General features: G+C 53.5%; 2 protein-coding genes across 4 annotated transcripts in view; one reads left to right on the top strand and one right to left on the bottom strand.

The window, feature by feature from the left end:
* Positions 1 to 14,180, top strand: part of WDR4 (WD repeat domain 4) — a 17,039-nt gene extending 2,859 nt beyond the window's left edge. For both annotated transcript variants that reach the window (XM_054576293.1, XM_054576285.1), the window contains exons 3-11: positions 1 to 80; positions 4,027 to 4,183; positions 4,828 to 4,940; positions 7,153 to 7,213; positions 7,912 to 8,010; positions 9,560 to 9,624; positions 10,356 to 10,539; positions 11,397 to 11,466; positions 13,082 to 14,180. The exon at positions 1 to 80 is cut by the window's left edge and continues 64 nt beyond it. In XM_054576293.1, the coding sequence (XP_054432268.1) occupies positions 1 to 80; positions 4,027 to 4,183; positions 4,828 to 4,940; positions 7,153 to 7,213; positions 7,912 to 8,010; positions 9,560 to 9,624; positions 10,356 to 10,539; positions 11,397 to 11,466; positions 13,082 to 13,278 (1,026 nt within the window). In that variant the 3' untranslated portion in view covers positions 13,279 to 14,180. The remainder of the gene's footprint in view (positions 81 to 4,026; positions 4,184 to 4,827; positions 4,941 to 7,152; positions 7,214 to 7,911; positions 8,011 to 9,559; positions 9,625 to 10,355; positions 10,540 to 11,396; positions 11,467 to 13,081) is intronic.
* A 27,904-nt stretch (positions 14,181 to 42,084) lies between these two features.
* PDE9A (phosphodiesterase 9A) lies at positions 42,085 to 122,804 on the bottom strand. Of its 2 annotated transcripts, XM_054576272.1 has the most exons (20): positions 122,710 to 122,804; positions 102,859 to 102,903; positions 100,762 to 100,832; positions 99,409 to 99,486; positions 96,748 to 96,791; positions 74,218 to 74,272; positions 73,275 to 73,345; positions 66,636 to 66,720; positions 60,171 to 60,252; positions 58,833 to 58,907; positions 55,427 to 55,513; positions 54,442 to 54,546; positions 54,073 to 54,155; positions 52,834 to 52,990; positions 48,710 to 48,823; positions 46,364 to 46,468; positions 45,480 to 45,608; positions 44,569 to 44,664; positions 43,081 to 43,153; positions 42,085 to 42,220 (listed from the first exon to the last, which is right to left on the bottom strand). In XM_054576272.1, exons 1-20 carry the CDS (start codon positions 122,776 to 122,778, stop codon positions 42,210 to 42,212), a joined length of 1,635 nt encoding a protein of 544 aa, XP_054432247.1. In that variant the 5' UTR covers positions 122,779 to 122,804; the 3' UTR covers positions 42,085 to 42,209. The 2 variants fall into 2 exon arrangements, with proteins under 2 accessions (XP_054432247.1, XP_054432241.1); XM_054576266.1 differs by lacking the exons at positions 42,085 to 42,220; positions 102,859 to 102,903 and having other exon boundaries at positions 42,948 to 43,153.
* Positions 122,805 to 140,642: the final 17,838 nt, after the last annotated feature.

Raw genomic sequence — 140,642 nt, 5'->3', positions numbered from 1 at the left:
GGAAGCTATTTTGCGTTAACTGATGACAGTAAGCGTCTGATTCTTTTCCGTACAAAACCATGGCAATGTCTGAGTGTCAGGTATGAAATGCTAACATTGAATAATTACGATGTTGAACGCATAACTTACACTTGCATGCCGATAACAGTAGTGACAGTAACAATTATAACATGCAGCTAACACATAGCGCCGGTGGTTTGCCCAGGGCCTCTGACGGGTGGGGGCATTGTCTTTCCCCTCATCTGCTGGCAGGGAGTCTGGAAGCTGATCCCAGTCAGATTGGAAGGGCACAGCCAGGTCCTGAACCTGGTCACTTTGGCTTCAGAGTCGGCCTAGTCAATGTGCCGTCTTGCTTTCCAAACTGTGTAGTGACAGGAATAAAAGTCAGCACGCGCCCAGAGAGAGCCAGTCAGAGTTTTGTGTAAGCTCAGGTACCTGCGCTTTAACTCGGCTGGTGTTTGGGGTTAGAGAGCTTATTTCTAAGTATTGGGGAACAGATGGGAGCTCAGTGCTGATGCGGGAGGATGGCAGGAGCCCAGCTGGAGCGTAGGTGTCCCGGGGCCGAGGCAGCTGCTCTTACCCACAGGGCCTTTAAGTGTTCCTCGGCCTTGCTTGTTCCTCTTCCGGATCTCCCGCCACCCCTGGCAGGGAGGCAGTGCTGCAGCCCAAGGAAGCCTTGCTCCCCGGGAGCCTCTTTGTCCCCTCACTGCCACGTCCTGGGAAAGGAGGTAGGCGGCCCTGACACATGGCACCGGGCAGGTGTCAGCGGCTGTGGACTCCAGCAGTCGCCTGTGAGCAGTCTCTCTGTTGCTTTAAGATGACGAAGGCTGGAATCTTTCTGATGGTGCTGCAACGCCAATGGAACTGTCCACACGGGGCCGAGTCAGTCCCCTCCTTCTCTCCCTGGGAGGCGGCATGGTGTCACTGTCCCTTGGTAATGAAAGGTCCAGAGAACATGTGCAGGTGATAATGTTTGAGCTATTAAATGACCAGGGTTAAGGAATTTTCCTTTGTGCTGGGGACAGCTATGCCATTTAGATCCTTACTTTATTTGCTACGAGAAGAATAAAAAGCTAAATTCCAGGTGTCATCACAAGCAAAGAATGCCTGTTCTGCCCTGTATTCCATTCAGGTTAGAGGTCAAGTTTGGCAACATCACTTCCTTTTTATCTTACTTATGTTTTTACATGTTCCGCAACAGACGCCCCTGATTTAAAACCTTTAATAGACACGTGAAACAGAAGGACGTCCAGGGAAGTGTAGACCTCCCTCCAGCTCCGCTCTCCACCTCTCTCCCCACAGGCAGTTGAGAGTTTCCCAGTAGAAGAATCACTTAAAAATGTGTTGCCTTGTGTGCGGGTTGTAACTGATAACGGAATTGCTTTTTTTAGCTGACTGCTCTGAATTCACATCATCCTTAACTTGAATGGCCCATTGTGCAGCATTTTCCTGCCAAAATAGCCTGAACAGTCGCTAACATTTAGAATGTGGAAGATGTTAAGTGTTTTCAGGATTTGGGGTAAATACTGCAAGGGGCCTTGTGGGTTGTGATGCAGAGCTTCTCCCACAGGGATGTTTGCACTTGGCCTTGGTTTCGAGTTGCTTCTACAACCCTGAGCGGGGAGCGGGCGGCGGCGGAGGGAGGGATGTGAATACAGGAAGCAAGCCAGTGAGAAGCACACGAGTGACAGCGATGACAGAAGACGGTAGCTGTCTTAGTCAGCGTGGGTCTCTGACCAACACCACAGCATGAAAAAACATACCTCCTTCACACCGTTCCGGGGTTGGGATTCCCAGACTTGTCGGCAGGGCTGGCTTGCCCGCGGGCCTTTCTCCTTGGCTGGTTGGCTGGTTGGCTGTTGGCTGGTAGATTGCTGTCTCCTTGCCTTTTCACATGGTTGTCTCTCTGTACCTGTGTCTCTGGTGTCTCTTTGTGTTCTTAAACATAATAAATCTCATTTTCCTGTAGGAGAGGTTCCAAAAATGAGTTGCCAGGTCAAAACATAGGTGCATCTGTAATGTAGGTAGAGAATCCCAGGTTCCTTGGCACACACTCTGCCTCCTGGTGGGTACGGTGCCTCTTTCCTGCCCTGCCAGCACAGGGTGATACCAAGCCTGATGACTTCAGACAGCCTGACAGAAGGAAGCTGGTGTCCTGTATACCTAGTTATGAGCAAGGAAGAGCATATTTTATCCTTAAGAACTAGTGTCTGCACTGGCTTCTTAGGTGAACTTTGCTCTCCCGCTGGGCTGTTTCCAGTCTCATTCAGTTGTGTATTAGGGAGGCTGTGTTGTAGAGGAGCCCATCTATGCCAGGTTCTTGCCCGTGGCCTTGGCCTTGGCCTTTTGTAACACAGCACATGGACCGAGAGCTGCTCAGGGCCGTGGAGGCTGGGCCAGCCTCTTCCTGGGCACCCGCCTTGCGGCAAACTTTGCAAAGGCCCAGAGTCCGGGACGACTGCCGGTCTGTGCTCTCTGGGCCGACTGACGGGAGGGCCCTCGGCAGGACTGGCCTGGTGCCATGGCTGCGGGGGGGTGGCCGGGATCGGGGAGCCGAGGACAGGTCCTCGGGGTTGCTGTGCCCTATTGTGGGAATCTGCAGCTCACCAGCAGGTACTTGGTTACTGCGGCTGCTTTAAGACCTCACCTTGGAGGGTTTTGAGGAGAAGCTGAGGAGGAAGTTGTTAGCAGCAGCGATTCTTTTCAGGGTAAAAGAGTGACTGAGGGCAGAGAACTTGTGGAGCAGCAGGTCAGTGAGACCCCAGGCCCAGAACTGGGGCCAGAAAACCAAGGATTTTTGAATCAAAAATGAGGACGACACCAGGGTGAAATACTTTCTGTTTTGATGTGTGCTTTTATTAATAAGAAATCTTACACACAAAATCATACTGTCTTATACAAAATGCCTGTATTAAAATAATAAAAGCCTGTGGAGAGAAGGCAGAGTCACTGGAAGTCAGGCCTGGGTTTGTCCTACCCTCAGGGATCTAGGGACAGGGAGTCTGGCGGCTGGGACGTGCGGTGCTGGGAAGCTCAGTGTCCTCAAGGCCGGCAGGCCTGGCGGGCTGCGAGGCCTCTCCTGGTCACCCTTGTTGAACAAGGGTGGCTCCCTGGAGGTGGGCTTGGGGGCGGCTCGGGGCCTGGCTCCACAGGCATGTCCCACTCACCCACAGGAGGGAGGCTGGTGGGGAGAGGGGCAGGTCGGCCCTGGGGCCTGAGGATGTGCGGGGCTGGGAACTCAGGCGCTCCGTGAAGGGAGGGAAGTGCTGAGGCCCTGCATAGGCTGGAGGTAGCTGTGACCCCTACCTCCCCCTGGGGCCACCAGCTGTCCTGTCCTATCCTGTGACCTGCCCTTCCCCTCCCTCCTGCTGCCTGACTCCCCCAGACCCAAACCCCTAAACCCACTCCGTGGAGCTGGGCCGTGTCTGGAATCACTGCCAGGCCTTCTAGCGTGAGCAGCTGAGAGCCCCCATCTGGCGCAAGACAAAGGGACAAGATGTGGAGCTGAGTGGGCGTCGGGTGCTGTGTGTGTCAGGGGTTGCAGTGAAGGGGGATTGTCCTGCTGCTGGGAATCCAGGCCCCGGCGTTCCTGGAGGACTGTCCTAGCTGCGGCTCCAGAGAGTGGTGGCCAGGCTGTCACAGCGGCTTGATTGGCCCACTAGAATGAGCACAGGCCGCTGTTGGAATCTGAGAACTGGGGGAAGTTGAAGACTCGTGCCCCCAGCCTGATTGCTTCTCTTTTGTCGTTTTATTCACCGTATTTGTGTATTGTCTCTGTCTGTGATCCTCCGGCCTTTTCTGTCCCTTTGTCCCTCTGCTCCTGAGAAGCTCAGGGTCCTGTTTGGATGCTGTGTTGGGGAATAATTTCTTTAGGCCTCAGTTACCATTTCAAGCCAACACTGGAGCTCAACGTGCCCAGAGCTGGCGCAGCCGCCAGAGCGTGCGCTGGCAGGGCTGTTGTGGGCGCTTGCGTCGACCTGTGTCCGCCGGTGTGAGCCAACCGTGGGCGTCTCTCTGGCCTCCTAGGACCGTGGTGAGGAGGTGCACGGCCCTCACATTCACAGCCTCTGAGGAGAAGGTTTTGGTGGCAGACAAGTCTGGGGACGTTTACTCCTTTTCAGTGCTGGAGCCACACGAATGCGGCAAACTTGAACTTGGGCACCTATCGATGCTGCTGGATGTGGTATGTGGGTGAAGGGCTTATTAACTCGGCTGTGGTCAGACTCGGGTGGGGCGTGGGTGGGAGTGGGCTCTCGTGTAGCGGGGGCGCCCTCTGCAGATCTGTGAGCAGGAGGAACAGAACCCAGGAAAACGAAGCTGAGAGCCGGCGAGTGAGGAGGGGCGGTGGTTCCGGATGTGAGGGTAGGCACAGGTCAGGATGACGAGGTGGAGGGGCGTGAGAAGAGAAGGCACAGGCAGCGGGTCAGGGTTTGCCCTTCGTGCCTCACGGGCATCACCTTGGTGTCCTCTCAACCCCTGAGCCAGGAGCTGTGGCCCCGGAGGCACCTAGAGGCCCAGGGAGGGCTGGGCTGCAGCCCTGGGTGGTGGAGCGGGGGTGAGTTCCCACCGGGACATGCAAAGCATAATGTGGGGCGGACAGTAGTCGGGACTTGTTGACTGGCTGGACGTGGGGACGTGTGACATAGGAAGGAGAGGAAGGTGACTTGGTGCCGGAGACAGGAAGGCGTAGGTGGCAGTAATGATGAATTGTGGTGAGAGGGTTTCTGCATGAGAGGCTGGAGGCAAGGGGGCCCGAGGGATAGGAGCAGCGGAGCGCTGCTGGCTGTCCCACGAGTGGATCTGTCCTTCCTCACCCCTTGCACGCAGGCCGTGAGTCCTGACGACCGCTACGTCCTCACCGCCGACCGGGATGAGAAGATCCGGGTGAGCTGGGCTGTGGCCCCGCACAACATTGAGGCCTTCTGCCTGGGACACACCGAGTGAGTCTCCCCCCCGCCCTCCGGCCTCCCGGGGATGGAGCTCAGGTTTGACGCACAGAGTGGGTCCTTCGTTTGGGGAGCTGGTGGCCAGGTGGCAGCTGGCGTGAGCTTGTAAACCTTTGGGGAGGAGGAGAGCATCCCATGGGTGGCTTCCGGGCGAGGCGCGTGCTCGCAGGTGGTCAGGGCCTATGGCACCGTGACCTGCAGGATCTCCTGCCTTCACGTGTGTCAGGGAGAGTTTTCTCGTTGGCTGTCTGCCGGCAGGGCCTGTGTGTGTGCAGCTGAGAGGCCCCCCTCAGAGCCGTTGCTTCTAGTCTGTTACCCATGACCTGCCGTGGCAGGGGGCTTGTTCTAGAACACCCCGCTTTCTCAGTGTAGACCATGGCTGTGGTCAGCAGTCACTAGGTGGGTGTGTTGGGGACAAAAAACATATTTTTCTACTTTTACCCATCCAGGAATTAAAAAGCCTCTGAACCCAGACAGTTGTTGCTCTGTGATCTCTGACTTGTGCCCGCGAGCTCTTTCTGCAGTTGAATTATAAGGGAGGCACTTCTGATCGGTACTTTCTTCTCAGGCAGAAGGCTAATTTTAATGCACACAGAGGAAAAGGAAAAACAGTTTGCTTGGCTGAAATGTGTCAAATATGTTGTATGAGGCGGTGGGAGACATTGGAGCGGTGCCGTTCAATTCTAAGCTTGCTCCTGCTTCCTTGATGTTGAAATTTAACGTACAAATTGACCCTCAGAGAGGTCGATGGACACTTAGTGTGCGCATCATGACGGCTTCTTTTGGCTTCTGCTCCGTCCCCTGGTCATTCAGCACCTGGAGCCCTTGGCGCCCTCCGGCCTTTGCCTGCTGCTGTGCGTCGCCGGGGTCCTTGCCAACCCGCACACCCCTGTCCTACGCCTTTGACCGCGCTGTTTACACAGGCAGGCACACTCGTCCTCACAGCTGTGCCCCTGGTGCTCCCCCCGCAGCTTCGGCCGCCGCCCCAGCCCCGCAGAGGAACCCCCAGCCGTGTGCCTCGCCCGTGCCATCCAGGTCAGGGGCTGCGGCTGGTCACTCTGAAGCGAGGCATTCCCTTTGTGCCGAGCAGTGGTTTCAGAGACTTAGCGTGAAAAATGGGGTAAAAATGGCTCGTTATTCACGTGTCGCACTGATTGCAGATGGAAGTGATGATGCTTTGGATGTACTGAGTGAAGTGAGAGCACAACGTGAAGGTTAACGTCACCCGTGTCTGTTTGGTTTGTGGACACGGTCGCCATCAGCAACTTGAAGGGACCCCGGCTCTGCGTTTCTGCTGGCACACCCGCTCTCTGGCCTGTCCCTCTCCGGTCCACTCTGGGGCTGCTGTCGCTCTTGCCTGTTGCTCTCTGTGGCCCCCAGCACAGTGCCTGGCAAGTAGCAGGCGCTCAGTAGGTGCTTCAGTGAGGCAGTAACGACTCATTGATGATATTTAAGAATCTTCTTTAAAACGCGTGGAAGCTGGTCCCCGCCTCTCTCCTGGGGAGTCTGCGGTGACTCAGGCCCTGCCCATCGTGGTGGGCCCAGGCTGCGTTGATCCCACAACCTGTGCCTTCCCTTTTTCAGTTGGGCTCCTGATGGGGCGGCTGCAGCCAAGACCGGGCCCCGGAGGCGCGGGAGCACACGGCCCCTTCCCAGGCGGCCCCGGGGCCCGTACGTTAGTCATCCGGTTGCGTCCCCCTCACAGCGACCAGAGGCCGGTTTCCGACTCCCTGACCTGAGCTGGTTTCTGGGAGGAAGTGGTTCCTTGGGCCGGGGGACAGCTGGTCTGATTCTGGCCTCTGGACAGTGTTGCTGCTCCTCTGTCCCCCACTGTCCCCCACGTCTCAGCCCGGGGACCCGATGGCAGGGTCCTTCAGTGAGAGTCCCTGGAGCTGAAGTGCTGTGCGCCGGGCAGCAGGGAGCAGCACACGCTGTGGGTCTCCCGCAGGCGTGGCCGGGCACCGTACCTGGGCCGGGGGGCTGTCCTTCGTGGGGGCCCCGAGAATGCCACGGCCAGCGCGCTCCCCTGGCTCCCTCACCGCCATCTGCGTGGCCACTCCAGTCACACGTGTTCTCATCTCAGTTTCTGTTGGAGTCGGGGGGCTGGGGAGGACGGGGGCGGAAGGCTCCTCAGCGAGGTGACAGGCGTGCGGGCGTCGCGGCAGCACTGGAACCCCAGCTCACTCTGTTTCTCCTCGCGCCGCAGGTTCGTGAGCCGCATCTTTGTGGTGCCTGACCACCCCGAGCTGCTTGTGTCCTCCTCCGGGGTGAGTGTGCCCCTCCGGGTTCCCCTCAGTGGGGACCCAGCTGGAGCCATGCTTGGGGCCAGAGCTTACCTTTTGTTCCCAGTCGTAGCTCGGAAGTCAGGGTGTCCCGTTTTCACCGGTGGCCGTCCACTAGGGGGAGCTTGTTTTCTGGGTTTTGGAGCTGGCCGGGCCTGCTCCTTGCCTGTGACTGTGCTCCCGTCGTGTGCTTGTGGGTACATGTCTGCGTGTGTGGAGAGCTAGAGTGGGTGAGCAGGGAGTCCGGTTTGAGGGGCTGTTGTTGCACCTGTAATAACATCATGGTCTCAGTTCAGGTAGTTGATAGAGGGTCCCTTTTCTGAGTCTTAGAGGGACCTGGGTTCCATCACCGGTGCTGCTGACACACGCTCAGTAGCCCCACGTGTATCTTCTTGTGCCAGTGCCTGGTCATCGATGTGCCTGTGTGTGTGCATGTGTGCATACCTGGCCCGAGTACAGCCTGGCACGTGATATCAGGTGGTCGTGTGCCATTTGCCCATTTTGTTGTGTGGGGCCACCGGTTTTTCGTAATGACTTGCACGAGCTTTCTAGAGGAAAGAGCTGCCGGTTGGGAAGGGCGCCCTGGTTGTCCCAGAGTTACCTTCCCCGGGGCCTGGTGGAAGTCTGTGTGCTTGCGGGCAGGGCCGCGCCCCTGAGAGGGCGCTGACCATCGCTGTGTGCAGGACTGCACCCTGAGGCTCTGGGAGTACAGGCGTGGGCGCGAGCTGCACTGCTGTCACCTGACGCGCCTGCAGGAGCCAGCGGGCCCGTGGAGCGACCAGGTAACGGAGTTTGTCTCTGGTTTGTGGGGGCTGGCAGGGTGCCTCTCCCGTCACTCAGATCCTCCAAAAAAAAACGTTTTACATTGGAAACATTTCTTTGCTGTTAGCGCAGCTGGAATGCTTCCAGCTGGGGAGAAATCATGTATTTCAAAGTTTGAAGGCAGCTAGTCAATAAGTGGGAAATAATTTATAGCTTACCATGCTTGCATTCGAACAGCTGATATATAGAAAGGCCTCTAATCCCCTTAGAAATGGAAAATATAGTGGAGCTGGAGCAGAGAGCTTGGCTGTGGGTTTATCAGCCAGGCAGCAGGCTGAGTGCCCACTCAGCACTCTGTAATCTGTCACGGGCTAACCTCACGGCCCCCCAGATCAGGCTACCAGGCCCTTCGGTTGCCAAGGAGATCTGCAGGGGGCAAGGTATGGGCTGCCTTTCAAGGTCCCCAGGATTCTGTGCTCATGGGCACCCAGCTCTGATGCTCCTGGGCTAGTTCTATGCAGCCAGGGTCTGGGCTGGCTACACGTGGACAGCTTGCCAGCTTCCCAGCGGCCCCTCTGGGCCTGGTGGGGAGGGAGGGTGGGGCTTGCAATCATGTCTCTTCAGACCTGCAGAGCTGGGTGCCCTCTGCCTGTCCCCGGGGACACCGTGCACTTTCCCTTGCAGTCCCTACGTGGCACCCTGCCAGCCCTCGGGCACTCGGCCCTCCCTGTGTCTGATGAAGCCTGGTGTGAAGTGAGGGGCTTGCCTGCCTGGTCCTCGGCGTGGCTGCTCGTTTCCACCGTCTGTTCTGAAACTGGTCTCCGGCCTCCGTTGTCATAGGGCCTCAAAGCCGGCAGGCCGGGCCTGGCTTGGGCCAGGGCCCGGGGACCCCAGCCGAGGGCCTGCAGGGGCTGCCTGCCAGTGGCTCCAGCTGCTCCGGTTGTCCCGTGGGCGCCTCCCACTTGGGCTTCTGCAGTTATGGGAGATGTAGCAAACAGAGACCTGATTTGTCCTGGTAACTTTGCGTTTTTGAGCCCTCACGTAACCGAATGTTCTGACAGTGAGGTTGATGCGAGTTCTTTCTGAGAGTGGGGAGAGCAGGTGGTGGAGAGGGGGCTGGGGACGAGCAGGTCTCTGACCCATGTGGTGCACCTGGCGCCGCCTCTCGGGGCGCCTGCCTGCTCGGGCCGGGTGAGTGCCAGGCCCTTTCTTCTCCCCCTGTCGACGCACACTCAGTGGCTCTCCCCTGCTGTGCCTGCACCGAGCAGCCCCTCCTCCCCTGGTGTTCTCTGTTCCCTCCTGTCCTTGCTTTTTGACCAGTTCTGCTGGCTTTAGAGACACCCGCAGGCCAGAGCAAGCCACGGAGGGGCTTCCGCTTGTGCCCCAGCAGTTGGAGCCACTGGGACACCGGCAGGCAGTGGTTTGCAGAAAGTCCCAGCTCTGGCTTTGCTCTTCTTCCTGGACTGCGGGTGGGCGCTGTCGGTCTTACCGCAGCGTGTGCTCCCGGTGGGCACAGAACAGGTGGCGTTGGGTCCCCAACACGCAGTTAAGCTGCTGCTTTCCTTTCAGAGGTTTGCCGCGTCCAGGATCACTTACTGGAGCCGGGACAGCTGCGTGGCGCTGCTGTGTGACTGGTAAGCTCATTGCTCCCGGCCCCCGGCCGGTAAGGGGGATACACGATTGCTCTCCTGCCTCGGGAAGTTGAGACACTGTAGCGGTACTGCAGCTCCCTGCAGGGCCCCCTTCCTCAGGTGGTTGCGGTGTGGGCGCAGCCTCCTTTATGCAGGCGTTCTCTTACATGCTCTGTAAATCCTCTGGTTGAACGGACCGCGAGGCAGCGGCTGGTCCTTTGTGTGTGATCGAGTCCCACCTGAGGGCCTGTGGTCGATGAGATGGACGTAGGTAGCACGTGCCACTCAGCTGCTTCCTGCTGAGTGTCTTCTCTGTGCTGACTCCTCGCCAGCCCTCATAACAGGTCTCGGGAGGGTGTCTTGGCTTGTCTTAGAAATAAGGATGCAGGGTTGGAGTGGGGGAAGTGCTGGCCGGGCAGTGCTGGCCCGGAAGTGTGCTGTCTGCTGCCCCGCGGGCAGAACGGGTCTTCTCCACACTGTCCCTTTTGTCCTGTGTTGCCTGCCCTTGCTGCCTAACACGTTGTCCCAGGACTTAATGAGGCGGACGTTTCCTGCCTTCCAGCCTGTGGCTCAGGGCTCTGGGCGCGCCCAGCAGGTGCTTCTAGCGCAGGGAGGCCGAGACGTAGGCGAGGGCCGCGTCCTCTGCACTAGAAGGCGGGCCGGGGTTGGGAGCCGTGCTGCCGTCGGAGTCGGGCTGTGGGAGTTGTAACGCCCATTCTCGTTCTTGTGGGAAGCGTTCCTGTGGTCTACATTTTCCAGCTGGACGCCCCCGGACGGCAGCTGGTTCACAAACAGCAGCTGTCTTTCCAGCACCGAGTGTGGGACGTCGCCTTCGAGGAGAGCCGGGGGCTGTGGGTGCTGCAGGACTGCCGGGAAGCCCCGCTCCTGCTCTACGTGCCCGAGGATGGCCGGTGGCAGGTGAGTCGTGCTGGGTCCCTGCGGCCCCCGAGCCTGGGGCGGGGGCGGGGGGGCCGCAGCTGTCGCACCTTTCAGCTTGCTCACACCCTGGTGCCGGAGGGTGTGCCCTGGGATGGGGGGCCATCAGGCTTGTGGCCAGAGAGAAGGGAGCTGAGCTGGGATACCTGGCCAGCTTGCCCAGTGCTGTGAAGCCTACAGCGGACTTGGAGGATCCCTGTCTGGTGTATCTTCCCCATGCCTGTCCTGGTCACACTGGTCCTTTTAGCAGAAAAGCCGATGCTTGGTGTGCATCCTTAATGTTTGCCACGTAGCGAGGCCTTGTGCCGGGGCGCCGGTCCTGCTGGTTAGAGCAGCCCCCGGGTGTGGAGGAAGGTGTGTGGGCTAAGCAAACCCAGACCTTCTCTGAGCTGGCTCCCCCACCCACAAAGCGGGGTCGCGCTCGCCTTTCTGTCCCGTGTCTCGTGGGCCTGCCGTGGCCATAGATCTTTGCAAACTTTTGTGTCCTTTGTGGACGCTCACTTGGCCGAGTGCTCTGGGGAAACCCCTGAACCTGTCAGGTAGTTTTCTCTGAAAAGTGGCAACGAACAGATGCCACCAGCTGGTACCTGTCAGGTTGCCAGGCTTTGTCGATAAAGTCACATGTGACAAACCAGTACATGAAATGCCAGCGGCCCTCATGTCATGGGTCTTTGTACCGAGGAGAAGGGGTGGCTGCTGGGTTTGGTTAGCTGGCTTGGCCTGGTCTTCATGGAGGGGGCACGGCGTCTCTTCCCGGGCCTGCGGCAGAGACCCCCGCGGCTCTGCCTGTTCCCGTGCCAGCGGCACCTTCTGATACAGGGGTTCCCTTTGCCTCCCAGGCTGCTCCTGAGAATGCGGCAGTGAAGAAGGTCAGTGCTCACCTTCACAGGAACTGGGCCATGCTGGAAGGTGAGGGCGCGGCTGGTGTTGCAGGGACATGGCCACGGACAGAAGCAGATGACAGGACACGGGGCGCAGTAGGGAGCTGTGAGAATACGGGGTGTACGGGTAGTGCACGTGTCCCTGTTAGGGGCACCGAAGAGGCAGCCCACACCCAGGCAGGAATGCCAGGCGGGCCTCGGGGGGACTCTGCGTCAGGACAGTTGAGCTGCATGTGGTCAGTCGGAGCAGCATTCTGCCTTGTAGCCTTCGGGGCTGGGTGTTCGAAGTCCCCAAGGCAGGGCCAGTACCTGGTGTGGCACCCAGGTTGGGTGGGAGCCATTCGAAGCCCCCTGCAGGTGGCATTGAGTGACAGCTTCCCTGCTGGGAGGTGAGGCAGGAGGGTAACCTGTGGGGTTGCTGAGGGTCCTCAGCCCAGGGCAGGTCCTAAATAGGACGCCAGGCCACGAGAAGAGGGCGAGCCGGGGAGAAGGCAGGTCACTCCCACAAGCCGCTTTCTGGCGTGGGAAGAGGGCGGCGAGGCTGCCGGTTCCTCGGGCCCCAGGCGGGCAGGGAGCCCATGGCGAGCGCGGAGCTCTGCCACCTGGCAGCCTGTTGGAGTGCGTTGAAACGGTGAGACCCCCTCGGTGCGCACTGGTAGGAGGCGACCCCGGTCCCGCAGCCCTCGGCTGTTTGCCTCACGCTTCTCTTGGGCAGAGACTTTAATAAAGCAACAGCGTCTATTAAAGGGAATTGGCAACCCAGCACCGGACTTCAGGTGCCTCCCTTCCAGTAACAAAGCTGATGCCCAGAAGACACCTTGTGAAGCCAACCGAGGTTCCTGGGAGCCCTGGAGAGAGCCTCGTGCCAACTCGGGGTTTGTGGGAGCCGAGATGCGAAGGCCATGCGGGGCGGCCCCCAGGCCAGGCGTCCCCGTGCAGACCTGCTGGCCCTGTGCCTCGGGTTAAGTCCCGTCCGCCCCTCCCCTCAGGGCTGAAGGGCCGGGGCCGTGACAGCGCTGCGTCCCCTCTAGTGCGGTGTGGGTTTGCTTGGGCCACACCGGCCAAGCGGGTCTGCAGTGGGACCGTCAGGGACCCGCGGTGGGAGCGTTGTCCACAGGCCCCTCCTCACTCCTCTGGCACAGCTGTCCCTGCTGCCAGGGCCGGGGACCTGTGTCTTCTGCCCAAATGGCCCGCTCAGGGCCGGGCCGAGCGGTGCTTAGTGTCCCTCAGAGGCTTGGTGGAGAAAACCCTCCTGTTTTCAGAGGGGAGGCAAGTTGACCTTGAAAATCACAGAAGGGCGAGAGAGCCTAGGGGACTGGGGGGGCCACTCGCACAGGGCAGATGTTGGTCACATGTGGGACACAGGCCTGTGCGTCACTGATGGCCCCATGGAGTTTCCCACCGGGTGAGGTGGTCTCAGGAGTAGCCAGCTTTTGTGTTCTGTTAGAAGCGAGTCTGGGGTCCAGCGGAGGCGAATCCTGCGGGGGCCACCTTGGAGAAGGTGCCAGAAGCCCACAGAGAACTCCAGGTGGACACTGGGTTCATTCTCTGCTGCAGGAGGGCCTCGCGGGCCCTCCTGCTACTACAGGTGGCGTCCTGAGTCACCGTCCCACCTGGTGTCTGTTCTTGTCCCTCCTGCCCAGGCTCTGCTGGTGTGAACGACGGCTTCAGCAGTCTGTACAAGGCCACCTTTGACAACATGGCCACTTACCTGAAGAAGAAAGAGGAGAGGCTGCAGCAGCAGCTGCAGAAGAAGCGACATAAGAGCCCACCCCCGGGGCCCAACGGGCAGGCCAAGAAGGTGAAGTCCGGGGAGGGGTCCCAGAGCGGCTCGTCTTAGCCATGGCGCGGCTCTCCCAGCCCCGAGAAGCGGAGGGGTTTCACTCGTCCCCCCCTTGCCTGTCGCTCCTCTGAAGGAAAACAGGGACGTCACTGCCCACTTAGGCTTGGTGGCAGTCGGGTCCATCCAGCTTCCCAGAGACGGGGGCTGTCCCAATAACTAGATGGTATCCCAAGCTCCAGAACAGTCTGTCACTGAGCAGAGGCTCCGTGGAGGGTGTTCTGCACACCCTGCTGGTGACCGGGAAGCCGAATGGTGTGTCGACGTTAACTGGAGACACCGCAGGCGAGCAGCTCCGAGCCTGCAAGCGCCCCGCCTTCCTGTTGGAGGGTACAGGAGCCTGTGTTCGTGGCACTTGCTGGTTCTGCTCTTTCCATAATGCCACCCACGCCTGGCACAGCTTTCACCAGGGGACTCCATAAGCAAACAGTTTTACTCCGGCCTGATGGGTGTTTTCCTTTTGTTCCTGTCGGTGGGTCCGTCTGGGCGGCGTACTGCACTGTCCACCCCCGCGGCCACTCGCCATGTGGGGCCATCACAGCCCAAGGAGAGTGAAGTGCTCAGCTCCCCCCTCGGCCCTGGCCACGCGCTCCACCCTCACGTGTGCCCCGTCCCCACGCAGTGAAGGCTTCCGCTCAGCTGCGGACGTGAGGGCCTGGCAGCCATGCTGGCGGGGAAGTGGACTCGCTTCAGGATGTGAGAACGGAGGAGCCAGGCCGGAAACGTGGCTCCGCAGGGAAACGGTCGATGACATGTGTATTTATTATTTTGATTTGAACCTGGTGCACATGTCACGGAAAGCGGGGGTGTCAGCTGGATCTAATCACCAATCAATAAAGATGAGAGCCTTCTGCAGCTTCTGGAAGTGTTTAGCGGCGACGTGTGGAACTAATTTGAAAATATATTGAGCAAAACTGTTTTTGATGAGTGGGCTGTTTGTAATTGAACAGTTCACTTTTTGATTTGAAGCAAAAAGTTGGTGTGCTTCACAGGGTACTTGGAAACACATCATCCTGTGTATCAAAGGCTGGAATGCTTCACATTTTCCTTAAGTGCCTTTTAAGTAGTCAGAATTTACTTTGAACATAGATCTGAAAACTGCTGTTTATGACGTGCTCAGGATCGCCTCCCACTGGACAGCCCCAGGCCAGGGGTTAGGGTGGGGGTGCTTAGACAGAGAGGGTGCCCAGGGTGGCCTTCCTGGGGGAGGGGCCTGCCTCGGCTCTGCGCTGGGCCCAGCAAGTGTTCTCGTCAACCATCTGCTTCCAAATTCTTGGTTCTAAGGGAAATTTAGGTTTGGTCTTGGTGATGCTGTGTCTTAAGACTTGTCACCAAATCCTGTCTGCTGCCTGGTTTTGTACAGCCTGTGAGCTAAGAATGGTTTTCACAGTTTTAAATGGTTGTAAAACAATGAAAAGAAAGATAATACTTCATGATATGTGAAAATCATGCAATTCAAACTGCTGCGTCTATAAATAAAACGTGACGGGGCGCAGCCATGCCTGTTCGCTCAGGTACGCGGCCGTGGCTGCTCTGCGCTGCAGCAGCGGAGTGGGGAGCCGGCGGGAGGCCGCATGCCTGCAGGGCCCACGCTGTGTGTTGCCCAGCCCGGGAGCCCCCTCCCCTGGGCAGCGGGCCGGGCCACGCCACAGGAGGCGAGCTTGACTGATGCGCTTGAGTCATCCCGAAACCGTCCCCGGCTCTGCGGTCCGTGGAAATGTCTTCTACGAAACTGGTCCCTGGTGCCAAAAAAGTTGGGGACCACTGTCTAGCTCTTTACAAAAAAGTTTATTATTTGTGTGGTTTCTAAAACGAACTGGTTCACTTACTTGAAAAAAACCCAACCCTATTCTTCCTGTGTTCACATGAGCTTTCTCACCAGACCTCCTCGGTGCTCCCTGCGGGCGGGCAGAGCACGTGTCTGAAACACGGGCCTCAGTCCCCGGCACCCGGGTGCGGGCACAGGTTGGGAGGGAGCCCTGGTCTGGGGTGCGGAGCAGGGGATCGGGTGTCTAAGGCGGGTCGCCTTGTGCACACGTACCTGACAGTACGAGTGGTGCCCAGGGCAAGGGTTAGGGGATCGAGCAGAGTGGAGTTGGGAGCAACCACGGTCACCTGACTTTCTAGTGGTTGCTTTTACGTTACATTCTTGACATTCTTACCAAGGTCATACGTGATTTGACAGAGACCAAGCTGTGCTGACCGCTTGACCGTGACAACGATCCATCGCACCTTTTCCTCCCATGTCCCCCATTCCTCCTCCGCAGTGTGCGAGTGGCTCTCCCTTCACCCACACGTGTTCCCCTGCCGTCCCAGGACCGAGGACTGCAGGCTCCCGGCGGCTGTGGCCAGAGGAAGCCGGGCCGCTGCCGTGGGGCAGGGGGAAGGGGCGCAGCGCCCTCCTCTGCTGCAGTGTCCTGTCACGACAGCAGCCTTTTGGGGCTCTAGCTCCCCGGCCCCAGGGGTGGGGACTGCTTCTTTCTCTGTTCCGACATCTGCCCGTGTGCCCCTGGGATTAGCCCTTCCTGACGGGCCCTGACAAACCTCAGGTGACGTGAGCTGTGTTCTTGGGTTGACCCTCCCTGATGGGTCAACAGCCCTTCCTTATGTGTCCCCAGTCGTCCCAGACATCTGTTTGCTGGTTGGTAAACCCAGGCTCATGACAACCACATGTTGTATTTAAGTTAAAGTTCTTAGCCCTCCATCTGCAACAACAGTGCCCCCTTCCTTCTGTGACTGTGGCTTTTTGAGAAGACCAACTGCTGTCTCCCAACCTGCAAAACAGTTTCTTGATTCATCATTTTTGCCTGGAGCCCTACTGTGGGAGCTGAGGGCTTGGTTTCCTTACATGTCCCTAATTGCATTTTTCTCCTTTTGTTTTTTGTTTGTTTGTTTGTTTCTGTATGGAAGGATTTCTGGGGCTTTGTTCCAACTCACTCACTGATTTTTAAAAATTTGCCTATTAATCCTAAAGGTTCTAGTTCTTTTTTCATGTCAAGTGCAGTATAACACCTGAGAAGTGCACTTGGAATGTGCAAACTGAAATTTCACCAACTGGACACCCGTGTGGCAGTCCTCACCAGAAACGGCATTTACTAGCAGCTGAGAGGTCCCCCAAGTTCCGTCCAGGTTTTTACACTCTCTTTTCTCTTCCCCAGTGAAGGCCAGGCTCAGTTAAGGCATTAGTTTGCTTTGGCTCCACTTTTTGGATGAGATTCATCTATGTTGTTGCACTGGTTGTAAATTGTTCGTTCTCATTGCTACATAGTATTCCCATATGTGGAAATACTACAATGTATCCATTCTGTCCAGAGTATTCGAATAGTTTCCAAAGGGCCTGCAATGAACATTCTGGTCCTTGTCTTCTGGAACATATGTAAACATTTCTGTCCGGTGTATATTTAGCAGTGGAATTGCTGGCTTGTAGTTCTGTTTAGCTTGGACGATCCTGCCTGTCCTTGTTAATTCTAACCCCATCGCAGAACGTAAAACTTGGTGCATTCTCATGCTTGGCATTTGAGGGGATAATGTTGAATTTTGCAAAGGCACAGACTTGGGAGCGTGGGCCGGTAATGTGGGAATCAGTGAAGCTGTCCACTGTCACCCAGACTTAAAACTTGACCTTGTTCTTGGCAAGGTCACCTTCAAAACAGTGTGGACGACCCACTTTGGGGGATGCCAGCCATAGGGTCACGAGGACACTCGAGCAGCCTGTGAAGAGAGGTCAGTGGGCAAGGAGCCGAGGTCTCCCAGCAGCCAGTGACTGACTGCCTGACCTGAGCCATCTCAGAAGAGCTTCTTTCTAATATAAACGTAGGACACTGTAGATCCTTCCCTGCAGCAGCATTTACTTGAACGCTGTGTGTTGACGTGTACTTTTGTTTCTAATTTCCCTTGTGATTTCTTTGATCTCTGGGTTATTTGGATATGTGGTTTAATTTTCAGACATTTGATGTGTTTCTTCAGATTTCTTCTGTTATTGGTTGTTTTTTTTTATCCTCACCCAAGGATATGCTTATTGATTTTTAGGGGGGGCGGGGAGGAGAAAGACAAGCATTGATGTGACAGAGAGTCAGCAATTGGCCGCCTCGCACAGGCACTGACCAGGAATCGAACCTGCAACCTTTTGGCACACGGGTTGATGCGCCAACTAATGGAGCCACCCGGCCAGGGCGGTTTCTGGTTTTAATTCCATTGTGGTTGCAGGATGTACGTTGATCTTACTCCTGTGAAATGTAGTACGCTTTGTTTCATGCTTCACAAAATGCTGGCTACTTCACGTGCCTTGAACAGGATGTGCTCCGAGCTGTCAGCAGGCGGAGCACTCAGGACATGTGGATCAGCCTGTCAGCCCGTGCCCGCCTGAGCCCTCCCATCTGCCTAATCTTTGTGCACATCTGTTAATTACTGAAATCAGCACTTACATGTCTAACTAGAATTGTGGTTTTGTCTAATTATCCATTGTCCTGGTTTTGCTTCATAGATTTAAATCCTCTGATATTAGACATGCACACACTTGGGATTTGTAGTACCTGGGGGGGTGGCCCCCTCAGTGTCAGGAGACGTCCCCTCTTCACCCCCAGTTCTGTTGATGTAGCCACTCCAACTTTCTTTTGATGAGTGTTAGCATGAAATTTTTTTTTTCATCCTTTTCAAACATATGTATGTAAAGTGGGCTATTTGTAGGCAATGTACCTTTTAAAAAACCCCCAAATCTCATGGACACAGACAATAGTGGGGGGATGGCCTGAGGGAAGGGGGCAAAGCGAGAGGGAATGGGGACATGTGTGGGAGTGTAAACGATAAAAACAAAGTTTGAAAAATCCCCAAATCATTGGGTGTCAATGGAAATACAACCTGAGCCACATGTGTAGTTGGAAGGGTTCCAGTAGTCACTTTGAAAAGATTTTTAAAAGCAGGTGAAATAAATTTGAAAACAGTTCATTGAACCCAATGCAGCAAAAACAGCGTTCAACACAGGATCTGCGCAGCGATTCAGGAGCGCTCTCGTGTTCTACACTTCACCCTCATTGTCTGCAGGTTTGTCCTACCTGTGCCGCTCCCCGCCTCGGGTGCTCTGCCCCAGGTTCGCGCTGCCGCGGCCTCGGAATTCCAGCGTCTGCGTCCCGTGGGTGTCAGGCCCCGTTTGGGCTTGTCCTCCCTGGGCTGCAGCCAGGCACTTCCACGCCCAGGTCCCCGAGGGTGCGCCCGCCTTTCTTAGGGCAGGAGGGCGCTTCTGGACCTCGCCTGCCCCGGTCTGACGCGGAAGGCCTGGTTGCAGTTTGCATTTACGTTTGTCTCGTGATAAATGAGTGAGGGCGTCTGTTCTCTGAACTGACTAGTCTCCTTTGCCTGCTTGTTTCTCTGGGTTTTTTTGGGGGGGAGAGGGTGGGAAGAGGCACCTGATTTGAAGGTGACCTTTCTAGCTCTTCATTGATACATTAATCGCAAAAATTTTCCAGTCTGACTTGGCTTTTTTAAATGCTTTTTAATTCAGACTTTTTCATAGTCAGACTTGTCCATCTTTTTGTTTGTGGTCAGAAAGGTTTCTTTCTACACCCTCCCCACCTTTGAAATGGCCTCTTTGAGAAGCGGAGACCCAAGTGTGGGGCTGAGGACAGAAGTGGGCACACCTGGCACGGCGTGCGGACCAGAGGCTGGTGGGAAACCGGTGTCTGGGAAGACTGCGGTTTCCACGCCAAAAGCAGGTTCATTTTTTATATCCCCCAAGCCTGGCTTTCTACGTGTGAAATGGAAGCAAAGGGCGCTGTGGGGTTCACCGTGGGATTGGCCTGCTTTGAAGCAGAAAATTACAAGCCCTACACTGGGTACTATGTTTTGCTGCTTCCAATCTCATGACAAAGAAATGAAAGAACCAGAATAATAAAACTGCTTTCTCATGGCTCCTTCGGGCTGTTTTTTGCCGGCTCGATGGGAGAGGGATGTCTGGAGAGAGAAGAGCCTGCAGGGGACCCGGTGGCCTAGGACGGGCAGGAATGAGGACAAAGAAGATAAAAGGTTCCTGTGCACATGCGGCTCAGGGCCCAAACCTCTCTGAGGACAGTGTCCTTGAAGGTGACTGGCTCCTGTGACCAGAGAAATCAAAGGGCTGTGGGACATGCATCTTAAATCACCCGGCTGGGGACATCTGCCCTTTTTACGAAATATTCTGATGGAAGACAGTGGCGTGGCTTGGAGGATGTCGCAAATGTGCCGCTTCAGACTTGGCCCACATGGCTTGTTCCGCAGAGCACATGTGGCAGGCAGCGCCCTCAACTTGAGGCCGTGTGCTTATTTGCGCCATTTCTCTAGCTCTCTTACTAGGACTCCGGGAGCAGAGGCGGCGGGTCTCCTGCAGGTGCTGGAGCCGCGTTACACTGACCAGGCCCAGCCTGGCTTTACAGCCCTGTGTGGCCGAGGCCCCTCTGCAGCTGGTCCGTGGTGTGGAACCTGCTTTGAACTTGAACAAAGTTAAATATATTCAAAAGGTCCCAAAAGCCGCTACCACAGATGGAAGGAAGCGAGAGGCTGTTCTCTGTCAGGCGCTTGCTGGAAAGCCGCTCACTGCACGTGATTAAAGGGGGACAACAATACGTTAAAGATCAGGACACACTGACAGAAAAGGTCATGGAGGGACAACCCCAGAAGCCCAGGGCCACGTGTTCATGGGGAAGTCCGCCCAACTTCAAAGAGCAGATGGTCCCAACGCTGTAAAGTGTTCCAGGTGCTGGAAAGCATACATTAGCACGTCTAAGGAAGAAATTTGTAGAGTTATCTCAGGATACCAGTCTTTTATAAAATCCAATATCCATGATAAAAATACCCAGGAAAATGGGAAACGAGGGTTACTTTAAAAAAGTGATAAAATATACATCACATAAAATTCACCATTTTAACCATTTTAAGTATACACTTCAGTGGCATTTAAGTACATTCACATTGATTGCAACCCCCTGAGGGATATGCTCTTGACCTGATGAAATCTATTGGGTTGACCGAGAAGTCCATTTAGTTTTTTTCCATAAAATATAAGATGTTTTTCACTTTCACCGATAACTTCATTGATTTGGATATTTGGAGTGTGTCGGCTGTCTCCTGCTATTGGCTTCTAGAGGGTAGAGAAGCCAGGGGCGCTGCTGAACATCTTCCAATGCATGAGACGGCCCCACAGCGAAGAATTATTTGGCGAAAGTCTCAATAGTACCAAGAAACTTCACAAACCACTTTTGACACATTCGATCAGTCACAGCACCTTCTCCATATACTGTGCAGGTGGTATTTTGTGTATGTATGTGTGTGTCTTTTTTTGCGTTTCAGTTCTGTTTTTACCATTCTTGGAACAGTAAAGGATAATGCACCAAAAATGCTGTGTATCTTCTTCCATCTTCAATATTAAAATGGCTGCACAAAAATTCATCAATTTTGATGTTTTTTAAAAGTGCACGCTGATATGACAGCTGTCACAATATAATCTAACCAAATTGTTTCAGATGAAGTTAAAGGCACCTAAGCGCTTACTAGAGCCATCGTACAGAAAAAAACTAAGCGAAAGTTTTGGCCAACCCAGTATTTATTGTGGTGCCAAAGCCTGTGCCTCGCTTGATGAAGAGACTGAGGCACTGCCCCCAAGATCGGGAACGAGGCGCAAATGCCCCTGCCCTGCGGCCCCCCACGGCCACCGGACACATGAGCCAGTGTGGCCACAAGAGGAGCTCACCGGAGCATGAACGGCCATGGAGGAAACTGTCCCTCGGCAGGCGTACCTCGTTTTATCTCACAGATGTGTTTAAAATTAATTTTTTTTTTCAATTGCCATTGGCCATATACTGTGTTTTTTACAAATGGAAGGCAAGAGCCTCCAGCACCACAAAGTTTACAACTCCCTTTACTGCTTTACTGACTTTACTGCGGTGTCTGGACCTGAGCCCACAACGTCTCCGAGGTCCGCCTGCAAAGGAAACCAGGGATCCTCGGAGAGGCGGTTGATGCCAGGCCCGGGGCAGGAAAAGTGCAAGCTGAGCCTGGAACACTCTGTGGAACTAGAAAATAAGGACGGGCTTAAAACACATGGGGTGCTTCTTGAAAGAACGCAGGAGCCAACCTGAAGGAGCCCCCGTGCCAAAGCTGGAACAATTTGATCAAGAAAATAACAGGACAGAATTGGATGATGACCCACAACATAACATAAATACCCATGAATCCATCCTGATACATCGTTGAATGAGTAGATAAAGAACTGGAGAAGGGATGGCTCTTCCTCACAGAAGCTTCAATCCGATTAATAAATGTGAAAAGGATCATTGAAACACAAAGTCTACCCGAGGCAAATGCCACGGTAACAATTGTCGGCAAAACTCTGGGGAGCAGCAACATGATATCTGCAGTTTCAAAGCACCTCCTCCTATATATTTATTAATTATAATACAGACAAAGACAAAAGGGAAACTATGTCTTTATAAGGGAAAAACCTGGCCGATACCACCCGGGGCCTAGTGATCAATGTCCCCACTGATCCAGCATGCGGACACCACGCATCCCATGTGATGCAGCGAGGACTCTACGTCACCACTGCAGAGCTGCCAACCGCGGAGCCCTCATAGAGGGGCCGTCTGGGGTCCTCACTCGGACCTCACTCAAAGGCGTCATGGCCACTCGGAAAGGACAGACCAAGGGACAGCCCGGGGGCCCAGCAGCGCAGTGCGGTGAGGGAGCAGGGGGAGGATCCGGGAGCAGGAGGAGTATGTCGGCGGGGACGCAGTCTAACACATGGGCGCCACCTGGGCTGTTTGTGTGCTTGTGGGGATGAGCTGGCAGAGTGGGCGCTATGGGTAAGTTAGGAGGCGAGCATCGTATACCAGCATTCTAACAAGGTGCAGGGTCCCCGGGGACGTTCCTTGGGCTCCCAACCATCAGTGCTTCCCCAGTGCCACGCTTGGATCAGGGCAAGTGGGACCCCACGCACGCCTTGGGTAGGTCGACAGGTTTGGCAAATAAGAAGGCTTTGGCAACCCTCCTCAGAGCCCCACACTTTGAAATGCCTTCCTTGGAGTTTCCTGATCCCTCCTGGAGCCTGGCAACAGCTGACCCCATCGTTCCCTTTTGGGACACTCTCTGATCCTCCGTGCCCCCGCTTTCCGGGATCGGCCATCCCATCCCTCACTCATGGACTTCAGCCATGTGCGCGTGCACACACGTGTGTCTAGCTTCTGCTCGCCCTTCTGTATTCTAACGGCTGCGCCAGGGTGGGGGCAGGAGGGTAACCTGAAGAGGGATGGGGAGGGGGTGGTTCAGAGCTCCGAGGGATGTTCTGTTGATCTAGACTATGCGGCAGCCTGAGGAGGGGGAGAGCGCCCCCTGCAGGACTGGTGGTCTGCTCTGCATCTGTTTTAAAGCTTATTGTGCCCCTATGGTTTGTGTCCAGATCTATGCCTCAGCCCGTGGTGCTTCCCGCCTCCGCGTGCGCCCTCTGCCGGTCCTCCTCCCAGGGCCGAGCCAGCCGGCACCCCTCCGGGACGCCCGGTATTGTGGGCAGCAGGTTCGTCCTTTCCACCTCAGTAGGCGCTGGTCAGGAAGCCTGTGCTAGGACTCAGCCCGCTCGCCGACTCTTTGCGTTTCTATTTGTTCACCTGTAGCATAACTTCATCAGCCTGCTGGGGAGGCTGTCAGCCAGCGCGCATACGTCACAAAGGTACAGCGCAGGCCTTTGTGAGCAGACATCTCGACCTGATTTCTCATTGTCCTGACCGCTGTGTTGCTGCCTCCAAATCCGGGTCAGCAGCACTAGGAAGCCCCCTTCCCTCCAGTCGCCTGCGCCCACCCCCGTGGCTCCCTGGTGACCACTGCCCTGATCTCCAACACCGTGCAGTGGTTTTCCTGTTTTTAAACTTGATGTGCGTGGAATCAGCATGCCCTCTTTGTGCCTGGCTCTTCCGTTTAGCCTCACGGTGTGGAGAGCCACCCATGATATTGTGCTGTTTCCAGCTTTGGGCCACTGCATCTGCGCTGTTGTGGCCATTTCTGCGTGTGTCATGCTTGATGAATGCCTATGTGTGTCTTTACGAGTGTGAGAGTTCAGTCACAGCGTGAATGAATGAGTGAATGAATGATCTGGGATTAGACTCTCAAGTAACATGTTTTTGGAACTCCAGTTCACAAGTTTCACCTCATGCTGGGCCGATTTGGCTTGTCCCTCTGACCGGCACGGGGCACACCTATTCGTGGGCTCTGGGGTCCTCGCCAGGGGACCGCAGCGGGCCCGAGTAATCAGCTGTGAGAGCTGACTCTTGATTCTGAAAACAGTTTTCTCGCTGAGATCAGATTTTGGGGAGCGTGATCTTGAGGACTGTGAGGGCCGTTTCCATGGAGACAGGAAGGGAAGTAATATTTCCTGAGTACTGGAGGTGTTTTCACGGTCCATTTTGCCGAATTTTCCCAGCAGTTGCCGTTACACCGCTTTGCGAACTAGGAGCCCGAGGCTCCGGGACAGGCTGAGCTGGTTTGTCTGCCTCCCAAGTCCAGTCCATTCCTGTGGCTGGATTGGTGTCTCCCTGAGACAAGGCACCGTTTTCTTTATGTCCCTGAGCCCCTTGGTTCCCCCCACATAACAGGCACTCTGAGTTCCATGAGAGGCTCCTGGGAGGACCTGCAGCCCCCGACACACGAGCTGCACCGCAGCCTTGCCCAGCTGATGGCTTTCAGACCGAATGAGTAACAGGTGAGGGGAGGGGAAGAAGCCGGGGATTTATTCATTTCCTCCTGTTTCCTGGGTTTACATATTTTGAAAACATTTACTTGGTGGCTCATCGTTTCAAGGTTTTCTAAAAGAAAGTGTTCCTTTACTACTAACCAAGGACATGCATTGTCCCTGAGGCTCTTTGCCTCAAATGCTCTTTTATTTGATACTAAAATTGCAACACCAGCTTTCTTTTCGTTAACACTTTTTGGTATAATTTCTCCAACCCTTTCCTTAACCTTTCCTTCCTTATATTTAGATGCGTCTCTTGTACACAATAGATGGCTGGTTTCTTTCCTTCTACTCTGAGAAATAATTGAGAAGCCTATTCTATTTATGTGAAATGCAGTCACTGGTACCTTTGCACGAGCTGTGCCCGCCTTGCTTGGTGCTCTCTCCTTACTGCATCCTTTTTTCTGGTGCCCCCTCTCACCCGCTTTCCTTGGAGTCAGTTGAGTTTCTTACCCACCCCCCTCTCCGCTTCCCCCCACTCCACTGTTTTGCAACCTGTGTGCTCTACGTCTCCTTTCTCAGTGCCACGGCCTGATTAAACTGACGACGCCTGTTATCGAAGGAGACCATGGGGGTTTCTCTGCTGAGGCACGATCGCTCCATCACGCCGAGCCTGGGGGTGCACTTCAGCGCCGAGGGAGAACAGCCCCTGGAAGGGCTGTGATGAGAGATGACCAGTGTGGCCAGGCTCAGCAGAGGGCCTGTCCCGCCAGCTGTGCCTTGCGCCACCCGGCTGGACTCTGGAAGGGTTCTCCTGCCTCCGCTGCAGTCAGCCCTGATCTCCGGGCGGAGGCAGGCGGCGCGGGCCAGTGTGCGGAGCCGGTGGCAGTGTACAGATGTGGCCGAACACACTTGGTGGTTGTTTCTCTGGCATGACCTCCCTCAGGGAGAGGACCAAGGGCTCAGGTGGCAAGACCCTGATAGAAGGAAGACGGGGATTGACTGTTAAAGAAAAGTGACATTATTTAGTGAGATGCATGCACAGCAGCATGTAGTACAATGAGTGTTTCTTCTCGGTAATGAAATCCTGATGTTAGCTGGGCACGTCGCTGCTGAGCCAGAGGATGGGGTTTTCCAAATGGCAGAGGGAGCGTTGTGTCCTGTGCTCCTTCCTGGAACGCAGCCATGATGGCTGGCACTCCACCTGTCATTCTGGCCCATGAGGCTCTGCCTCGAGGGTGGCGGAGCAGGAAGTTGCTTGGTTAACAAACACACGTACAACTCGTTATGCGTCAGGTCTCGCTCTAAATATTTTACAAATGTCAACTCATGTCATCCTCAGAGCCTCCTCTGCTCTGCCGTTCTCAGGTTCACTTCCCCTCGGTCCCGAGGCCGTTCACCAAGCCGCAGGTAAGAGGAACATGGCAGGTCGAAGCAGTGGGCGGTTTCCCCCGTACCAGCCCTCCCTGCACCGCCTGTCCCACCATCACCTTCTGTCTTCGTCTTCTCTGCTCCTGCCCATCTTTCGACGTGAAGTTTAAGTTCATTTTGTATGTAGTTCAACCTGAATTTTTTCTCTTGTTGATTTCTGCTGTATTCCCCTTTTGTGGCTTTCCCATTTTAACCATTTATGTTTGGAAGACAAAAATAAAATCGTAAAGGCAAGCAGAGAGAACTGCTGGATGACTTACGTGGCAACTGTGGGCTGCCAGTGGGCATGTCGTAACGATGAAGGCGGCTGGAAGGCAGGAGAAAGACCAAAGCGCTGAGAAAAGGAACAGCTGCCAACCAGCATCAGTCAACCGTAGCTGAGTAAGCTTTCCTAAACTAGGATGAAGCAAAGCCATTTTCAAACAAGCAAAGACAGAGAGAGCGCGCCACGAAAGGAACCTTACAGGCGGCAGAGGAAAGCTGTGATGCCAAGGGAGCGGGCAGAGGAACTCGAAAGTGTGGGTGAACATAAACAAGTATTGACTGTGAAATGATAACAACAGTGAAAGAGTTTTACTTGGGTCATTAAAAAACCATGGTTGCCCTGGCTGGTGCGGCTCAGTGGGTTGCAAACGGAAAGGTCGCTGGTTGGATTCCCAGTCAGGGCACATGCCTGGGTTGCAGGCCAGGTCCCCAGCTGGGGGTGTGCGAGAGGCAACCCATCAATGTATCTCTCGCACATGGATGTTTCTCTCCCTCTCTTTCTCCCCCCACCCACCAAAAGTACATAAGTAAAATCTTTAAAAAAAAGTTTAAAACATTGTGGTAGACCCCAAAACACTGGGCAAGAATAACGCACAAGCAGAAGTTAAGCATCCAAAGATATTTGCATTTTGCAAGCAGGCAGGGCTAGTAATTTTACTTTGTTAATCTAAGTAGACAGTTGAGAACATAAAATCCACCAGTAAGAAGGCTAGACATAGTAGAGAGAAAAAGTGAAATAGAAAATTTTAATGGAACAGAGAATAAGAAGCATAAATAGTAGGTACAAAATAGGGGGAGGTTGAAATAGTATAGGAAATGGAGAAGCCAAAGAACTTATATGTACGATCCATGGACATGAACAAAAGCGGGGGGGGATGCTGGTGGGAGGGGGGTGCAGGGAAGAAAGGGGAGAAAAAATGGGACACCTGTAATAGCATAACCAATAAAATATATAAATTGAGAAAAAAACTTAATCCAGAAAATGGGGAAAAACACCCAAAGGGGCCTCGGAAAAGCCTGTGGCTGGTGCCGTGGGAGCCATTGTCCCCACCTCCCTGCCAAGCCACCTCCTGGGTCCCCTCCCCACTTGAGTCAGCAGTTTCCTGATGAAGCCACCTGAAGGGCCGTGAAGAAATGCAGCTGCGGTCCTCTGGGCTGGCTCGGTGCTTGGATCGCTGCCTCCGCGATTAAAGTCTTTCCTGTCAACTGGCAGTGAGAGCCATCAGAGGCCTAATTGCCATTAGGTTGTCACTAATGTGTTAACTCATCAACTTTTTTTTTTTTTCCTTTTACAATTAGAAAGCTTCCAAGTCGATAATTTCCTATTCTTTTCTGAACTATCCTTGCTTCTGGCTATGCAGTCGGGGAGGAGGACCAGGCAAGCTTTCCTTCCTCACGGGGGCTGCCCATTTCCCTCTCCCAGAAGGATCTGGAGGCGTTTTCAGTTTCTCCTTTGCATCACTGCTGGCAGAGCCTGCCTTCCTCCCGTTTTGCATTTTAATGAGACGCTTCGTTCACGGGCAGAGATGGAGCCCTGACGGAGGAATTTTCCGTGGGACACTTGGTGGCAGGAGGACGCTGCTGGTGTTCGATGTTCGGTGTTCACAGGCTCAGCCGGGGAGCGGCACCAGGATGGGGGGCGGGCTGCGCAGGTGGGGCTGCAGGGCACGGACTGTGCAGCGCGAGACGCGAAGCACCTCCCAACCCCCTCCCAGCTGTCGAGAAAACCGAAAATCGCTGGGAAGGAGGGGCGAGGGGAGCGTGTGCGTGCACGTGCGATGTGTGTATGTGTGCGTGTGTGTGCACAAGCGTGTGCTTATTTGGACCCTTTGTCGGGAAACGCACTTAATAGTCGTTCCTGTTTCCTAAACCCTTTGGATGCCTTGGGTGGAGCCGCCTGCCCCAGGGAGCTGCTGGGAGGACTCAGAAGCCCTGTTCTTGCCCCCGCCCCCTCAGTACGCTTTCCCCAGCAAGGCCCCTCCTCCATAGGCTGCCCAGGGCCCTGTCTTGAAAGCAGCTGGGTCTCAAGCGTTCAAAGCACCCACTTTCATGCATTTCTTCAGAACCGAGTCTCTCCCGAACTCTGCTTCAGCTTGGCTCATTTCCTCGTTTCCAGGGGACATAACCTGTCCACTTCGGAGGGAGCGACACGGTGCACAGAAGTCAATGTGCCAGCCCAGAGGACCTCCCTGAGCTTGGAGAGGGCCCACCAATCCTGCAGGGGAGTCCCTGCCCACCCGGTGGGCTTTTGCTTGAACCTACTCCTTGACCTCTGGCAGTCACTAAAAGCCAGTTTTCCCAAGAGCTGACTGACCAAGTGACCAATTCCCTGGATTGATTGTTTCTTTGCACTAATTCATTTTAGCTGAATAGTTTTCAATTTGTATTCCTATCAGTGTATTCAGGCTGCTCGTTTGTCTCTACCTCAGTGCCCTGCAAGTAGAGGGACATGGTAGGGTGGGGGCTGGGAAGGTCCTGGAGAGGACAGTTTACGCACATGACCTTGACTGTGAAGAGTTCCGATCAACCAGTTCTCATTGAAGTAATTGTCATAAAGCCAATATTTCATATTGAAGAATATATTCAAGATGTAGTGATATATTTTCCATAAATGTGGGTTTTTTTCTTGTAGATTTATTCCTCTGCTCTTTCAACCTGAAGGTGTGAAAGACGTTGCCAGTTGCCTGTCCAGTATCCATTCTCCCTTTTGGGGAGGACATCATTGTACCCAGTAAAAATGACATTTCTCAGCCTTTGTGAAAATAGGGACAGCTGGAAAGATGTAAACAAATGTATCTGGGTGGAGCCTCATGAAAAGAGTCCTGTAAAGGGACTCACGTGGGAGGCATGCTCTTTGCCCTCCTGCGTACCTTCTTCTTTCTGCCTGGAATGTGGTCACAATGGCTGGATCAGCAGTGGCCATATTGGGACCATGAGGTGACCTTGATGGTGAATGCTGAGAGACAGAATATACAAGTGGACAATGGCCAAATTATATATAGAAATAAGACTCTGACCCACAGCCTGCAGCAACCTGACCAGGAAACCAACCCATTACCTGCAGCACCCAGCCAAGGGAGCCAGCTGCTGTAAGTCAGGCATGTAGGAAGTCAGGCTGCTACCCCTAATGACCATGTCAGGAAGCCAAATGTTGGCCCCTGTTGCCAGGGATCAAGAGGGACACTCATAAAGATGAAGAGGTCAAGTCATGAAGAAGACATCACAGTCCTAAAAGTGTACGTCCTAACAACAGAGCTTCAGAATACATGAAGGAAAACCTGAAAGAACTGAATGTTGAAATAAACAAACCACAACGACAGCCGGAGATGTCCACTGGAGATGTTGCTGTTTGTCAGTAACCAATGGGATACATAGGTAGAACGTGCAGACAGAGGCACAGCAACTGGTGCCTCTAGCCTCCTGCTAGCCTGGCACGGGGGCTGGACCATCTGGCCAGGCGCTGGCTGGTTTGGGTTTGTTGTTGCCATGGTTATCTTAGTGCCACGGACTTCAAACCCCTCCAGGTGTGGGCTGCGGCAGCCTCATGGTGGGAGTGGGGGCCGGCAGGCTGGAGGGGCCTTCTCAGGGGTCCCGTGCCCCCCTCAGCTTTCTGCTGTCCCTGCTTGTCTGTCCCACCGAGGGGGACCCTCGCCAGTCTCTCACCCTGCCCTGAGAACCTCTGGATCTTTGCTTCTGCTCCTTCCTCAGCAGCTTCAGTCTTTTGCTTGTAAGAGTCCAGGAAGCACGTGGGGCTCGTTCCCGCACCAGGAGCTGCTGAGCCCTTCACGCCCACCTGTGTCACCTGAGGGCTCTCAGGCCTCCCGTCCTGTTCCCCGTCTTTCTTGGAAGCAGCCGGTGGGGGCCCATGGCAGGGAGCTTGCAAGATGTGCAAAACTCCCCTTATTTATGGGATGCCAGCTTTCCCAATTGTCATTCCTCCTAGTAGTTAAGAATTTCTTAAAATGTAGCTGAGTCTTTCTTGTCCATCTGTATGGTGGCCACCTCTTCATTTGTGCTCTGTTGGAGATAAAACAATTCTCTCTCTCTCTCTCTTTCTCCCCCTCCCCCCCTTAAAGGGACTTGTTTCTTTCTGGAATTTAGTTCACTGTGTTCCTTCATGACTCATCTGTCTGATGGCTTTGAGGATTATCTGACTTGCCGTCATTAGTGTGGGAGCGATGCTCTTTGCAGCTTTCTGCATTCTGAGTGGAAATGGAAGCCTCTGTTATGCATGTTTTTTTGCAGCCCAGACCTAACTCAATCATGCTGTGAGGTCATTTTCTGTGAAAATTTCTACAGCAGGCGTCATGGGTAATGGCAGTAGTCCTCTGAGCTATCTATGATATGATGAAGCCACGGCAGGAAACAGATGGCACAGAAAACTGGGTCACCGAAGGAAGTTACGATGCTGGGAGCAGGGTTAGAGAACCCAGCATGTTAGCGCCGGCACGAACGGGCGGCTCTGGCGCCCTGAGGTGCGCGAGGGTAAGGGGGAAGCTGTTTCTGGGGTCCAGAGAGGGCGGCTGCATGGAGGGGACTGGCAGGGGCTGCGGCCCCCAGTGAACGGTCTCGGCTAATTTGTGGCTGCACGTAACACAAGCAAGGATGCCGAAGAACTCATCACCGTCGCCAACGGACAGGATCTAATCAGCATTCACAGCACACCTGCCCAACCCCAGCACAGCACGCGTGCTTTTCAAATGTCCACGGAACACATACCAAGAAAGACGGCATCGCGAACCACATGAAACAGAAGTGAGATCATGCCAGGTGTGTTTCTTGACCACAGTGGACTCTAACTGGATACGAATAACAGAAAGCTAACAGGAAAATCTCCCAACAGTTAGAGCGAAACAACACACTTCCAAATAATCTGTGGTTCAAAGAGGAAGTCTTAAGGGAAATTAAAAAAATATGTTGGACTGAATAAAAATGAAAGTATAATGTATTAAATTTAACTGTGCAGGACCGAGAAGGAAATTTATAGCAATCAATGCTTACATTAGAGAAGAGAAACAATCTCAAATCAATGACCTGGGCCCTGGTCTCAAAAAAAAAAAAAAAAGTAAAATTAGCCCAAAACAAACAGAAGGAAGGAAATTATAAAGGGAAGAAAATGAAATTAAAAACAGAAAAATAATAGAGAAGGTCAATGAAACAAAAAGTTGGTTCTTTGAAAAAAAAAATCAATAAACTTTTAGCAAGACTGATAAAGATGTAAAGAGAGATACAAATTGCCAAAATCATGGATGAAAGAAGGAGTATCACTACAGACAGATCCTGCAGACATCAAAAGGAGAATAAGGAAATGCTTCAGAGAACTCCTTGTACATAAATTTTACAACGTAGGTAAAATGGACCTATTCTTTGGAAAGCACAAACTAGCAATCTTACCTATTATGAAATAGATAATTTGAACAGCTCTAGAACTATTAGGGAAATGGAATCGGTCATTTAAATACTCGCCCAAAAGAAATTCCTAGAGCCAGGCGTTTTCACCAGAGAATTCTTTCAAGTTTAAAAAAAAAATTACCAATTCCACACAGCCTCTTGCAGAAAGTAGAAGAGAAGGGAACACTTCCAAATTCATTCAACAAAGATAGTGTCACCTTGATACCAAAACCAGGCAATGACAGGACAAAACAGGAAAATTAAGACCAATGTCCTTTATGAATATAGATGCAAAATCTTTGAAAAATGTTAGCAAATAGAATTCAACCACCTATAAAAAGAATTAATCACTATGACCAAGTGGAGTTTATTTCAGGGATACAAGGTTGGCTCAATGTGCAAAAACTAATCAGTGTAATCCACCACTTTAATAGGATAAGGAAAGAAAAAACCACGTGACCATATCAATCAATGTAGAAAAAGAATTTGACAAAATATAATACCCATTCAATGCAAACTCTTTCAGAAAGACAGGAACAGATGGGAACTTCCTCCCGTTGATAAAGAACATCTACAAAAATTACACTTAATGGTGGAAGACTGAATGATTTCTCTCTAAGATCAAGAACAAGGCAGGGTGTCTTCTCTCATTGCTCTTATTCAATGTGGTGCTAGACATTCTAGCCAGTGCGATAAGAAAAGGAAATAGAAGGCCTACAGGTCAGGAGGAAGAAATAAAACTGTCCTTGTTTGCCACTAACCTGATTGCCTGCATGAAAAATCCCAAGGAATCTACCAAGAAAGCTCCTAGAACTAGTAAGTGAGTTAATCAAGGTCACAGGATACAGGATCAATATACAAAAGTCAATTGTATTTCTATAGACTAGCAATGAATGCATGGACACTAAAATTAGCAATATAATACAATTTATATTCACTAAAACAAAAAAGAAGTACTTAGGTGTAAATATAACAAGGTAGGACTTGTATGTTGGAAACTACAAAATACTGATGAAAGAACTAAATGTTCATGGATTAGAAGACTCAACAGAGTTAAATGTCACTTCTCCCCAAATTGAAATACAGGTTTAATGCAATTCCTATCAAAACCCCAGGAAGAGTTTATAGATACAGAAAAGATTATTCTAAAATGAATATGGAGACATAAAGAAACTAGAATAGCTAAATATTTTTCAAAAAGAAGATGAGAGGAATGAATCTATTGATTTTAAGGCCTATTATACAGGGGTGGGCAAAAGTAGGTTTACAGTTATAATACAAATCAAACAATAAATAATAGTCCAAGAATAATCTCTGTGTTTTGCATGCTCACAACTGTAAAAGCTACTTTTGCTCACCCCTGTATAGCTACAATAATCAAGATTTTGTGATATTAGGCAAGATACTGCGGGATAGACACAGAGATCAATGGGACATAATGGAGAAACTCGAATCATGCCCACACAAATACGCATGACTGATTTTTTTAAATCTTCACCCACAGATTTCAGAGAGAGAGGAAGGGGGAACAGAAGGAGAAAGAGAGAGAGAAACATTGATGTGAGAGGGAAACATTGATTGGTTGCCTCCCGTATGTACCCCAAACAGGGATCAATCCCATAGTCTAGGTATGTACCCTGCCCGGGGATTGAACCTGTAAACTTTTGGTGTATGGGACGATGTTCCAACCAACTGAGCCAGCTGGCCAGGGCCACAGTTGATTGTTGACGGCGGTGCAAAAGCAATTCAGGCAGGAAAGAGTCCTTTCAACAAATGGAGCTGACGCAATTGAATACTCACAGGTGAAAAAATGAACCTCCACCTAGACCTCACACTTTGTATAAAAGGTAACTCAAAATGGACCATCGATTAAAATGTAAAATCATAAGACTTTTGGAAAAAAACATGGAAGAAAATCTTGAGGATCTAGGGTTAGGCAGAGAGTTCTTAGGCCTGACACTAAAAGTAAAATTAGTAAAAGGAAAAGTTGATAAATTGGACTTTATCAAAATTAAGAATGCTTGCTCAGTGAGTGATGTTATTAAGAGAAAGAAAAGACAAGACAGAGACTGGGAGAAAATATTTGCAAACCTTACCTCTGACAGAGCACTGGTATCTACAGTATACAAAAAACTGCCAAAAACTCAGCAGTAAAAAAAAAAAAAAAAAAAAAAAAAGGAAAATAAAAAAAGGAACAGTACCGCCCTTACCCCAGACCCAAATAAGACATGAACGCTCATTTTGCCACTGAGGATACAGATAGTCCCTCCTTTCAGATGTTCGACACCTTAGGCATTGTGGACATGCGCATTAAGGCCACATGGGCCTATCAGAATGGCTACCGTAAAATCATGAAAATACAAAAAACTAATGGAAGTCTAGAGAAACTGTATCGCCAGTATATGGCTGATGGGAAAGGAAAATGGCATAACCATTCTGGAACAACAGTTTCTTACAAAAGTAAATAAACAATGACCATATTACCCAGTGATTACACCCCTTGGCCTTCATCCCAGGGAGAGGAAAGGTCGTATTCAAACAAAACCTCTTAGTCAACGTTTATAGCGGCATTATTGGGATGAGCAAAAAACTGAAAGCAGCCCGCCTGTCGTTCACTTGGTCAATGGTTAAACCGACTGGTTCACTCGCATCAGGGAACACTGCTCAGCAATAAAAAGGAACAGGTTCCCGATCCGCACAACAACCGGGTGAATTTCCAGGAAATGATGGCGAGTAGAAAAAGCCAACCCCAAAGGGTTACACAGAGTGTGTGACTCCATTTATATAATATTCTTGAAATGACAAAATTACAGAATGGAGAAAAGAGTGGCGGCCGCTAGAGGCTGAGGCTGGGGCGGGGTGGGAGGACAGAGGGTGTGGCTGTCAGAGGGATCCTTGCAGGGATGGAATGTTCTGTATCTGGGCCGTATCAATGTCCCCATCCTGAACTGGATAGAGTCCTGGGTGCCACCGCCTCTGGGGGAATCCGGGCGAAGGTCTATGGGCGCTCTCTGTGTTTTTTCTTACAATGGCATGGAACTCTACAATTATTCCAAATAAAAAGCTTAATTTTTAAAAATGATCATTTTCTTGGTTATGGAACCCATCAAAGAGGTGCATTTCTTAGCCTTGCCCACGCTGCCTGAGCACCCCCTGTGCCGTGAGAGCGCTTGCTGTGCAAACAGCTTCTGAGCCCCCGTGCCTTCGGGGCTCCTGCGGATCTGGTCCGACGCTGGGCGCCTCAGGGACCAGGCGCGGGCATGGAAATGAGAGTCTGACAAGCGTCACCCAGAGAAAACCATCTGCTTGCTGCCTCTGAACGGTGCTTCCCACCTGTGGGCTGGGAGGGTGTCCTGCAGTGTGGGACACAGCCTATGGACTGGCGGGCCACTGGGCCCCCAGCCTTGATAACGAGGGTCTCCTGCACCAGAGCCAGCATCGGCCCTCCTTGTTGAGAACTTGAAAGAACCACACAGTTCCTGCTGAGGGGCGGTGGAGGTCCCGAGAGGCTGTGGTGCTGCGCCCAGAGACAGAGCTCTCTCTAGCTCACGAAGACGCCGTGCTTGGCCCTGGCTGATGTGGCTCAGTTGGCTGGGCATCGTCTTGTGAAGCAAAAGGTAGTTGGTTCGATTCCCCGTCATGGCACGTGCCTCGGTTGCGGGTCTGGTCCCTACGAGAGGCAGCTGATGGGTGTTTCTCTCTTATTGATGTTTCCCTTCTTTTCCCCCTCCCTTTCCCTCTCAGAATAAATAAAATCTTTAAAAAAAAAAAAATAAAGGAGCAGTGCTTGTTGGAAGTGATCAACTGCACTGGAAGCAAAGAGTCTTTCCTCATCTTCCTCGTGGGCACAGAGGAGACAAATGGCGAATCACCGACTGAGCTGCGGTGGTGAGGATGCATGGCTGATAAATGGAGTTGTGTGGGTCTTGTGGGTTTGCATTGCCGCCCACCTCACCCCAGAGGCCGCTTGACCTCACCACCTCCTCATTCCTCAGCGGTGACTGCTGACAATTGTGTGGGTGTGGTGGCCTGTGCGGAGGCAGGAGGACTTGAGTGGCTGGGACCCAGGAGAGTCAGGTTTGCCTCGGTGAGCCCCCGCCCCGGTTTCACCCTGTGGTGCCCGCTCGCCCCACCCCCACCGACTGGCCTCCCCATTTGTGGTGGAACTAACTACCTTTAGCAGCAAAGAGCTGCTTTTGCCCCTGAAAGGCCCCTTATGGCCAGGAGAAAAGAGCACCCCTTTCCCTTTCTGCAATAATGCTAATATCCTCCCCCCATTTCCCACTTACATCCTTTCTGAACAAAAGCAGATGCATTTTTCCTAAAGACAAATATATTGGGAATCTGTGTAGCTGACGTGGTGGACAGTGGCTCGCCGCAGCGGAGCATAGACACGCCACATGCCTTTCCCCTGGCGCTGTGTGGAATCCCACCCGAAGCGTGTGGTCCAAGGTGGGGGGAGGGCACAGCATGCATTTTACCTTCTGTTTTCTTTTCCAGGCTTCAAAACAATTTTAGTGCAAAGCTAGTAACTCTCCCAGCTGAAAACATGAGCAATAAACCCAATAACCTTACCAGGTTAGCTGTGCAGATGACAGACTCAGTGCCTGCCATTTAATTGTTGGTGCGTTCATTCATGCATTCATGCATTCGTGTGTCCATTCGTGTGCTCATCAAGCGCCCTCGGGCACCTCTTGCCCACACCAGGCTGGGCACCAACAAGAAGGCAGAGAATTGATCTCCCTCGAGTGCTCTGGTGCCCACCCCTACCCATCCTCATCGACCCCAGTTCGCTCTGGTCTCTTCTTGAGATGCTGATGGAGGCAGCTCCCCTGCCATGCGTTAGTTGTTTAAGAGGACAAGATTTCTTTTTAAGCTTCCTAAGCCTTACTGATGTTTTTGCAGTTTGCAACTCAGGCGACCCTGGTGGAACATCTGGTCTGACACCTTTGCTCGTATCAAGTGGGTGTGGGGGAGGCTCCCAAGTTCATGGGCAAGGTTAGATTCTGAAGGCGCCCAACAGAATGAAAAGACCAGGCTGTATTTAATAAACAAATTGCAACCACCACGGTTATCCCACGGAGTCCACACTTACCTCATTCAGTTCAAGTGGCATCGTGGATTCTGGGTAATTAAACACCTAATTATGACCATGAATTGCCGATCTCATTAAGCCCCAAACAGTGGCCCCATAATCATGGTCTCATTCAGGGGAGCTCTGAGAGAGCTTGGGTGTCTGCAAGGGGGCATTAGGACCACAGGGCGCCCTGGGGTCTCCAGGTGGGGCTGGGCAGAGCCTCCCTGGCTGGGGGTGCAGGGTCTCCCAAAGTGTGGCTGCTTTTCCTTTATGGGGTGGGGATTCTCTGATCATGAATATAAAGAAAATGAATACTGCCTGTGTGTAGCTTAGAAGTGTGTCTCACGTGTTCCACATGCACAATCTCTCACCTAAGACCTGGTCTGACTTCTGAACCTCCGGCCATTGGTGCTGCTTGGTGGCCAGGCTGCCGTGTTGTTCATGGCTACCTTCTGATTAAAACGTGGTAACGTTTTCATCGTGGGAGATGTGGAAAGTATGCAGAAAAAAAATCACCTGGAATTTCACCCAGAAATAACCTACTATGAAGTACCTGCTGTTAATATTTTTTCCCAAGAAAATTAGGATCAGACTGTAAAAACCATTTTGTGTCCGCTTTGCCCAATCTAACATTATTTGATGAGCATTTTAAAATAAAACATAATGCCCTGGAAAAACACGGATTTTGCTTTAGCCGCGGCCTGTCACAGCCTATGGATGGGCCCCGGTTTATTCAGTTTCTCCCGCGTGTAAGACGCTGTTGTCCACCTTGCTTAGAGTTGCCTGAGAACTCCACATCTCCTTTGAACTTCTCGGAAAGTGGGGTGACCCTGCTCTGTCACCATTTTTAAAAAGATTTTACTTATTTGTTTTTAGAGAGGGGGAAGGGAGGGAGAGAAACATCAGTCTGTTGCCTCACCCATGCCCCGACCTGGGGACCTGGTCCACAACCCAGGCCTGTGCGCTGATCAGGAATAGAACTGCTGACCCTACCATTCGCAGGCTGGCGCTCAGTCCACTGAGCCACACCAGCCAGGGGCTGGCCTACTATTTTAAACAGTAAATAAAACATTTTCCTTGCATACATAGGGGCTCAAGAGTCCAACCTTGCACTCATTAAAGAAAAAAAATCTCTTAATAATGTGCTTTTCTGCAAAGTTATTGTATAAGCATCTTTTACATTTTTGTTAGGTTCCTCTGATGGGTTGGTACAGTAACGATGCATAAAATCTGGTGACAGAAAGCCAGACCAGCGGTAAGACCGTCCCCTTTTGCCTGCTCACAGGCTCGGCAGGTGGACTGCCATGCTCCCCGGATTCCCCTCGTCGGACCAGAGACCCCATCAGCGCCGGCGGACGGGCAGCCCATGACGGGCGGCGGCGGGCCCGGGGCGGTCCCTCCGTGGAGCCTACACAAGCTTTATTAGCCGAGCTCCTTCCATGGGCGTTCGAGGATGTCAGCATGTCAAGACAAGGTTTCGGCTGCTCTCCATCGGGTCGGCAGCGTGCCTCCACACCTGACATCGGGTAACTCTTGGAAGGCTCAGGAAAAAGGGGGAGGGCGTCTTGGTGGCAAAGGAGGTTAAAACAGGACTCTAGAGAGGACCGAAGGATGGCTCCACAGTCTGGTTTGAAACCACAGTCTTTCTCACTCTGGCAGAGGGCAAAATATGGCCATGAATCCTATCCAGCCCCTTCTATCAAAACCTGGGCTTGGCCCAGTGCCCTGCTGTGGCCGACAGCATAAGGAATGTGTACTGGGAGACTCCAGGGCTTATGCCCTCTTGTTGCCGGGACTGCTTTGCCACCATGTGAATGAACCGTGTTCCCCAGCCACATGACAGACGCAGGCTGAGATGCCAGCGGACATCAGGCAGCTGCCGGCCACGTGGGTGCAGCCATTTCCAGCGAGCAGCTCCAGCAGCACGGGGCCAGGCCAACCCCCTGCCCAGTCAACCCACGGACAGGGAGAAAGGATCGACACTTTCCAAGTCACTGAGTTTTAGGGTGGCTTGTTACCCAGCAAGGGCTAGATGATATACCCTCCGTGTCATGCCCAGATGGTTGAAGACTACACTTCAGGTTTGAGTCTGACCAAACCCACGGTCAAAGTTTGTCTTCCTGGCTTCTCAGCTTTCTACCAACCTGTTCCTTCTGACCCATGCCCGTCAGCTCTTCCCTTTGAGTCACCCTGCACCCCGTGTCTGGGTCCTCTCAGAGAGACCCCCCCAGCCCTTCTCCGCACCTGCCTCGTACCCTGGGTCTGCCGGTCCCCTTTCCCGCAGGCGCCTGCCTTTGGCCTTCCTCGGGTCCTGGCTCGTTTGTGGAAGCCTGACTGAGAGGAGACAGCCCCCGATAACATCCGCAATGCTGCCCTGGCGGGGGCTTCACGTCGGTGATGGCGCCGCCCTAGGCCCCGGAGAGGCAGAGGCAGGCTCCGGAGGGGTGCCTGGTGTGGATGGAGAGCTGAGTGCGGCACATTATGCCCGACGCTCGGCGCGTTATTTTATTTAATCCCTGCCACAACCCAGAGAGGCAGGAATTGCCAGGTTGGGAAGCTAATACTACGAGGGTGCAGGGGTTTGAACTGTGGCTTTCCACCCCCAATAACGTAACCCCTGGCCCCATGAGTGTGACCTTATTTGGAAATGGGTTCTTTGTAGAGATAATCTATTTAGGATGTCTTATGGATTAGGCTGGGCCCTCATTCAGAGACTGGGGTCCTTATAAGGACATTTGGATAGAGACGCCCGGAGGAGGAGGCCATGTGACCGTGGAGGTAGAGACTGGGGTGAGGCTGCCACAAGCCAAGGGACTGCAGGTGCCGGCAGCCACCAGAACTGGGCTTCTCCTCCAGAGTCCACGGGCCCCGCTGACACATTGATTTTGGGCGTCTGGCTCCCAGAACTGAGAGAGAATAAAATCCTAGTGTTTGAAGCTCCCACGCTTGTGGTGTTTTGTCATGGCAGCCACAGGACACAAACGCAGGAGCCGTGTAGTCCGCACAGTTGGGGAGCAGGGAAGTTCAGAAGGGTTCAAACGCTATCCTGACGGGCTCTTTCCAGAACAGGCGGCCTCTGGGCGGCCCTCCATCCTGCAGGCGGGAGCCGGACAGCCCAGGAGGGAAGGAGTGGCCTTGCCTGGAGGCCTGCGGAGGGGGCGCTGCCGGAGGAGGCTGGCTGGCAGCTCTGGACGCCGCCACGGGCTCCCAGTCAGGGTGGACGGGCCTGTCCGGGGCGAGCAGGCCACGTAGAGACAGGAGCACGTTTCTGTGCGGCTCCTTCCCCACTAGTCCGCTGTGGGCCACGCAGCGCACGCATCAGGCTGGCAGGCAGCCCGGGCCCACGGAGCCCGCGGAAGTGTCTGCGGTGCTGGGTGCTGGGTGCCACGCTGCCAGCCTCTTCCTCTGGCTCTGCTGGTGCCCAAGGGACACAGATCAGCTGTTCACCGGGCATCTCTGGGCACCTACCAGCAGTGGTGAGAACAGGCAGGTCGGTCAGCCAGCTACCCTCTGTCCCTTCCCAACTGGCATGCCCAATGCACTCTAAGTTTTTGTAAAATTATTTTTAAGGAAAAAAGAAATTTCTCCAGAGCTTTCCCTGCCATGAGTAGTCACCAGACACTGAGGAGGCTTGGCTTCCACCTCTCGCTGCTCCACGAGGGAACTGCTGCCGGCCTCCACTGCCTCTCGCGCACCTGTCCCTTTGTTCCTCAGTGAGGTCCAAATGTTCCCTGTTTTTACCCCTTTTGCTGCCTGGTCTGACAAACCGTGCCAAGGGCAGATGCCAGCCATCTTGGTATCATTGCGACTTCCCTTCTCTCGGTGGGGGGTGGGGGGAAGCCTCGGTGTGTAACAGGTGCAGGTGTGTGCATGAATGTGCACGCACACACTCTCACAGACATACATGAGTGCCACCGTCCCCCGCCCCTGCCACACACATGCATTCTGCAGGATAACTGTTTTTTTAAGTGATTCTTTGGGGTGGTGACCACAGATTCAAATTCTTGTATTCATTTGGCAAATGGCTGAGCTCCTGATACGTACCAGTCACCAGGGCTGGTCGTGAGATGCGCGGGAACCTGGGAAATCATTTTTTGCAGGGAGCCCATCTACAGAACAATGTGAGTCACCCCAAGTCGGCTCTGGGCTGTGGGGCTTCAGTGGGAGCGGCGGGGCCGTGGGGCAGGTCTGGTTGCTGGGTTCCTGATGTGGGTGTCAGCGTTGGGGAGGGCGCGGGGCACTGAAGGGCCTGGTCAGCCTGCACGTCCCCTCAGAGGTAGCTGCAGGTGGATGTCTCCCCCTCGTTGTCACAGCTGACGGCCAAGGCCAGTCCTCAGAGCCCACTGCCACCTCTGCCTGACAAGGGTGGACGTGTCCCTCCCTGGCCTCCAGTCTCCAGTGTGACTGAGCCCCACTGCTCTGCACAGACACCCCAGGGCACCTGCAGCCCCGTCTGGCCCCTGCCTCACCCCCGCACCTGGCAGCCCTCTCCCTGCACTCCGGGCGCAGGGTCTCTGTCACGCTGTCCGCTGGTGTGGATGCTGCCTTGCTGGACCTCCACCCAGCTCACTGCATTACCTTCCAACAGGACCCAGGGCCGGCTCCTCCAGAAAGCGGGCCTGTGCACAGGGGTTGTGGTCCCAGCCCCCTGGAGGGCCCTCCCTCCTTCTTCTCCTCCTCCTGATGCCCACCGGTCTCTCAAAGGTGACTCTGGAGCTGCCCAGAGGCTCTCGCTGCAGGTTCCCAGCTGTCCTGGGTGACCGCAAGCAAGGCAGGAGCACAGAGCTTCATAACAATCCTTTATTCGCTGGTTTTCCTGCCGGCCTGGCCCTGAGCTTTGAGGGTGCGGCCCGCAAGGCGCCTGCCCCAGAGGGGCCACCAAGCACATTTAAGGACCAGGGGGAGGAGGGAAGGGCGGGAGGGCAAGGGGCCAGGCATGTTATCATTTAGCGTGAGCCGGAGGACTCCATGTGTTTTTTTTTTTTTTTAAAAAGCAGGCGCACGACCTGGGAGAGGGTTTTCTCCTACTTATGGGTGTGAAGGTTTGGGTAATGCAGCTCTTAGAAGAGATGGAAAATCTCTCAGCTCAAAAATGAATTCTGCAAAGAAGGGGAGCAATATTCTGGAATTCACCAAGAGGGCGTGAATGCTCCGAGAAAACGGAACCAACTGGATCATGCGTGCAGATGGCCTTTAAAGGCCAGTTCTTAGAGTGGAGGGTCTTTGGCAGGTTATTCTGTCCCTGGAGGGGGCTACAGGTGGAACCCACAACCCTGGGAGACACTGAGGTGTCTAAACGCAGGCAGGGGATGAGGGGGCTCTGAGTAAGGGGCTCAGAAGGTGCGTGTGGCCAGACAAGCCGGGGTTGGGCCTCCCTTTGTGGACTCAGTGCCAGCCAGAAAGCCCCTGATGCCTGTCCCCAAAACAAAGGCAGGAAGAAAAGGATAGCTTCCCCCTTGCAAAAGACACCCTCAAATGTGCTGAGTCAATGGAGCTCCTTTTCTTACCTGTGTGTGAAACATTCAATTCCCACCTCTCGGGAAATGGGTGTGGTATGTTTGTGTCCTGCGTGGTCTTTGTTTTGCCTACAGTGTGACCAGCTGCCTCCGGTCTCCACCTCCCCGCACAGCGCCCCCTCGCAGCTCACAAACACAGGACACACACGCGCCTTGAGCTCCGGGCAGCGGTCTGACGTTTAATGCGGAATTTACACGGAGGTACGCATCACATCATACGGGGCACGTGGTCTGGCTACATGTGTGAAAAAGCACAGCATCCTTGTCTCCACGCAAGAGCGAGAGAGGGTTTCCATGGTTTATCGGACACGCTACTCCACCAAAGAAAAAGTACAGTACCCGTTTCTGTATAAGAATATATTATTTAAAAGGCAGTTTAAAAATAAAAATTCTGTACAGCATCATGAATTCCTTTTTTTTTTTTTTTTTTTTTTGGTATCAGTGAACAAAGTGGTTCTTAGAAAACGTGGTCGTGCGGTGTCAGGTGGCGAGGATCCGCTCTTCCCGGGGCGACAGACTCTCGGTCGGGCGGCCGGGCCCCGAACACCCGCGGGCGCTCCTGCTTCCGTCAGGCACGGTCTGCTCGGGAGGGGAAGCGGCTACGGGTTTGTTTTTGTTGGGACTAAAATGTGCAGGTGATGATGCACATGGCATAGGATTAGACACAGACTACGTTTGAGAAATGAGGCCACCGGACATATTGCTGAACATGTTTAGGCAAAATAAAACAATACTGATCCCTTTTCCGAGCCATTCAAAACTAGGAACTGACTTCAAAACTGGAAGCCAGCATTCACTGTGTGCTTCTTAGGCCCCAGCGCTCTGCTCGGTGAGTTGCTGACTCAACAGCAGTGAGGGGGTGATTACCTTTATCTGAGACTCGGGTTCTGAGGCTCAGAGAGTTTGAGGGGCCTGTGCACGTCACTTAGCTTGTAATTAGCAAAGCCTGGCCCCACAGCCTGGTTTGTCAGCTACTGGGGCCTCCGCTCCCCTTACAAAACCAGACCCAGGCTCTCACGCCCGGCACCCTGAATGCTTTATAAAGTGAGAGTCTCTCAAATGGCCCCTTAGACACACATGTGGTGTAACCTTATTCTTCGGCAGAATGGGCAGGTGTGCCTTCCGCATGGGCTGAGCTGAACGGCAAATGACAAGTGCACGGGGTCACGACCGCAGCATGCTGGCTAACGCTTTCTTCGTGAAAAGCTCTAAGGAAGTGTTTTCCTTTAGAAGTGGTACACATGCTAATCGTTAACCTTTCTCTATTAACTAAAGCATGCCCCTTCCTTCAGAGCCTGATTCTAATTATTATAAACAAGGAAAAAAGTGTCACTTATTTAAAAATATTTGGTATTCAGAGTTCCTCCCTCCCCTCCGTGTTCCAACCCCGCCTCCGTGTTCGTGGGAACTACTGAGCAACCCGCGCGGAAGGGCATCACCTTCACTTTTTTTCACATTTCCGCTTTTCTCCCTCGACGTGTCAGGGCCCCCACCTGTCAGGCTCTCGGTCTTCTGTAACCAGGACAGAGCACAAAGAAGGCAAAAGTCAGGCTCCGGGACCCTGAGTGACTGTCGTCTGCTCACGAGCTCCCTGTTGGCTGAAGGGGCTAAAACGTGAAACTGAGACCAACGTCTACAACCTCGTTGTGCCAGAGCACACGTGGGAGCTGCTCAGGTGCCGCTCTGCACACCAGCCGCCTTCCCTGCAGTGGGAGGTCTCACCCAGCGCGGTCCCTGCCGGCGCCTGGATGAGGGGCTCACAGCATACACAGCCCCGGGGACAGGCGGAGTCCACGGCCCTCCTACCTCCGTTTTGGGCCTGTCCCTTCTGGGCCCAAAAGGTGCCTGGGAGGGCCCCACGGGCTCCCTCTGGGTGGCCGGGACTGGGACTTGGAGACGCGAGGCCTCTTCCAGACAGCTCGGGGACAGCCCAGGAGAGTCGGGGCCCCATAGCTCCCCTGCAGGGGGCCCGGGCTGGGGGACGCCTCTCCTTGCGCCTGTTGCCTGTATCGTTTGCTCTTAAGGTTTTAGCATTTCAGGTCCTGTCTGCGACCTTCTGCTAGAATCTAACTAGAGGGGTCGAAGTGGCTGGTCTGATGGCCAGTGGGCTCCTAAGTGTTTACTGAGCACCTTCAGTATGTCCAGCATTGCACCAAGTGGGTTGAGAGAGATGAGAGCAACACCGGACAGGCCTCAGCGGAGTGGCAATGGCAGCTGGGGACACCGTAACGGGGGAGCCCTGGTTGGAGTGAGCAAGTGAAGAAGAGATGGTGCAGGCGGGGGCCGCTGCTGGCGTGGGGTGGGGTGAGGCCAGCCAAGGCCAGACGGGGCCAAAGCATGAGGCACAAGAGGGTTTCAGGCTGCACCAGGGCCCCTGGAAAGGGGAGGCCATACCTGGGGAGCTAGAGGTCAGACAGGGAGGTCCTTGGCGGGTCCCAAGAGGCAGGGGGCCCTGGCGCAGAGATCTGCACAGACCAGCTCGCAGGCTTTGTGGAAAGCCTCTGCGCCCGCTCTGAGCCCACGAACCATACCAATCGCCAGGGGGCTGTAGGGGTGACCCTCCAGCCGCGCCTGGTCTGTCTCCCTGAGCCCCGGGAAGGGTCGCGCTGCGCGTGTGAGTCCATGGCCTGGGCTGGGACACGGGTGGCGGCTCTTCCCTCGCCAGGGGGGCTGGGCGTCTCTTTCCACCGCCCTCTCACTGACCGAGGTCAGCCCCGGGGCAGGAGAACGCGGGGCTGGGTGCTGCCCTGGGGGGATGGAGGTGCTGCGGACGCTGACACTCGGTCGCGAGCCGGGCGGGCAGCCCTGCTCCCTGACTGGACTGCTGTGGCTTTCCCTCGGGTGGGAATGAACGCCGCCCAAGGGGCTGCCGCAGTGGCGCCAGCGGTGTGGGCAGAGCCCTGAGGCCTGAGGAGGGCCGTGCTCACCTCTGTCCCGGCGTCGTCCATCTGCTTCAGCTCCTCGTATCGGTCTCTGGATTCCCACAGGGGCTGCAGCATGCTTTCCTCAACTGCTGGGAAGAGCTGGAGGGGGACACAGGCTCGGTCAACCGCCCACCATTGCAGCGAAAGGAAACGTTTGGGGAAAAACAGGTGGCAGGTCCTGTATCTCAACGGATTGAAAAGGAAATTGGCCTCCAGCCAAGGGGTGCCGCCCGCTATGGAAACCAAGGTGACCAAGGAGGTCCTGATGCCATTCGCTCAACGGCTCCTGGAGCCCCTCGCGCCTGCCACCTGCCTACCTATCTCCAGGGTCCCCGCTGTCTCCTGCTGGTCATGGGGACCCGGCAGAAGCCAGTCCTTTCCCTCTGCCTCCCATGTCCCCCCACCCCGACTGTCCACGCTGCGGTGGCCACAGCGCACTCCCCCACCCTACAAGCGCCAACCTCACCCACGAGGCCCCTCAGAGCCCCAGAGCCCAGAGCGGACTTGGCTCTGCCTGCCCTCCAGCTGGACAGAGGGGCTCTGACCTCCCGTCTGTCCTCCTGCTAGCCGGTCCGTAGTCTCCGAGGCTCAGCTCAGGAGGGCCCCTCCCCACTTGGAGCCCGCCCAGCCCTGCAGCCCGGGGCGCACAGCTCTCTGCCTGGAACACTTCACGTGCTTCTGCAGCCGTACCTCTGCCCCCGCTGCAGGGGAGGGCAGGGCCCGCTGGCGCATCGGGGCAGCAGGCACTAGCGCCGCTGGCCGGCTGTGGCCCACAGCATGTGTGTGCAAGACTGTGCACAGCATGTGTATATCTTGTGCACAGTGTGTTTGTGGGTGTGTACAGTGTGTGCGTGGCTGTGCATTAGTGTGATTTTCACTGTCACGTCATCCAGCATGTGGTGATGGTCACTCACCTTGGCCACTGTCTCAAACATTGGGATCAAGACAAACTTGATGAACCCTATTTGGGCTGTGGCTTTGGTCACTTTGTCCCGGTCCATGAAAGGGGCCACGGGAAGGCCTTCTGACTTCTCGCGGTCGCTCTGGGGAGGGCAGCAGACAGAAACATTAAATAAAGAAACATCTATGGAGGCCGGGGTACTTTGAGGGGCACTGTTGTTCGGGGAAGAGAAAAATGGGCTACTATAGCCCAGAACCAAGCCACTCTGTGTAACTTGGCAATAACAATGACCAATCATTAGAACAAACGGTAACATTCTGAGTGCTAATAAGGTGTTCGCTAGGTATGCAGGGCCATGCATCGTGGGAAGGGGACAGGCAGAGGCTAATCAAGTGGTCACAAGGACGCCCAGTGGCAGACACAGCTTGCAGACCCCCCCGTTCTGTGTCCCCTTGGGATTCCTCAAGCTGTTGTAGTCACAGCTTATTATCCTTTCTGGCATTTTCCGGGTTGGGCCGGCCTGGCCTTCTGTGCCAGCGCTTCCCCCGACGCCCGTGGGGACCCCCCTGCCTCTGCAGTTCTCCTTGACCTTCGGGCTGCTAGTCTGACGCATCCACCTCTAAGAGCAGCTTGGTTAGTGGTAAGAGGTGGTGGTTTTACAACTTTGGCTTTTCCAGGTTTCTGCTGTCTTTCACGTCTCAAATTACAACCTCTTTCATTTTGGGCGTGCGCCTGCTGTGAAGGCTTTCTGGAGGCTGGAGGAATCTCCGCCACTCCATCTGTGAGTCCACTGGGGCATGTCTGTCATGTTCACACATGGACCTTGGCTAAGGGGCTAACAAGAGTGACAGGAGGCTTGACTGCTGTACATAAAACGTTCACGTAAAATACTCTCACCTGCATAAAATACTCTTCTAATAAGCAGTCCACCCAAGGCTCTGCAACTTCCATCGGCCGCACCTCGTTAGAGATATCACAGCATTTTATCAAAATCATCTTCAGCTGGAAGAAGAGATGTGGCATCAGGCGATGGTGCACGGACCAGGGCCCATCGCTGCTCGGGCGGGACTGGCCGCCTGGGAGAGGAGGGGCGGTGGGCGGTGCTGGCCACGGGGGCTGAGCTTTGCTGCCGCCTCCCAGGCTTGGCCAGGTCACCTGTGGTGGGTGCCCTGGAGGTCTGCCTCTAGACCTTCAGCCCAACGGGGGTGAATGGGGGTCACTGCACCTCCAAAGGCTCAGAATGTTTTCCTGGAGGGCTCTTGAGGGAGAAAACATCGCATTTAATCCAAGGACGTTCTGTCCCATGAATGTGCATTGTAAAGTTCAACAGCGTCTTCTTGATTATTGAAAATACACAAAGAGTGTAGAGAGGCATTGTTCGTGATGAATAACGCAGCCACTGCCGTCAAGCTGCTATATTACTATGATCACGTTGCCTATGGCGTGAGCAGATGATTCCATGCTTTTTTCTAACCAGCTTGGGAACTCACACCTGAACGCCCCAGTCCTGTGTCAATGCCTGGACATACGTCTCACCTCCAGGTAGCCCTCTGATTACCTCTGAAGGACCAAGGAAAGAATGTTCACGTATCCAGACCACTGGTCGTGACCAGACCTCCTCGCGTCTGACTGACAACCATGCTGGACCAATCCTAGGGCGAAGGATGCAGAACTGATCTTTGCAAGAATGTACTTTTTGCCTTAAGAACTCTTAGCTTTTCCTTCTCCTTCAGGGTGCTTGTGGGTTTCTGCCCAGCTGTGTTTCTGGGTTGCGAGCCCTAGGACCTTTGAATAAATCTTGATTATTTATTTCTAGCCAAAGCTTCCAGATTCTGAGTTCGTTTGACATAAGGAAGCAGAGGTTAAAAGGGTAATAAAAGATAGCGTTGGGCCCCCGGATGACAAAGTGGCACATTAGAAACATAGGCTGAAGGGGACCCTCATGTAAAAACAGGGAGGGCATGGCCTCGGCACCCCAATCCCCCCGACACGAGTGACAACTGCAGCACTGCCTGCGGACCCCACACCCGGGGGGACTCGATTCCTCCTGCCCCCTCCAGCCCCGAGTTGGAAAAATCGCTCACAAGTCAGCGGTGGCCCTAGCGTCTGCCCTCTGCTCCCAAGCCTGGCGTCTTCCCTGTGCTGGCTGGGCCTCTCGGCCCGTGGATCCTGGCCCAAGCCGCCACCCTGCCGAAGCCCCCTCTTCCCCACTGCGCCCTCCCAGGCTGCTCTGGCCCCTCTCCAGTCTCCCCGGGCAACCCAGCCCCCAGGGGTGCCCCCGCAGCACAGCCCCGTGCCCAGCCACATCCCGTCTGTGTGCTTCCCCTGCTGGGCGCATTTCTGGTCCTCCAAGCCTGGCGAGGTTTGGGCGGGCAGCGGGTCCTTCAGATGGAGGCTTGTCAGGCCAAAGGATTCAGCCAGAGCGTTCACACCTGTACGAGCCTGGTGAGTGCCCGTGGGACTGGCTGTGGCCCAAATGACTGGTTCTAGGCCCAAGTGACCGTCACCTGGAATTGCCAGTGTCTGAGGCACAAGTGTTGGCTGCCACTCAGGGTCTGAGGCTGACTTGGTATGAAGGACCACGCGGGTTGTGCGCCTCAAGTCTGTCTGGGCTGGCCTTCTAGGGTGGGGGCCTGGGGAACGTGACTTGGCCAAGGACGGCTGCATTCAGCTCACCGTCTGGCACAACGTCAGCTGAACCTCGAGGTGGGCACTGCCTTCCAGGCCTTCCCTCATCACCCTGACCTGTCGCTTCCCGGGAGCCGAGCCAGACTCTTCTTGTCTCCTGTGTGAGTGGTCAGGCTGCAGCTCAGGGGACACGGCCCTCGACGCCAGGCTTGGGGGCCAGGCCATGCCGGAGGGGGCAGAAACAAGGCCTCAGGCCTGGGCCACTGGGTCCCCAAGTTGCCCTCCAAGGGGCTGGTATCCAGCGTGTTTTTTGGGGCTGTGCCTCTGTGGGAGAGCCAACTTTATCCTCAGGAAACCAAAGCCAGATGGATTGCCTTCACCTGCTCATTATCTTCAAATCAGACCGAGATGGGGGATGAGACACCGCTGCCGTTAGCCACGAAGGACAGGAGAGGGGCCCGGCCAGGCGGCTTTCCCTGGCTGGAGGGCGGACTCTACTGACACCTCACTCAGAGACAGGGTCAAGAATTTTGGTTTCTTGGTTTCCAGTCTGAGCTGGAGGGCAGGACTCGTGCACCGGCGCCCCTCCCCCAAGAGTAAAACAAGCCTACTTACAAGGGTCATGTGCTCCTCGTTGCTGTAGTCAAAATTCTCCATTTTTTCTTTGAAGGAATCCATGATCTCTGCGTGCCGTGCCATGTCAGTGGCGAGGATTAATGTGATCATCCCCTGAGCAGTGAGAGAGCAAAGCATGAACTCTGGGCGCCATCCCAACGATTTCCCGGTGAGCGCCGGCTGGCACGAGCCCTCTGCACACGCCATGTCGTCCGGTGCTCATGCCAACTCCATGTGTGTGTCTGAGAATCACTGCCCTCGTTTTTAGATACAGAAACGGAGACTTGAGGCGGCCGAGGGAGCTGCCCAGCCCACAGCGGGAGAGGAGAGGGCTGGATCCAAACTCAGGTGGGAGGCTGACGCTTGCCAGGCTGTGCCCATGAAGGAACCGCAGCTGCACTCCAGCCTCCCGGGGGGATTTACTTGTGGATGGCCGGCTGAGCCAAGGACAGATGCTTCCCCTCGCTTTAGTAACCTGGACATATGGTGTGTCCCTTTCAGGTCTTGGGGAAGGCCAATGACCGATTTTCCAACAGTATTTTTTTCCTATTACCTGGTCTGTGTGTGATTATATGGGCATCTGTTGCTTGGGGATGACGGCATTCTTCTATTTATAAATTTGTATATGAAGAATGCGATGAGTTTTAAATGTAAAAATTTCATTACTTTGTTAATCAAATATTGGTTTAAAAGTGACATAACTCAAAACCATGACCGTCTGACCATCCATCCGTCCAGTCCACTCATCCACCCATCCATTTATCCATCTAATTTGTCCGTCTGTTGGTCTCTCTATCCACCCACCCGCCCACCCACTTATCCCGCAAACATTTACAAACACACCTCTGTCCTGAGTATGGTGTGCTGCTTTTTCGAGCAAATAAAGCCACAAGCATCAAATACAGAACTCAAATCAGCTAATACAGGTCACCCCCAGCGTATTTTGGGGTAGGGGGTCATCACGGGCATTTTGAATGGTGCAACTGTGTAAAAGTGAAGGATCTCTGCCCATGAGGAATTAGCCCTCAAAATATTCCATGACAAAATATTGTTAAAAATTGGGACGCTTGAAGTTGTTGCAGAGGCTGCTTATACGAGCCTTGTTTTTTGGGATTCTTTTTTCTTCTTGTTCTGAGTGCTTCCTTATGTGCCAAATCATTGATTTGATTCTTGGCTTCTTCCACTTTACTGTTGATTCCCTGTACATTGTTCTTTATTTCAATTAGTGAATCCTTCATTTCTGACTGGACCTTTTTTATGCTGCTGAGGTTCTTATTAAGTTCCTTGAGCATCCTTTTAGCCAGTGTTTTGAACTTTGCATCTGATAGATTGCTTATTTCCATTTTGTTCAGTTCTTTTTCTGGAGTTTTGATCTGTTCTTTAATTTGGGCCATGTTTGTCTCCTCATTTTGGCAGCCTCCCTGTGTTTCTTCCTATGTATTAAATAGAGCTGCTATGACTCCTTGTCTTGGTAGCATGGTCCAACATTAGCATCATAGGGGCGCCAGAAGGAGAAGAAAAAGTGCAAGAAATTGGAAATCTATTTGAAAAAATAATGAAAGAAAACTTCCCTTACTTGGTGAAGGAAATAGACATGCAAGTCCAGGAAGTACACAGAGTCCCAAACAAGGTGCATGTAAAGAGGCCTATGTCAAGACACATAATCATTAAAATGCCAAAGGTTAAAGATAAAGAGAGAATCTTAAAAGCAGCAAGAGAAAAGCAGTTAGCTAGCTACAGGGGAATTCCCATAAAACGGTCAGCTGATTTCTCAAGACACTTTGCAGGCTAGAAGGGATTGGCAAGAAGTATTTGAAGTCATGAAAAGTGGGGACCTACAGCCAAGATTACTCTACCCAGCAAAGCTATCATTTAGAATTGAAGGGCAGATAAAGAGCTTTCCAGACAAGAAAAAAACTAAAGGAGTTCATTGTCATCAAACCATTATATGAACTGTTAAAGGGACTTATTTAAGAAGCTCAAAACTGTGAACAATAAAATGGCAATAAATACATCTCTCTCAACAATTGAATCTAAAAAACAAACTAAGTAAACGAGAACAGAGACAGAATCATGGATACAGAGAGCATTTTGATGGTTGCTAGATGGAACGGGGGTGTGGGGGAACTGGTGAATAAGTGAAGGGATTAAGAAATACAAATTGGTAGTCACAGAATAGCCATGCGGATGTCAAGCACAGTACAGGAAATGGAGTAGCCAAAGAACTTACACGTGTGACTCATCAACGTGAATGAGGTGTGGGGGTTGCCTGAGGGAGTGGGGGGTGCAGGGTGGAGGGGGGCAAAGGGGGAAAGATGGGAATAACTGTGATAGCATAATCAATAAAATATAATTTAAAAAATTGGGACAACTGATTTTACTCTCGGAAAAAGTCTCGTGTGAACATCAGTAAAGTGTTTTGAGGCAGGACAACCCTGTGTCCCCACGGGGGAAAGCCGGGGGAAGATCCCGGCTGCGGGGTAACGAGCTGCTCCTCCAGTCAGGCACCTCCTTCCCGGGTGTGGGGGGTGCCGATGCTGAGTCTCAGGGGCTTTGCTTCTCCAGGTTGTTTGTATTCCAGGTCTCTGGGTGGCCTTCAGGGGCAGCAGCCAAGGCAACGTGGTCTTTAGGATTTGTCCGTTTCCCCAGGGCTTATCAGAACACCCTAGGGCGTGTTGGGTGGCTCCGTAAACACAGGAGAGAGGCCAGAACGTCTGGAGATAAGGAGAGAATTGCACCAGGAACCAGTGATTCAATGACAACAGTGATTAAGCACTGTATTTAGTTCTGAAGTTCCTGGAAGAGGGGACAAGTGGAGAACAATGGTTTACAAAGCTGTTTTCTGATAGAGTGAAGCTTTATCAACTCTCCAGAAGGGAGGTGTTTTCCCAGCACTGGATTCTAGACTGTTTGTCAGGTGCCTTTTCAAGCAAGGCCATGGTGACATCAGATGGGTGAGGTTTTCGTCCACGGAAGGTTGGAGCGCAGCTCCTGCCCACACTGGCGATGGCTCCTGTATGAGTGTCCTGAGACTGCCATGCACACAGCCTGGTGACTTAGAAGAACAGAAAAGTGCTCTCTCAGGGTTGTGGGAGCCGGAAGTCTGCAATTAAGGCGTCAGCCTGGCCCTACTCCTTCTGAGAGTTCAAGGGGGGGGCCCTTCCCGCTTCCAGCTCTGCTGCCTCCAGCATTCCTTGGCTTGTGGCCACAGCACCAGTGCCTTTGTCATCTCATGGCCTTGTTGTCCATGCCTGTCTCTTCCTCTTCTGTCTCTTCTAGAGACACTTATCATTGAATTTGGGGCCCAATGAGATAGTCCAAGCTAGTTTTATCTAGAGATTCTAACTTAATTACAACTGTGAAGACGCTTTTTCCAAATAAGGTTCCATTCACAAGGTTGGAGGGTCAGAAGGTAGACACACTGTTTTTTTTTTTTTGGCAGGGGATTGTCTACCATTCAACCCACTATATTCCTCCAAGAGATCACCCTGCTGTCTTCCTTCTCCTGCAAATGCCAGAGGGCAGAGTGCAGAGTTGGGTTCTGTGGGATCTTCTGTGTGAAGGTGGTGCTATTTGCGGTGAGCTGGCAGTGTCTGCCTCAGGTCAGATGGCGCTCTTACCTTCCTCCCAAAGTGCCCTGAGAAATGGTTAAGGTCTCTCATGTGGTGAGGGCAGCAGGGCTGACGGGGTCACGGGGTGGCCAGGGAGAGCAGTCAGGAGCTAGGGGACAGTGGTCAGGGCTCTGACAGTTTGGATGCGGCGGGCGTGTCTGTCTAGGGCCTGCCATGTACTCATTGTGCTCCCTGGGCAAGTTACCCAAGGTCTGCAAGCGTCGCTTCCCCGGCTATGATGATGGAAGGGCTGATCTCAAAGGGTGAGTTCAAGAGTGGCTGTGACGTGCTGTTGGTGGAATCCCATGTGCACGTGCCTGGGCCGTGCACCTCTTGCTGGGGTGCTGCGTGGCCTTGGAGGCAGTGGGAAGGAGGGCTGGTTCCCCAGGATCCCTGGTGGGCACAGCTGTGACCGGGAGCCTTGGCCACTGGAGAGGGCATTCTCCTGTGGCCACGTTTGCTGTTTCCCCCCAGGTCCCCCTTTATCTGCAGTTGAGTGCTCTCCCCACGCACCTGTCTGATCTGCTTGAACCCGTCTGGCTGCACGTTGGAGAAGATGTTGCATTCGGGCTGAGCGAGGATCTGGAAGGCCACGGCGCAGTGGTGGTTCTCCAGGGGCGAGATGTCATTGTAGCGGACGGCCAGCTCCGTGCGGGCATTGATCTGGTACCTGGAGTGGGGGTTGGGAGGGAGGGGCCTCAGGAGCCGGCACTCGCAGGCACCTGTGAGTTGGGGCCACACGCTGACGTGTCTGAGTGGTGCCCGTAGGGCTGGAAGGCAGCTGCACTCTGCCCGTGCCAGGACCCCACTTCTCCTGGCTCCCCTGGCTCCCTGCTGTCCCTTTAACGAGACAATCGCAAGGTTTTAGGGTCCCACCAGGTGGACAACCCCCAGAAATCTCCATTTCTCCCTGCTGCGGTGCCCTGAAGGTGACCAGGTCTTTTATCACTGCACCTTGAAAAACATTTCAGTATGTGCAAAGACGTTTGGGAGACCAAGAAGATGCTGGGGTGCAGGCCCTGTGCTGGCCCATCACCGAGAATGGGCAGCGGGGGAGTGGAGGCCCACAGGCTTCCGCACCTTGGAGTCCACTCTGGTCCTGACAGATAGTGGCAAGGTTCTTGGGCATATTTGGGGTCATCGTGCACACAATAAACTCGATACCCAAATGCACACATTTGATAGAAATAAGCAATGTGTCCTGTGAATGCAAACCAACGCCATGCACTCTGTGTTTCAGCAGTCAGGTAGCGGAAGCTCTGTGCCTTCGCCTGCCCCGCCCCCTGCCCCCCAGGTGGGAATGGATCAATGTTTCAGCAAAGCTCCCGCTGCCCGCCTACTCATCTGAACTCCACCCGCCCAGTCCTAGTCCTCGGCCTCGTCCCTCCTGGAAACACGCTGCGGAGGCTGCTGTGTGGGAGTGAGATCCAGACAATGAGGAATGGTGGGCTGCTCGCCTTCTGGTCCACACGGGGGCGTGAGGCCCGCCTCCAGGGGGAGGGAGCTTCCAGTATTGGGAGGGCTCTAGGCTTGTGTGGAGGCACAGTCTGGAGCCAGGACCGCACATGGGTGTGGCATCCTCTTAGGGTTCTGTAACCTTGAAGGGTCCTGCCCCATGGTGGCCCAAGGCCATGGGCACAATCCCACAATGGGGAGCTATGTCCTATGGGGACCCCCACTGACAGCTCTGACATGGGACTGGTCTGAGTATCACACTGAACCAAGTACCCTCAAAAGTCATTGTGCACGTACGTGTTGTTGTATCCCGGATGGTCCAAATCGTGGCAGATGGCTGCGGTCATTAGGATCAAGATATCCATCTGGGAAAACTTCTCCTGGGTTAGAGAGGCGGCATGGGGTGAGGTGGCGGTGGAATGGGGCGGGAAATGAGTGAAATGGGCAGGATGAAGCCCCCTCCAGCCCCTGGCCTGGTGGGAGAGGACCCGCCCACTTTCTGGGGTGGGGGGAGGAGGGTCCACTTGCTCACTGTATCAGAGGAGCCTCGCCTAGGAGGCGCTGACATGGACGGGCTGGGGGGTTTCCCTGGGAGGGTGGGGGGCCGTCTCCCTGAGCGGAGTGCTGCTGCCCCCTGGAAGTTCTGGGGCTCCCCTTGAGACCCACCTGGAGCCCGCAGAGCCAGATCATGCTGTACATCATCTGGGCCACGCAGAAGCAGTGCCGGAAGTTGTGGAAAGGGTTGTTCCTGTAGTTGTCGTGCACGTAGAGCTGGGAGACGAGAGGGTGCTGACCACCCTGCGGCTGCCGCCCATCCTCCTCTCCAAGGCCCCGCGCCTGCTGTTTTGGACGCTCCCTGCCCACCCCGTGCCTGCCCCTGAGGCCAGCAGTGCTCCTGCGCTTACTGAGGGCAGGGACGGGGCGGCCGCAGAGGCGGGGACGGGCGCGGGCCTCTCCAGGCTTTCACCCGGGGCCCGTGGCCTCCAGCGTTTCGGAGGGTATCCGAGGAGCCGCACTGGGACAGGAGGCTGAGGGCTGAGCTGGAGGGGTCACACGAGGGCCTTGGATCCCCAGTCACCATGAGACCTTTAACAGGTCTTTAATATTCGGTTCTCAGTAATATTTTATTTTCAAAAAGGTCTGCTGCTAAACACAGGCTCATACATGCACACACTCACACATTCATATGTGTACACATGCACATTCACACACACACACACACATGCACATACTCATAAACGTACACCTTTCCACAGGCTTGTGCTCACACATGCACACACACACACACACTCATGTTCTCACATACTCATAGGTATGAGTACCTACAGGTACTCATAACACGCTCACACATACTGATGCACATGCTCACACGTGCACTTTCCCCACAAACACACATACACATTTGCATACGCTTATGCATGTCCTGCTTTAGCACACGCTGCTGCACTTTTCTGCTCTGGGTCCTCACCGTTTTCTCGCTCACGGGAGCGGGGGCTCAGGGGTAGAGTGTGCCGTGGGACATACAGACTGGCCAAATGTCCTGGCAGAACTCTCAAGGACGCCCGGTGCCATCAGGAAGGTGCCCAATGGTAACTCCCGTGTAACTCGATGAAACTACGTTCAAGAGGAACTGGAAGGGGCTGCCACTTACCAGCCACCTCTTGAGTGTGATGGGGTTGATGCTGAAGTCCCTGACCAGGCTGAGGTCGTGGTACATGTGTTCCAAGCAGCTCAGCATCTGTGGGCACCGGGTTGGAGGGCGGCAAAAAGGCGGTCAAAAGCACGTGGGCCACCGGCCCCCACTATCCTGGGAGAGGCCCACAGGGCGAGCTGGGCAGCTTCTCCAGGCCCATCCCCGGGGTGAGCCCTCCCAGCCCCCAGTCTCCTGAGAGTGAAGCCTGCTGACTGAGGGGGGCTCAGGATCCCCCAGAAAGATGGGAAGTTTGAAAGAGCAGTTGGCGTTCAGAAGTCAACGGAATGGTATGCAAGTAGGAACAACGGCAAGCGACTGGGTGAGACGGAGCAGCGACGCCAGCAGGCCCGCACCAGAAATGATTCTACTTCTTTCCACCCCGGAGACACAGTCTCGGTGGGTCAGCATCACAGTTTGAGGGTCTGGGACCTGCTCCATCGACCACAGACCTGAGGGCGAGGCCTCACCCAAGGAAAGGCCCTTCCCTTGCCTGAGGTAGGGGAGAAAGAGCTGCCACGACCTACCGCCCAGATGCGCTCCACTGTGCCCCCTGGGGGCCCGCTGGGGCCCATGTCACTATTTAATGTGTTAAAGGCAGAGTCTGGGAGGTGAACCCCTCCTGGGTAGACCTCCTCCCAAACCTTACTTCCCTGGCTGTCTTCTAAATGAGTCCCTGCTCAAGTGGAAATAGGTTTTGTTTTCTGTCACAAAGGGGATTTATTGTCACTGTCATAATCTATTTAAATACCACTCAGAGCTTTGGAGCTAATTAAATGAAGGAAAAAAAGTTATTTTAAGACTAAGTTATTTTAAATAAATGAAAGTTCGACAAAGTGAGCTTTGCTTTCTGGGATAGCAGGTCTTGGATGGAGAGCCCAGGGAGACAGAGATCTGCGAAGCAGGGACAATTAAGATGTCACCTGGGGGGCAGCGCATGACACCAGCGAGCACTCCTCTGCCCAGGGCTGCCACCTGTGCCCTGCCTCTGTCTCACCCGCCAGCTGCCCCGAGCCTGCACAGCTGCGCAGGCCCTCAGGACCGAGGGCTGCGGCCGCCACCCCTCGCCCCGCCCCACCAGCCCAGGCGCTGCTCCAGCCGCGCTGTGAAATTGAGCCGAACGAAATGTCTGTTGCAAAATCAGAGTCCAGAGTTGGAGATGATCAGCAGACGAAACCACCTGGTGCCACTTCTGCGGCGGGTCTGGAGCAGGAGTGACGTGGTCGTGCATCTGTCCCCAGGCCGGCAGCTGGGACACGTGGCGCGTCCCAGTGGGACGGCTGGATGATGGAGAGCGTGGAGGACTCAGAAGCTGACCAGGGCCCAGCCTCGGAGCCCAGTGCTCGGCAGAGGCGGGCACGCTGCTCTTCCCAGCAGCTTGCCAGGGACAGCAGTCACATGAAGTCGTGGACCTCTGGTCCATGAAGGGGGAGTGCAGGGCTGGACCCGGGCGAGGCTGGGCAGGGTGCTGGTCCTGCTTGAAGGGAGAGAGGTGAACCGTTGCCACGGGGGCTCTACCTTCTCGGGGTGCCAGCTGCTCTGTGGGTGGCCAGGTGCTGGTTAGGGGGCCAAGTGAGGTGTTTTCAGGTGTGACCCTCTTGGTTGCTCATCTTTGCTGCCTATTGTCCAAAATCCATTGTGCCCCCAGGTTTGCAGAGGTCCAGGGTCCTGTTTTTGAGCATCTCTGGTTTGTCACCGCAGGCAGCCGGGTCCTCTCTGGAAGCACCAGAACCCTCACCAGTCTCTCAGTGCCGTTGAGATGTGCAGGTGGGAGCCCAGGTTGGCAGGTGGCCACGCAGAGGCCGGCCACCTGCAGGGAGCTGCCTGGTGCCCCCACCCCCTGCCCTCAGGGCTGCTGTCCATGCGGCCGGTGTGTACATCCACCCCGCGTGTTGGAGGGCAGGGATGCGGCCCTGCCATCACAGACGTGTGAATCTGTCACCCTCTCGAGGTGAGGGCGTGTCCCCTCTCTGGTCATGTAGGCCTGAGCTCGGACACGGAAATGGCAGCGAGTGCCCGCACAGGTGCTGTGCCCTCGGCGGCCGAGGCTTTGCTCTTGCTCCTGGTGGGCTGAAGTCAGAACGACGTCAGGGGCTGTGATTTTTCTAGACAGTCCTAGTAGTGGGGTTTGCCCACCTGCTGGGAGCAGGGGTCTGCACGTTCTAGGCTGTTGTGTCCACTTGCCCAGGGACAGGCCATCCTGGGCCGCCTGCTCAGTGGGAGCCACTGAGACCAGAGGTCCTCACACCGTTTTCGTTTCTCTAGGCCGCGCGGCCTCTCACAGCTGGTCCCTTCGTGACGGGGCACTGATCCGGCACTTAAAATGCCTCCTGCTCCCTAAGAGCCATGCTCCCACCCTGCGCGCCACTTGGTGGCTGGGTGTTTTGGAGCACGCGTGCCATCTGGGTGGATGTTTCCTATGGGGCAGTCCCTTGGACACAGGCCGGGCCTCTCAGCGCAGCCGGGGGTGGGTGCAGATGGCATCTGTGGGTTTTGGGTCGGCACTGCCGAGGTGTCATTTGCTGGGTGTGAGTGCAGTTCCCTCAGGAGGGTCTTAGCGCCCTGGGCAGCGGGCTGGTGCTGGCGAACACCCCAGTGCAAAGCCCCTCTGCCTGCGGCCTGCAGGGGTGTCATCGCTGCCCCTCTTGTCCCTGTGGGCAGTCGGCTGGGGGCAGCTTTTCTGCGATTCTCTGTTATTGGTCACCTGGAAGGAGACTGCAGAGTTTGGTGGCCTGATGTCTGTGACGAGGGACTTTTTATGTTCTTGAGGTTCGGAAAGAGAGGGGTATGACTGATCTAGTAGGTAACTAGACCAAGCCAAGGAAATCTCTATTTTTGTGCTTTCCCAGCAAAGGGAAATTTTCAAGAAACATCTCACGGCCAGAGATGCCTCACCGTCCCAGATCCTGTACATGCGCGTGTCCAGGGCCGCAGCCGCCTGTGCAGACACTTTTTCCCAGTACGACTCTCCTGTAGAAGCCCGTTCTTGAAGAGCTACTTCTCCACAGCGCGGGGTGTCTGTGGGCAGCAGCTGGCCAGCTGCGAGGGTGTTTGTGGGGACCCCAGACAGCCCACCGGGGACGCATGACGATGCCGCAAAGATGCTCCCTGGCGGGTAGCACCTGTGGCCAGGACCCCAGGGTTTGAGGCCCCTGCACTTGACCACCTGCCCCTCTGTCTGACACCCTCTTCCTGAGTTCTGTCTCCAGGGTCTCCCTGAGTTTACCAACAGTGAGTTTAACTAAAACCTGGAGAATCAAGCTGAAAAAACAGAAAAGAGCAGAGAAGAGAAAAGCGATGGGGGAAGCGTACCAGGGAGGCCCCCTCAAGTCCTGGGGATGCTGGTCCCACGAGGCCCTTTGCTCACCTCATTGGGCTCCCAAAGCCAGACGTCGAAGGTCGGCTTGCGCAGCGCCTCTACGGTCTCCGGGGAGAGCAGGTACTAGGAAGGACAGGAGGCGGCATTAGCCTCAGTGCTGGGGCAAAGCCCGTTACCTCTGGTGGACGGAGAATGTCTTTTCCTGTCCCCCGCCAGGGGCACCTGCATACAGACTTGAAGGCTATATTCTGTGAGAATTGTGGACGGGGCAAACTCTAGGGACAGGAGTCCCATCGGTGGCTGCCCGAGGCACGAGCACTGGGCATGGGGGGCGCATTCTGGGGAGGTGGAAACGCTCCACCTCTTGATTGTGGTGGACGTTATGTGACTACACGAGTTTGTCAAAATTCACAGTACTCTGCACCTACAGAAGACGAACTCGCTGCACGTAAGTTACGTCTCAATAAACTTGACTTGAAAACAATACAGTAAAGTGAAGTCAAGGGAAAACATTTACTTGGTATAAACTCAAATAATGGCTCAGAAGCTGCTTTGCGTTTCCTTTTTGGAGGGAAGCCCGTCCCTGGTTGAGCTGTGAGCCAAGGTGGGTTCTATGGGCCACCAGAGCTGGGGTTCAATCGTCATAGGAAGCAGAAACTGCAAGTTTAGACATAAAACTGTCATGGTATTCTCCTAGGTTTTGATTTTTAAAAATTTTTTTTGAGAAACTGCAGCAAAACACTGAAACCCTTTAGTTTTGACCTAGGCTGGGCCTTGTGACCCTCTGGGACTGAACTTGAGATTTGGGTCCAGTGTTCACAGAGGAAATACGCTCGGGTCTCTGCAGAGCTCGTATGACCTGCAGGATCCCAGCTCTGCGAGCCCAAGCCCGAGTATTAGCTCTAGTGGGTGTGGAAAATCAGCCTGGCCGGCCATTCCCTCATCAGCTGGAGGAACTGTCCCTGGGGCGGGGGGCCGCCACTGTGAGACCCTTCTTTTGTACTTGTTCGAAGATGCCCCTCCCCAGTTCCCAGGGCGCTGCTGCTTTCCGAGGACCCAGGGTCTCTCGTAGCTGTGAAAGCTTCTGTGACAGGAAAGCAAAACCTCTCATTACAATGTTTGGTTCAGGGACAGGACATCCAATAAAGCAGATGTTTAAAAATTTACTTAAAAACTTAGTTCTTACCTCCTGCTCTGGGACCGCTTTGGCTACACAAATGTCAAAGAGAAAAACATTCTGCCAATGAATAACAGGTGTGTTCAGTTCCGCAGCCTGGGGCCAGGGCGGGGGACAAATACGCAGAACTTGAGGACCTGGGCCTGTGCCCTGTGCCCTGGGGCTGTGGACGCAGATGTGGCTCCTTCGGAGGCAGAACTGCGCCTTACCTTGGGGTAAGGGGGGACATCTCGGCGAGGTGTCAACTTCCTGTTGTTATCCAGAAAACTATACTTGCAGGGACAGCTGGTCCTAAGGGGGGAAAGCAAAGGTCAGTCTGACACTGTCGCTTTGGTCCTGGCGTTCACATGGGCGGCGGACAGTGGGGACCTCCTCAGAGCAAAACCAAACAAACAGCCCAAACCAAACCACAGGCAGAGCCCACAAGCCCTTTCTGCCTCATCTGCTGTGGGAGGACAGCCATAAAGCCAGTGCTGTGTCATTGCCGCCCCCAGGGACCCCCCAGGGACCTCCGTGGATGACGCTGGGGGCTGGGAAGCATGCCGCCTTTGTCACAGACAAGCTTCTGAAAACCTGGCAAAACCCTTCGTTCTAAAAAATTCACACACGAAAGGAGGGAAAGTAAAATTTAAAAGCATCTAAGTCCCTACTTCACCCACTTCTTTCCTCTTACATCTCACACCCTGGCAGTACCTCCTGCTGTTTGGGGTGTCCTCCCGGATTGTCCTAGGCATGGGCATGCCTGGACAGCCCTCGTGGTTTTAAACAAAGATGGAATTGTACAAGTGTACTCTTTGGCAAGTAATATTTTAAATTTAATTTAATTTTTAAAAAGTTATAAAAAGAGTGGGGGGGGAAGGGAAGGATGGAGGGAGAGAGAGGGAGAGAGAAGAGAAAGAGAAACATCAATTGGTTGCCTCCAGCACATGCCCTAACCAGGGACTGAACCTGCAACCTAGGCATGTGCCCTGACCAGGAGTTGAACCTGCAACCTTTTGGTGCACGGGACATCACTCCAACCAACTAAGCTACGCCGGCCGGGCTGGCAATTGGTTTTATTCACTTAACACATCACAAACTCATTGAGTTTGTTTCACAGAGACCACCTTCGTTAAAACCAAGTCCTTCTCTGGCACCGCAGAATGTGGCCAAACTATGTGTCATCAGTCCAGCCCTGAGATAGACCTCTGGGGAGCGTCCAGTTTTTCCCGTGACATACTGTGGACAGATGGATCTGCCCTTGGGCTCTGTGTTCTCCATTATGCAATGTCCAGGCACACCAAATAAGAACAGGACAAAAGGGGCCACGTGTGTTCTGGGTGGAAAGTCACCCCTGATATCGGGGACAGGGTGCCGGCCTGTGGGGCCGTACGCAGGGGCTGGACGTGGAGGGCCGCCCCAGGAGATCTGGCCACCCCGTGGCCCCTGCCCCGCCTGGGGACCTTAACTTTCTTGGGTATGAAAATGCTCTTCATCCTCCTGCTGACGGGGAGCACGAGGGGGCGGGGGGAGTGTCCGCACACTCTCGTTTGAGATTCCCAGGCTGGTAGGCAGGGGGCCAGCACGCCAACGTGCCACAGCGGTGGCTCGTGCAGTTTGTAAATAAAGTTCCACCTTCTGGGAGAGCCATTTAATACTGTATAATAAGAACGATGAAGAAACCCGTATCCTTTAAGCCTGTATATCTACTCTGGGGAATTTATCTTAAGAGAGGAATTAGACACAAGCAAACAGCTCTGTGCACAAAGGTATTCCTTGCTGCAGTTATCTGTTGTAGCAAAAACACTGAAGCAAACGAGAAGCTACCTAAATGGGCCCATGTGGGAACTAATTGAAACCAGTGCATCAGCAAGATGGATTGTCATGTGATCTTTGAGGCAATTAAGAAAATGATGTGAAGTGAGGGAATTTTGCATGACAGGGGAAAAAGAAACGCTGCATACATACAATAGGTACTGGACAGGAGAGCCAAAATATTCACCGAAGTTCGAGGGGACAAGGCGAGTGGGCAGCGGGCCCGCCCTGTGCCTTCTGGAAGCCTGTGTGAGCCGGATGTGGGTTAAAAGCTGACCTATTTAGCACTCACAATGCTGTAATTGACAAAAGATTACAACACAGTAATTATTACTTTTTTCAAAACTAGATGCCTATACACCAAAAATCATCTGGGAAATCGGTGCCCCGGCTTCAGCTGGGGGCACGGTGGCGGCTGTCCTTGTGATTCATGCCCCTCAGCAGTATAGCCCGATGGTTTTACACAGAGGCTATGCTGCTTGCAAACTCAGAATCCTACATCAATTTCTTTTTGAAAGAAGAGCCTTCAGCATTGTGCCTTGGCGTGCCGCTACCCCTCCCCTCAGCCTGACGCTTACGGAAATCACCCAAGCTGCCCGTGACAGCTGGCTGTGGAGGGGCTTTAATAACAGTCACAGAAGGAACCAGTGGAAGGTGCCACCAAACCATTTCCATTGTAGCCTGTGAAGGAGAAACGCGCTGTACACATTTCTGAGCGCTGAGGAACTTGGTCTGTGCGCCCAATAGACAGTGTCACCGGTATCTCTTCTGCTTTTTAACCCCTTTTGTACAAACATCCACACACGTGCCGTCCAGGTCAGTTGTGTGCATTTCCCAGGAGGGCTGTGGGTGCTCTCACCAAGCAGGCCGGCCCGACTCCCGGAACCCAGCTGCTCCCTTGACAATCCCAGCACAGGGCGCCCGCTGGGTGCCTGGCAACTCATGCCAGGGCCTCCCCACCTCGCCAGGCGACCCCGCCTGCTCCCTCTGCGCCCTGTTGCCATGGGAACCAGCATCCTCCAGCTGACAGAGCAGCTGACATGGTGCCTTTTCTTTGCATTCTGTTTGGGGCGTATTTTTGCTTTCATCTCCTGGGCTCTCAGCTTTCGCTCCCCTAGAGCTCAGTCCATTGGTCAAGTCCATTTGTTTGGGACGAAGTGGAGATTACAGACCCCCAGTGCCCTCTGATGCCACCCGCGTTTCTGCAGCCCTCCCCTGCCTGGGGTCAGCCGGCAAGCGCCATCCACCCTGTGCCCTAAATTCGAGCAGGCAACTGGACCTCTGCCCTCGTGAGGGGGAAAAGACCAGAGAAACCCCCAGCTGTGTGTCTCTGGGGAGCGCAGCCTCTCTGAGGGTGTCTGTATGCCTGCCAACCGCCTGCCTGCCATCCACTCTCTGCTGCTCCCGAGAGGAAAGAGAGGTCTGGGGCACGCAGACCAGGGTCCCGAGGCCCTGCCAGGGGGCTGTGTGTGGGTGGGGGTGGCTCAGCACTTCAGGCTCGTTAGCCATGGGTGCCTGGGTGCAGGGTGGGGCTCCCCGGCCCAGGGGCCTTGTTCTCTGCGCCCTCCCAGAGAGGCAGAGGTGGGTCAACATCCCCCGCAGAGCGGCTCAGAGGTGCAACTTCTCCCCTAGAACCGCAGGGAGAGTCCCATTTAACAAGCCTGGTCCCAGGGACGCCGAAATGCTACATGGCACCCCTGCACAGTTCAAATGGAACCCCGTCATCGACAGAAGAGAGAGCGCAAACCGCGCGCTGCTCGGCTTCTCGGTTTGCTTCCCCATAAAGAAAAGGGAAGGGCTGTTCCCTCCAGCTTGGAAGGTGCTGCCGGGCTCCTGGGCCAGGGCCCAACGTGGGTGCTGCTGCTCTGGACTCAGCCTGAGCCCACGACTCTGGGCTTCTCTGTTCTAAACGTGTCAGCGATGTTGGAGACGTCCCCCGCCCCCAGCCGGTTCTGCTTTTGATTGAAGAGTCACATCGAGGCGTCTCTCGTCTCTCACCTCTGTGGAATGCTGTGGAAGCCGCTTGCTGAGAACGCCGCCATCGGAGGCGGTTAGGACGCGGGAAGTCTTTTCTTCGGATCCTGGAGCTGTGAGCTCCAGGATGTGCTTCTCGGGGGAGGGCGTGCAGAGGGGCCCGCACTGAGGGGCCAGCACCCACTGCCCTGCAGTGCAGCCCCGCCCGCTCCTGCGCAGGGCCTGCGGGTGACCGACGGCTGTCTCTGGGTCCCAAGGCAGGCCTCCTCTCCGGTGCTCAGAAATCGGGTGTATCTTCCCCAATGTGTGTTGTGGGGTGAGTCGTATCTCACAAAAGCCACGTGTTAAAGTCCTAGCCCCAGATCTGTGAATATGACTTCATTTGGAAATAGCGTTGTTTCAGATGTTGCTAGTTAACATGTGCCTAACTGGAGTAGGGTTGGCTCTAACTCAGTATGGCTGGTGTCCTTTTAGAAAGGGAACATTTGGACACAGACACATACAGGGGAGGCAGCACGTGAAGATGGCCGTAGAGGCCGCAGTGGTGTCTCTGCAACGTGGGGAACCGCAAGGATTGCCGGCACTCGAGGCTGGGGAAGGCCTGGGACAGAGATTTCGGGGGAGCGCAGCCTCACCAACACCTCGATTTCAGACTTCTGGCCTCCAGAACTAGGACAGAACAAATTTCTATTGTCTTAAGCCCCTGAGTTTGTGGCATTTTGTTATAGCAGCCACAGGAAAGTAATACGACTTGGAATTTTGTTTTTCCCTTGCAGTCTGACCCGTAGGACCAGTGCACACTAGAGAGCCCAACCGGAGCGCCCCCCGCACCCCGTTCCTGCCCAGCTTCTATAAGACCGGGAGTGGGGGGAGGAGCAAGGGCGCCTGAGGACATTTAGTCGTTTGAGGAGGGACGAGAGGCTGAAGAACATCTAGCGTTCTGTTCTGTGGGCTCTGGGGATGAAACCTGTTGGGGGTGGGGTAATGGCCACAGAGGCGGGAAGGAGTCCAGGGGGACACCATCCCAGCCCGACACACACCCTTGGGGAAGCAGGTCCTTCAGCCCTTTGCGTAGACAAGGGGCTGTGGCCGAGAGGCCACGCTCCGGCAGCCTCAGTGTCAGGCCAAAGACCAGGACTCGAGTTTTAATCCTCCTCTCCCAATGCGGCCGGACGACTAGAAAAGCCACCCGCATTGGACGCGCATCCCCTTCTGATGCAACCTGCCCAGCCTGGGCCTGGGCAGAGAGGGCAGCTGTGCCAGGTGGCTCCTCCCAGTGGGGACCACATTGGGCCACTGTCCTCTCCCCACAGTGGGCGTGGCATGCAGGCCTGCCGGGAGGGGGTGAGCCTGAGCATGGACGGCAGGGCCTGGCTAACGGGGCAATGGGACTGGCCGCAGGACGGTCTGGCACGGGGTGGGTGGGGCTCACGGGCAGCCGGGGCCAGGCTGAGCTGTGTAAGTCCTGAGCTGAGGGTGGCACCGTGACAACGGTCACGTAGGGTCTGAGTGTCCTTCCAGCTGCCAAGCCAGGTCCCAGCCCTGGGGGCCCAGCTTCATGCGGCCCTGAACAACTCCAGGGCTCTTACTAGGTCACAAGAAGGACTATCTCCTGTCCCCTAAAGAGCTCCCACTACGGCACAGTGAGGATGAATTATTTACGCAGTTTTCTGTGGTTGTAAATTCCCCTGCCCCAACCCAAATGGAATGAGACATCCTGAAATCCAAGCTGCCAAGTAAGTGTGACATAAACGTGACCCGGTCCCTGTAGAACACATGCCAACAGGGCCCTGAGCCCGTCAGGCTACTCCTGAGCCCACCCCAAGGCCAGCCAGCCCCTCCCGCCTCTGATCCGGTGACCCTTCACCTCCTGCCCCTGGAAGGCCCTTCGACACAGCCACACCCCGCCCCCTCTAAGCGGGCTACAATCAACGTTTTAAAACCAGGGAGAGATCTCCGAACTGTTGGGCGACTCTCTGTAAGACAGCCGGGTGCACCTGCAGGGCTGGACTTGGGCTCGTTAGCCCCCAGTCGGCCCCGCTGCAACCTCAGCACACTTAGGGGCCTGGAGTTCCGGCGTGAGGGGCCATGTTAGGACCGTGCATCTCCTGGGTGGGAACTCCGGGCAGTACAAGAACCCCACGGAGCAGGCTGGTCCCTGAGGGCAGAGCCCTGAGCCCAGCCCCCATGCAGGAGAGCGCTCACTGCACATGTGACGTCCGTCGTCATCTTTGCTGTCACTGTGCACCTCTGCCTGAAATGTGAACATCTGCTGTGACTATGGTTCTCGGAAAGGGTCCTACTGTACAAAAAACCTACTTTTGCAGGGGCCCCGATGAAGACTGGGGTCTCTTTTTCGGGAATTTTGGCTCCTGGGGGCCTGTGTGGATGCATCCCTTTCTTGTTCGGCAGGACAAGTGACTTCTGCGTCCAGGACAGCTGGGGGCCTTTCTCTCCTGACCTGCTGCTCTGTACAATGGGGATGTCCACCCAGGAGGGGGACTTCTGGGCCACCAGGACACTTGTCCCCTGTAAGCCAAAGAGCCTTTTCTTTTTATTATTCCCTTTCTTTTAAAGCGGTGTCAACTTCTTTCAGTCGGGGAGTTAATCCTGGCACTTTGATCTGGAGGATTACTCCCCTTAATACACAGCAGCCTCCCCGCCTCCAGGCCGAACTCTCTTTCATGATAAGAAAGCTCCCTAACTGAAAAGCAAATCCCTGGAGGAGCTGGGCCGCCTCCAGACTGTCCAGACTGCGCCGCCCCCCCCCCCCCCGCCAGAGCCGATCAGAGGCTCCAGCTGTGCTTTTGGGAAAACAAAGACCACAGCCTGCTCCCACCCCCACACCCACACGGAGCCCCCCACCCCCCACCTTCGCTGGCTGGCTCACCCAGCACGGACCTTACCTGTTGCTTCTGGCTGCCAGTTCCTCCCTCATCTTTTTAATGTCACTCTTGCATTTCTCAATCTCCACCACTTTTAGTCCTTCCACTGGCGACAAAGAGAAACAAGGGGGTTACCATGGATACACAGGGAGGCTCTTGCAAGGCTGGTAAGTGGGGGCCGCCCGCCCGCCCGTGTCCCTGACAGGAAAGCTGACTCAGTGCAGGGGCTCCCGCTCCTGCCCCGCTGCTGATCGTCAGCCCCCTCCCCGCCCCCCATTCAGCTCTAACATCGTGGGCCTGGTCCAGGGCCAAGTGCGGGCTGCGGTCCTCATCTGTGGGGTGGAAGTCCCTCCTCCCTGCTTCCTGAATCTTAACTTTTCCTGTACCCACTTCTAGCTTTCTTTCTCCATACCCCTAAGCACAAGCCAGAGCACAAGCCAGGAGAAGTCTTTAATCAGAAAGAAAAGAAAAGAAAAGAAAAGGGTTGGCGGAGCCCAGAATGCGGTCCCCAGCACACTAAAATGCAGCAAAGACTCAATGAACACCTCCACAGCCTTCCCCGCAAGGAGGCAAGGATGCACACGTCACTGAGACTGGAGCAGTTGCCTGGAGGACTCAAACGGGTGGGAAGTGAACAGGCCACATGAAGGAGGGGCAGAACCTGGGCAGGAGGTGCCCCTGGCGCCCCGTGGCAGAGGCAGAGGTGTGCCCCACAAGCCAGGACGCGGTTTCCATCAATGAGCGAGCTGGGGCTCAGGCCTCCAAGTCCAGGCTCAACTTCCAGACGCGCACTCCGGCCGCTGCACAGGCAGCCCAGAAATGCGCCCCGAGGCAGCTGCTTTGGAAGGGCTTTTAGAGTCTTTTCACAGAAACAGGAGACATGGGCTAGGTTACTTTGTAATCACACCTCAATTTTTGTGCTAAAACCCAAGACCCACGATGCCACTCTAGTCCCCTTTCCCTCAAGTGTGGCTCTGAATATGGCTAAAAACAAAATGCTGAGATTTCTAAGGAAAACAAAGCGACTCCGAGACATGGGCAGTTCCTCCCACCCCAAGGAAGCGCTCTGGTCCTGGAGCTCAGGCGGGGACACTCCCCAGGGGCAGCGCCTGGGGAGGCAGCTGGAGCCACAGCCTCCCCTGGCACGTTTTCTAAATGTTCTCAGGGCCGGGAGCCAAACAGAGGCAAGGCTATACGAAGATGCTGCTTCTTTCTGCCCAGAGTGGCCAGAATCCGGAGGACCTGATACTCAAATCTGGTCCTGGTGACTTGCTTCTGTGTCACACCAGGGACGCTGTGCCTCCTCTACCAGGACACGGGCCAAAGCCTGGGGCCTTAAATGCAGATGGTCCAAACCATGAGGTAGCCGTGTTGGTGGCCAACGCCCGGTGCGCTGCCACGGGGGAAACGTGGGGCACTCGCCCCTGGGTGTGCCTCTGGTCACCTGCCCCGAGCACACACCCTTCCTTTTGGAGTGGGGTGTTCTTCGCTCTGTCCTGCATCACAGACCCGCTTAAGAAGTCAAAGAAAGCCACGAGTCCTTCTCCAAGAGAAGACATATCAGCACACCCCTGTCATGGTTTGCGTTTGGACAGGGGGACGCTGTGGGTGGCCCCCCAGGCACTCCCAGACCTTGGCCCACATGGCAGGATGTCCCCTGCAGAGGAGAACCACGTGGACCTGTGTCTGTGGGTCTGCCAGGGCCGCACTGACGTCAGCAAACAGTAGACTCTGCACCGGTGGCAGGGAGGACCTCAGTCTTACCAACACAGGAAGGGTGGAAAATGCCGAAAAGCGAATAGACCTGGAGAAGAGACCTGGTGTGTGGTGTAGACTTGGATCTGAGAAGCGGACACACATGGGGAAGAGATGAAGCTCCCAGTGTAGGGCCCACACGGTAGCTGCATCCCCGCCCACCAGCGAAGGTCCATGGTTACATTTATTATGTTTCCAACATCATTTTATACAAAATGATGTCTGATAATTGTAGAAAACAGGAAATACGGAGCATCTCGAATATTTAAACATTTACCTGTGATCTTACTGGGACAAAAAAACCCATTCGATATATGAACTGGCATGTATCCTTCCAAACACTGCCCCCTCCCCCGCACATGCATTCTAACTACCTGTCTATCTACTCTTAATGTTAAAAAGACAAAATTGGGATCATGCTCTTTGTTCTGCTTTCTCACTTGCTTTTTCCCGTTATCAGTAAGTCACAGGTATTCCGCGTGTCAGCAGCTGTGCCCTAGCTCACAGGGTCTGGTGGGGGCGTAATGTTTGACTGCACCGATACTGCAGTGGACGTAGGTCAGACTCCTTAGCCAGTTATTGGGGGCAATGTTAAAGCAAAGCCTTTTGGGCCATACAGTGTAATATCGTTGCTTTGAATCCCAGAGATTCAGCATTCATGGCAATCACCTTTGTGGAGGGCCTGGTTGCCAAGGAAATTGATAGTGAGTAACAAGATGGCAAAAGTCCTGCATTAATCAATGGAAGAGAAAAACAACTAGTCATGGGACTAAAGAGCGGAATGCGGGCGGGTGGGCCGAGACGGTGACAGAGCGTGCCGCAGGCCAGGCCCCAGACCACGCTCCTGCGTCCTGGCCCTTTCCCAGGCACGGGGCTGCTTTTGGAAGATTGTGCAGCCCACCTCCCGCCCCCACCCCATCCCTGCCTGTCCCCTGCCCGGCGGGGGCGGGGGGCAGGGAAGGCCTGGCTGAGGAGCTGGGCCTCCCCCAGAGTCCTGCGCACACTGGGGTTGTGACTGGACATCAGTGCCATGCATGTGGCCCCACCTGTCCATCTCGAATCTTAAACAGATGTGGGCACAGACCAGAAACCCGACAGCAGCGGCCTCCAGCCCCACCCAGCATGGGAGGCTGCAGCTTAGTCTCCCCGCTAGGCCCCGCCCCGGGCAGGCTGACTCGCAGAAGGAGCGCCCCTAGACACCTGGCTGTCCTTCCGCGGACGTTAGAGGTGGTTCTGTGGACAAGTCACACGCCACTGTGAGGGAAGACCTCTAAGGATGCATTTCTAAGAGGGACGCTGGCTTCGGGGACAGGTCTCGGAGGCGGCTCTGTTCTCGCCCCGCCTCCCCGGGCCTCCTAGGCCTCCCTGGGCTCGGGGAAGAGGCGTTGGGGCGGCAAGGCCCTCCTTCAGCTGCAGAGCTAGTTCGAGCTGTTTAAAGCCACGGGGGCTGTGTTTCAACACTTCCTCCAGGGACTTCGGTAAGAATTCGCATACAGCACATTTCCTGAGTGACGACGGGGAGATCAAGGCTGGACTTCAGCTTCGAGCCTCCTGGGCTGTTTGCATGACCCGTGGGGCCAGCTCTCCCTGTGGTTAGGCTTTGGTCCAGGCCCTGGGCACAGGGCACCCGCAGGGACCCCGGCACAGCGGCCAGCAAACGAGGAAGGAAGGAACCCTGTGACGCTTCATCTCCAGCCAGGAAGCAGATGCGGAGCGGGGTGTCCTTTGTTTACAAAATCATCTCTAAGCTAAGCAGGACCCCAGACTCCCTCAAGATGACAAACATTTTACACGGAAAGGAAGAAAAGCTTTCACAGTGAATTAAGGAAATGGAGACATTTACATTTGATTCAGAAGAATTACATGTTTGAGAAGGTGAAAAAAAAAAAAGCAGGAAATTCCATTTAAAACAAGTCAAACAATGTCATGCCTCCTATAGGTGGCCGGTGCTAGCTGGACGCCTTCTTGAACCTGAGAAGCAAAAAACAGCTAACGCCAGATGGAGTGTGCGCATGCGTGCGCAGCAGTGTACGAGTGTGTCTGTGTCTGTGTGTGTTTGCACGAGGGCAGCCAGGAGGACGCGGGGAAGTGGGGTGCTGGCCGCAACAACGGCTCCAGGTGCGGCCGTGGGGGACCCGCTGCCAAGCCTGCAGTTCCCAGACCATCCCCACCTCCATCCCTGCTCCTGAGAGGTCCCCTCCCTCCCTCCATGCCCTTCCTGCCCTCTGGGCCTTGGTGCTAGAAATGAGCACAACTGGCAAAACCGGCAATACTTTCCACCTGCGCTGTGAGCCCGAGTGTGGAGGATGAAGCGGCGATGCCTCTCCAGGTAATCACGTGAATTTGCCGGATTTCTGTGGTTTACCCAAGGGCCCTGTGGGGAGCTGCCCTCCCGCCGATGAACAAGCCAGTTCTGGAGAATTCTGGGGTCTGGCAGGCCAGGGGAGAAGGTCCTGTGGGCCGCGTCCTTTCACGGTCCTTACTTCACGTGGTGCTCGAAGGCGCAACGAAAACTCTTCCTGGCCCCGATCTTCGTCCCCACGGCCAGACGCTGGAAGCCACCCAAGTTGAGTCAACATAGCTCTCTGTAGGGGTTTTGAAAATTCCTTTGTGCCCTCTTCAACTTGCCTGCGTACAAGTTAACAGCGAGCTTTGGAGCGGGCCTCCGTGCGGGGAGAGGGAGCGAGGTGGGCGGGGCGGGGGCAGGAGGGAGCAGGCAGAGCGGGAGGAGAGGGGATGAGCAGGAGGTGCCCGCTGCCCCCGGACATTTGAGCGCCTGGAGGGGACCTTCCCCTCTGTAAATGGAGATGGGGACTCAGCAGCAAATGATTTTCATTGTCTGTGTTCTCTGGCTGAGCCCTTTCCCTTGTCCCGCTCTGTGGGGCTTGGTGGGAAGCTGAGCTCGCCTCCCACTGCCGGAGACAGAAATGCCAAATGCTTGCTGTGGTGGCTTGAACTGTGTCCTCCCCACAAAGAGGTGCTCACATCCTAGGTCCCGGAACCTGTGCATGGGGATTTTATTTAGAAAACGGTTCTTGGCAGATTTCTTGAGGTGAGATCACGTTGGATCAGGGTGGGTTCTAAATTCAAATGCAGGTGTCCTGATAAGAGACAGGCAGAGGGGACTTGAGCCACAGGGGAGGGAGGCCCTGTGAAGCCAGCTTGGAGTGATCTGGCCACAAGCCAAGGGTGGCTCGTAGCCACCAGAAGCTGGAAGAGGCCTGGAGCAGATTCTCCCTCAGTCTCCTGAAGGAACCGACCCTGAAGACTCCTTGGTCTTGGACTTCCAGCCTCCAGAACTGTCGGAGATTTCACTTCTGTTGTTTTAAGTCTCCCGGTGCGCGGTTACTCTCTGTCATGACTGCCACAGGGCACTCCTGTACTTTTTATGGCCTTTCTTGCAGCTAGAGTGTGGGCACACAGTCCCCCTCTGTCCAGACTTAGAATCTGTAGCCAGTCCCCGGAGAAGCAGCCCGATGTCTGCAGCAGTGGTTGCCGGGCCGTGGGTGACTGGAGGACAGAGCCGGAGGCGCTGCAGCAGGCGCCGCACCTGGGACTCAGACACGGCAGCTCAGCGCCCTCACGGAGTCTGCTAAGCTGGGGTTCGGGGCATCTTTCCTGCTGCTGGCCGAGCCCTGTTCCTGAGCCCTCCTGCTCACTATGGGAGGTCTCCGAAATCCTCTGGAAAAGGGCTCCTTTCTGGTCAGGGCAGCCCCCGCTGTCTTTGGTCGTGGCTGCAAGTCCGGCCGCCTGCAGCCTGCTTCCTAACCTGCGCCCTCAGGCCTCCTTGTGGGGGGCGGAGTGGGGGGGGGAGCAGACAGCAGCAGAGGATGCTGACCTATCACAGCAGGGCAGGCAGCAGGCAGAGAGAGCAGCTGGTCCCAGGTTTCTGTACTTTTCTAATTTGCTAAGTGAACTTGAGAAAATCACTTCTCTCTTTGTGGCTTCTCCATCATCAATGGGGAAAACAAAACTGTTTCGAAGCTGGAATGGCGAAGAGGATTTAAAAATGTCAACGCCTTTGGAAAAGTATGACTGCGTGAATCATGTTTCAAGTTACTTAGGTGAACTGGTTTTTGCACGATCCTAAATTTCTTTTCTTGAAAAAACCCCAAGCAATTCATACACGATAATGACAGGTGACACTCAGCAAAGTCCTAAGGGTATGAATCAGCTGGGTAGTGTTGGTGCCGCCACAACCCCGACGGCCTCGAGTCTGGATTTGTTTAGTCACCCCGAAGTTCACAGACATGGTGCTCTGAGCCGCTACCCTTTGCCGGGACGTTGACGAAGAGCCTCCCACGCTGGGAGTGGGACGGGGCGCTGCGGCGCATGTGGGGATTCCCGCAGAGAATGTCCTTATTTGTGGATCAGGACACAAAGGACGCGTGACTCGAAGCTGTGACACCGCCCAGATTTTTAGCTGTTTGGTCACTGAATCGAGGACTGATTGACTCTCTCTGCTTTCTAGCAGGTTGTCTGCTTTCCTTTGTGTTGCCAGGGAACCGAGAGGTAATGACAGTAGATGCATCCCCCCAAAGCCGCAGAGTGCAGGTCAGTGTGTCCTCATTTATGGAAAAAGAGACACTTGAGATAGCAGAGGCCCCTGTCGAGGGAGGTCTATATCGAGGGCTTCCTGTTTTCATTACTATTTTCATTCTGTTCTCTTCTGCGTGGAAGGAATGCGTTCTTTACAAGGTTACTGTACCATGTTACTGTGTACTTGCTACTTTTAAAAAGCTTGGATTAGTCACTGGCCTAGGCTCTGTGAACATGACTTTTTGGGCATTTCATAAAGAAAAGACTGACTCACACTTCCCTTCACCTCTCACCACTGGTTTACAAGGTTAATTTAGATAGAGGTCAAAGATATAGGAGGACAAAGGAAACAAAAGCTCCACTCACATTCCACGCGTTTCTCGAGCACTGCCAAGTGATTTGCAACTTCTGCTTTGAGTTCGTTGATTTTAAATGCTCTAGGGATAAAAGAAGGCAAGACATAAGTCACAAGATCCTCAGAGTTGAAAGGGGATCAGCAACCAGCTGTTGAACTGCTGCCAGGGAGGAGGTGGGCAGGTGAGGTGCAGGTGCAAAGGAGTTGTTTTTAAGGAACTCGCACTGTCTGGAGGTGGAAGAGAAGAGAGAGAGACCCTCAGACTATCTGAAGGGCGTATATCCCAAGCGGGAACACATGGCAGTATTCTGCCAGTGGGGAATGTTTCCTTCCCCACCCTGGGAGTGAGGGGGTGCTCTGCTCTCAGCTGGGACAGCCCTACCCTGTGCCCCCTGCCCCGGGCACAGACCACTTTCAGGGGACCTGGTGTGCCCTCCCTGGGCTCCAACTCATTCAGTTAGACAGTTCTTGGGCTTTAAGAAAGTACCACCCACATGCCCTCGCCCCATCTGAATTCCCCTGGGGCAGGCAGCGCAATGCCACAGTGAAATATCTGAGAACCAGCAAGCGCTGACCCCAGAACTGGAGGATAGTCCAGAATGAGAAGGACCCACGTCTACACAGCATCTTCATGAGAAACCCTATTTAAAAAAATGGTGACGATACTTGTAGGCTGAACCCCGAGTCCCAGAAGAGCCAGTCAAGAAAATTCTTGGCAATATGAGCTCTCGTTCTCAAAGTGCCCACCTCAGGTGGTCTTTGATAGGAGGTGAGTGTTTCCCGGCCCCCACCAAAGTGGCTTCGTTACAGAAATCACAGAGGATTGAGTGCGGAAGGCAGCTCCTCCAGGTAAGTGTCTGCCGGCAGAGAGAGCCTCGGAGGCGAGGCTGCCACTGCTAGAAAAAAAAACCACGCATCCATCTCCAGAGAGTAGAGTATCTGAAGAGTCTGTACCTTGAGAATTGCTCTGCGACCTGGGTCAGCACGTTCTGGATTAACTCTTCTTTTTCTACAGACCAAAAGAGAAAGACAGGTGGGAAAAGGAATGGGTCTGCGGGTCAGTGTGGCCCGAGCCTGCGTGCTGCGGGCCTGTGGCGTTGAGGTCGTGGGGAGGAGCTGCCTGCCTTGGCTGCGCGGAGGCTCCGGCTCCCTGCTGGCACCTGGGACCTCGCCTGCTCACCTCCAGGTGCTCTTTCCCTCCTGGACGGCTCCAGGCCGCCCACCTGCCTTTCGAAGGCCTCCCAGCAGAGTGGCCAAGGCTGTGGCCGTCCTACTGTGAGCACCAGCTATAAAAAGCAGGCAGGTCTGGGTCGCTAAACGGGGGATGTTTTCCTGCAGTGCCCTGGTGTGTTTTATGAGGGCAATCACTATGACAAAGCGAGTTGAAGGCATATTTCAAGTGCAAAACACGGTGTTCTCTGGCGGTCCAGAGAGCGGAAGCCGGCGAAAAGTCTGCCCCTTTGTTGCCTGGCACGCAAAACCGGGCTGGGTGACTGGTTTTATGAGGCCCAGGTCTCAGGCTGAATATACCCTTCCTGGCTTCCTGTTTCCTGGCTGGCCCGAAGCCACATACCTCACAGGAAGGTGTGGATGCTCACAGGCCTATCTCTTCCAGCAGAAGACCTGTTGTGGGACAGCAGCAACCGCTCCCTGGCTCTGGCTGGCCATCAGTTCGTGCCCTCAAACACCGAGAGCCTACCCGAGGCCCTGGCCCCGCCTTCATGGAATCTGTGCTGACTCTGTGACTGACCCTTCACTGGAACTGAAAGAGACCTGCCATTTCTAGGCAATAACCATGCACGTGCACAGAGACACCTGTCAGTGTTATTTCATAGAATGAAAACTGTAACAACCCCATCAAAGGGCATTGAATACACGATAGCATATCTGCACTGTGCAACTGGGTTCTGTTGTCAGAAATAGTATCTTGGAAAATGGTCATGTCTATTGTTAAAGCAAAAATAGAAAAAGATTGTAAAACAGTACAATCCCATTTTTGGAAATATTGGGAGGATATATTTCAAAATAATAACGTTATTTTCTAGCTGTAAGATGATATGCAAATTTTATTTTCTTATTTTTGTTTCTTTGTATCATATACATTTGTACAGTGTGGCTCAGTGGATGGAGCGCCGGCCTGTGAACTGAAAGGTTGCCGGTTCAATTCTCGGTCAGGGCACATGTCTGGGTTGCGGGCCAGGTCCCCAGTTGGGGGCGTGAGAGAGGCAACTGATCGATGGTTCTCTCACACACCGATGTTTCCCTCCCTCTCCCTCTCCCTTCCTTCCCTTCTCTCTAAAAAAATTAATGAAATCTTTAAAAAAGAAATATGTTAAGTTTATTAAAAAATTAGAAGATTAATCCATCTGAATGAACCCGAGAACTCATCCCTTCAGCTGCCGAAGGCACGGGTAGGCCAGGCGACCCAAGGCTCCCTCTGACTGAAATGTCCATGGCTTGAGGGGAAGAAGGAAAACGTTCTTTTGTTACCCCTCTTGAAACAATAAGAGTAAAACTGTCAGGGACACTTGGGCAGAGCTGCGTGCTGAGCTGCCGCTGGCCCAAGGACCTGGGCTCCTGTGCGGCTCACAGGTGCTGGGGAGAAAACTGGTGACCCCCCGGAGAGAACCACCAGGCCGGGGGCTTCACCAGCCTCCCTGGTGAATCAGCAGGGCTTCAGGCTGCTTGCTCTGAAATTTTTGGCAAAAGTAATATACCCATAACCTCCAAGAGTTAATGATCTCAAAGTCTTGAGATAAATTTAGAAGCCATCAGACAACTGGCATTTATTGACTTCTCCACCTAACAATAGCGAAGCACGCATTCTTTCTGGGTGTCTACAAAGCATGTATCAAGACAGACTACATCCAGGACCATAAAGAAAACCTCATCACATTTTAAAGAATTGAAACCATGTAGAGTATGTTCTCTGACCATAAGAGCATCAAACTAGAAATCAGTAACAGACATGTTGCAGGAAAACCTCCAAACACCAGGAAACCAAACAGCACCCACCTAAGTAACCCACGGATCAAAGAGGAAGCCTCTGGGAAAATTTAAAAAGTCATCAAACCGAATGAAGATGAAGATACAACACATCGAAATTTAGCCGCAAGACACAGACAAAGCAATGCCGAGAGGGGCGTTCACAGCACCGAATGCTTCCATTAGAGGAGAGGAAATGTCTCCACTCAATAATCTAAGGACCTAGACAAAGAGCAAAATAAACCCATGACAACTGCAGAAGGAAGGAAGGAAGGAAATAATAAAGAGCAGAAATCAATGAAATGGAAAATGGAAAAACAATGTAGAAAATCAATGAAAGGAAGAGTCGATTATTTAAAACATCAATCAACTGACAAACTTCTAGGAAGGCTGACAGAGAAAGAGAGAAAAGACACAGACCCCCAACACCGGAACGGAATAGGGAGGACCACCCCAGACTCTCCAGAGGGCAACGGGTTGTGGGGGGCACCATGAACAACTCTGCACGTGTAAATGGGGCATCTTAGACAAAAGTGGATCGATTCCTAGAAAAGCACAAACCACCCCACTCTTCCAATATGAAACAGGTAATGTGAATAGACTATAGCTTTTAAGGAAATTAAATTTTGAATTTAAAAACTACCCCTAAAGACATTTTCAGGGGCAGGTGGTTTCACAAAAGGATTCCACCAAACATTTGAAGAAGGATTAACACAAATCTAAACAATTTCTTCCAGAAAACAGAACACGAGGGAACACTTTCTGATTCATTTTACAAAGCTAGTATTAATTTGATTCCAAATCCAGACAAAGGCAATCAAAAAAAGATAACTACAGACCAATATCCCTCATGAAAACCGATGTAAAAGTCCCTAAAATTATTAGCGAATGCAGTTTAGCAATGTATAAAAATAATTATACACTGAGATCAAATGGGGTTCACTTCAGGGATGCAAGGCGGGTTCAATATTCCAAAATCAATCAATGTACTTGACCATATTAACAGGCTAAAGAAGAAAAAAAATCACATGATCATATCAACTAATTCATATAAAGCACTTGAAGAAATTCAACAGCTGCTCGTGATAAAACCCTCAGAGGGCCAGGGAGAGAGGGGAACTTCTTCAAGTTGATGGAGAATCTGCAAAAAGCACACAGCTAACATTATCCTGACGGGGGAAGGCGAGTGCCTCGTGCCTGCGACTGCAGCAAACAAGGGTCTGCCCTCGCGGCTCTCATTCGGCGTAGTGTTGGCAGTGCCAGCCCGCGCCCTGGGCAACAAAAGGAAGTGGAAGGCGTGGGGAGCTGAAGGGAAGAAATCAAACGGCCCCTGTTTGCTGATGACCTAATTGTCTACACAGAAAATTCCAAGGGCTCTACAGAGAAACCCTCTTAGGACTAACGAGTGAGTTCGGCAGGTCACAGGCTACGAGAGATAAACATACACAGTCAGCTGTATTTACACATATTAGCAATGATCATATAGACACTGAAATTAAATCACAGTACCATTTACAAACACTTAAAAAAACTTAGGTGCGCCCTGGCTGGTGTGGCTCAGTGGATTGAGTACTGGCCTGAGAACCAAAAGGTCGCCAGTCCAATTCCCGGTCAGGGCACGTGCCTGGGTTTCGGGCCAAGTCATCTGTGGGGTGTGGGGGGTGTGAGAGGCAAGTGATCACTGAATCTCTTGCATATCCGTGTTTCTCTCCCCCTCTTTCTCCCTCCTTTCCCCTCTTTCTAAAAGTAAATAAATAAAATCTTTTAAAAAAGGCTCAGGTACAATTAGAACAAAGCACATGCAGAAGAGGTCAGAGGAGGTAGGCTGAGAACCGCCAGATCCCCATGAAAGAAATTAGAGAAGATATAAATCCATGAGGAGACCTACCTGGCAGCTTCCACATGGTGAAGGTGTCAATTCTCCCCAAATTGATAGACAGGTTTAACACAATTCCTATCAAAACCCAGCAGGTTTTCTTTGTAGAAATAGACAAGAATTTCTAACATTTGTATGGAAATAAAAGAGAACTAGGATAGCTAAAACAATTTTGAAAAAGAAGATGAAGCGGAAGGAATTGGCACCCTAATTTGAAGACCTATTATACACGGCCACAATAATGAAGACACTGTGATACCGGGGAAGACACTGAGGGAAGGCGCCGAGGGCCGCGAACCCAGGGCCATACCCGCAGCAACATGCACAGCTGACTTCTGGCCAATGTGCCAAAGCAGCGCAACGGAGGACGGGCTCTCTCAACAAGGGGTGCTGAGGCGGTTGGACATTCACAGGCAGAAAAGCGAGCCTTGGCTTAAACCTCACGGTTTATATAAAAATTAATGCAAAATGGACCACAGATGTAAAACATAAAACTATAACACTTTCAGAAAAAAATAGGAGGAAACCCTTGGGATCTTGGGCTAGGCCGGGAATTCTTACACCTGACACCAAAACCACATGCCAGAAAAAGAAAAACGGACAGACTGGACTTCTTCAAAATTAAAACTTCTGTTCTGAGAAAGATCGTGTTCAGAGGATGAAGAAACAAGCTCCAGTCACAGAGAAAGTATTTGCGAACCACACATCTGACAAAGACTTGAGTATAGAATTTGGCGTAGTGTCCAAACTCAACAGTAAAAACCAATCTGAAAATGGGCAAGAGACACTAGCAGACATTTCACTGAAGAGCACAGACGGGCAGGGACAAGGACAGGAAAAGACAGGGGTATCTTTAACCATTCGGAAATGCAAATTAAAACCACAGAGAGAGTCACCGCACATTTATCAAAAAGGCTTAAAGCAAAAGTCAGCGACAGCCCCAGACGCTGGAAGAGGCGCGGAGAAACTGGGTCACCCCCATTGCTGCTGGGAATGGGGAACGGTGCAGCCACTTTGGGAAATGGCGTGGCGGCTTCTTAAAAATTCTGAAGGTGCAACTACCGCACCACTTAGCAACTGCACCCTGGAGCTGAGAAATGCACATTTGCATGCGCACAAGGACCTGTACGGGATGCCCTACACACCTTTATTGGTAAGAGCCCCAAAGTGGAGACAACCCAGCTGCCCGTCAGTGAGTGAGCAGCTAAACAAACTGCAGTCCACCCTGGAACACAACCCAGCAGCAAAAAGGACGGACCTATCGATTCTCACAACAACTGGGATGAATTTCCAGAGGACGACTCTGAGTGAAGAAAGCCAATCACAACGTCACCTATTGAGTGACTGTATTTAAAGAACACTCTTGAAATGACAGAGTTATAGAAATTGAGAACAAAAGAGGGGCTTCTAGGGGTAGGGAGCTGGTGGGGAAGGGCTGTGGGTGTACCTAGAGAGGGAGATGGAACGCTCTGGCCTGTGTCCGATCGCGGTGTCTCACCGTAACAACGTGCAAAGATGTTACTATAGTGGGAAAATGGGTAAAGGTCATGTGGGTTGTCTATTTTTTCTTACAGCTGTGTGTGAATCTTTAATTATTTTAAAACACAGAGTGTAATAAAACATTTTCTAGAGAGAATGGAAGAAAAAATTTAAGGGGGTATTTTCTTTTGGACTTCTGAGGTGGAACCCTTTGAGCAGTATAGCATTTCAGTGCCCGAATTTGATTTCCAGCCCAAGCGCTAATAATACTTTTTTGTCACTTCATCTCATACTTTCTTCCTGGTGGCGCAGGCCCAGGGGCAGACCTTCGTATTCTGGTCCATGGAACACCCACACCTCAGCCCGCACGACTCCCAAGGCCAACTTATCAGCTGTTCTCAGAAAGGGCCCAGGTGCAGGGCTGAGCTTCCAGCGAGAACAGTCCGGGCGCCACTGCCAAGGCCATGTGCTCACGCTGACTCCGCGTACGTGAGGCCCTCCCTTTAGGCAATGCACGATCTGCATTCTGTTACCCGGGGGAAAGGAGCAACAATAGTTCTGTGCACAAAGGCTAACCCCACCCACACACCCAGACACGGAACCCCGATCCGGAAGTGGAGGCCTCCGCTCCCACGTGACTCATTGCTATTCCTGCAGCGGCCACAGTTTCCTCCCAGTGGATTCCAGGACTTAAAAACAAGCTGTGATTTCCTGTGTGTAAAGTGCTCCGGACAAGGCCTGCCACGAGTGCTGTTTGTACTAGCTCTTGTCGTCCTTGCTGTTCTCACTGCATCACCAAGAGGTGCCGACAGCCACAGGTGTTGTTATTACATCCCCAAGGGTCACCGACAGCCCTTTCTTGCCTCCAGTGTCTTCCCCAGTGAGTTCCTGGTTCCTGGGGGTGACAGACTGAGCCTGGGTGCACCACCTCCAGGTTGAGAAGTGACAGCACCTGCTGGTGATTCTGGAATGTGCCCCTCAGTTCCTCAGCACCTCTGGAACCCCCAGAGAGCCCCAAACCCTTAGATTTAGGGGCAAGAGCAGTTTTCAGTCGGAAAGGTTAGTCATTCCCAACCGCTGTGGCCAAACCACACCCTATCAGAAAAAACTGGCCCTGCCCAGGGCAGTGAGGAGGTTGGGCGTTGGTCCAGAAAGTGAAAGTCTGCCGGTTTGGTTCCCGGTCAGGGCACCTGCCTGGGTGGCAGTCCAGGGCATGTGCAAGAGGCAACCGATCCCTGTCTCTCTCTCAATCGATGTTCCTCTCCCTGTCTTTCTTCCTCCCTTCCCCCTCTCTAAAAATAAATAAAATCTTTAAAAAAAAAGAAAAACCTGACATTACATAGGCCCTCTCCCCACCTGCTCTCTCCTATGCCGCATGGCATATATGAAATTTTTTAAATTAAAGCATAGACAAGTAATTTTGTTTTGAGAATTCCCTTTTTTGTCTTTAAGTTACAAATGATTTTTTGTTTTAGAGAGTGGAGGGGGGGAAGTGGGCAAGAGAGAGAGAAAGAGGAACACTGACTTGTTGCCCACTTAGTTACGCATTCATCGGCTGATTTTTGTGTGTGCCCTGACCTGGGATGAAACCCACAACCTTGGTGTATGATGACGCTCTAGCCAACAGAGCTACTTGACAAGGGCAAGAATTAATAGCTTTAAGAATATCCAGTAACAGCCAGGGGTGCTGGCAATTAAGGGTCGGATGTGACCGGGTGTGTGGGGTCCCTCTGCACTTGGATTTTTTTTTTCTTTTTAACGACATCAGGAGAATGGAAATGAGTTTCTGAGAGAGGTGGTCCTTAGGGATGGAGGCCGGGGGAGGGCCAGTTGATGTTCATGGGCCACTCACACATTCTCCAGAGGAAACTGCCCCTTGAGAACAGCTGGTAGACTATCTAGAAGGGGTCGAGTCTGGCAGAACGGCTTCAAAGGCACCGCTGCCAGCTCCCTGCGATGGACGCGTAGGCACCGATGCTTCGGACCCCCCGACGACAAAGGCTGCGGTGGGCTCGTCGTTGGCCTCTTCAGCTCTGGGCTGCTGTTCACCTGGTCACAGCTGGACTGGCCGAAATTATCCTGAGGTGATTGTCTGGCTGGCCTCTCAGGTGACAGGCACCACCGGGCAAAGCGTCTCCCACATTAGAGAAGAGTCTAATTTAGTTCCAGGGCGATCTTGGAGGCTGGCTGAGCACAGTTTTTAGGATTCTGCCGAATCAGCCCAGCTTCAGGCCATGAATCTGCACTAGGTGGCCTCAGGGCCCGAACCCTGGAACATAACCAAGGGGACTGGAACCACCTGCCCCTGGAGAGGACTGCGGAGTTGCCTCTTGGGGTTCGTGGGCAGGATGAAGCCTGGGGGCTAGGGGGACAGCCCCTCCCTGCGGTGTTTACCCAGCTGCTCTCATGGGTGCCCAGGGCAGAGTCTACTGGAGCCGTGCACTCCCGGTGCCCCGGGGGCTGAGGCCCTGGCTCCACCTTGAGCGGCTGTGGATGGTACAAGGAACACGCCTCTGTCTCTCCCGCCCCTTCCAGGAATTGTTTACTTGTTTCAGAGTCTCCCCAGCACAGAATGACATGAAAATCTGCTCTAACGGATCCACAGGACAACGCAGCCTGTAACTCCTGCTCGAAAGATTAGTTTAATGTGACACACTAATTCAGTTAGCCAGCAGGCTGCCTGGCTTATTGCTTCCTCTTGTGCTGAACAGAATAACGACCGGCACTCCTGAGCTGGTCAGGATGCCTACCTTTCTCCCCCTGAGCAAATGAACACAGACCCGGCCCTAGCAACCCACGGGCCCCCGACCTGGGCACTGAGGGAAGTCGCACGGCTGTCAGCATAGGCATCTGAACCCCACGCTTTGACCCCCCAATGGTACGATGAACACCAGCGCGGGCATGCGTGAGGTGCCTTGGAGTTCACCATTGGTCCCATCTCTCTCGATACGTGGGCAACTGTGGCCCACACCATTGTTGTAGTTCAAGGCTGTTCGTATGATGCACTGAGCTGTGGTTCACCTCATCTGTCTCACCTGCAGCCATGGAGTGAGCTGCTGAGCATCCTCCAGGAAGTACGTTCCTAGCAGATACTCTCCCAAAGCACTGAAAACAAAACACTGCTGTCCCTTCAGGGAGGAGTATCTTACTTTACAGGACAGAAAACCCTCATTGCTTGGCCCCAAAGAGACGGGCTCCCCTGGGGCCCTGTTTGGGGGGCGCCTTTATTGCTGTTCTTTCCAAGGCTCTGCCCAGGAAGGGCCAGCAGTGGGGCTCCCCACTGGTCCCTCTCAACTCCTCCGTGGAGTGTCACTGCCCTTTTCCAGGGAAGCAAGAGGGGCGAACTCACCTCTTCCGTTCTTGCTCTCCCAGCCCCTCCCGTCGGTCGAGGATGTCCTGGCCCAGGGCACAGCCATGGGCAATTCACTGTTTATGAACGTCATAAAATAGACGCACAGAATGAGGATCTTTCCTTTATAACCCGGGAACACAATAAAGTTATATGGTTAACAGTGACATCGGCTCGCTTCTTAAAGGCACAGGAGCCCCTTCCATGGTCTGTCCCTTCAAGCAATCACTTTGTTCATCAGAGCCAAAGGGACTGATGTCCCAGATGACTTGTGGTGTGACTTTGCCTAGATGCTTACGGGTGTAACAGATCCAAGGACCCTGCTGAGCTCATTGAAATTCTGGAGGGTGTGTCACACCTGTCTGGGCTGCTCTTCAGGGGCAGGGATGGGAGGCGTTTCCTCCTTTCGTTTTGGAGAAGGGACCTTCCTACTCTGCATGGTTTAAGTTCAACTTCAGATGGCTGCGTACAATCCTCCCCACGCCCTCCTCTGCTCCCCACCGCCCCCCAGGCCCCTGTTTCTCCTCAGGCTTAGATTCTGCAACAGAAGATCGACTAGAAGGGGAGTGGCCTCTTGGACAGCTGGCCGTGCAATTCTCCTTTATTGTCCTACCGACTGCACCAACCATAACCATGCTGACTGGGCCCTTACGTTACAGGCACTGTTCTAAGTAGTTTACCCACATCGATCATGTAATTCTCCTAATAACCCAAAGCAGCTGCGTGATCTAGAGTCACGGCTAAGTCACAACATGGCCAAGTCATGTTCCCATTTAGGGCTACAAAGATGGGGCAGCGTCACACTTACCCTGGGGAGGGGTCTTCTGCACACTCTCCTCCCTCTGAACCCGCGCCCTGCCCCTGCCATGGCTTGAGGATGCCAACTGTGAGGGAGGAGGACGTGGGTATGACCTCGCCTTGAGAACGCCCTCAGGCGAAGCTGAGTGTGAGAACAAGCAGCTGGCTGCACATGCTGGTGGGACTTTGTCCGCTCTGTTGTAACTTGTCATCATGAAACACTCCATGGGAAAGTTTAATTGCGGTGAAGTCAAAGGGGGTCAACTCTGGTTCACCATGTCTGGGCTTTGACGCTGCGTCTGATGACCCCATAAAACTGATTGTACTGGTAATTCTGTCAAGGTAAACCAATCCAATGAACTAATCGATGATGGTACCAATGACAGGACTTTTACTAACAGCTATTAAAGACGGAGCCTTTTTTGCAGACCAAGTGTCTTGTTCTATCTGCGGGCTTTTATCTGTTGCACACAATTGCAGCAGCTGTAGCCAGATAAATTTAAAAAGGAAAATAAAACCCTAAATGGCACAGATATCGAAGTGAGCAGATGGAGCCCTTCATGCAGCAATTATAAACACATCCGAGGACGAAAGAAAGAGATGTCAGGAAATAGTACACAGGTGCGGGACCTCAAGAGAGAAATCTGTGTGTAAGAATCAAATAAAAATTGTGGCATCTAAAACTACATCTGAAATAAATTCATGGAGGGGCTCAGAGCAGTGTGGAGTCAGTAGAAGAGGCGGGGAAATTGAGGACAAATCAATAAAAACTATCCAAGCTGAAGAGCAAAAAGAAAAAACATTTAAAAAACTAGCAGAGCCAGTTGAGGAACCACTGCAAACTTCCTAATATGTGTAATGGGAGGTCTCAGAGGGAGGGGGACATAGAATGGTGCATAAAATACAATTAAAGAAATAATACTGAAAATTTTGCGAATCTAGTGAAAACACAAATTGATGGACCACAGAAACTCACTGAATATGAAGCAGAATAAACCAAAAGAATACCAGGGCTACAACTAACCATAGGGCCAAACTGCCGAAATCAACTGTAAAGGAAAGACACCTTGATAGCAGTCAGGGGAAGAAGACACATTCCATGCAGGGGAATAACAAAAAGCTGACTTCTTATCAGAAATCGTGCAGGCCAGGAAAAAAAAATATGAATCAGTCCCTGCAAACGCGTTTTAAAAAACAAAACTGGTAATACAGAATTCTGTACCCTGGAAAACCATCTTTCAAAAGAAGGGCAAAATGAAGACATGCTCAGAGAAGCAAAAGCTTGAGGGATTAGTCACCAGGAGTTCTGCAGCCAAGAAATGGCAAAATCAAAAAGAAATTCCTCAGGCTGAAGGGCTGTAACACCAGATAGAAGTTGGGATCTATAGGAAGAAATAAAAGCACCAAAAATGGAAAACATGTATTTTTAAAAAAAATTATGCATAGATTTTATTATTATGCTATTACAACTGCCCCAATTTATTCACCTTTGGCTCACTCCACCCAGGGCCCCCCATTCCCTCAGGCAGTCCCCACACCCTTGTTCATGTCCATGGGTCATGCGCGTAAGTTCTTTGGCTGCTCCATTTCCTACACTGTACTTTACACCCCCAGGGCTATTCTGCAGCTACCTATTTGTATTTCTTAATCCCCTCTCTTCTTCACCCATTCTCCTCACACCTCTGTCCCGTCTGGCAGCCATCAAAATGCTCTCTGTATCCATGATTCTGTCTCTGTTCTCGTTTGCTTAGTTTGTTTTTTAGATTCAATTGTTGAGAGATATGTATTTATTGCCATTTTTTTGTTCATAGTTTTGATCTTCTTTTTCTTAAATAAGTGCCTTTAACACCTTATAAGATAATGGTTTGGTGATGATGAACTCCTTTAGTTTTTTCTGGTCTGGGAAGCTCTTTATCTGCCCTTCGATTCTAAGTGATATCTTTGTTGAGTAGAGCAATCTTGGCTGTAGGTCCCCACTTTTCATGACTTTGAATATTTCTAACCACTTCCTTCTAGCCTGCAAAGTGTCTTGAGAAATCAGCTGACAGTCTTCGAGGAACGCCCCTGTAGGTAACTTCTTTTCTTTTGCTACTTTGAAGATTCTCTCTTTTATCTTTAACCTTTGGCATTTTAATTATGATGTATCTTGGAGTAGGCCTCTTTGTAACCTTTTGTTTGGGACTCTCTGTGCTTCCTGGACTTGCATGTCTATTTCCTTCACCAAATCCGGAAAGTTTTCTTTCATTAATTTAAAAGAAAAAAAATCCCATTTTTTGCTCTTTCTCTTCTCCTTCTGGCACCTCTATAATGCGAATGTTGGTATGCTTGAAGTTGTCCCAGAGGCTGTTTACACTACTGTTGAACGTGTCCTGTAGGGTCCAGTGGCACAGCCTCCCCTATCACACAAGCTGGGTACTCGAGATGTGCCCTTTGTGGACTGAGTACACCCTCCTCTTGTAGTTGAGCCTTGGTTGTTGTTGGCAGGTCACTGGGAGGGATTTATCCAGGCTAGTGAGTTGCAGGGACTGGCTGCGACCACTGACCACCAATATCCACTCTTTGTGGAGGACCAGCTATGCAGGGGCAGGGTGGCGGTATTCTGATGTGGTCTGTAGCAACCCACTGGGTGAGCAGGCTCCGGTATTTCCTGGTTGGTGCAGGCCACAATGAGCCCCCACCTGTGTTTTGCCCAGGGTCACCCTGCCTGGGCTATAAAGCAACCTGACATGGCTGCTACTTGTGCTGGGCTTGGAGATTCCCAGGCAAGGCCAAGCTGTGACTCTAGGTTGGCTGCTGCTAATGCTGGGCCTGGGACCACTTAGCGAGAAGTATGGGGGCTGGAAGCTGATTGAGGCTGGCTGTTGCTTGTTTGGGAGGATTTAGGAAGCTGTGAAGCATGAGCCAAGATCAGCCCTTCCTATGGTAAAGTCTCTGTTTACAGCTTGGGAGGGCCTGTTGGGTGGGACAGAGTCTCAGGGGATCCCCAGGGTGGAGCAAACAGTGTTGGCCAGGTTGATGGAGTCTCAAATATGGCACTCACCTGCGAGTTCTGTGGCTCTGTGGGAGGAGGGTTCAGAAGAGGGACAATGGCCTCTGCCCACCTTTCTGTCTGGGAGAAAGCTGTCCCCCAGCTCCTGCCTTGATGTCAGACCCTTCGGTTCCTCTTTGTATATCACTGGTGCCTTTCAAGCTGCTACCCTAGTGCTGGAGGCCAGAAGGAGTGAGTCTGAGTAAGTCCGTGTGTGTGTTCTTTAAGACAAACTGCTTAGAACTCAAGAAGTTTCTTCTACCAACTCAGTCCCTGCTGGTTTTTGCAGTCAGAAGTTGTGGGGACTTATTTTCCTGGCACTGGAATCCTGGGCTGGGGGGTCTGGCACTCCTTGCTCCCAAGATATCCCTCCCAACTTTTTATCCACCACATGTAGGAATGTGACCATCCCGTTCTGTGCCTGTACCCCTCCTACCAGTCTGGATGGATGTGGTTCCTTTAATTCCACAGTTGTCAGACTTCCATTCAACTTGATTTCAGATGGTTCTGAGTGATGGTCATTCTATAATTTAGTTATAATTTTGATGTGGTTGTGTGAGGAGATGAGCTGTGTTTACCCGTGCCACCATCTTGGAAGTCTCTTAGGTTGCACACATGCATTAACAGAAAAAAATTATCTTTAAGTTTCTTTTCATGATTTCTTTAAAAGACAACTGGCTGTTTAAAGCAGAAATCATAATATTGAATTATGGAGTCTATAATGTATGTAGATTGCTGCCGTCCATCTGGGCGGCTCTAACAGAACACCACAGACTGGCTTATAAACAACAGAAACTTATTTCTCACAGTTTTGGAGTCTGGAAGTCCGAGATCAAGGTGGCTGCAGATTCGATGTCTGCGGAGGGCCATTTCCTGGTGCCCAGATGGCTGTGTTTTCACTGTGTCCTCACATGATGGGAGGAGGGGTGAAGGTGTTCTCCGGGGTCTCTCTTATTAGGGCACTAACCCACTCATGAGGGCTCTTGCTTTTCTGACCTAATCACCTTCCAAAGCCCACCCCTAAGCCATCACATTGTGGGGGTTAGGATTTCAACATATGAATTTGAGTGGACAAGAAACATTTGGTCTACAGCATAGAGGTAATATATATGGAAACAATAGCTCAAAGGTTGTGGGGAAGGAAGGAAGTACAATATTACTGCTGCAAAGTCCTTACTTTTCTTTTAATGTGAAGTGGTACAAAATTAATTATGACTTAAAAAATGGGCAAATGATCTAAAAGGACACTTCAATAAAGGAAGAGGTACAGATGGCAAGTAAGCATATGAAAAGATGCTTCATATCCTATGTCACCAGGGAACTGCAAACTAGAACAACAACGAGGTACCACTGCACACCTATTAGAATGGCTGAAAATCCAAAAGGCTGACAGCACCGAGTGCCGGTGAGGACGTGGAGCCACAGGAGCTCTCCTTCAGGGCTGGTGGGAATGCGAGACGGTGCAGCTGCTTTAGAAGACGGTTTGGCAGTTTCTCACAAAACTAAACATACACTTATCGTACGATCCAGCAGTCATGCTGCTTGGCATTTACCCAAAAGAACTGAAAACTTACTTCCACACAAACACCTGTACACGGTGTTTATAACAGCTGTATTCATCATTGCCAGAACTTTGAAGCAACAAGGATGTCCTTCAAGAGGTGAATTGATACATTGAAAAAAAAAAAGAGCTATGAAGCCATGAAAAGGAATGGAGGAAACTTTAATGTGTATTACTAAGTGAGACCCGCTATATGACATTCCGGAAAAGGCAACACTACGGAGACAGTAAAAAGATCAGTGGTGGCCAGGGATCTGGGAGGGGGGAGGGGGGAGCAGGCAGAGCACAGAGGATCTTTAGGGCAGTGAAACTGCTCTGTATGATGTTACGGTGGAGACATGTCATCGTGCATCTGTCAAAACCCACAGAATGTGCGACACAAAGCGGGAACCCTAATGTCAACTGTGGCCTTTGGTTGGTAACAACGTGTCCGTGGCAGCTCATGGATTATGCTGAATGTGTGATCCTAACGCGGGGTGGGCACAGTGAGAGAGGCCCGGGTGAGCTTGTGAGGAGGGAACACGTGAGAGCTCTCTGGATTTTTTGCTCAGTTTTGCTGTGAAGTACACTCCTCAAAAAATAAAGCCTGTAGTTTTTTAAAAAGGTTAAGGATGCATTGCCGAATACCTAGAACAACCAACTACAATGAAAAATAATGCTAAGAAGTATAGCTAAACAGCCAGTAGAAGGAATAAAATAGAATACAAAAATTTATCCAATTAACCCAAGAGAAGGCAGAACAGAAGGAACAGGAAACAAAATCGAGATCAATAAAAAACAAACAGCAACATGGAAGATCTAACCCCCACCATATCAAGAAATACATTACATGGAGATGGACTTAGGAAGAAATAATACCAATATGACATAAAATCTTTCAGGAAACAGAGAAGAAAGTATGTTTTGTCATGTCTCAATATTGGGGTTAATGAAACATGCCTGGAATTTTACTTCCTTCTCTGTTTTCTGAAACATTTTCTGTAATGTTGGCAGTTTCTTATAAAGTTAAACACACTTGTCACGGAAACCAGGAACATCTCTGCTAGGTGTCACCCAAGACACCTTGACTGACATGTCCACAATAAGAGTCGTGCAACACTTACAGTGGCTCAACCCCAAACTGGAAATTACCCCAACACCCATCAACAGGAGAGTTAACAATGGAGCTGTGGACACTCACGAAGCAGCGGCGCACACGCCACACAACGTCTTGCTGTGGAACTCAAGGAGAGCAAAGGCAGTGCTTCGTGACGGCGGCGCGGGCTGACTTAAGAAGAGGCACAGAGAGCTGTTCTGGGGGCTGGAAGTGTCTTTTGTCTTGATCGGGACACACTTCTATCGGAGCCCATTATCCTGGGCAACCTCACGTGCGCGTCTCAGGCCCAGTTCCTCGGGCCACGGATGCGTGTGGGTCCTGCCTGGTCCCGCAAATGCCTGGAGGCAGGGGGACGCTTGGATGCCTGCTGCCTCGTGGTGTTGCCAGCAACGTCCAGAGATCGTTGTCTTTACCACACTAGGTTCTGGAGTCACGACCTATGGATTCCAGTGTTGGCGGTGGCCACCCACACTTAGGACAGTGAGGGTCCAAGCGATGCTGTGTTTGTGGCTAGACCGCCCCGAAGGAGCCTGAACACACACTTCCGCAAAGCCACAGGGTACAGGCAGGGAGGAGGCCCCCCAAGCACCGCAGGAATGTGGTTAGCTTTCATCTTATACACTGCGCTCTTTTGTTTTAAAAATAATGCAAATCAGGATGACTAAGGCTATGATTAGAAAGCTGTCTGCAATCAAACTGCACTAAAAATAGGAACTATTATTAATAAGCTGTATTATTGCTCACAAAGAACATGTTTGTGCTCTAATTTCAAGCATTAACTTCACTTGCAAGCGAAAATCGAGCCGGCCGTCCATGTATGGCTTTAAGCTTCGGAAGCATCCCTGTTCTACTAAAACCGAGCATTTCCAGAGAGGCGGGGCTTCCAGAGAGCCCTTCACAGATGCCATCCAGGCCATTTTAAATGACAGCTACCATTTACTGAGTACTGGCCAAGCGGCAGGCACTATGCTAAGCATTTTGCATCAGTTACTTCAATAATCCTCTTAAGGACCACGTGAGGTGTGTATCCTTATAATTCCTGTTGTGCGGGGGAAATTGAAGTGCGGTGGGGTTAGTAGTCTTCCTGGGCCCATCTCACCCACCGACAAATGAACAAGGGCAGAGGGATGGCCCTTTGTTCTTATCCTCCCAGGCCCCCAGGCTACGGCTCTTAATTTGGGGCCCTCAAGAGCAGACCAGAAATGAGGAGTTGTGTGCCAGTAGTGTATTTGGAGGCGATCCCAGGAAACCCTTGGAGGGCGTGCGAACTGAGGCAAAGGAGGAAGTACACCCACAGAGGTGTCCCATAAACTCAACTCTATCTGTAATTGCATTTAATGTAAATGATTCGAAAACTCCAATTAAGAGCTGAAATTGCCAGAATTAATAAAAGCTACCTGTAAGAAATCCAGTTCAAATATAAAGGCACAAATATAAATATAAAGAGCACTATGTGTAAGAAAACCAGAGTGGCTACATTAATATAAGATAAAGAAGACTTTAAAACAAGGTGTAGTACCAAAGATAAAGGGCAAATTTCATAAGGATTAAGGGGTAGACCTATCAAGAAGTCACAAAAATCCTAAATAAGTATGTACCCAATAGCAGAAATTGAAAATGCATGAAGCCAAAAGTGAGAGAGCTGAAAAATGAAATAAATGCACCCACAATATAGTGAATATTTCAATCTCATCTTTCAGTAATTGGTAGAACAAGTAGACAAAAATTAATAAAGGTATATAGGATGCTTAAGCTACACTATCAACTAACTTGACCTAACAGCAGAATAGACAGTCACCATGATATGCTATGTATCTCAATAAGTTTAAAAAAAAGACTAAAGTTATACAATGTTTACTTTTGATTACAATAGAATAGAAACCAATAGCAGAAAGATAACTGGACAATATCCAAATATTCAAAAATTTCATAGTATATTTCTAAATAACACATGGAGCAGTGAAGAAACCACAAAGTAAATTATAGTATATTTTGAACTGAGTAAAATTGAAAACACAACACACTAAAATTTATGAGATACAGCTAAAGTATGCACAGAGGGAAATCAATTATAAAAAAGGAGAAAGCTCTCAAATCAACGATCTAAGTAAGCTTCCGCCTGTATTAGGTAGAAAAAGAAGGGCATATTAGACCTGGAGCAAATTAGAAGGAAGGAAATAAAAAAGGTAAGAGGAGGAATCAATGAAATAGGAAAACAAATAGAGAAAACCAATGAAACCCAAATCTGGCTCTTACAAAAAAGAAATCAATAAAATGTATACATCTTTACTTAGACTGATTAACTCAGAAAGGGAGAAGATATAAATTACTAATATTGTGAATGGAAGCAAAAGATTTCACTATAATCCTATGGACATAAAAAGGATCACAAGGACATATTTCAAGTGACGTCATGCCAATAAATTTTTAGATGAAATGGACACAATTTCTTAAAATGAATCCCCAAACAGGTACAAAACCTGAGTATACTTGTCTATTAAAGAAATCAAACTCATGATTTAAAAGCTTCCCACAAAGAAACTCCAAGCATAGACGGATTCACCGGGGATTCTATTAAGCTCTTACGGTAGAAATAAGGCCAACTCTATATAAACTCTCCTAGAAAAACTGCTTGTCTCCGTTATGTTTCATTCTTTTTCTGGAGTTTTGTTCTGTTCTTTCATTTGGGGCATATTTCTTTGTCTCCTTGTTTTGGCAGCCATTTTGTGTTGGTTCTGTGTATTAGGAAGAGCTGCTTTGACTCCCTGTCTTAGTAGCATAGCCTGCTGTAGAAATGTGCACCAGTTAAGTTGGACAGGGCGGAGCCTGAGGTAATCACCAGGGTGGGGCGGCCTGCATCACTGCTCTGTGGCTTTGTCGGGGGAGGGCTAAGAGAGGGGACAATGCCACTGGTTGGCCTCTGGAGTTTTGTCCAGGAGGACGCTGTCTCCCAGAAGCACAGAGTCCCAAACAAGATAAACCCAAAGAGGACCACACCAAGACACATCATAATTGAAATGCCAAAGGTTAAAGATAAAGAGAGAATTTTAAAAGCAGCAGAAGCAAAGCAGAGAGTTACCTACAGAAGACTGTCAGCTGATTTCTCAAAAGAAACTTTGCAGACAAGAAGGGACTGGCAAGAAGTACTCAAAGTGATGAAAGGCAATGACCTACAACCTAAATTACTCTGTCCAGCAAAGCTATCATGTTGAATGGGTGGGCAGATAAAGTGCTTCCCAGATAAGATAAAGGTAAAGGGGTTCATCATCACCAAGCCATTATTACCTGAAGTGTTAAAGGGATTTACTTAAGAAAAAGAAGAAGATCAAAACTAGGAACATTAAAATGGCAACAAATTCACAACTATCAACAACTGAATCTAAAAAAACAAACCAAACAAACAACTAGAACAGGAACAGAATCATAAATATGGAGATCACACGGAGGGTTGTTGGTGGGGAGCGGGGAGGGAGAAAATGGGGGAAAAGGTACAGGGAATAAGAAGCATAATTGGTGGGTACAAAATAGACAAGGGGAAGACAAGAATAGTGTAGGAAATGTGAAGCCAAAGAACTTATATGCATGGCCCATGGACATGAACTAAGAGGGGGGATTGCTGGAGGGAATAGGGGGGTACCGGACAGAGGAGGGACCAAGGGGGAATAATTGGGACAACTGTAATAGCATAATGAATAAAATATATATTTTTTAAAAACTGTCCCAGAAAAAACACGCAGAGCCCAGGAACACTTCCCAACTCCATTGTATGAGGCCAGATGAACACTGTAAGAAAAGGAAACTATGGACCAATATCCCTTATAAACTTTACAAACATTTGCAAATTGATCCCAAAACAAACAGAAATTATACCATGACCAAATGGAGATTGTACTAGGAATGCAAGATTAGTTTACCGATTTAAAATCCATCAGGAAAATTCACTATTAACAGGATGGAGGGGGAAAAAATCCATGATTTTCTCAAAAGAGACAGAAAAAGCATTTGACAAAATTCAACACCAATTTATAATTAAGACTCTTAATAAATCTGAAATAGAAAGAAAAAGAAAGCTCTCCCCCCAATAAAGGACAACTAAAGAAAATTGCAGCTGAAGCCGTTAATAGCTGGTGAAAGACTGTACACTTTCCCTCTGCAACTGAGGACAAAATGAGAATGCCCACTCTCATGCCTCCCCGTTTTCAGTTGGGCTAGATGTCCTAGCTAGTGCAATACAGCAAGAAAAAGAAATAAAATGCATCCAGATTTAAGAGCAAGAAGCAATTCTCTATATGCAGGTGTAAAAAAAGACAGGAAATCTATGAAAAGGAATTAGACCTAATAAGTGATGGTTTAGCTAGATCAATACACAATAGCAATTATGTTTCTATGAACTAAAAATTACTGGAAATTAAAATTTAAAAATCCATTGACAATAGCATTAAAAGTGTGAAATAGTAATAAATTTATAGACATATATTTAAGAACTTTACACTGACAACTATAATACAGTATTGAGAGGCACTAAACAAGAGATATGTCATGTGCGTGATTCAGAAGACTGAACGTTAAAACAGTAATTCTCCCCAAATCGTTCTATATGTTTGATCCAATTTCCGTCAAAATTCCAGTAGACTTTTCTTTTGGTAGCAATTGACATAATGATTCTAAAGTTCATTTGAAAATAAAAGGAAGCTGCAATAAGCAAAACGTTTTTGAAAAAGGAGAGAAACCCTTGGACTTGCATTTCCTGAATTTACGACTTACTATATAAGTCTACAGTAATCAAGGTGGCGTGGCACCAGTTTAAGGACAGACATGCGTATTAATGCAACAGAACAGCAAGTCCTGAGAAAGACTTGTACAATATGGTCAACTGAGTTTTGACAAAGGTGTCTCAATAATTCAGGGCGGAAAAGGATCGCCTTTTCAACAAACGCTCTGTAGTGGATGGGTATTTGTATAGAGAAAATGAACCTCAGTTCTTTTCCCTCTTATTACAAAGCCAGATTGGGGGACATTCTACAGACTCCTCAAGAATGCCAGGCTCCTGACCAACAAGGAAAGCCTGAGAAATTGCGAGAGCAGAGAAACCTGGGGAGACATGACTAACTGCGGCGTGGGAACATGCGCCGTTTTACTGGAACGGAAAAAGCACGTCAGGAGAAAGCTGGTGGAATCCTGAAAAAGTACAGGGTTTAGTTAACAATAATATCCAAAAAAATGTATGATTAAGTCAAGGGACTAATAAGCTTTTTATGTTGAAAGGTGTTTCTGCAGTAGAAAAAGTTAGAATTCATTTTTATTCTAAATTTACTATCAAGGGAATGGAACTGTTTTCTTTTTTTTATCCTCACCCAACGACACGCGTATGGATTTTAGACAGAGGGATAGGGAGGGAGCGAGAGAGAGGGAGAGAAGCGTTGATGTGAGAGATGCGGCTCAGTTGTCTCTTGCACACACCTTGACTGAGCAACAAATCCACAACCTAGGCCAGGGCCCTGACTGGAAATCAAACCGGAGACCTTCCGGTTTATGGGACAATGCTCCAACCAACCGAGCCACACCAGCCAGCACCTGAATTGTTTTCATAAAGAGCTACGCAAGCATTAAAGTGATTTAAAGCAACGAGTGCTAATGTGTAAGCCTTGTCACTTTAAAGATAAGCAGCAGGCACAGAGACATCATTGCCTTACATGCCCCATCTGGCAGGATATGGGTGGCTTCACTATCCTATTCTGTAGCCATGAAGCTACGAAAATTAAAATCAAGTTAATGTCAAGTTTTGAAAGGGAAAATAAGCCTCAACTCCTCCCTCATACCACACACAAAAACAAACTCAAAATGGGTCGCAGACCTGCAATAGCTAAAACTATAAAACTGCTAAAAGAAAACATAGGAGAAAACGTCCTCACTATGGGATAAACTAAGATTTCTTAGACAGGACACAAAAAGCACAAACCAAAAAAAAAAAAAAACCAGATTGATAAATTGGGCCTAATCCAAAGTGGAGATTCCTGGTCATTAATTAAGACACACTAATAAGGCAATGAAAAGGCAGCTTGCAGACTGGGAGAAAATATTATAATGCACATGGGACAAAGGGTGTGCATGTCAAACACATCAGGGACACTCACAACTCAGTGATAAGAAGGAAGCAACCGCCACTAGCACCAAGTCAGAAAGGGTTTGAACAGGCACCTCATTAAAGAATAATTATGAATAACCAGTAAATACTTTAAAGATACTCACCATCATGAATCACTAGGAAAACCCCAATGAAAACCTAATGCAATCCTACCACACACTCATTTGAATGAATCACGTAAAGACTGCCACCACCAAGTGCTGGGGACGAGTGGAACCACGGAAGCCCCTACACTGTGTGGGTTGGGAACACAAGCTGGGGCAGCCACTTTGGAAAAACTGATACTCAATATTTAAAAAATAAAGTGAAACACGTACTTCACCGTATGCCCCAGAAATCCCGTAGAAATGAAAGTATGCGTCCTCACATACACGCGCCCAGTAGCCCTCTCCATAAAGCCCCGAACTGGAGACAGCGCACATGTCCTTCAGCAGGTGACTGGTGAACAAGCCGCGGTCCTTCCCCCCACGGGACAGGCCTCTCCAGTAAGAAGGACTGAACTACGGACACACTCAGCACACGGGTGAGTGGAGAAGAGCACACATCATGTACTTTCTTTTATCTGACACCCTTGGAAAGACAAATCTCATCCACGGTGCGGGAAGGCAGGTCGGCTGCTTACAGAGCGGGTAACGCGAGGGGCACAAGAGACCTTTCTCGAGTGATGTAAATGCTGTGTGTCTTGGTTTTGGTGATAGTTGCAGGGGTGTCTAAATTTCCCATAGCTCATCAAAATACACGCTCCAACAGGAACGTTTGAACATGCACAAGGTTTACCTAAGTGAGAATGATAAAAAGTCTGAGAGGAAACGAGATTTTAACGCGACAGCACCACTGCCTGACTGAGATGCCCCAGGGGCGGCTGGTTGCAGGTGGCCCATGCCCGTGGCTCACAGTTTAAACCGGCAGGCCAGGCTCTGCCCACAGGAGGACAAGAGTGGGCTGTCGCCCAGTGTCTGCTCAGTCCTTGGGGAGTCGGAGCGGGGGGTCCCTGAGGAGCTGTCATGAGCAGAGTATAAGGTTGTCTCTGCAGCTGCATATGGCTTTCGATCTTCTAAGAGTTCGGGGCTTTAGGTGCTAATATGTAACTAATATATATTCATCCCATGGGTAGCCTGGAGCCTTCTTTTTTTCTTTTAATTTTTTAAAATGATAGCAGGGCCTTACCAGAGAGCTGCTTGACGGCCACAGGTCTCACTTTGTAGGGAGTGCTGCAAGACAGAGGACAGTGCACCGTGAGAGGCTGTCGGCGACGGCGGCGGCCCGTCTGGGCCCGGAGATGAGCTCTTGGGGGAGTTAGAATTCAGGAGATTGGATGTTTTCTGTTTTTGAAGTTAGTTCCTTTGGCTGCTCTGATCGTCCTCATTCAGAAGAATTCTAAATAGTTTAAGTATATGATTTAAACGATGAACATCCCTATAATGTGCCTATTTGGACAATAAAACAAATCTTGTGCTCGGTGCCATGGTGGCTGCTCGGGTGCAGAGCCCCGCTGGGGTGGCAGAGGCCCGTCAGACCCGCCCGCGCCCGTCCCAGCCCCGGGACGCGGCAGGCAGGCCTCTCCTGTCCTTCGCTTGGCTGCGGCTGCCGGGGGCCCACGGCTCCGTTGAAAATACACTGCCATCTTGGCGACGCCACCCCGGGAATCATGAGACCCAGACAGAATGGGGAGAGAATACTGGTGATATTTAGGACAGGTGAAAGGTCACACCTCAAATGCAGGGAGGAGGCCACGGGCGGAGGGTGGGAAAAAGCGCAGCCGCCAGAACAGGGGTTCTGCCGGGGTCCCAACCAACATCCTGCCACCTGGGAACCTCCAGAAACGCCGATTCTGGGCCCGGACCTGGACGATCAGAACCTGGTGGGGGTGAGGGGGCGGGGAGGGGCGCTCCGCTGGACCGACCCCCGCCCCAGCCGTGGTGGTGCTGACCACCGCTGGGCGCAGGCCGGTGAGCTTTGAGCGACGACCAACAGCTCTGTGAAGAGAAGGTGGTGGAGACCTCACACACAAGCCAGGGTTCCCGCCCTCTGACCCCTGACGCTGGGCAGGTCCATTTCCGTGGTGGGACTGTCCTGGGCTGCATGTTGGGGACATGCAGCTGTGCCCTGGGCCCTAGGGGCCAGTGGATGCCAGTGGACCCCTTCTTCCGCCTGTGACAGCCGTAATGTCTCCAGACATGGCCAGCTGTCCCCCCGTTGAGAAGTGCTGACCCAGAATGAAGTACCAAACCAGTGATAATGAGTGATAAAGTCTCAGTAGACAGACTGCACTCAAACTGTTTCAGCTGAATTCAGGAAAAAGGCGGTTTCGCCCAGAGACCAGCTTGCGCTGACAAGGCATTGACAAGGGTTGAGTGACAAGATCATTCTTGTCTTGGGGACAAGTCATGGTGACTCGTCAACTTTCCTTCTGAAGCGAGCGGGAGCGTATGCTGAGATTTAGGAGAATTTCATTGGAGTCTTTAGGGAGCCAATTAGCACCACTCCTGCTGGGGACCCCGGAGCCCACCGTCGGGACAGAAGCCCCTGATGAGCGAAATCCGGGGGACTGAGGGGCACAGCAGCAGGGGGAGGTCTGTGCCGGCCACGGTGCCCTAGGACGTTGCACCCCCCCTCCCGGGGCGCTATTTGACCTGCTCCACGCACCAAAGCCTGGGCTGTCCTCAGTCCTCAGGACGGCGGCACCCTTGCTTGGGGCTGGGGGCCTCTGCACCCGGCCCAGCAGGGATGGCTGAGGGCTGGCTTCTGGGGGCGGGAGGAAGAAGAGCAGGGGCCTGTCCCTGGCGCGCAGGCGAGCACATGCCCAGGTGGGGTGAGCCCACAGGGGAGGTCCCAGAGCACCTGTCAAGGGAAGCCCACATATTTTCAAGCTGTCATGAAGCAGCGGCAAGCCCTCCAGCAGAGCACAAGAGGGTCTGCCTGGCGCAGGTTTTGCCCTGCAGGCTCGGAAAAGCTGGTGCGGCTCAGTCGATGCGACACCCCGAGGGCCGGGTTAACACGTGACTCTCAGAGGGGGTGTTCAGTGAGCACCAGCGGACGCGCTGGGGACCCAGGGGGCACCCCCGCCCCCAGTCACTACTCCTGTTCCCTGCGGAGAACACAGTTTACGTTCTGCCTCGCCCAGCTGGTGGGTTGAAGTGGGGACCACTGGGGACTTCGCAGACTGCTGGGCAAAGGGGCCGGCCAGGGATGGAATGGCCCTGGCTCAGAGTCCTTGTCCTTCTTTCCTCTGGCCACACACAGCTGGGCTTCACTGAACGTACTTATGTTCACAAATGTGTTCACTGCTGACCCCTCTCCCAGACACCCCTGCTCCCACCTTGCAGGGCTTCCTCCCCTCCCTGGCGCAGAGAGGAGCTCTGCGGGCAGCGCCTCATCAATGCCAGGATTCGTTCCAGTGGGAAAATTGTCCCCCGGGGCGCTGGTCAGGGGCTGTCCTGCTTTCCTTCAAGAGGTGGACGAGGGGGAGGCGCTTAACACAGGGTCCGCCAGCCTGGTTCCACTACTCGTCACTCAGCCCCCATGCCTCGGTTTCCCCATCTGAAATGGTAGTAACACCAATCCATGCTCACAGGGCTCTTGCTGGGGACTGGATGTGGAGCCCGGGCACACTCCTGGCACGCCTGAGGTTGTTACCATCTTGGTAAGGAAGCCGCCGAGCGAGGCCTCCTTCCCCGTCCCTCCCACCGCCACCCTCCCATCTTTGGTTTGGATCCAGGCTTCTACAGCAGTAAATTACGAAAACCATCACAGAGATCTTTGTGTGGGTGGGGAGAAGTGTGCGAGACACCATGGAGACAGGAGAGGGCGAAGCCGCCGGTCACTCACCGTTCGGAATTTGCGGGCATGGTGGGGTCGATGGAGACCATGGCGTCGTCTGTGGTCAGCAGGGAGATGGTCGTGTTCCTGGAAGACACGCCACGTCAGTGCCTTCACCCAGGATGGTGTCCCTGGGGCGCGCCCTCGAAGGGGCCTCACGTGAGAGCGGGGCCCGGAAACCCAAGGCCAGGGCACTCGTCCTTCGGACACGAGGCTCCGTTGGTAAATACGGCGGAATGGCGGAGCGACCTTAAGTGCTCCATAGATTTCAAGTGATTTCAAATGGGAATTGGAGAAAGTCTAATTTATTGAGTTGGAAGAGTAAATAAAACTGGGGCAAAATGGATGGAAATAAACACTGTATTGGCCAATGATGGATTCGGTTGCCTTCCTCCTCCACTCTCTTGGGAGAGCGCCTGCAGGGGCACGGCTCCTCCCACCGAACACTTCCAGGTGGGCAGGTGGGTCCCCTCCAGCCTCTCGCCCCGGGGGCCTCCCAGGGGTGCTGGGGCCTGGACCGCGTTGTGCGTGCTGTCTGCTCTTCCGGTGGGGTTTTTTAGGTCTGTGCAATGTGCGGGGGGCGGGGGGGCACTCGAATCTCAGGGTTGTTCTAAAGAATAATACGTACGTATTTCTTAGCACAATGCTTACTAAAAGAGGCCTCAATCTGTGGGCTGTTTTTGCTGCTACAAAGTGCCTGCCATTTGCTGTAATTTCAGCTCCTGAACCCCTTCCTCACCTGTCTGGGAAAGACTCCCTGGTCCTTCTTGGTCACTTTCTTGGACCCAGATTCTGACTTTAAAGGCAACTGTCATGCCGGAGCCACTCTGGACCGCTTTACAGACAAAAGGTTACCATAGCAAAATCGATTGGCTCTAATAAACTGTTGATGTGGGAAAATAATTCTCATGGAATTCCGACAGCTCTATAAGGTAGAAAACTGGTCTTCTCAACTCATTTCTGAAGTCAGCCTTTTCCCAAATATGGATCTGTGATGACGCACCTCCCCCCGCCCCCCGCCCGCCCCAAGGCAGAGAAGACACCTGCTGGACCGTATGGGGATGGGGGACCAAAACCAAACACAGCCACCCTCCTTCATCCTTTCTCCAAAAGCAGATGAACGAAAGAAAAAGAGAGCTCCTGATGCTACTGGCTGCCTAACTCCACCCCCGGCTTCCTCCTTGCAGGCTCCGTGGTGGGCGGGCTCCAGGGTTCCACTCAAGGCCTGAAAGAGCTGCTGCAGCAGCCAGGTGGGCTCGCGGGCCCTCCCGCTCCCCTCACCCCTCCTCCTCGGATGACCCCGTCCCCAGGGGCCTTCTTGTCAAGGTGAACAGAGGCGGCAGGACGTGCGGGCCCACTCACCGAGGCAGGCCTGTGGCGATGCAGAAGAGGTCCATGATGTCGCTGGAGTTGCAGTACTTGCTAAAGACCACCTGCGAGACAGAGGCGTGGGCTGTGAGGGGCGGCAGGAGCCAGGTGACCGGTTCCTATGGGGATGTCAGAGTCCTTAGGTTTATTTTACAAGGAAAAAAGACATACCCTTGGGCACTGGAGCGTTAAATGAAATACTCGAAATGCTCATCATTCAGTGCACTCAGAGAGATTGTGACAAACTTCATTTCTTTGTCATTGAAAAGAGTTGTAAAAACAAAGCTACCACCTGAGTAAACACCACATGCCCATCTTTGGTGGCGTGACTCATTGGAGACAGCCTTGGCTGAGCAATGTCTCAGATGTCTCATTGCAGGGAGACCCCAGCGGCCTTGGGAAGGCCATTATGTTTTAAAAAAATTTTTTTAAGGTTTTTGGCTTAGAAGATAATTGGTTTTTGGGATTCGTGGCTGAGGTTGCATGACTAAACCAAAGAGGAAATCACACCGAGGAGGGATGAACAGGGACGCGGCGTGGACCACGGTCCCCGGTGCAGAATAAATCGCGCACGTGGTGCGCACCGCCTGCGTGTCCGCCCGGCCCATGGGGGAGGACGTATCGGCATCAGCAGCTTTTGTCCAAGGGGTCTCGAGCCCCACCGTGGGGGACTCTAAATACAGTGAGGGAGGCGTCTTTAAGGCTGGGCAGCGCGCGCACAGGACAGCCAGGCTGAAGCCCCACTTCCCTCACGAGTGCTTTGCTTCAGCATCTCCCTGACCCGGGGCCCTGCCTGCCGGCCAGCACGAGCCTGGGCTGGGCAGGGAAGCGAGCCTGAGCAGGTGGTGATTTCTCAGCTGAGATCAGTTTGCACTTTCCTTCATTGGAAACTGTTAAACATAATGAGTAGATATCTCCCCCCATAAATACAGCCTGTGACTAACACCACTTCCTGTGTGCCGATGGCCTGGCCAGGCTGAGACCAAGTCACCGTCAAGGACAGCGCCCTTGGTCTGCGCGGTCCACCCTGCAGCCATTGTCCTGGCTCCGCCCTGGGCCCTCGCAGCCACCGATCCAGCACTGGTCTCTGCTTCCAGTCTTGCCCCAGCACCCAGCCTTGGTTCCTAGAACTCGGATCTGGTTGTCCCACGGAGGGCCCACCCCCTCACCTGCACATGTGAGGTCCTAGGGTTTCCCTTTCTGGCCTGCACCCTCGCCATGCTCCTGTCTCTGGCCTTCACTGCAGGCTGTGGGCGCCCCCGCCCCAGCCATCCGCTCCGGCCACTGCTCTGGTCTTTCCTCCTCCCCTTTCATTATTTTCTCTCTGTTCCTGGCCATCAGGACTCAGTGGCAACTTCTCCATAAAGCCTCCTGACCCCATTGCCAGAAAGTCTTGCCTTTGACCATGCGCCAGGCCTATGTTTCCATGACAGCACATGACCAGCGGCCCCCAGCACGGGCCTTGGCGTTTCTGGCTGTGCTGTGCGATGTGGTGTGTGCGGGGGGACTGTGTCTGGGGCCCTGGCCACTCACCCGCTGACATGGGAATACCTCTGACTTGGCCATCCTGAACCTCTGTGAAGTTCATGTCTGTCGCTGGGCTGACGTTGTACATCCTGGGTGGGTCAGGTGGCACTGTCTCTGCCCAGAAGGAGCACCTTTTGTAGCTCTTAAAGGTAGACGTGACTCCTTTATAAAGGTCGCTGCCCCTGGAGGGACTCATGTGCACAGACACTACACATCGAGCAGGGGTCTTGTCCCAGTCCTTCGGCGGTCACGGGGTGGGGGTGGGTGGAAATGACCTCAGGGGTTATTTCTCTCCAGTCTCATCTGGAAAGACAGCTTCAAACCGTGGGCTTCCGGAGCCTTGACTGAAGCAGTCGTTCTCGACAACGGCACCATAAAAGGCGAGGGGGCTGCTAATGGGACCGCAGCCTCTTACGGCAGAGGGGCTCCCTGACTTTGCCAGAAGGAAACGGACTTTGCCAAGGGCGCCTGTCCTGTGATGGGGTGTTCCCATCGTGGTGGCTGGGGTGACGGCGTGGGAGCCGGGCTGCCTGGTAGCCCTTGAACACTCCCTCCGCCTCTTACCTCTTGAGCAAGCTGCTCAGCTTCTCTGCACTTCAATTTTCTCTTCTGTAAAACAGGCAAAAAGCATGTCGCTGTCGCCCACAGATGGCTGCTTTGACTCAGACACTTGCCTGAAGGCTCTGTAGGCAGCTAGAGGCCAGTGTGTGACTTCATTGAAAAAGGACCCCCTCAGAGCCCCAGAGTAAAGGACCTTGGGGACAGGCATCTCACGGCCTCGTCTGGACGATGTTCAGACCATTCCAGTGGGCTGACCGGGAGTTCCGGAACTCTTTTTAGTTAAAAGACAGACAACTTGATGGCGTGGCTAACCCTGCCCCCAGCGGAAGGAGGAGGAGGCACGTTCCACTGCGTTTGTCTGCTGTGTTGCGGATGTTGTAATGGTTCGTTTTCTGGATCGATATGAAGCTCTTCCTCTTTCTTCCTTGGCTATCTGTGACTCTTAACAACCTAAGAGATTCTTTAGCAACACGAGAAGAAACAGTTTCAAATGATATCTGATTTTTATTGTCTGCCCTCCCGTAATACAGAAACTTTTAGTAAGTCTTTACTTTTCATGGCCAAGTTGTTTTCTGCAAAGTGTCTCTAAGAATCTGTGCTCCTTCGGACCAGGGCACAATTGGGGAAATCGGTTTTGTAACCAATTTGCGCGTTCACTCAGTGTGGCCAGACTCCTGCGAAGCCGAGTGTGACTACAAGGGCTTGGTGCTTGCAAGGCCCTGCTCGGGGACTGGCCTGAGTCCTGGCCCCCAGGCTCCCGCCGTCTGGGTGGGAAGAAAGGCCTTACCTACTGGCTGCACGAGGACCCTGGGGTGTTCTGGGGACCTGGACAAGAGATGAGTTCGCCCAAATTTGTAAGAGAGTTTTGTGCGCAGACCTTCCTAGCCTTGGGACAGCGAACAATAAAAGCTTCAACAAGCCCAGTTAGGAAGTCTTCAGTGAAGGAGGCCCACATGGCAGCTGATGGTTTTCCTGTCCTGTACAACCTATCCAGCCAGACCTGGTGAGACCAGCCTCGTTCTGGGGGCCCGAACATTCCTTCTTTTGGATTACTTTTGACAACAGGCTGGGAGGCTGTAAGGAAGTTTGGGATAAGAAGCAAAGGTTCCTTGGGGTTATCTCCAGTGGTAAACCATGCTGCATCCACTGGCAAAGGCCTTCCAATATCCTGCATATAAATGCAAGGTTCTTTGATTTCTCGCTTGAACTGGTTGTAACAGCCTACCAGTTCCCTCGCTCTACTCATGCGTTGGGTAAAAATCTTTGATGTGTGGTCATTGTATGCCTTTGCCTTGCTTATTGAGTTAGTTAATGAGCCTCCAGCAGGGCCGTGGCAGGTGAGAGGCGGGGGTGACGTGGCAGGTGCAGCCTAAGGTCGGACGTGCTGGACAGCGTCTCGCCGTGGGTCAGAGGCTCCGGGCCAGGTCAGGCGTGGCTGGCGGGGGGAAGCCAGCCCCCACGGCTCCGGTGCTGGGATGGCCGGGAAGGGCCCCCTCCCTGTCAGGAGGGCACCAGGCTTTTGTCCCCATGCCCAATCACTTTGCAAGTCCTTTATCTTTCATCCAGAAACAGAGAACATCAAAAAAAAGGTGGGGAGGATTAAAAAATAAAATTTTAAAATGAGACATGGAGGCAGTAAGATTAATGGAAAAATAAAGATTTTTGTAATGCTGTCCAACTTGAAGCAAATCAAGGCTGGAGTTCATGAATGAGCGTGGTGGGTCACCCCAAACTCTTTTATGTGGTTTGATTGGCAGCCTGTGATATTAAAACAAGACCACGGAAATAAATGAGAGGGCAGAGGCCTCTTGTCCCCTGGACACTGATCTTCCCTTGTTTGCAGCTGGGCCTGCGAGTGTCGGGACCCGGGAACCCTCCTGCCACGGGCATCGCAGGAGAAGTAATACCGAGCATGAACCACAGGCCAAGCCCCGTGCTAAGGGACCTCCACAAGGAAACAGAGGCTCACAGAGCCACAGGAGCCTCCCGTGGGCCCAGCCAGCGGGTGGCAGCCAGGACTGCACCCCAGGCCACCGCTGTCCAGTGCTCACCTCTGCACACAACACCCATGGCACCAGGTCTTTGCGTGTCTTTTGATGTCCATACTCAAACCAGCTGCCTGGCAGTGGTGCTGTGGCAGGAGCTGGAGGTCCAGTGCTTGTCCCCATAGTCACTCCTTCTGTCTATTGTCTCCTCTTTCACCCCCCGCCCCCATGAGCAAGACCATTCTGCACACAGGGCTGATCACACCAGCTCTGACCGCCTCTCAGGGCCGTGATGAGAAATACGGGAGGGAACACGTTGGAAAGGAATCACTCAGAACGCCTGCTGCATGAACACAAAATCCAATGTCATACCATCTCAGGTACAGCCCCTGAGAAGGGACGAGAGGGAGGGGCCCACCAGAGGGCAGAGGGAGGGAGGCAGAAGGCGCAGGAGCCCCAGACTTCCTAGCACCCCGGACCCTGGGGCTTTTCTCGGGGCCTCGCAGCGTCCTTACAGGAGCTCTGGGTGAGCCCCACTTCCTCATCCCCCAACCCCTGCGCACACCCCCCTGGAACCGGCATAAGAACATTTCTGTTTCTTGGTATCAAATGCGCCTCAACCAATATACTTAAAGCAAAACAGACTGGTGACTGTGGAGCAGGTGGCCAGGGGGCTGCCACGCCTGCATCCAGGTGGCCTTTGGGTTCAAGAGACAGGACAGGGTCGTTTCTAAAAGACTGGGAGTGACTTCTCAACTCTCAGGCCAGAGGCCTTTTCCTGAGACACGACTAGGGTCCGCGTTTCGCTTTCTCCCCCCAGACACCCCACTCGGGGCTCACTGAGGGCAGGATGTGGGAAGGGCCCCCTCCAGGGCCCGCCTTCCAGTCGCGCGTCGCGCTGTTTGTGCCAGAAACCAGGAGGACGGTGAGTCTCCAGGTCCAGATAATCACATTTGCCCGTTACGAGGCCAGGCGGTGCAGACTGATCAACGCTGCACCGGGGGCTCCCTGGGAACTCCCCCCAGGACGCACACCCGTGCCTCTCAGGGAGACGTGCAGGGAGGGCGTGGCAGGGCTTCGCGGAGCGAGAGGAGATGGGGTGAACGGTGAGCTGGTGGAAGGCTCTGGAGTGGGAACAGGCCTCGGACCACGTGAGCACTGAGCAGGAGAATGGACACAGCGATGCCAGTGGGGGTGGGGGTGGGGGGGGTCAAGATTCAGCGAGACCAGCATGGGCGAAGAGGCGTTCACCCACAGACCAGGGCAGCCGCATCTGGGATGGCCTGGCATTGGGGCTTCCTCACCCTTGGCCTGCGGGGAGAAGCCAGGGCTTGATTTTGTCACCTCCGGACTCCAGCTGTGACCTCCTGCCCTGGACCTCTCCTGGCTCGCCACGCAGGGTTTTTGTGGCTATGAAGGGTGTTGTAATGAAGCCCCGTTTTCCAATTTGGAGGGACTAGTCCAGTGAGATCCTTTGGCGACCAGTCCTTTAATTCATCAGCAGCCCCCTCCGCGGGGAGTCTGCCCAGACTGTGCCGCACACAGGTTTTATGAAGCTCCGGCTCCAGCCCTGGCGCTGGGGAGGGGACCGAGGCGTGCACCCTGGAGCGGGGGCTCCCTGACTGCATGTGCAACCTAGGCCCAGCACCTGCTTCCACGCTCACCCGGCCCTGACCACAGGTGGTCCTGGCCACCACGCCGTCTGTCTTCAGATGTGGAGGCCGTGTTTGTCCATGTGCCCAGAGCCCAAGTGGGTGCTGCTCAGGAGGTGCTGTATCCCATTTTTGCCGGACACCAGGTCTGGGTTTTAGAGCGTGCACCTATGGACGGATGGGCGCTGCCTTACATGTGTGACTTAACATGTGTGAGAATTCACCCTTGTGAAAATGTTCTAAGAGAAAGCTTTATGCCATCATCTGCTCTCCTTTTTCTTCTTGCCTTTGTGTTTGCAGGGCATTTGACCAAATTGCCGTGGAGGGTGCACAGCCCAGAGCTGAGCCTCTGTGGCCCCAGGCGAATGAGACAGGGTAGGGAGGGGACGGCAGCCTGAGAGAGGCCCCAGCGCAGATGCCCGGCAGGAATGCGCGAGAAAGCACAGGCGTGGCACCCTTTCACACAGACTGAGCTCCACACAGACAAACGACGCATCATGGACCCGCTCCACTGACCCCGTCATTTCGGCATCTACTCGGCCCAGACGCTGCTGGCCAAGGCTGCCGAGGAAGTGACTCCTTCTGAGCGGCAGGACGCCCGCCCTGCCCAGCAGGAGGATCGCGGTGACGTCACAGGGACCTGGACAGCAGAGGGGCGGCCGGCCCCTCTCCCAGTGCCCCGGGCTCGCATCTTCTTCCGTATCTTCCACGCTGGGTGCGGGGTGAGGTTCCTGCTTCTATTTGAATAGAAATCTCTTGCAGCTGCTGAGGACATTTCCTGCTGGGCTGTCGAATTCTCGTTTGGATTGGCACGAAGTCAGTGACCACTAGAAACTGCGGGCTTCTCACACGGATGTTTGTGGGGCTACGTTATGAAATGCTCCCAACCCAGGACAAATATAATAACTGTATGGCAATTTAGGTTTGGGTTGAGCTTTGCAGGCTGCGAAAGCCAGAAACCACCAGGATCACAGGAGAAAAGTTCTGTTTGTGGGGCCAGGCGTGGTGGGGGATGGTCAGAGGACCAGCGGTCCGGGATTTTCTCTGCGAAGCCAGACACAAGCTTTTCCACCAAGCCGACGATCCCACCAAGCTGCGGTGGCGTTCGGTCCCTTTCAAAATCCCAGGGAACATCTGTGGTACCTTTCCAAGCCGTGAAAAACTATCTGGGCTAGGTAAGTCATGCTTTGGGGGTTGGTTGCTATAAAACATGCAATTACGGGCATTGTCTCACTGCTCACACCACCTGTGAAATTTTCTCTTCCATCGCCTTAGCAACAATTTCACAGCGCTCCTCTGAAGTTGGAGTAACGACTGCATAAGAGCAAAAATTTCCACCTTGTAATTCTTCTACAGTCTCTCCCCCAGGTGATTTTAAATGGCTACTGAGGAAGGTTGAGACCGGTAGAAACATAATGCTAGGTCCTAAAGGGAGCAGGGACGAAAGGAGAAGAAAGGGATGTTTCCTTTTCCATGAGTGGCCCTCCCGAGGGGTGATACGTGGACTCTGCATGTCCCTCCCTCCTCCATTACTCAGAGCTGGGGGCCTCTTCCAGCTACGCTCCCTTCTGGCCCCTCCTCAGTCTCTTCACGGTGCTCTCACCCCCCGAGCCCCTTAAATCTCAGCATAACACGTCATCATTGCTTTATTTACTCTTACAACTTGATGATGATGTTCATTATCAGTGTGACCTTGACAACAGAAATCTCTGCCCAACCCACAGAAGGGTACCGACTTCTAAACACAGCCACACTGGCCTCTAAGAAATTGAAGGATTTCATCAAATCGGCCACAGTGAAAAGGATAGATCGCCCAAATCTGGAAGCAACCTGGACGTCCTTCGACGGATGAATGTTCAACTGTGGTCCATGCACACACCATGCAATGCCACCCAGCAATGAACTAGTGACCCTCACACCTCCTACCACGGGGCTCAAGGGTTTAAGCTGGGAGAGCGAACGCCAGTCCCAAAAGGTCATGTGTTGTGTGGTTCCATTTATATGACATTCTTGAAATGACGAAATTACAGAAATGGAGAACAGAGTAGTGTCAGCCGGGAGTTAGGGACGAGGGGGATTGGGGTGGGGGGCACAGGGGGTGGGGAAGGAGATGGGTGTGGTTCTAAAAGGGACGGGACTGTTCTGTATGGTGACTGTGGTGGAGGATGTGAGAACCTACACGTGATGAAATTATAAAGAACTGCACACACACGCTCAAGTAATCACGACGCCTGGGGGAATCCGAACGACGTGGGGCCCTGTCTCACTGTCAACATCCCGGGGGTGGGCGACACTGTACTGCAATTTTGCAAGATGTCACCACAGGGCCCATAGAGCTCTCCTCAGTCTATGTGACAACTGCGTGTGAATCTACAATTATCCCCACGAGCCTACCTGGAATCAGGAGACGGCGCCAGCTCTGGGCTGGTAAAGGGGAAGCCCTTCGAGGAACGTGTGTCCATGTAGCTCAGTGCAGGAGGGCCAAGGAGAGGAGGGGTGGGCAACATTTTGGCCCTTCGACCCAGAATCCTATTTCTAGGAATGGCTCTTAAGGAAATAAGAACAGCAAAATAATAAAAGCATCTGTAAAGCGTCAGCCACCGCTCTGGGCGCTTTTCATGAATCAGCGTATCTTCACGGCGAGCCAGTCGCCTCCCAGGTTTATGCCCAAACCACTGTCCTGTGATGTCACTGCCAGCAAAGATGCGTAGCTGCGGATGTTCCTCTTGCCTTACTTATTATGTGGGATTCAGCTAAATATCTCATAGACGATGAAACCATTACACTTTACTGTGTCTCCATGACGGAACATTATATAGGCATTAAAATCCGGTTTTCCAAGACTATTTAATGCTAATCGGAAACGCTGCTAATGTGATGCTGAGTGAAAACGATCAAGATAAAAAATTATGTAAACGACAGACACACACATGTGTGCACTCGCAGGAGAAAACACCAGTGGGCGAGGTCTCCTCTGCCTGGTGTGATCATGGGTTATTTCATTTCCTTTATATGCTGCTCTGCATTTTTCAAATGTTCTGCCATGAACATGCAAGGCTTTTATAACTGGGGAGAAAAGTTGTCGAGTTCCAGCACTGGAGGTGAGGAGCTGAACGCGGAACCAGCCTGTGCACGTTCCCTCCTGGCTGCAGGCTGCGCCCCCCTCCCAGAAAATTCTTAGGAGAGGAGCACGGTCTTTACCATTTTTCTCTGGAAAGAATGCTCTTTGGCATTAACCCAAGCGGATGAGAAAATTAAATGATGATGAACAAGAGGACAAAAACTAAAATGTAAATAGCCTTCAGCTAGCAGTGGGGGGAGTTGGCGCGTGAGTGGGAGGCCCTGGAGAGATTCAGGGAAGTGGGAGGGGGAGGGGCGATGTGGGGGCGGGAGCACTGGACCGAGAGCAAAGACCAAGCCAGGCGCCGCCTGGGATGGCCAGGGAGAAGGGTTCACGGTTCTGGGCCGGCCACAGGCCGGCAGCCCAAGCAACTGTACAAAGACCACGGGAACCTGAGGCCACGCGGACGGAAAGGGGAGTGGGGAGACAACGCCCCTCCCCTCAGGGTCCCTCGGGGTCCTGGGAGCCATGGATTTGGATTTCTTTTCTTGAGGCAACTCTACTTAAATTATTTAGACACTAACAACAAAGCAAGAATACAATTTAACACGAGTTAATTTAATCAAACTTAATTGGTGGGGAGTAGAGGACAACCTAAGATCCCACCTGTAACATGCAGCTGGCAGACGGGGAGGCAGCGATGTCAAAATCACACCAGAAAATGAAAGTGTGTGTGATAGGCCCTGTGAGAGAGGGCTGAGCCCAAGGGCCCAGGTACACAAGGAGCACGGCGGCGTAGCAATGGAGGGGAGGGGAAGACGTGGTCTCCCACTCTGCCCACCCCCCGCTTCAGACCGACTGCTGGGCTGGGGAGCCAGGGAAACGTGGTGTGAGCTGAGGCTGGAAATGTCTTTACAACCCACTGGTTAAGAGCCCTGTACCCCCGAATCGGGCCCCACCTCCTGAAGATACACACAGCCTGGCCCCAGGAACCTGTGACTGTCACCTTGTGACCTCCCAAGTGTCTGCAGGTGTGATTAGATTAAGGATCTTGAGATGAGATTATCCCACACGATCCGGGTAGGCCTTAAATGAAATCATGAAATTACCAGGGAGGCAGAGGGAGAGTTGACGGCGCGCACAGAGAACACTGGGATCTTTATCGCAGGTAATGAGGCCTTTAAGCTGCGTGAGGCCCGGAGGGCACAAATGATTGGGACCAAAGTTCCGGAGGGACCCGCGGAAGACGGGTTAGAGAGAGGTGACACTGCAGGCAGAGGAGCAGGTCCAGGGCTGTTCCCCGCCCCCCCAGCAGAGCTGATGTGGGCCTGGGCGGGAGCTGGGAGGGGGCAGGCCAGAGGGGCCGCCTGGGAGTGTGTGGCGGGCTCCTGTCCCGGCTGAGGACACTCTTCAGCAGGATGTAGCGGTCTGCACAGCCTCCAGCTCCGGCTCCCCGCTGAGCGGGCTTCGGGGCCCATTTCCCGCACCCGCACCCGTGCCCGCGGCAGCCTCGGCCTCCACTGCACTGAGCCCATGTGTCACGGCCGCTCCGATCACCATGCCTGTCATCCTTCTGGGTTGCCTTGTTTTTGTTTTTGTTTTGCTTCTGGTGTCTTGAGTCCAATTTCCACTGTCATAAATAGCGGATCGCAGGGGACTGGAAATGCAGAAATCGAGGAGCCAGCAGAATGAGAAGTGTGCCGAGCTGGCGCTCAGGGGACTGTGTTAGAAGGGGACAGTCTGAAGGCATCTTTCTGGCTTCAATTTGCTTTACTCTTTGAGCTCAGATTCAAAGAGGCAACTGTGGATGTGCGATCCTTGTATTTCCCCCACCGGGCCCTCACCTTGCTCTTCCGCCCACTTCTCCCCCACACCTGATCCAGCTCTGTGTGTCAGTGTGGTCCGCGCGACCTGTCCCTGGGGTCAGGGCTCCTTGGCACCCCCGGGGAGAGGGAGGGTGAAGGGAAGGTGCTGCGGAGGACCTGGGGCCGCAGCTCCTCAAGGGCCAGCCCTGGGGAGCCCCCTTCCAACGTGCAGCCCCTGCAGCGCTGTCTCAGGGCGGGATGTGGGAATGGCGGGGGTGGGCAAGGCGGAAAAGACTAGAAGGAACTGCGTGAAAACAAGACCTGAGACCGGGAGGCAGGAAGGACCATCACCCCAACTTCTGCCGTCCTGGAAATCGAGCATCATCGAGCTGGAGCCTGAGGCTCTCAGACAGGCACCCAGAGAACAGTGGCCGAGTGCGTCATGGCCGGAGGCACGGCAGGACGACTGCGCAGACAGGGGGAGCCCCGGGAGCTTCCATCTGCCACGGGGAGCCAGCCTCCCTCCTTCCCTTCCGCCCTCTCCTTTCTCCTTTCCTTATTATTACTTGAAATTTCATTAGAAAAATTGAGCACGGTTTTCCTGCCAGAAAAGAAATGTCTCAGAGTGTGGGCCTGGACAGGGGCCTCGAGCTGGCCCAACTGGGTGCCACGCCTGCTGCCGTGGTGGCTGGAGTCACCTTCCGCCCGCCCGGCTTCGCGTCTGTGCAGAGCCGGGCCTGTTCCCGCCGGGCTGCCGACCCGTGTGCCTGCTCTGCCACCGGCCCTCCGCCCCCGAAGGCCGGGGGTTCTGCTCAGTGCCCTGGGACTTCCGTGGTGGGACCTCGGTGTCTTCTGAACCACACCGAGGCCAGCATCATACCTCTGCCCCGGCCCATGTCACGCAGCACCACGTCACTCAGTCTGCCACTCACTGTTGTACTGAACCGAAGAACCACTCTCGGGCTTCACAGCATTTAGTTGGATGCCTGGTGTTCACAGCAGTTGGCTGAAGGCTGTTAACCTCCTGGCTCCTCCGTCCAGAAACCGAGCCTGCACTTCAGAGGGCAGGTGGGAGCTGGAGCCGCCTCGAGGAGCCGCTGTGCTGTCTGGACCTGACTGGGCGCCAGGGCCGCCTGATCAATCGTCTGGAGGATGCTCAGCGGGGTCGTCGCAGAGGCTGAGACTGAATCAGAGACCCCAGCCCAGCGGGGCCCAGAGGCTTCTGGGAGGCCCGGTGCCCCGCGGCAGCCCCAGCTGCTCTAGCATCAACAGTGGGAGATCCGGGACCCCCAGTCCCGGGGTGGGGCAGGGCTTCAGGGAAAGGCCTGGGAGGGGAGATGCTGGGCGAAAGACTGGTTTTAAAAAAATGGGGTGCTGGGCTCGGTGCTCCATGTCATGTTCCAGGCCATATGTTGGGGTGCAGAGACTGAGGGTGGCTGGGTGTAAGGAGGACTTGCCACGTCTGCGGCGCAGAACATCAGCGTGCGTCTGCTGGCGCGCTGCGCCCACAGCTTCCAGGCTCGTGCGTGCGAACCCTTTAGAGTAAGTGGTGATTATAAGGATCGACACTTTCGCACCTGAGGGACACAGGTCAGGCTCCGAGAAGAGCCCTCTGCCTGCCCTGCCCACCAGGCGTCTGTCAGTTTCTCCCGTCATCCGTGCATCCCCGGCATGTGTGTCTTCTCAGCCCCCTGAGGCTATGACCCTTCTCAGTCACCTTTTCAGCACGGTGCCACCCAGCACCGTTTCAAGAAACTTTTGCAGAGGAAACTCACTGCTCCCATTCACACCTTGGCCACAGGAACTCCTCTCCTGACCCTGGCTTCCTGGGAGGGTCCAGGCTGTCTTTGCCAGCAGGGTGCAGATGCCTTCCCCCATCTCTGCTGTTTGGTGCTCAGCTTCAAAACGCCACATGCAAACTGGGGCTCAAACACATGTCAGGACCACGGCTGCACATCCTGGCAGCTCGGGGGGGCGCCTTAAGTTCTAAGGACTCCCGATGGCCATGCGGTCACTCACGGGCCACCTCTGAGGTCACATTTCCCAGCACTAGTTCTTGTACATGAACTGGGCTTTGGATGTTTTGTTATTAATAGTGGCACATGCCTGGCTTGTAGGTTCGGTCCCTGGTCGGGGCACCTACAGGCGGCAACCAATCAATGTTGCTTTCTCACATCAACATTTTTCTCCTTCCCTTTCTTCCTTCCCCTCTCTGCAAAATCAAAAATAAAAATTAAATAAAAGAAGAAAGAAGAATAGGGGAAGGAGGGCGGACTGGGGGCTAATTAAGACATTCTACGCTTACACAAGATGCTCATCGAGAGATTTCAGAGTGTGTCTGACCATTGATTTTGAACCTTTAACCAGCACTCGTACTGGAACTATGCTCTGTGTGAAACACAACCCCGCACGAAAACATTTTGGTGGCTGGTCCCCAAAGCACTTTGGAAACGGTGGCACCAACAGACGTGCAGTAGACGTGTGGCAGACGCGGTCCCCGGCCACACCCTGCTGCTTCTGCTGCTAGTCAGCCCTGGGTTAGATGCTCCGGGTTAGCTGTTCTATCGAATGTAAATTCCAGGTGGAGAGATTGTTGACGATCTCTAGGTAATAATGTCAAATGCGCTGCCCCCTTTCCGGTTATTTGTAAGGTAATAAAAGTTAAAAAAAAAAAATCCCCAAAGCGGAAGCTGGGAGGGTAAAGACAGCCTGAGTCACTTGGCTCTGTTAACTGCTCTGCTTACAAAATAAATCCGTGCAAGGTGCAACCGGCTGGAGGGTGACCAAACCCCATCTGGACAGACAGTGCCCTGTCACCCTCCAGCTGCCACTTAGTGGTGGAGACTGGGGGACGCCAGGTGGCACTTCCTCCTGACAGCAGTGTCCTGGGCTAACTGAGGAGAGCTGCACTGTGCTGAACCCTGCCAACTCCAGCCATTCTACTGTGGGCTCTGAGTTTGTGTCCCTGAAGCCCCCGTCTGTCCCCAGGGCTGGGCAGCTCTCAACGGCTGCACAAGGGGGGCTGAGGGCTGTGGGGGCGGTGTGGCAGGCAACCAAGCGGTGAAGACAGCAGCGTGCTCGGGCTGTGACGGACAGCCTCCAGACAAGCACTCTCCAAACAGCGCTTTTAGCAGTGAGGCTGATTCCAGGAGTCACCTTAGTGTTAAGTGCTGTGGGCACCGCTGCCACCCCCTCTGGAAAGACAAACGAACCTGAAGCCTGGGAACCAGGCTTGTGCTGCGTGCTCACCCTCCCTCCCGCCCTGCTGACCTCCCTCTCCCTGCCCTCCGCACCGCAGCCCTGATGGAGCCCCGCCTCTCAGGGGGTCGGAGGAGAGATGAAAGGCATTTGCTGGCCTTTCCTTGGTGGGAAGAATGGGGGAGCCCTGAGCAGTGTGGCTCAGTTGGCTGAGCATCATCCTGCAAGCCAAAGGGTCTCAGGTTCGATTCCTGGTCAAGGCACATGCCTGGTTTGCAGGTTCCGTCCCTGGTCAGGGCACCTACAGGAGGCAACCAATCAATGTTGCTTTCTCACATCAACATTTCTCTCCGTCTCTTTCTCCCTTCCTTCCCCTCTCTGCAAAATCAAAAATAAAAAAGAAAGAAGAATGGGGGAAGGAGGGTGGACTGGGGGCTCATCTGGGAAACACGGCCACACAGTATCACTGAGCTGGAAGCACCCACAGAACACGCCCAGACACATGGTCCTGTACCGAAATGATAGCGGATGCCCACGGGCTGCGTGCCAGCCCGGGAGCGTGAGGCTAGGGGTCTGGGTAAGGTTCCCCCACCCAGCCACGGAGATTCAGCTGCTTTGAATCCACAACTTAAAAAAATAAATAGATAATAAACAAAGAAAAATAACCACAACTTAACGTAGCATGCTTCATGTGCCGGCCCCATTGTAGACTTGGCACGCATTCACGCACTTAACTGTAACCACCCACCTCACAGATGGAAACACCAAGGTACGCAAGTAACTTGCCTACGTGCCGCCAGGGTCAAGTGCAGACAAGCTTGCCCCTGAATCAGTGCTCTCGACCATGACATCATGTTGCTGGTAAATGGACTGAGCGCAATTGAATCGGAAAAGCACCTGTCCTCTCTGAATAGTGCACTCCTCTCCCCACCTAGAACATGCCACAGGCCATACGCCGCCTAGATAAACAGCTATGACAGGAAATGGGAGGGCGTCGGGGAGCACAAAGTTTCTCCTGAGACACAACAGCACAGCACTGCAACAGGCCTGCGCTTGGCGGGCCGGGGAGCACGCACGGGGGGTGAGGTTTAAAAAGCATCGGGCAGATTCGCAGTGGATGAACAGGTCAACAGAACGTGCATGTCCACACGATGGGCTGGTACCCCGACTAAAAACGGACGGACATCCTGACACCTGCTCCCGCACGGGGGGCCCTTGAGGACGTTGCGCTAAGTGAAGTAAGCCAGTCACAAAAGGACAAATGCGGTGTGACTCCACGTCGGAGAGGCACCTAGAGCCGTCGGAGTCACAGAGACAGAGAGGAGAAGGGCGGCTACCAGGGGCTGCCGAGCGGCACGGGGAGTGAGTGTTTCATGGGGACAAAGTTTCAGCCTGGGAAGATGAGAAAGTTCTGGAGACGGACGGTGGTGACTGTTGCTCAACCACGTGACTGTGCTCATGCCACTGAGCTGTACAGTCTGCTGTGGCTAAGATGGTAAAAGTTTATGTGTATTTTTCTACAATTTTTAAAAACAAAAAAAAATTGTTAGCAGGGAATCTAAAGCCACCCGAATACAATGTTCTGGCTCATCTTTAATTGTGTCCAGACTGCATTTTCAGGGCGCTGCGAGTTTCTGTTCCGGGCAAGTGCTCATGGTGCGGGTCCGGGGACAGGCAGACGGCGGGGGGGTGCTGCGGCAAATGACCCGCACCATCCAGTCCAGAGGTGTGTCTTGAGCTTGGAAACGTCTGAAGCCATCTGCACAGCACCTGCATGCGTCTGCACGGGACGCACCGCATATGACCACCGCGAGCCGAGAGGCCCGGGAAAGAGGCATGCCCCTCTCCCGCAGGCGGGTATTTAGGTCTGTGCTATATTCAGTTTTTATTTTCTTCTTAAAAACACTCAGAACTTTGGGGACGCAGGTCTGCCACCACCAACGCAGGAGGGATCAGCCCGGTGAGCTGAGCAAGAGGCTGTGAGCCGTTCGGGCCGAGCCAGTAATCTGCACCCACACTGGCTGCGTGCCACCCTCCCGGCTGGAGCTCCTGCCCTGCGGAGCAGGAGCAGTGCCACCCTCCTGGCGTGTCTGCCCCCACGCAAGACCTCCAAGGGGACAGCTGTCATCTCCCTACCTGTCTGGACGAGGGAGCAGAATGGGAAGCGAGGGGAACTCCACCAGCTGGTGGGCTGCTGCCATTTTGCCAAAGTGGACACCTGAGTTCCTTTGGGTCACCTTGACTCTCTGAGCCCTCTTTGCCAAAGACCTCCCCCAGTCCCCAGGAACACTGCTGGCTGGGTCACCCGCCGCCGGGGAGCAGGAGGCTGAATGGAGATGGGTTCAGCTTGTGCCGCTCCTGGTGGGAGGGACTGCGGTGGGATAGGCTGGCGACACCCCCAGGCGGCCGACCCAGGGCAGGGGCGCAGGAAGCCACCCTGCAGTGACCCAAGGCTACCTGTGGCCCGTTCCTGCTGCCCCCGCCACACCCGGCTTTGCCTCCCCTGTGCACGTAGCTCACACGAGCAGTCTGACGTGAGCGCCGCGCCCGCCCTCTGCCCTGGTCCCTCTCCCCTGACGACCAGGATGCGTTCTGCATACCTCTCAGCCCGGCAGCCCCGCCGCCCAGAATAGCGAGGACGCCGGGCTGGGGACAAAGGTGCCCAAGGTAGTGGGAACCGGGGTCTTGTGGTCCTTGACCTTAAGAGGTGCAAGGCACATGACAAGAAAGCACCTGCCATGGCTTCTTCAAGAATCTCCTCGTTGACAGGCCGAGGGGAGGTAGAGGGGCTGTACTGTGCCTGGGCCTGAGGACGCGCCTCCCCAAGTAACTCACACTTTATGGGAGTTGCTTAGTGCCATCTTCAGTCACCCTATGGGAGGCACCACCCCTGCACCCGCTTCACTGAGGACAAAGTGACTTCCCAGCTGGCAAGTGGCAGAGCCGGGCTGTCTGTCCTAGAACCATGGCCCCCGCCCCTCCACGTGACCAAGCAGCACAGCCCCAGCCCCTGCGAGAAACTCTGAGAGGTCCCCACGTCATTATCTGTCAACCCTGAAGCCATTCATTAGTGAGGTTCACGCCCCCGGCCACCCCGTCCCGGGGCCTCCAGGTGTCGGAGATGTCTGGTTTAAGTGGCCTTCGGACCATGGCAACTGGGGAGGAGGGGGAGGCCAGCAACTCCCTGGGGCTGGAATTTGGAGACGGGTTTCCAGAAGTTCTTTCTGGGCATCAGTGGTCGGGCTGGTTTACGTCAATGGCTGACGGACTTGTTGAAAAAGAGATTGAAAATCGAGACACTCAATTTTCACAGCCCAGCTCTGACGCAGCTGGAGACAGACAGAGTCACTGCCGGCCGGGGTCGGGTTGGGGATCAAAATGGCCCTGCTCCTTTGCCCGGTCACTACCCGTCCCACTCCTGTTTCACGCTGGAAATCCAGAAGGGAGTGGGAGCACCCCTTTCTCTTGCCTCCTTGGGTTGCAATGAGCTTATGTTACCATTTTAACATCTCCTTAAAGATTTTAAGTTATAAACGCTTAAAGGAAGATAAATGGACTTTGCTGGAACTGCTGGCGATGGCTAAGGGGCGTCTACCTGGGAGGAATGAGGGCAGCAGGCAGGTGCCCGGGAGCCCAGGGAACTCCGCTGGGTCTGCCTGCCCTGTACAGAGGAGCGAGGAAAGGATGCTCCAAGCGATGGGCCAAGCCAGGGAACTGGTGTTAAAGTGAAAGGAAATTTCCACGGGGCTCCGCCAGGTGCCAGGACAGACATATTCCAACGGGGAAAGGTGCCCGTGGGGTGGGGCTCAAAGTCCCACGGTGCGGGCCTCACTGGACAAGACTTGGGTCAGGGCTAGGCACCCTTTGACCAACAGAAGATAGGACTGCCCTGAAGACATGCAGTGGGCCGGGAGTGCCGGCCGTGTTCATGCCAAAGGCAAGAAACAAAGGCAGAGGAGGCTGAGGTCCCCTGGCCAGGGCAGGGCGGGGCAGGGGACACCGGGAGAGACAGGTGGCAGGGAGCGGGATGCCCTCCAGCCGGACAGCCAGCAGGGCGGGCAGGGGTCTGGGCTCCAAGGGCAGGCAGGAGGGCCTCAGCCGCAGAGGGGAGCCAGAATCTCCGGGGAGGGGACGGTGGGTCAGCGTCCTGCAGGCCCACAGCGGGGCGGGGGGCTGTATGCTGGCTTCGGAGGAACCCAGGAGGCATGATCTAGGGCCCCAAGCTGCAGCGGGGCCAGGCTGGGGGAAAGACAGGCATCGTGAGAAAGACCCGCAGGCCGAGCACACCGGGTGCTTGGCTCGAGCCAGGAAAGGGGAGCAGTCACGGGCGCAGGGGGTCATTAGGAACTGTCTTCTGTTGAATTTTAACAGCTTTTAAACACTGCTCTTCCCTTTCAGTTTTTCTCATTTGTTCCTCAGTTTAGAGTAGAAACAACTTAGCTAGTGGCCATTTACTTCTTAAGACCTGGGTGTCAGCTGCAGATTGAGGAAGGAACAAGAACGCAGCAGCTGGGGATGGTCCCAGCACAGAGCTGTGATGAGGGGACTGTCCCCAAGGGAACTCACTGCTAGGCCAGGGCAGTTCACCAACAGGGGCGGTCCCTTTCATCAGGCCTCGGGAGCTCCAGGACCACCAGCCTCGCCTAGACCAGGCTTCTCGCTACAGCCACACTTGAGGCCAGGCCAGGGGATCCCACCAAGGCCTCCCTCTGCCTCCTTCGGAAGGTCGGCAAACCCAGGCCTGGACATGCCGCCAGGCAGGAGCCCTGCAGGCTCCTTATGTCCCATCATGCCCTGAGCAGTCCCGAGCACACCTTTTGCCATCCGCGGGGCAGGAGGTAGGAGCAGGTAGGAGGAGGTAGGTAGGCCAGGGCCCCAAGGCCAGCAGAGGCTGAGAAAGGAAACAAGCAAACCCTCTGGGCGAAGCATCAGCTTCTTGCGAGAAATCCTCGAGACAGGATCCCAGCCCTCCGGATGTGGGGACCCGTTCTACTCCCTCCTTCTCCACCTGGAACCGGGAGGTGCCGGTCCTGCCTGCGCTGCCTGGCAAGTTGGAGGAGCAGGAAACGGGGACCGGGTGCAGGGGCCGCAGCCCTACCATTCGGCAGCTCCCAGCCCGGGTCCTCTAAGGTGACCGGGTCCGGAAAGGACCCCTCCCTCTCCGCAAAGCCGATCTCCTTGGAGGAAGAAAACCTACTCGTTGGGCCCCCACACAGCCCTTCGCACCAGCAAGGTCCTGCTGTGTCCTTCTGTCTGTCACGGGGTGGCCTGCACAGCTGCTTTAGCTATTTGTGCCCTCCTGGGGCCCAGGTCCAGTGCTTGGCACAGGCCAGGGGGGGCCATCACTCAGTGGGACTGAGCGTCGTGAATGGCACATTCACACTGGACCCCAGCCCTTGGCGTGCAGTAGCTGCTCAATAGACTCACCTGGATCACTGACTAGGTGAGTGGCCTTTCCCCGTTCGATTCTCCCCACAAGCAGCACTACAACAGTATACTCATGTGACCGTCAGGAAACAGTGGCCTGAAGCCTAAGGGACTAACCCAAGGCCACGGCAGGGAAGTAAAGACACTGAGCACCAGCCTCTCTTCAGACACTGTAGCTCTCTGCCCACAGCTTTGCTGGAGCAGATAGCACCCATGGGAGACGCTGTTTGAAGAGAGTGTGGAATGCCCAGCAGTGGGTGACTCGGGTGACAGAGAGTAGAAAGAACGCAGGAGCTGCAGGACAATCAGTCAGAACAACAAAGTGCACGTGCCACAACGTCACCCGCCTTCTCTCCTCCCTCCACACCCTCTCCTTGGAGGCAACGTGGGGTCTGTATCCATGAGCTGTCACAGACAGGATGGGATGGGCAAGAGGGAGACAGAACCCGACGCGTGTGGGGGAACTTCAGAATTAATCTGGTGTTTGGGGCTTTAAGAAAACTCGGCCCTGGGCAGAAAGAACCCTCAGCTGAGAGAGACATCTGAAGTGTGGACAGCGCTGCGGGTGTGGAGTCCGAGGGGAGTGAGAGGTGACCAGGGCCCAGCACGTGCTTGGAGGCCCCAAGCGATCCGCTGTCGGCCAGCCCACAGGTCCAGGTCTGAGCCTCCACAGCGACACCAACAAAGGGAGAGATCACTGGGCAAGGTCAAGAGTGAGTAACAGACACTGCGGCGAGGGCAGAGGTTCAGACACCATGGCTCACGTCCTCCTCGCTTGTGTCAGCTAAAGGACATTCATGGGACAGAGAGTGCGCACACAGTTCCGGCAGCATTCCCAGCTGTTTTACAAAGCAGATGTGACACCGCTTCACAGACTAGCGGGCCAGCCCAGAGCAGCCTAGGGACTCGCTCAAGATCACAGAAGTGGTGGCAGCAGCGCAACATCAGATCTGGCCCCGCCCCAGGCCGCGGCCTTCCCCCGGGACGCAGGTGCCCGAGGTCTCCCAGAGCCACCGGCACGGCTGCTTTCCCGGAGGTCGCCCCAACCTCGGGTGTGTCCCCTGGGGGACACCACTCTCGCCACAATGACAGCAGAGCAGCCTGCCAGACGGGGCTCACCGCCCGGCCTCTGAGCCTGTCCCGCTTACACCCGTTTCAGTCGGGCTTCTCAGGAAGACCTTTGGGAAGGAGCCATCACTCCTGATCTGGTGACGACATCTCCTCTCACCTCTTTCAAAAGATGAAGATGGCTGATCTTTGATACTTCTTATCTGGTGGGGCAGAGAAAAAGTCCGTGTATGTTGGCCTGTTTGTGTGTGTTCGTGCATATGTTTGCATGTGGTATGTGTATGCACGTACACACGTTTTCCTATGCATGCTGTGTGTGGCTATGTGTGCACACTGGAGCAGGGGGTGGTCAGTGAAGGGCCATTTCTTCCTCTGGGGAGGCTGTTGTAAATTCCTATGCTGTCACAGGTGCCCAGTCCTGGAAGTCAAGGGACTTGGGTCTAGTCCTGTGTCTGCTGCGGACCACCTGCCCTTGCAGATGCTCCGTTTCCCCTCATCTGATTCTGTTAGAGTGGACTATAGTAGAGGAAGGGGGCCCTTGCTTCTCCCATTCACCAGGATCAAGAAGGGGAGGCGGTGAGAGCGAGGTGGCTTGTTGGGAAGGCTGCCCGCTGGCGGAGGCACGTCTGAGAGCCAGAGAGCCCCAGCGCCGCCTCTGTGCCTGGCCGGACACCCTTCCTTGGCTTCCCTACTAGGCTGCTCCTGGGGCAGAGCAAGGTGACACAACATGCAGCAAACGTTCCAAAGGATGGCTTCACTATGGCTTTTCCATGCGGGGGAATCTAAGAGGAGGTAAGAAAGCCCCCCTCCAAGCCAGCTCACTTATTATCCCTCTCTGCCAATCAGAAGCAGAGGTCAGGACTTTCTGGACCCATGCCAGGGGCTTAGCCAAGGTGGGGCCACTAACGAAGGGGTCTGCTCTGGATGCCTTTCCTGTGCGGCTCAAGTTGGTTAAGGACACTGGACATTTGGAGGGCTTCACCTCTCCAGCGGTGGGCAGATGGGCAGCGGAGCAGGTCCTGCAGGCCACCCAGTCTCTCTGCAGACCCAGGAGGTAGCGTAACCCTAGTCGCCCCCTCTGCTGTCAGAACTGACCACCTGAGGGAAGTGGGGACAGGGACACACACCAGCACCTGGGAGCAGCCCTTTCTGTGCCAACTCCCTTCCCACCCCACCCCATACCAGCTCCCCACGGCTGGGGAGCCGCAGCATCCCGCAGCCGGTGGCGTGCGCGGGCGCCCTCCAAGCGCGGGGACCTGGTCCCGCAGGTCTGACCACCGGCTCGGGGCGTCTGCCCTGGGGGTCGTTCCGCCGGAAATGAAGTGGGTTAATGTACCAATCTCTGAACGTACAAACTCAGCCTACTCAGATTTGTTACAAAGAAAGCTCTGCCCAGGAAACCTTAAAACTATCGCCCTGTGAGTCGCCGCCTCCCTCCGGGGTCCAGTTCTTGGGGAGACCCGCCCCGCAGAGCCCTGCCGCCCCCTGCCGCCCCCTGCCGAAGTTGCCAGAAACCACAGTCCGGACCGCGGACGACGGCCCACCACCCGCCGCCGGCGCGCGACCCCCGGCGCTGGCACCGGGGAGGGGCTGACGCGGCGGGCTGGCGGGGCGCAGGTCGGGGGGCGCGCGGCCGCGCGGGGGCGTTAGGGGGCTACCTTCTGGATGCGTCCGTCGATGTCCAGGTAGATGGCCTTGGGCCGGTAGCTGGAGGGGCCGGATCCCATCTTGCGCCGGCGGCTGCACTTGGACTTTTACTGTACTTTCTCGACGCCGGCGGCGCGCGGCGGGCGGGGAGGAGGAGGGGGCGGGGGGCGGGCGGCGGAGGACAGGGACCCAGCCAACCAGAGCGCGGCCGCGCACCGGGCCGCCCGGCCGCCGCCTCTGCCGCGCGCGTCTGCGGCTCGCGCTCCTCCTCCCGCCGCCTCCTCCTCCCTCCTCCCTTCTCCCTCCTCCTCCCTCCCTCTACTTCCTCCCTCCTCTCCGCTCCCATCTCCTTCCCCTCCTCCCCCTCCTCCTCCCCATTCCCTCTCTTCACCCCTCCCCGCCCCCTCCATCGCCTCCCCCTCCCCACTCCCTCTTCACAGCCCCTCTCCCTCCTCCCCCTCCTTCTTCGCCTTTCTCCCTCCTCTTCACTCCCTTCTCCTCCCTTCCCACTTCAAGACACACTCTCCTCTTCCCTTGGACTCCAGCCGCCTTGCTGAGAGGACCAAATGGGCAGCCTGTCTGCATGTGCCCTCTGGACAAGTGCCCACAGCTAGCGGCACGCGGGCCAGATTCCCACAGCGACCCCCTCTGGCTGCAGGACTGGTCCCCGGCCCCCAGACAGCTGCCCATAGAGACCTCCCCGGGTGGACAGTCAGTCCTCAGCCAGCACCTGGCAGACCTGGGACCCTGCGCTGCCTGTGGTCATGAAGCCACCCCTAGCATCACTCAGCACTAGGAAAATTCCCCTCGGGAACCCTCGGGAACCCTCGGCCTGCTCATGTAATTCGAATCGGAAATGGGAAAAGTTTCTTCTCATTCTGGCACCTCCTTCCCCTAAGTTTTCTGTACATTCTTGGGAGTGAGCCTCTTCTATCTGCCCCCAGAGCTGAAATGGCAATTTTATTTCTGTCCTTAATGTAGCCAGAGCAAGGATTGCCCAGCGCCGGGCTATTTTCTAGTTTCAGCGCTCCTCTAAGCCTCCCCGCCCCACGTTGTGAACTCTCACAGGGCGTGTGGGACAAGCAGGAGGGGGGAAGGAGGGGTTCCAGGCAGATGTGACCTGAAAATCACAGTGGGGACGGCCTCGGTGGCCTCCCAGTTCTCTCGAGGCTCTCCCAGCGGGAGCGAGGTGCGGGGAGGGCAGAGTGGCTCCCAGGGCCTTTTCCTGTGGGAAGTGGGTGTCCAGCCAGCTTTTGTTTCCTTCTGAGTGAGTCCCATGCCGCTGCCTTGCATCAGTTGAATGTCTGGGTTTTGCACAGTCACTAGCTTTCCCGACTCCTGGTCCAGGGCCCCCTGGACCATCGGCCATGCGGGAGCCCTGGGGGAGGCGGGGCCGATCATCTCCAGGTGAAGCGTCTTCCTCAGGCTCTGTGCAGCCCTGCATGTGTCCCTTTATGTCCCTTGCCTGCTCAGGGGGGCTCTCAAAGAACATGCTGGATGATGGCTTTGCCTCCAGGGCAGTGAAGGGACCTGCCTGGGAAGAGGGTGTGAGAACCCGCCCACCTGAATCTCGAAGGGAGGGGGCGAGGTGCAGGAGCTCCAGGGGACTCTGTCAGAGCCTGGGTCCCCTGAGACTTGCTTTGCAAATAACTGGGGATGAGAAAGGGCAGTCGGGAGGCCTTTGAAGTGTATGTGTGTGGTAGGGTGTGGGGGTGGTGAACCCGGTTGGGTGTTACAGTAAGTCACCTGATAGTGTGTCCCCCCGAAATTGGAGCGAGCACCATGATTATGTTTAACTTTGTTGTTGAATGTTCTGATGCTATTTGGGCTGATCCAGCCACTGATTTGCGGGGCTGGGGTGCTGCCTGGCACGGCAATCTCACTGCCCAGCAGATGGCTGGCTCATTCATGAGGTCGGTGCTTATTTATTCTCCATGTGTTATTGCCATCTGACCCAGCCTTCTTCAATCATCTCCTTCTAGCGCCCTGGAAAGACAAGCGCTCAAACGCGGCGCCTGGAGGAGGCGGGCCTGGGCCTGTGCACATGGCACCACGTGGGACGGGCCTCTTACACCGCCTGGCTGATTCTATATTCAGAAGATAGAATACGATTGCTCCCATAAGTCTGACTGACTGGATAGACTGCCGTGCGGGATTCAGCCAACGGCACAGCAGTCCCGGCTTTGACCCCGTTCCCGGTGGAGCAGCAGTGACCCTTGCGGCCACCAGCTCTGTCCTTACTGTGTGCTGGTGCTGCCCTAGGCACTGCGCACCCACCGGAGGACACAGACACACAACCCCTGGCCTGGAGGAGCCGGCGTTTTAGTGGGAGACAGGCAGATGGGCTAAGTAAACAGGACATGTCGCCGGATGGGTAATGATTAGCACAAAGGAGAAGAGTCTGCAGAGAAGGAGCTACAGAATGCGAAGTGTGGGAAGCAAGCAGAGGCGTCTGTGGGAGAACCTTCTAGCAAAGGGAGCAGCCTCATGTCCAAGGTTCCTAGAGCAGGAGGCCAGTGTGGCTGGAGGGGAGGGCGGGAGGGTTAGAAGGGGAATGTAGAAGGGGGGTGAGGTCAGAGAGGTGATGGGGTGGCAGGCTTGGCGGGGACGGGGCGGGGGGTGGGGGGGACTGCGTGATACAAGGGACTTGGCGGCACCCAGTCGGAGTCCTCGCAGGAGGCTGAGCAGAGGCGGAAGTGGTCTCCTCTGGTGCTAACAAGGTCCTCCCGCTTTGGGCCTGGGCGGGGGCGGGGCGGGGCGGGGTTTGCCCTGGAGGGGAAGGGCTGAAGCGGGAGACCAGTGACAGGATGAGAAGCGGTGGGATCTGCTTCCGACAGGGAGACTGTTCCACTGTTCGAGTCTTTCATTCCTGCTCCTTTGCTAGGTGGATGCTCTTCTGCTTTGGGCTTTCCTCCCCTTTCACAGAACGGGGTTCTACCTAAATGTATGCTCCTTCATCCCGCAGGGCCTTGGGCTCAGGTTCCAGGAACCAGCCCTCCTGTGCTCTTGACATTAGCCCGAGGATCCCCCCACTGCGTCCTGGAGCCCCGTACCTGATCCCTGGCTTGTCCACCAGGTATGTGGCTCGTGTAAGTTCTCAGAATCACAATAAAAATGAGTAGACCGCCTGCCTCTGCCAGGTGGGCTGGGGGCCGGGATGAGGAGCCTAAGGGAGCAGGAGGCCTGTGGGTCTGTGTGGACTGGATAACCCAGTTTACAGAGTCCTGGGAAGCTGGTCCTGGGGGAGCTCCAGGGAGGGAAGCCTCCTGGTGTCTGGGACGAGGGTGTGCAGTCCCGCCCACCTGAATCTCACAGGAGGGGGCGGAGGTGCAGGAGCTCCTGGAGATGCAAAGCCGGCAGGCTCCTGAGAGCTGGCGCTGGCGCTGGGTCTAGCCTCTGTTGCCCACCCACGTATGGGCTGCAGTTTCTTCTTGTACCATCCTACCTGCCCACGGGCTCGAACCCGTGTATGGAGCTCACTCTTTAATTGCCCTACAGCCGCACCAAAGGGGAGCTTCAGAGGAAGGCCTGAGCGCCGCAGCGGTGATCCGAGGGGCTGAGCCAAGACGGTGCAGGAGCAGCAGGCTTTGGTCCCTGGGTCCCACTCCAGCTCTTCATCCTCGGCACGAAGGAGCAAAGCCATGAGAAAGAGGAAGAGGAGGGTCTTCCATGTCCCCGCAGAGTGGGAGCTGCCAACAAGGACGCAGACAGTGGGAGGGAGGCTGGGAGCACTCGGGGAAAGGCTGGAGGGTGAATCCACCAAGGGAAGGCGGAGTCTGTCTGGAGTGGCCGCGCTGGGTCAGGCTGGGCATCTCCCAGCGGCTTCCCGCACTGGCCCCCTGCAGTGTCCCTGGACAGGGCGGGCCAGGGAAGGGTTCTCTCTCGGCTCTGCCTGGCGTTTTAAAATGACTGTTCTGAAAAGAATCCATTCGTTTCCTACTCCAGCTCTTCTGAGCCAGGGATGGGTGGGAGGACAAAATGAATTTGTCAGACAAGCAAAATGTGTTGGCGCTTACTATATAGAAGGCACAGAGCCGGCCTTGTTAAAGGGGATCAGGCACCCGAGATGTGGGAAGCGTTGTGGGAGGGGATTAAAAGTATAAGCTGGTCAGAGATGAGGTGTTTACATTCTGAAGGCCTGGCCATCGGCCTCTTGGAGGAATCAGACTATCTCGTACATGCGTTAGGAACTGAACAACACCCATGAACCGCCTTACGCTCTGGGAAAACCCTTTGCCGGGTGTGCCCGGAGCTCCAGGACAGGTCTCCGTGCCTGTGACCAGTCTGGCTGAAGCTTCAGCGCAAACGGCGTAAGTGCTTGTGTGAAGACGACCACGGCGGTGTCGGCTCTAGGAGTGTTTGGTTTGTACACGCTTCTTTCCCGCTACGAGTTTGGTAATTACGAAATTATTACTGCTTGTGAATATTTCAAACAATGTTGTAGAAAGCCAAAGTCTGCCTGGGTCGGAAGACAGAGACCCGCCCCCTTCGCAGTCATCCTGTGGGTCTCTAACCTGCGTGCTTGCTGATCTGTTTAGATTGGATGCACTAAGTGATGGGCATTGACAGCTTTCCAATATGTTTTGGTTGTAAACCATGTAGGAAACCATCCCTATGTATATCTTTTGGTAGTTGTGCTGCTGTTCTGTAGAACTGAGTCTTAGAAGTAAGATTTCTGGATAACAGTGTGTGGAGGTTTCAGTTTTTGATTTTGCTGAGTTGCCCTGCATAGCAGTTAAGTAGTCTGAGCACCCGGTTCCAATGTGTGGGTTGGTATGTGGGTTCTCCACACCAACAAGCGAGTCTCTGACGCCATCTCCTTGGAGATAGGGTCAGTTCTCAGAGGGTAAGGACTCAGTCCCACAGGACTGCCCTCCCCCACTTCACATGCCCACTGAAATAGCAGGATGTCACCGGTGTTTCAGATTGCCCACTAGAGTTCAGAGGTGCTTCATTATCACGCTAGAGTGGCTCGCAGAACTCAGAGAAACATGTTACTTAGCAGAGCACCGGTTTATTATAAAAAAAGATGTAACTCAGGAACGAGCAGGCAGGAAAGATGCATCAGGCAAGGTGAGGGAAATGGTACAGAGCTCCCATGGCCTCTCGGAGTGTCCCGCGCTCCCTGGGTGTCCATGTGGCACCAGCGTGGCAGCTCTCGGAACCCTGTCCTTTGAGTTTTTCTGGAGGCTTCATCCCCTGGACAGGACTGATTGAATCCTGGGCTGCTGGTGATGGATGCAACTGCCAGGCCCGCCCCCCTCCCCGCAGATGGGGGCGTGGGGGGAGGTTGAAAGTTCCAACCCTCTAATCTGCTTGCGTCCCCTGGCAATGTGCCCCCATCCTTAGGTGACCTGGGTTCTTTCCAAAAGCCACCTCATTAACAGAATCTCAGGTGAGATTGAAAGGGGTTTGTTATGAGTATCAAGACACCTCAACTGCTATTGTCACTAGGAAATTCTGCAGGTTTTAGAAGTTCAGTGCCAGAAATAGGGACGAAGAGCAAATATGTACTTCTTACTATAAATCACAACATCACCACAACATCACAACATCATACCCTGCTTCTGGGGGCCCTCGGCTGCTTTACTGGTTTATACACCCACTGTCAGAAAATGAGAGTGTCCTTTCTCCACATTTTCAATAAAATACAACTTAACCCTGTTATATTTTTCAATCTAATAGAAAGGAAAATGTCTCATTTTAACTTGCATTTCTCTATTGATAAATGACAGGAGACGCTCTCTTGTTTCTGGCCATTTGTGTTTCTCTAGTGAATTCATTTGCCCTTTCTTCTGTTTTAAAAATCCCTTCATTATTCACTTAAACTAGCTGTTTCTATATGAAGGATAGTAATCCTTTAACTATCATGCATTTACAACTATTTTCTCCAAGTCGGTGGCTTGATCTTTTAACTGTATTCAGGGCATCTCCAAAATGTGGCGTTATCTATTTAAGTAATCAAAACTCTTGCCACTTTTCTGTAGGCATTTGGGATTTCCTGTCAGCTTAGAGAGATGTCATTTAATACAAAAAAAGTTTTAAAAGAAAGAAAAAAAAAGTGACCTAAATTTACAAAGAGGGGGACTGACTAATTATATCGTGGCACATTTGCTGAAGAGAAAATCAAGGTCGATGATTGTGAAGAGTGTGTAGAAGCCAAGAAAATTCCAGTACCTTCAGTGACAAGTAGAATCTGCAGAGGCACTTAGGCCCTCGCGGTTCCCCCACACACGGCCCGCCTGTCAGCACGCGCCCCGCGCCCCTCCCCTGAAGCTTGAACGCCACCGTGAAGTTCTGTGAAAACCAGCGGAGGTTGAACGCTTCTAGGAAGAGACTACGAAGTGGCTGTGGTGGGGTGGCGGGGTTCTAGGCATTTTTTTTTCAAAATATTTTTCTGATACTGTGATACTATCTTGGCCATAAAATTGGGAAAAGGAAAAGGGTTAAAGTGATAAAATTAGCGTGGGATGGAGCTGTTTCCACCCACATATTATGAGTGGCTGGTAAGGGAAGAAAGCATCTCCTTGTAAGTGCGGTGCTGTGACCCTCGGGGCTGAGCAGGTACCCAGGTCGCTGCATTGCTGTGGTGGGGAGCTACCCTGCTTCTGGGGGCCCTCGGCTGGCCGCCCCAACGCCCTTCCTGTGGACCGCGGCTGCCTTAGTGGAAGCTGGCGGGTCGGGCCCCCTTCCTCTCTTGGTCCATTTTCGTGGTGTCCTGCCAGGTCCCCTGCTTCCACTTGACCCTCTCGCCCTTCTCACACGTGCATGGGCTGATCTGTCCAGGTCACTTCCCTGGAAGGTCTTGCTGGGGACTTCCCCTCTCCCCCCAGGGTGGCACTGCAGGCATCTGTGGTCTGCCTTGCCCTTCTCTGTCCCCCCCCACCCCTTTTCCACAGAAGACACCAGACACTCACTGTCACATCTGTGGCTTTGCACCTTGTTGTACCCCAGAGAATGTCTCTCCTTCTCTCCCCACCTTGATCGCGTCTCTTTTGAAATCCATCAAGGTGTCACCTTCAGAGTGCCATCTCCGCTGAGCCCCCCGCTCTCTGCAGCAAGGCGGGGAGCTCCTCCACCAGGTCCCGAAGGCCCGGCGTGCCTCTGTGAACCCTGCGGTGTGCCCCCGAACGGTTTACCAGTCCTCCCGACCCCCCGATGCCCCACTGATGGAATGGGGGTGACGACAGCTGGCCTGGAGCTCATTGGAGGTCAGTCGGGGGCCTGGGATAACCTGTAAGCCCTTGGGCGTAGTGGGAGCGCGGGGCTGACTCACTGTGTTTCTGTAGGGACAGCAGCATTGCAGCAGCCCTCGCCCTGTGCCTTGTCACTGCCCCTGGCATCCAGCAAATTATGACCTTGCGAAGGGAGAGGGAGTCGTGGGGTCTTCACAGCAGGGGCCTCCACCTGTGGCGGAGCCACGTCGCTGTCCGGCTTCCATCAGTGAATGTCTTTGTGTGATGCAGCCGCAAGCCAGCGGTCCTTTGTGTGAAGCTCTTAGCCTGTGTTGCATTTTGACCTTGGCTTACTTAGCATTCAAACCGGTACTAAGAGCCAGCTAGGAGATCCCTGCCCCCTTCAGCTAAAACGGTTTTTCTGAGTTGCTGAGAGGAAAGGGCTGTCTCACGCTGACCTTGGGAGGCCTCTTTCCCCATCCAGCCCTGGGAGGAATGTGCTTCCTGTCTGCTCCCTTGGAGCTGGAGCCCCAGACACACTGCGGCCACGTGGGCTGTGCTCCGTAGCCAGGCTGCCACGAGCCACATCTTGGGGCTCAGCTGGAGGGAACCCGGGCCAGCCCGACTCTCTGTGCTGAGCAGAGGGGGACTCTCTCAGGCTGGGACCCACCTGTCCCTGCACACAGCGACACGTCAAAATCTCCAGTATCTTTCCGTGAACTCTGGACACGCCTCTAAGTCACCTTGCCCGTCCGTCGCATGGACTGTGCTGACTGTGGCTGCTGTCGTGCTGCTGGACAAAGGGGCTTGCAGTTTGCAAAAACTCGCAAGTGACCTCGGCTGGACCTCAGGCCAGTTCACCTGTTAGGGGCTTCCAGGTCGTATGTGAGCATGACTGAGGATGCCCTGGGATGGGGATTTGTGGCTCTTTTGCTGCAAAAAGACCCCAACTCTCTCTAGACCACGGTTCCTGGCGATCAGAAGGCCAACAGAGCGGAAGGGCTTGTTCTGGTTTGCAGAGCTGCGTTAATGTGAGGGTAACAAAGAGCAACCTCGTCGCTGAGGACTGAAGGAGGCTCCAAATGCGACGAAGTGGGGTGAGGTGGGGGTCCTTCAGCCCAGTGATCTGGGGCAGGACTCTTAGGACACGTCACCAGAGCGGCGGCTTACCAACTAGACCTTGCTTCTCTAGTCAAATTGCTTCCTCCCTCAATTCTTTGGCGAGGGGGAAATGGCCGCCCACCACGACGCCAACACAACAGGCTGGCTCCTTTTACTTTGGGCTCTGTCTGGGACAGTGCTGGGAGAATGTGATGGCCGTCTGAGTTTGTCCTCAGCCTGCCTGCAGCCGGGCTCCCAGGGTGACTGCGTGGAGCAGCTCCAGGATTCTATGTCATTGCCAGGGCTGTGCCAAGGACCCAAGTCACCTCCTGCCTCAGGCTTGGCTCAGCAGTGAGCCTACTGTTGTTCCTGGGATCTGCACACGGGTGGCCTCATCTCCAGAACCAGGACACAAAGCCTAATTTGCATGCAGACCTGCACGCGACAATTCACTAACAGCGCTCACCCTCAGTCCCGGGCGTTCCAGCTTCCTGGCAGGCTTCTTAAAGAGCTGACTGTGTGCCGTTTATTTTGGTGGCCTCCACGGTGCTTGGGAGGCTGTAAAAATATAATGAATGCTAGTCTTAGGGGCCAGAGCTGGTATATATTTCAGTGAAAGAACTGTTTCCATAAACTTCAAGTTTGACCGTGGCCGTACCTCTTGTAAATTTGTGATTAATTTCTTGAGCACCTGCCTGTCCAAATGTGCAGGAAGGTCCCTGCTTTGCATCATGATAAGAGCCTCTCACCCTCCCATGAACCTCAACCCCCAAGGCTTTTTGAGGGTCAAGAGGAGGAGCCTTTGAATTCTTGTAGGGGGAGAAGGCAGGGCATTTCCTCTATTGCTTCCCACAAAATAAATGAATATGTGTGACATGGTATATTTTATAAATTGCAGATGATAGAAAAATGAGATCTTAACAGTAAGGACATCCTATTCCTTTTTTTCTTTTTTCGTGAGCCCTTACTAATATTTGCGTTTTTAAATAATTTGGCCCTGAGGGCCATGTGACATGCGTAATGTTCCAGTGCCATCGCCATCACTGGGACGTCCCCGGCAGCGGTTTTAGGGAGCAAGGTCTCCCCAGACCCAGCTGTCAGCTGCCTGCTTTTAGGAAGGTCCCGCTGGTCTGTGACATTCATGACAGTAACCTGGCTGGGGTCACACCTGCCGAAGCAGCTCTCATCTCGGCCCGCAGCCTCCAGGGGGCGTCCTCCCTGTTTGCTTTCTCGTCCTTGCCCCTGACTTGCTTCCCTGACCTCCACTGGACGCGCCACTTCGCTGTTGCATCCCTCCCCGTGCTCTGGCCCCTGGGGAAAGGCTCTGAATTCAGTCCCGAAGCCCCAGCCCCGCCCTCGGCCACGCCCACTGTCACCACCCAACACCCTGTGATGAGGAAAAGCACCTCTCCTGACCAGCGTAGACCTGAAGAGACTGGACTTTTCCAAAGAAACTTCTACTAAGAAATGAGGTGAGGAGGGCATGGAGGGAATCAAAGAATCTGCCCGAGTTTGGAAACGTGAGCTCACGATGGCCTGTTTCTGAGCAGATGTCGGGAAGGCCAGCAGTGGAGCAGGTGGACCCGCAGGACCCACCGAGCCTTCCAACCTTTGGGCCGGCCCAAGTTCAGACAAGAGCAAACAAACGCTCGCTGAGCAGGGGTCAGGTGAAGCGCTGGGCCAGGAGCGGGAGCTGGGGTTGGGGCGAAGCTCTGTGTGGCGGGCTCCGGTCTCTGCTGAGCTCGCAGGCAGGCAGAGGAGGAAGATACGTAAGCCCCCTCCAGCCTGCGCCCACCCCACACAGACGCACAGTGAGGTAAGTGCCACCTGTAGTACAGGTTTGCAAAGGGCTCTACCAATAAAGAAGATGGGCAGAATTCTACTAGCCTTGGGCATGTATTCTGGTGGGGAGACCAACCATAAACATCCACCTGGGACTTAGGTTCTGATGGGGAGACAGACAATAAACACACCAAAGATGTGTCATGCCGGGACAGGGATAAAACCTATAGAAGAAAAAAAAAAAATAAAGCCACGAAAAAGCATAGAAGGTTCTTTGGGCTACTTTTTGGGTGTTGTGGTCAGGGAAAGAATCATGAAGGAGATAACATTTGAGCAGAGACATGACTCGATGGGAGGAGGAGACTTGCTCACAGGAAGCGCTGTCCCCGGGGGAGGGTGCAGTGGCGGGGGTGGGGGTGGGGGGCGGGAGTGGCCGAGGCAGCCTGTGCTGGGCCAGGGGCATGGGGGAGAGGAGGCGGCAGAGCAGCCGGGATCAGAGCGGGCTGCCTTGGCAGAGTTTGGGGTTTCATTCTAGGTGCGGTGAGAGCCACTGGAGGGTCAAAAGCTGTGGAGTGACCTGAGTTGACTTGGATGCAGATGACATGTGTGTAAGGAGGACAGTTGTAGTGGCTGGGCCAGTAGGTCCTGGGGTCGGGCCAGCTGGGGACTGCGTCCGGTTCTCGCTTGCTGGGCAACGCTGGATACGCTGCTTAGCCTTGCTGGGCCTCGGTTTCCTGCTCTGTTAAATGGGCTACGAGAGGCTTTACAGGATCAAACGGGGAAAGGTGTGTAAGCACTTAGTCACCCTCCGTGGGCCTTCATCCAGGACTTTCCCCTTCGCCTTACTTGCCTCTCTTTTCCGCTTTTTAATACGTGCACAGACTTGGAGGCCGCTGCGTGCAAGGCCTGTGGTTTGCTTTCTGTATAACGAGCACTAAATCACCGTTGCCATGGCACTTGTAATGTTTCCCCCTGGGAGCGTAGGTTTAAGGATTGCTGAAGAGGCCCCTTTGGAGCAAGTTGAATATTCTAAACAAAATTTCCGCTCCCACATCAGGGCAGCTGGCAGTTTGTCTCCGAGACAACTCCAAATAATGGCATCCAGCTGTTGGAAGGGGATGCCAGGCCAGCTTTGACCTTTAGTGACAGTCACCCGGGGCACAGTGCGACCTTCCAGGAATGGAGCCGGTCCTGCGGACCTCCTGCCGGAGTGTGGGCTGGGTTCCCCGTGTGTGTGCACTAACCTAACCGTCCCTTTTCAAAGGCCGTCTCCCTGGCCACCAGCCATTCACGTTTATATGACATTAGTGCAGGAGTAGCCCTGTAGCTGTGGTTATAGGTTGTCATGGTTGTTGTTTAAACATAAATTTGCCGCCCCTTCTTAAAAGCACAATGGTGGGAGAACGCCTAACAGCCTGCCAGCGAAACTCTACGTTGTCGTCTTAGGGCAGGCAGGCATCAGCCATATGACAAGCAAGACGAAAAGACAAGGGTGTCTAGCCACTGTGTGTAGGAAAATTTGCTGCTTCAGAAGCAACAGGTTTGAACTTTGCAACTGTGAGGTGCCTCACAAATTTTTTGGTGAGGCAAGACATAGTTCCCCAAAGTTCTTTTCTCTGTAAAACAAGACCAGACAACATCACAGCCAGTGTGTGTAGAATCTGTTATACGCAGGTGACAGAATCTCTACTGAAACGTAAGCAAAGGCAATGCTTTGACACATAACCAAAAAGTCCAGGGGCGGTCTGGCATTAGATGCTAAAAGATCCAGTGTCTTAATCAGCCGGTCGGCCTCCCCTCCCTGCAGTGGACTTTCCCCATGTGGCCAGCGCTGTTGCTGGCTGGCTGCCCAGGACTCACATCCCCCCAGCCTGTAACCCAAGGGGCAAGACAGTAGCTTCCTGAGAACTTGGTGACGAAGGCTCCGAAGAGAACCCTGAGAGGCCACTTGAGTCCTGCACATGTCACTTCAGCAGGGACCTGGGGCACAGCCTGAGCAACAATATCCATGAGTCATAAGCTTAATATGTTCATTATCTTTTTTTAAAATAAAAATTTCATTGTAGAACAGTTTTAGGTTTGCAGGAAAATTGCAGCGAGAGTATACAGAGCCCTCCTATATCCCACGCCTGTTTCCCCATTACTTTGCCTTAGAGTGGAACACTCGTCACAATTAACGGACTCATACTGATACATGGTTCTTAATCAAAGCCCGCAGTTTATGCAGATTCTTGGTTTTCCCTTAATGTCCTTTTCCTCTTCCCTGACCCCATTCAGAAGACCAGATGACATGCAGTCATTCTGTCTCCTCAGGTTCCTCTGGGCTGTGACAGTTCTCAGGGGTGACTGGTTTTCGATGACCTTGACAGGTTTGAGGAGCGGTCAGCTGTTTTGTAGGATGTCCCTCAGCTGGGACCTGTCTGAGGTTTTTCTTATGATTCTGCGGGGTGTGGGCTTGGGGCAGGGATGGGGCAGAGAGGAAGGGCCATTTATATCACATCGCATCCAGGCTGCATGCCGTCAATATGACTTTTTATCACTGCTGATGTTGACCTTGACCACCAGGCAGAGGTCATGTTTGTCAGCTTTCTCCCCTGTAAAGCTCCTCTTCCTCCCTTTACGCCCTGCGCTCTGTGAGGACGCATAGCCCACTCCACAAGTGAGGGGAGGTCCGCTCACCTTGCGGAGGGTAGAGCGTCTGCATCAATTCCGAATTCTCCTGCTTGGGAAATTTGTCTCTTTTTCCCTATGTGTTTGTTTATTCAGCCATTTATTTATGTCAGCATTTACTCGTGGCTATTTATTTTATTCTTGGGCTATAATCCAATATCACTTAATTTTTTCCCTTGCTCCCGTTATTCCAGCTTGGGCCACTGGCGGCTCTCTCAGTTGGCCCCGCGTCCCTTTGACGTGTCCAGTGCTTCTTTCTCCTTTCTCTCCTTTTTCTCCTCTCTCTCTCTCTTGCGCTCGCGCACTTCCTTGCTTGCTCCCAGGCTCATCTTGCATATTTCCTGTCCCAGTCCCAAAATCAGCCCTTTTTCCGGGAGCCCTGGGGCCTTTCCCTGGAGAATAAGGTTAGAAGCCCACACCTGGTACCAGCTGTGCTCACTGTCACTCAGTGCCGTTGCTTCTAGACCCTCCCAGCTGACAATGGAAGACAATATATGTGCATGTACGGACCTGTGTATATGCACATGTCTGTAAATATGTCCACTTAGAACCTCTGTGTCCATGTTAATTCAAATGCGATCATATTGGCGTCCTCAGCTCTAATCCATTGCCTGCCCCTCCCCTTACCTGTTGTCTCCCACTCCGCCAGTGGGACAGCTGGCTCCCACCAGCCACTGCCCCTTCCTTAATTGTCCAGCGCCGTCCTTGTGTACTAACATTTGGAGGGCAAGTCAGGGACGGGCGGGCCCTCAGGGCCTGGCCACCTGGGTGCAGAGGGGAGGGAGCCCCCTGCGGTTTCCACCTGGGGAGCCTGGCAGGGAAACCAGGATGCTGTGTGGCCTGTCCCGCTCCCAGACCCGGGACCATGGCTGCAGAGCGGTCCAGGCTCGTGTGTGAGGCCCAGCAGTGTTGGAGGAGTTAACCTTCTGCAGTGAAATTCATGGACAATTAAGCTTGTTCTCTGCAGAATGTTCGAAGAGGGGCCTTGATAGACACTCATTCCCTCCACCCAGCGCGGGCAGACGGCGGGGGCTGCGGAGAGGCCGAGAGGCAGGATGTTTTCATGAGCCCTTTGTGTGTGGGAGGCAAGGAGCCCACACAGTTCCACAAACCATCAAATGCTGCGAGGGAACAAATAAAGACACTGGGAGGGGACCTATCAGCCCAGCCAGAGCAGCTCTTTAACCCAGGGAGGACGTAGAAGGAACAAAGGCTCTCCACAGGCTGATGGCAGAAGTTAATTTGAATTAAGCAGTGAGCCTCTGGACAGAGGCCCAAGATTGAAATGGTGACTTCAAAACAGAATGTTGAATCGTAGCCCCGGTCTTGTCCTTTGTCCAAAGTGGCCTGCCCCTCTCAGAAGTCCCCCAGGCGGACCTGGGCAGCTTGGGCAAAAACCCGGTGACAGTGATTGATGGCTTTATGAAAGTATTTGGCACGGGGTGTGCCCCCCAGGCTGGCCCCGAAGCCTCTCCTGGCACTTTGCCCTCCCTGCATGGTGGGGTGCGTGGGTTTGGGGCTGGCTACCCTGCCCGGCTGTGGTTGTCCCTGCTGCGAGCCGCCACTGCGGCCAGGAGCCCCTCTGTCTGGGTCAGAGAGCTGGCCTGAGTATTTTGCTCAGAAGTAGCCCAACAATCACCGTCGGGAAGTGTTGGAAGTCCCCGTATAACCTGACCCTAGCACCAGTTTTCTGTTGACACACGAGCTATCCTTTGTAGATGGCTGAGAAAGTAAATGACGTCTTCTGTGTCCCCCTGCACCTCTCCATGTGCAGCTGTCCGTGGCCTCCTTGTCAGGGGTTCTTTTCCCTGTTATGAGTTGTCCCTTCTTATCAGACTTTGCAAGTGAGGTCACAGTTCTCAGCGCGTCTTGGAAGGAGACGTGGACCTTCCTCACATGTATGCAAGGGCGCGCGCACGCACGAGTGCGCGCCGACAAATTCCATTCACGAGCCCGCTTAACACCAATGGGAACGCAACACGAGGCTCTCTCGGGGTGTACGTTGCTTAGTCTCCTCCCACCTCCGGGACGCATGCAGCCTCCAAGGCCTGCCCCATGGACGTCTCCTCAGGGCATCTTAACAAAATACACAGTCCTTCAATACCCAAGAACATTCGTTTTTTACCATGTCGGAACCCAGATTAATTCTTTAAAGAGATGCTGTTACCAAGCACATGGGTTCGATGTAATTATGGGCAGGGCAAAAATAACCTGCCTCCCAGCTAATGCCATTATACGTCCCATGTGACAGGTTGGCTTTATACACTGGCCTTCCACTCACTCTCTGGCTTTAAAAAAAAAAAGAAATTAGGGCATGAAATGGTGTTAAGCTGGAGAAGGTGAACCTGTTTGCAAAATGATGCAAAGCTTCTCTAGAAAGGCTCCTCAGCTGAGTGTGGTGTTCACAGAATGTTACTAGTATGTTAAACATGACACATTGTTATGGTGTTCGTATTACAGAACAAGAAAAGAACCATGTGCCTCTGAGGAAGTGTTAGTCAGATTGAGGATTCATCACTCTGGGGTAAATATCTAGTTATTTCACTGAATGTAAACCTTTCCAGTGACTGATCTGATGCCTCGTAGACAGAGCTTTAATGAATCATTGTTAAGTCTCTTTAGCTGCCTCTCAGAGGAAGGACAAAAGCTGTCTCTAAGTAAACAAAATGAAAGCCAGAGAATGTGTTCTCGAGTTCTCGGCGTTCTATTCTTTGCTTTAACTGAGGGGCAAATGAGAAAAGCTGCTGCCACAAACGAGGGCTCCCTGTGTGCCTGCCCGTGGTCGACGTGGAAAGGCAGACCTTGGGCCCTGGGCTGTGAGGCAGCTGCTTTGCCGTGGTGACCCTATAAGAGGCAGAGCCTTCTTGGTCCATGACATTTGCATCTCGGTGTCCCCGTGTGTATTTCTACCTGCAACCTCCAAAAAAAGGGCCAGGGGAAGAGTTAAAGATGAGGTTACTGTCATAAGCCACAGGCACCGGGTGGAGCGATGCCGGTGTTGAAAGCGTTCAGAGAATATGCCTTAAGTGAACGAATGGGTGATGGGTGGGTGGAGGATGGACGGATCATGAATGCCTGGGTGGATGGCTGAGGCGATGCTTGGGGGCATGTATGGATTTTCGCTTGGATGATAGGTGCATGGATGATGGAGAGATGCAGAGATGGAGGGATGAATTAATAAATAAAGATGTTGGGCTTGAGTTAGGAAAAACAGCATGTTCAATCACAGAAGTCCAGTAGGCAGGCAGACACCTAGTCCTTGGGTCCTTATTTTGTGACAGGCATTGTTGCAGCTGTTGAGAATGTCACTAAGGCACCATATGACTTGGTTAATTTTAAGACTGGAATAGGTGTGTGTTTTATACAAAACTCTACCTTATTATAAGTTGGTAGCTATGAGAAACAGTCACTGTTCTATATTGTTTTGGAAAAGAAATACTAAGCTCAATTATTTCCAGAGTTTCAGAAGAGGTCACTGTTTTAATTCCAGCAAAGATGTCCTGAGGAGCTGCTCCCACCCGGTGGCTGCTGAGCCTGGGAGAAGACGGCGTCCTGCCTCAAGTCTCAAGGTCGGAGAGCGCCTCCTGCGGAGCAGGGCTCTCTGGGTGCCCGTGGGCATGTGCTGGGGAGTATTTAAGAAGCTGAGGCCTGGGCCCCACCCCAGACCAAAGGAATCAGTATATCTAAGGGTGGGCCTGGGAATCTGTGTTTTTAACAGACTCCCCCCTCCCCCAATGGCTGAGAGCCATTGCAGAGAGCTTTGTGATTATGGCAAAGTCAGAAGCCAGGAGGGTACCCACTTTCGGGGCTGGGGCTTGGCCAGGGCAGAGGACAGAGTGGCCATTACTGATGAGGCATGGGGGCCCCTTGAAATGTGGGTGTCAGCCTCCACAGCAAGGCTCGGTGGGAAAGCCCCCTTCCTTCTGCCCCTCAATCGGCATTATCCCGGCCGCCAGCGGCTGCAGGGAAGGCTGGCGATCTCTGTGCAAGGGTTTATAACAGGGCTGAGCCCCCACAGGGCTGACCTCACGTCCACAGCATCCCAAAGAAGACAAGCGCTCGTTAGTTCCTTTTCAATGTGCACCATTATCCAGCGGCCCCTAAATTAGTCGGTGCGTATCGACAAGCATTTTGGGGAAGCAGTGACTGACAGCTTGTCCCAAAATGGAAATGCAGATGACAGAAGCTTCATCAAAATAGACTAGGCTGCATTTTTAAGGCCCCACACTCTGAGACACAGCCTGCGCTGGAAATGAAGTCGATGTGGCCTGGAATCTGAGCAAGCTGAGTTGTAAAAATGTGACTCAGTTGAGCCCGGGAGAGGCTTATAGCCCCTCAACTTCTCTCGGTGGGGGCCCCCTGCTCTGGTCATACATTACCCCCAGTGGACTTTACCCCCCGCCCCCGGGCTCTGTCTTACTCATCCCAGTAATCTCCATAGTACCCAGCATTACCCCAGACACGTAATAGGGAGTCAACTTTTATTTCCTAAGGAATGAGTGAATAAAGCCAGCAGCACCTGGGAGGTGGGAGATAAAACAGCCTCCACAAGGTTAACGCGTGGTGCCTCTCACCAGATACTGTAGGTTCCTGCCGCCCCTCACCACCAGGAAGAGAGGTACCTGTCTGGTGGCATTTTCAATATGATGATGATCCACCCTGTAGCGAGTTCAGTCCTTGGAAAATAGGAACAAGGGAGCGGAAGGAAGTCACGTCTTCAAGTTCAATAGAAGTGGGAGCCTCACAGTGCCTAAATCCTGAACTGAGATCTCTGGGTAGTGCCCTTGTGGAGAACAATAGGAAACTAATGAAGGTGCCGTTTGTTCCCGCATTCATTTGCTCAGCAACACTGTTTTGAATGTCAGTCGGTGGGGGGCACTGAGCTGGGCCCAGCGACCCAGGCTGAGTGAGCACAGCTTGCCCTCATGAGTCACAGTCTACCGTGGACACAGGCTTGGAGACACGTAACCCCAGCTCCATGGGAAGGATTAAGATGGTGCGTGAGGGGTTGGGGGTCTCCGAGGACGATCGCCAATGCTGCCGGGAAGGGCGGCAGCCCACACTCAGTAGGCACACGTCGGGGGCTCCTTCTGCTCTCCGGCAATCTGATCACTTAACGCTCCAGCTACATGCTGCTGATTTGACAACAGCAGGGTGGTGGGAACCAGGCCTTGGGTGGGGAGGGGTGTGAGCATCTTTAGGGCACCTACATGGAC

The sequence above is a fragment of the Pteronotus mesoamericanus genome, unplaced genomic scaffold, assembly GCF_021234165.1.
Source record: "Pteronotus mesoamericanus isolate MK-2021 breed Mesoamerican mustached bat unplaced genomic scaffold, CSHL_Meso_final contig_116, whole genome shotgun sequence".
Lineage (NCBI taxonomy): Eukaryota > Metazoa > Chordata > Mammalia > Chiroptera > Mormoopidae > Pteronotus > Pteronotus mesoamericanus.
The sequence above is the reverse complement of the archived record's forward strand: the minus strand, read 5'-3'. Positions and strand labels throughout refer to the sequence as shown.

Excerpts from the sequence above, each read along its gene's own strand:
- PDE9A (XM_054576266.1), bottom strand. The coding sequence starts at position 122,778 with ATGGGATCCGGCCCCTCCAGCTACCGGCCCAAGGCCATCTACCTGGAC. Across the intron at positions 54,156-54,441 it reads TCTGGCTCTGCGGGCTCCAG|GAGAAGTTTTCCCAGATGGA; the intron begins GTGGGTCTCAAG and ends TCTCTAACCCAG. Across the intron at positions 52,991-54,072 it reads CATCCGGGATACAACAACAC|GTACCAGATCAATGCCCGCA; the intron begins GTACGTGCACAA and ends CCCCCACTCCAG.